General features: G+C 46.4%; 4 protein-coding genes across 5 annotated transcripts; all 4 read right to left on the bottom strand.

The window, feature by feature from the left end:
• Positions 1-9328: 9328 nt before the first annotated feature.
• On the bottom strand, positions 9329-55366 carry LOC116579346 (zinc finger protein 418-like). Of its 2 annotated transcripts, XM_032324586.1 has the most exons (6): positions 55279-55366; positions 44126-44220; positions 41661-41761; positions 32308-33261; positions 28905-29031; positions 9329-12253 (listed from the first exon to the last, which is right to left on the bottom strand). In XM_032324586.1, the coding sequence occupies exons 4-6, from the start codon at positions 32338-32340 to the stop codon at positions 9444-9446; spliced, it is 2970 nt and encodes a 989-aa protein (XP_032180477.1). In that variant the 5' UTR covers positions 32341-33261; positions 41661-41761; positions 44126-44220; positions 55279-55366; the 3' UTR covers positions 9329-9443. The 2 variants fall into 2 exon arrangements, with proteins under 2 accessions (XP_032180477.1, XP_032180478.1); XM_032324587.1 differs by lacking the exons at positions 44126-44220; positions 55279-55366 and having other exon boundaries at positions 41661-41971.
• LOC116579351 (zinc finger protein 345-like) lies at positions 46464-58259 on the bottom strand. The gene is made up of 3 exons (XM_032324598.1): positions 57994-58259; positions 55279-55405; positions 46464-50576 (listed from the first exon to the last, which is right to left on the bottom strand). Exons 1-3 carry the CDS (start codon positions 58024-58026, stop codon positions 48259-48261), a joined length of 2478 nt encoding a protein of 825 aa, XP_032180489.1. The 5' UTR covers positions 58027-58259; the 3' UTR covers positions 46464-48258.
• A 22972-nt stretch (positions 58260-81231) lies between these two features.
• LOC116579348 (zinc finger protein 345-like) lies at positions 81232-111685 on the bottom strand. The gene is made up of 4 exons (XM_032324594.1): positions 111457-111685; positions 108814-108940; positions 101791-104621; positions 81232-83336 (listed from the first exon to the last, which is right to left on the bottom strand). Exons 1-3 carry the CDS (start codon positions 111487-111489, stop codon positions 102211-102213), a joined length of 2571 nt encoding a protein of 856 aa, XP_032180485.1. The 5' UTR covers positions 111490-111685; the 3' UTR covers positions 81232-83336; positions 101791-102210.
• On the bottom strand, positions 83334-93429 carry LOC116579350 (zinc finger protein 345-like). Its single transcript, XM_032324596.1, has 3 exons — positions 93187-93429; positions 90526-90652; positions 83334-86136 (listed from the first exon to the last, which is right to left on the bottom strand). Exons 1-3 carry the CDS (start codon positions 93217-93219, stop codon positions 83810-83812), a joined length of 2487 nt encoding a protein of 828 aa, XP_032180487.1. The 5' UTR covers positions 93220-93429; the 3' UTR covers positions 83334-83809.
• Positions 111686-116076: the final 4391 nt, after the last annotated feature.

The raw sequence follows: 116076 nt of genomic DNA on the forward strand, positions 1-116076 counted from the left end.
CCAGGATTCCGGGATCATGACCTGAGCCGAAGGCAGTCGCTTAACCAACTGAGCCACCCAGGCATCCCAGGAATTATCTTGTATATAATAATCTCCGTGCGTTTATTCCCTCAAAATTATGCCTCCTCGCTGTAGCAAATCCCCTCCCTCCCTCTAGGTTTCCAGCAGCCTTTGGCGGGCCGCCAACTACATTACCCAGAAGATCAGGCGCGCAGCTGAGCCAATGGAAGCATTTTCGCGGTATTGCGCCGCCGGGAGAGGGACTTCCGGCCTCCTCCTTGACGCTCTGGGGCGTGCGGGGGGCGAGACCGAAGTGACTAGACTGTGAAGGCGTGGGAGTCGTTGTCCCTACAGCAAAGAGGTGGGTCTGCGGCTCGGTGACGCCCTCCAGAGCTGCCGGGGCTTGGACCCGGACCGCCGGCTCGGGTGGCCGCCCCGCCCTCCCAGTCGGATGGCTACGATCGCGCCCAGGGACCCGGCTGAGGTAAGCGCTCGTTCCCTGGGCCCTCCCCGCCGTCCCCCAACCCAGACCCCATAGGCCAGAGCGCCAGCCACCTGCTCGCGTCCATGCGGCCCGGGCCCGGGTATCCGGGACGGGGAGGCGCCGGCCGGCTACGTGCAGGAGCGGGTTCCGAGCTGGGGCCCGCTGGGCGGGAGGCGGGAGGAGACTTGAGGAGGGAGGATTCTGCCCTCAGGGGACCGAGAGCGTGAGGCCGAGTCACTCCTGGACGGGCCCTGGGACCCATGGGAAGATCGTGAACAGAAAGATACAAGTCCGGCCTCCCACAACATGTTCTCAGTGGTAGGTCCCCCAATAATGGCTCCCTCGGGCTAAGTAGGCTCTTACACTCGGATTGTGGTTTCCTATGAAATTCCATTTCCCCAGTTCTTGAGTTTGGGGACCACGGAGAAACCCAAAGACCAGAGTGTGAAACCTGCAACGATTATAAGCAGGTGCGGAGGGTTCTGTCGGGAACTGGTAAGAAGATGTATAAAGACTCTGGTAAAACGGAGTTGGCGGTGGTCAGGAAACCACCAGCCTAGCCTGTCTTTTGTGTGGGAAGAAAAAGCAGGTGTGAAGGCATGACTGGAATTGCTACCGGAGAAGTTCTGTGTCTATTCTGGAAGTCATAAGAGATGTGGATCAGAGGACAGATGATATGGTATGTCCGGAATACTCAATGCTCTAAGACTAGAGACATGAATTAGAACAAATGAAGTACTCAAAATTGACATTTCTATGGCTTAGAATCCTTTTAAAATCATGAAATACTAACAAGATAATTAGGAAAATACAATAAAAGTTAAAAAAAAAAACACAAAAAACAAAAAACAAAACTCGTAGTAATTCTATATGAAGCTTTCAGCTATTTAAACATTTAGAGAAAATATCTTTTTTTTTTTTTTAAATTAACATGTAATGTGTTATTTGCTCCAGGGATACAGGTCTGTGAATCGTCAGGCTTACAAAGTTCACAGTGCTCACCATAGCACATACCCTCCCCAATGTCCATAACCCAGCCACCCTATCCCTCCTCCCACCCCCAGCAACCCTCAGTTTGTTTGTGAGATTAAGAGTCTCTTAGGTTTATCTCCCTCCCCAGTCCCATCTTGTTTTTTTTCCCTCCCTACCCCGACTCCCTCACCCTGCCTCTCAAATTCCTCATACCAGAGAGATCATATGATAATTGTCTTTTAGGAAAAATATCTTAATGGGGGCGCCTGGGTGGCTCAGTGACTTAAACCTCTGCCTTCGGCTCAGGTCATGATCTCAGGGTCCTGGGATCGAGCCCCGCATCAGGCTCTCTGCTCAGCAAGGAGCCTGCCCCCCCGCCTGCCTGTGTACTTGTGATCTCTGTCAAATAAATAAATAAAATCTTTAAAGAAATATCTTAATGAAATAAAAATTTGAAACACAAATTAATAAGAAATGTGACAAGAATTGAAAGAAATAAAAAAACATATCAGGAACTGTGAAAAGCAGACCTAAATAAAAATAGATACAAGCCATCTTTTATGTGGAATGATTAGATATTATAAATACAGCTACTATAAAAAAGGCAATTTGTGTATTTCAAATACAAATGCTAATATTCCTGGGATATTAATTCAAATTGAGAGCCCCAAAATAAACCCACACTTATCAGTTAATCTATGACGAAGGAGGCTGTAGGGAAAAGATAATCTGTTCGATCAATGGTATTGGCAGAACTGGACAGCTACATGGGAAAAAAAAAAAAAAAAGAAACTGAGCCACTTTCTTACGCCATTCAGAACAAATGAACTGAAAATGGATTAAAGACCTAAATATATGGGGTGCCTGTGTGGCTCAGTGGGTTAAGCCTTGGCCTTCAGCTCAGGCCATGATCTCAGGGTCCTGAGATCGAACCCTGCATGGGGCTCTTTGCTCAGTGGAAAGCCTGATTTCCCCTTTGTCTCTGCCTGCCTCTCCGCCTACTTGTGATCTCTCTCTCTGTCAAATAAATAATCTTTTAATTTTTTTTAAAATTTAAGACCTAAATATGAAACCTGAAACCATGAAACTCAAAACTGCCTATTTTCAGTAATGGCATGAATATCAATCTCCAATATTTATCTGAATCTGTCTCCTTAGACAAGGGAAACAAAAGCAAAAATAAACAAGAAGGACTGAATCAAACTCAAAAGCTTTTTCATGGCAAAGCAAGCCATCAATAAAACGGAAAGGCAAAGATAATAGCTACTGTATCCAATTGGGGTTAATATCCAAAATATATAAAGAACTCACATACCTCAACACCAAAGACCCCTAAAATTTTCAGTTAAAAATTGGGAAAAGATCTGAATGGACATTTCTCCAAAGAGGATATAGAGACTGCCAACAAACATGAAAGAATGCTTAGTATGACAAATCAACAAGGAAATGCAAATCAACACAAGGAGATATCACCAGTCAGAATGGCTAGTATCAAAAAGACAAGAAATAAATGTTGGCAAGAATGTGGAGAAAAGGGAACCCTCATGCACGTTTAGTGGGAATGTAAATTGCTGCAGCTACTCTGGAAAGCAATATTGAAAATCCTCAAAAAAACAAAAATCGAATGACAAAGTCCAGTAGCTCCACCCCTGGATATTTACCTGAAGAAAACAAAACACTAATTCAAAAAGAAATGTGCACCCCTTTATTTACTGCATTATTTACAACAGACAAGATATGGAACCAACCAGAGTGTCCATTGATGCATGGATAAAGATGTGATACACGCGCACGCGCGCGCACACACACACACACACACACACACACTCAGCCATAAAAAAGAAAAACCTGCCATTCATGACAACATGGATGGACATAGAGGGCATTATGCTAAGTGATATAAGTCAGATGGAGAAAGATACTGTACGATTTCACTTACATGTGGAATCTTAAAAAACAAAGCAGAGAAATTGACTCATAGAAAACTAGTCCTTGCCAGGGAGGAAGGGGTAGGGGGGATAGGCAGAATTGGTGAAGGGGATTAATTAGTATAAACTTGCCATTATAAAACAAGTCAGAGAGATGAAAAGTACAGCATAGGGAATATAGTCAATCATATTGTAATGACTTTGGTGACAGATAGTAACTACACATCAGTGAACATTTCATGATGTATGTTTCAAATCACTAAACTGCATCTGAAATATATTACATGTCAACTATACCTCAATGTAAAAAATTTTTAAAGAAGAAGTGTGTTCTAAAGGGCAATAAATATAAGTTTATTGAGAAATCTTACATTTATATCTAACAATTTATTCTGGAAAGGAAACCAGAACGGGCTGGTGGTACACAGGAGATAGCCAAGGAACACCCCTGTTATCTATATATTGGTAAACTTTTATAAACATATATGTATTCAATTTGATTATCAACTTGTAGAGGAAATAGATAATGGAATAAAATATTAAGATGGGTTGCAGGGACGCCTGGGTGGCTCAGTTGGTTAAGCGGCTGCCTTCAGCTCGGATCATGATCCCAGCGTCCTGGGATCGAGTCCCACATCGGGCTCCTTGCTCGGCAGGGAGCCTGCTTCTCCCTCGGCCTCTAGCCTGCCACTCTGTCTGCCTGTGCTTACGCATTCTCTAATAAATAAAATCTTAAAAAAAAAAAAAAAAAGATGGGTTGCAAATGAGAAGGGAAAAAAAGAATCTCCATTTATATCTCAGGTCAAATAGAAAATAAGCTGCAGCAACCCTAACATGAAAACAAAAAGCCTAAGCTTATTAAAAAAAAAAGAAAAAAAGATTTTTTTTAAACAAACCTGCGCTTGAAATGTGCACGTCATTACAAAACAAGACCCCAGTTTAAAACCACAAAATATGCTTGTCACTTTAAGATAAAAATGGATGCAAAATACAAAGACAACTAAAAAACTTTAATTGCAAAAATAACTTATATAATGTAAAAAAAAAACCTATAATATTTTCAGTATCCATATAAGCCATAAAATATTAGGAAAAGCTTTAAAACAGGCAATTTTTGTGAAAATTATCCAGTATATGGAGATACAACTATACAATATATTAATTTGTGAAAATTTTTCACTGATTTCAAAATTAACCATTAACATTCAAAACTAAAGTGGACTGAAATTTTTGAATATTTCAAAATCATTCTAATTGTAGAAAACTTACATAGTTATATATTTATTACTTTACCATTTCTACTTTATATCACCCACATTTCACTGAATTTTTTTTAAAAAAATGTATTTGGAAGCTTTCCTGTGCACCCTAACAAAATTCATTAAAATAAAAATGCTTTTTGTTTTTCCAAGTGGTCATCTGTTGCATACATCATATTAAACAGTTTAAGTTTTATTTTATTATTTTTTTTTTAAAAGATTTTATTTATTTATTTGACAGAGAGGAAATCACAAGTAGATGGAGAGGCAGGCAGAGAGAGAGAGAGGGAAGCAGGCTCCCTGCTGAGCAGAGAGCCCAACGTGGGACTCGATCCCAGGACCCTGAGATCATGACCCGAGCCGAAGGCAGCGGCTTAACCCACTGAGCCACCCAGGCGCCCCAACAGTTTAAGTTTAAATAAGTAGAACTCACATTGAATTTTTAGGAAAGAAAAACAAAGGATGCTTAACGAACCAAAACATAGCTATGTGACAAGACTCTCTGCTGTGTGGAATAACATACCTTAATAGTATTCATCATTGTGCATTTAAGCATCATAAATCAAATTTGCCTAGAGGATCTGAAGAGAATTAATCTGGCAATTAGGGCAAGTAGAGGTCCATAAGGAGTGCTCTCTCTGTAGATACGAAAGTGAATCAGAATGAATGGGTGGCTCAGTTGGTTAAGCATCTGACTTTAGCCCAGATCATCTCAGGGACTTGGAATCAAGCCCTGCATGGGGCTCTCTTCTCAGCACAGAGTCTGCTTGTCCCTCTCCTCCTCTCCCCATTGGGGTATTTTCTCTCTCAATTAAAAAAAAGAAAATGAATCAAATTATTTCTATGATAATCCACCAATTGGTGAGCATGCTCTTGGTCTCAGTTATAGAGTGATTGGTGAGCATGCTCTTGGTCTCAGTTATAGAGTGATTCAGAAGAGAAAATAAACTAGATCACACATGTGGATTGGACAAAATTCCACAGTAAATATACTGATTTATATGGCACTCTATAGAATGAACAAAACTAGGATATTACTAATGCAATATAAATGCCAATAACTAAGAGCTAAGCACAGAACAAACTGCGAAAAGGAAAGTTATAGAAATATAAATATTTTTAAATATAAAAACATACAAGCTAATAATCCCATGGAATTCTGTCATGAGTAAGTGCTCAGTGTTTTTTATTTTTTGGCTCTTTTTTTTTTTTTACTTTTTTTTTTTTTTTTTATTGATGCTCCCAGGAGCCAAGGTAAACACCATCATCACTTCTATGTCATAGTCAGCAAACTGAGGCTCAAGGAGCTCTGGGGAGTTGCCCAGATATTCCCAGGAATCCATAGAAACCTCAGTATTATGCAGACCCTCCTCCCTGCAGATGGGTTTTGGGGGTTGACCTGTATCAGGGACTCCTGAGAGGCTCAATTCCTGGCATGCCAGGGGGCACAGTGGTCTGGTGGTTAACAGGGAGAGCTACAGGTGCCTGGATCTAGGATGCTTCCCACAGGTAGACCTACACAGGAATGGACACCTCAAATCTTCAGTTTCCAATGGACCAGGAATAGGACAGCTCCTAAGTTCCATTTTACATAGGATGAAACTGAAGCCCTGGATGGGGGCATTTGCCTGTGGGTCCTTACATTAGCCAGGAGTCCAGGAATTAAACTTAAGAGACAAAGGACCAGGACTTGGGGAAGTCTCCATCACCCCCCAGCCAGGCTTTGGGACTCAAAGTAAAAGCCCAGCCCCGTTCTGATGCAACCTTTTCCCTCATCTGCTCCAGCCCACCAACCCCAGTGGTGATAACCCAGGGAAATGAGTAACCACTACAAAGCAAGGCTTTATTGTATTCTTCAACAGCTGGACTTCAGGAGAATGTGATGGAGAGGGGTGCCTGGGCAGTTCAGTGTCTGCCTTTGGCTGGGGTCACAATGAGTCGGGCTCCCTGCTCAGCCGGGAGTCTGCTTCTCCCTCTCCCTCCCCCCACCCCACCCTCCAACTCGCGCTCTCCCGCAAATAAATAAATAAAATCTTTTAAAAGTATGTGATGGGGGGACGCCTGGGTGGCTCAGTTGGTTAAGCAGCTGCCTTCGGCTCAGGTCATGATCCCAGCGTCCTGGGATCCAGTCCTCCGTTCGACTCCTTGCTCCGCAGGGAGCCTGCTTTTCCCTCTGACTCTGCCTGCCACTCTGTCTGCCTGTGCTTGCTCTCACTCGCTCTCTCTCTGACAAATAAATAAATAAAATCTTTTTAAAAAATAAAAAAAAAATAAAAAAAATAAAAGAATATGATGGGGTGGGTTGCTCAGTTATATGTCTGCCTTCAGCTCAGGTCATGATCGAGTCCTGGATCAAGCCCCATTCTGGGCTTCCTGCTCAGGAGGGAGTCTGCTTCTCTCCCTCTCCCTCTGCCCCTCCCCACTACCTGTTCTCTCTCAAATAAAAATCTTTAAAAAAAAAAATGTGATGGAGAACATGTTAATAATGCAGAAAAAAATTTAAAAGGGTACAGCTGTTCAGTGCATGTGAGCACACACACACTTATTTCATTGTCCTGTCAAAGGAAAATAGCCAAAGCTCAAAGAATAAGAAAAAGATGTGTGCAGGCATTTTACCAAAGATGCAGACAGCAAATGAGCATTGGGAAAATGCCCATCGTTAATCCTTACAGAAATACAACTAAAATGAGAGAACACTAAAAACTTATTAAAAGGCTAAAATTAAAACGATTGGCTAAACCACATATTCAGAATGTGGAGGAAATGGAACTCTCATACCTGCTGGGAAGATGCAAAAGGTGTGATCCAAAGTAAAACATTTACCTACCCTGTGACCCAGATGTCATGTTACCAACAGAAGTTCAAAGAAACATACACTCACATAAAACATGTTAAACTAGCTTTATACTCAATAGTCAAAATCTAGAAAAAACACAGATAAATGGATAAACTGGCATATGTAAAAATATTACTCAGCAAAAACCCAAAAAACCCACTACTCGTAGTATCACGGATGAATCTCAAAGTAATTATTACACATAAAAACAACAAATACTCAACTCCAAACATTCAAAAACTTCAAAGGTACCCATCCATCATTGTAAGAGAAAGTAAACCAGTGCTTTACTGGTTTACCAGTAGGGGCAGGGGAGATTATAAAAGGACATGAGATAAACATAATGTGACAGACAGGTTCATTATCAGGGTTATAGTTTCAGAAATTCATAACTATGTCAAAACTTAGCAAATTATACTGTAAATATATGTAGTTTAGTACATATAAACTACACCCCAATAAAGCTTTAAAAATGGCTCAAGACAGAATGTCTGTGTCCTACTCTTTTTGGAAAATAGGTTTGGCAACCCCACACTGACTCCATCTCTTTCTCATGCCTATGGGGGTATTATGTCAGTGGCAGCAAATGTAGAGAACAACGAAGAATATTTACATACAAATTCAGGAATGCTTCCTGGTCACTAGTGCCAGATCCCAGGTATACAGATCCTCCTTTATCTTTTTTTCCCTGCCTCTGTGGTAGTGGCTTTGAGGCAAACATCACTGAGAGGAAACCAAAGAACCTTTTGATTACTTTATTTTTTATTTTTTTCTGACAGTGACTTTACCTGCACAAGATAAATACGTCTGGAGGTCCTGAGATTTGCGTACACACTGATCCTACAGTCACTGTCACAGAAACTCGTCCGGATGCATTTTTAGAAGAGGCACATTCCATCCAGTTGGCTGCAGTCTCTGCTTCCTTTTAAGCCAGTGTTTCTGTACCAAATATGGTTTCTCCTGCCCACTGTGGTCTTTCAACCAGTGACCTCAGCCCAATAGGTTGTGGACATCAGGGCACATGGCTGCTTGTAAAGCCAGGGTTAATAATCCCCCAACAGTGCTGACATCCCCTGTGATACCTCCTTTCAGCAAGTGAAAATTCATGCTCCTTTCAGAAGCATCTGAGGATCTCATACCTGCCCCCTCCTGAAACAATGTATCCAGATAACAAATGAAAACTGAGAAAGCCCTGCAGTTTTTCAGAGGTGGTGAAGCAGCAATGCAAATTTGGCCAAACTGGCAAGCTATTTTCTGCCATCCTCCTCTCCCTCCTCAAGCATGGACAATTTGAGACTCTAAAAAGTTCACCCAGCAATGCTTGTTGAGCCCAAATCCGTATATAAACTACCTCACAGAGTAAGCAGAATATCCAAGATTAAAGACAACTTAAAGAATAAGGCCTTGATCATCATCACATAGGCCAAAGCAATGTGCAGCAGACAGTTAACATTTGGGACTTGGAAGCTGGAAAAAGCTCATCGCAAATGTCACATGAAACTAACATGTCCCTGAAAAAGACAGTCATTCTCTGTAAGCTGCCAGCCAAACTCCTATTCCCTGGGTCATCAGTGATTCAGGTCCATGCCCAAGGTAGTTAAGGAGATGGGGAACCTGACCCTAAGGGCTCAGGTCACTCCTAATTTGTTTCAATTCATGAGAGAACAAAGGTCACCTTCCCTGAATACACTGTGGAGGTGACTGGTGCACCCTGTGCACCTGCCAGTCAGGAGAGATGAAAAGGCTTTGGTCACAAATCTAGCAGTGAGCTAAATCTAGAAAGAGCCCTGGACAGTTTAGAAAGTGCAACCTATTTACACAAGCTTCCTACTACCTTATGGAAACTTATATGGATTATCCTACTGTGCACGTTCAGCTGTCTGAGACTCAGGGCAGACAGATGGCTCCTCAGAGTTCCCTGCAGTGTTCTTATAGTGAATAGGAAATTACACCTTCCCTGCAACCTAAGGCCTTTCCCTAGTGTGAACTCTTTGATGTTGAGAGAGGGTAGATTTCCGTGTAAAAAACTTCCCACATTCACTGCACTCATAAGGCCTTTCTCCAGTATGACCTCTCCGGTGTTGACTGAATTGGGAACTATCCCTGAAGGATTTCCCACACTCACTGCACTCATAAGGCCTTTCTCCAGTGTGAACTCTCTGATGATAGCGTAGTTTGGAGCTAGAGATAAAAGATTTCCCACATTCACCACACCCGTAAGGCCTATCTCCTGCATGAACTCTCTGATGATAACGAAGGGTGGAACTGGAGGTAAATGACTTCCCACATTCACTGCACTCATAAGGCCTTTTACCTGCATGAACTCTCTGATGGTAAGAGAGGGTAGCACTACTGGTAAAAGATTTTCCACATTCACTGCACACATAAGGTCTTTCTCCTGTATGAACCCTCTGGTGTCGAATGAGTATTGAGCTATTGGTAAAAGATTTCCCACATTCACTGCACTGATAAGGCTTTTCTCCCCTATGAACTCTATGATGATAACCAAGGCCAGATATAGATGTGAAAGATTTCCCACAAGCACTACATTCATAAGACCGTTCACTATTATGAATTCTCTGGTGTATTGACAGGGAAGATTTTTGGCTAAATGTCTTCCCACATTCACTGCATTCATAAGGCCTTTCTCCCGTGTGAGTTCTCCGGTGTTTATTGAATTGTGATCTATCCTTAAAGGATTTCCCACATTCAGTGCACTCATAAGGCCTTTCTCCACTGTGAACTCTGTGATGATAACGAAGGCTGGCACTAAAGGTAAAAGATTTCCCACACTCAGTGCACTTGTAAGGCCTTTCTCCTGTGTGAACTCTCTGATGATAACGGAGAGTGGAACTGGAGGTAAAAGATTTCCCACATTCATTGCACTCATAAGGTCTTTTACCTTCATGAACTCTTTGATGGTAACAGAGTGTGGAGCTACAGGTAAAAGACTTCCCACACTCACTGCACACATACGGTTTTTCTCCTGTGTGAACTCTCTGGTGTTGAATGAGTGTCCATCTATTGTTAAAAGATTTCCCACATTCACTACATTTGTAAGGCCTTTCTCCTGTGTGAACTCTCTGATGTAAAATGAGGTTATTTCTTCGGATAAAGGATTTCCCACATTCACTACACTCATAAGGCCTTTCTCCAGAATGAACTCTATGGTGGTAATGGAGGTCAGACCTAGAAATAAAGGATTTCCCACATTCATTGCACTCATAAGGCCTTTCTCCAGTGTGAACTCTCTGGTGATAACGGAGGGCAGAGCTAGTGGTAAAAGACCTCCCACATTCACTGCACTCATAAGGTCTTTCTCCAAGGTGACCTCGATGATGATACTGGAGAGTGGAGCTACAGGTAAAAGATTTTCCACATTTACTGCACACGTAAGGCTTTTCTCCTGTGTGAATTCTCCGGTGTCGAATGAGCGTCCACCTATTGTTAAACGATTTCCTACATTCACTACACTCATAAGGTCTTTCTCCAGTGTGAACTCTGTGGTGGTAACGCAGGCTAGAGCTAAAGGTAAAAGATTTCCCACATTCACTACACTCATATGGTCTTTCACCTGAGTGAACTCTTAGGTGTATAATGAGGTTATTTCTTCGGGTAAAGGACTTGCCACACTCACTGCACTCATAAGGCCTTTCTCCAGTGTGAACTCTGTGATGATAACGGAGAGCAGTACGAGTGATAAAAGATTTCCCACATTCACTGCACTCGTAAGGCCTTTCTCCAGAATGAACTCTCTGATGATAACGGAGATCAGACCTAGAGATAAAAGATTTCCCACATTCACTGCATTCATAAGGCCTTTCTCCTGTGTGAGATCTCTGATGATAACTGAGGGCAGAGACAGAAGTAAAAGATTTTGCACAGTCACTACACTTAAAAGGCCTTTCTCCAGTTTGAACTCCACAAGGTATCAACACGGAGCCACGGTTAAAAGATTCTGCACATTCACTGCATACATAACTGTTTTCTCCATTGTGCCATCTCTGGTGTTGAATGAGGACAGATCTGTGGCTTAAGGACTTCCCACATTTGCTGCACTTGTATTGCCTGGACCCAGTGTGAGTCTTTCCATGTTGACTGAGGGAAGAGCTCTGCCTAAGGGATTTTCCGCATTCACCAAACTCATGATGTCTTTTTCCAGTATGGTATCTCTGGTGTATGGCAAATGAAGATTTGTACCTGAATGTTTTCCCACATTCACTGCACACAAAACAGTGGTCCTGAACAAGCGCGTGTTTGGGACTGAAGGCATTCTTGCATTCTCCCCAGGTGTGATGACTTTTTCGGCTTTGTAATGTTGCCCTGCACTGGGTGATTTCCTTTGGCTTCTCCCCAGTACAAGTGGCCTCTTGCCCCAGATGCCCCGAGCCAGACAGCAAGTCCTTCTCAACCTCTCCACAGGTAAAGGGCTTTCCCGAACCACCGGATCCCCAGCTCTTGACAGCAGAGGCCCTGTCCACACGGCTTCTGAATGGTTTTGCTCCCGCAGGCTGCTCCTGCTGCTGCTGCTGCTCCAACCTCACACTGAAAGAAAATCGTTTCCCGCAGGCCCCACACCTCAACAGTTTCTGGCTGTTTTCTTTCCCCTGGAGCTCAGCCAAGTGGAAAATGTCTCTCAAGACGGGACCGCACATCTCACAGGGGTGGGTCTTCCGGGAAGAAAAAGCAGCCCTGGGCGTCCAGGTCTGTGAAACGCCTACAGAAGCGCTCTGTGCAAAGGGGGCCTCCTCATTCTCTGCTCCACAGCAGCAACCTGAAGGCAGAGAAATGCTGGTGAAATACGTGCTGGCTGTAGTGAGGGGGTGAGCCCATCACACACAGGCATCCATCTTATCTAGGCAGGAGTGTATGCCATGCTTTTCCAGACACAGCAGTTGACATTCAGTTGTAGGAGCAGTCACTGTCCATTATTTGGCCCCTAAGGTCACAGAATGGTGGAGACCTCACCAGGAGAAGGATACAAAGACAGGGTATGAGACAAGAAAGAGAGGCAAGGACTACAACTCATTTATCTGCCAAGTCTTTGGTGGGACCTTTGCTACTGTTGATGTGAGGCTGGGTAAAAGCATGCCTCCAAGCACATTACAATCCAACTGCAACAGATTACCTGCTGTTCAACATCAATTTAGGGTACGTGAACATCTCACGGCCAATGCTGGAATACATGAACATGAGAGAAATGGGAGAGATGTGGAGTCCAGAGAGGTAGAGATTACCCCTGTGCTGGAAGTCACAGTAGAAATAATGAGAGAAGAACAGACAAATTAGCAAAATGTCAAAATGGAGAAGAAAAGGTAGAAATGAAGCGTGGTCACTGGAAATAGCATGAAAATATGGGTGAATAAAGACAGGTTCACCATGAGGGACCTGGTGTGATGTGGACACACTCTCCAGCCACTGACCAGGACCACGCCGTTCTGAGTCCACTCTGCCTGCCCATCCTGTGATACACAAAGGATTCTTTCCTGTAAGCCTTGAGAAGCTACATGGGACATGGACAATACAAGTCCTAAGGGAGAAAGAGGACAAACGAATAGCCAGCACTGTCCCGGGCTATTCAGCACAAAAGACGGCAAGGTGAGTGATATCAGTATAATAGCAGAGGAAACCAGCCTTTGCCCTTGGCAGGCTTAAATCAGGGTGCTACAGCAACAAAGGGGTGCCTGGGTGGCTCAGTTGGTTAAGATCTGCCTTTGGGGGACGCCTGGGTGGCTCAGTTGGTTAAGCAGCTGCCTTCGGCTCAGGTCATGATCCCGGCGTCCTGGGATCGAGTCCCACATCGGGCTCCTTGCTCCGCAGGGAGCCTGCTTTTCCCTCTGACTCTGCCTGCCTGTGCTCGCTTGCGCTCGCTCGCTCTCTGACAAATAAATAAATAAAATCTTTAAAAAAAAAAAAAAAAAGATCTGCCTTTGGCTCAGGTCATGATCCCAAGGTTCTGGGACTGAGCCCCACATCGGGCTCCCTGCTCAGTGCAGAACCTGTTTCTCACTCTCCTTCTGTCACTCCCCTGCTTGTGTGTATGCTCTCTGTCTCTCAAATAAATAGATAAAATCATTAGGGAAAAAAAAGATACTACAGTGACATGATGGAGAACACAGAAAGAACAATGACACAGAAAGGATCACTGGGGTCACTGGCTTAGTGAAGACAGCTGGCTGTAGGCAGATAAAAAGAGTGGGGCTGTGTCAGCCAAAGGGCTGATGCCACTGCATTCCCCTACTCTGCAGGGGACCTCAGCAACCTCTGCTGCAGAGAATGCCAACAAGTCCTGCTACAGCAGCAGAACATCACAGATTACTCATCAGAGGGTCCAAGTGTTTGCAGGCATGGACCCCACCGGCCTGCTCTGCAAAAGACCCCAGCAGCTTTTGCACTAAGGTAATCAATAGCTATCACCATGGGGGACTTACCACAGAATAATATACTGAGTTGTCCCCTCCACCAAAATGGAGCTGTTGCTCCATTCCATGACCAGAGCTGCCACTCACACCAACCCCACCAATACCCTGGACCCCAGCCCGCAACTGCTCTGTGGTTGCCTATATTCCATAACCTGACTCCATGGCTGTCACCTGAGTGCCCAGGTCTCAGGCATGAGAGCCATGGCCCTTGTGGGCTAGTCTGATTCTCTGATCCCAGAGACACCAAAGGAACCCATGCTCCAATCACAGGCACCATCAATGCTCAGAGTACAACTGCATCTCACACAGCAAGTCAACGCTGTTGCACGCTATTCCAAAATGGACCCTAGAACCGCTATTGTTTCATGTCTATTCACATTCTTGGAACCCAGACATGTACACACTCCACAGGTGCCTGCACATAAGACACCACTGCTACCACCACCACACACACACACTCAAGAGTGGGACTTGACATCAAGGGAACCCCCACAGCCAAAACAATCCTTGGGAGAAAGAGATCAGAAGGTTCCAGTAGCATTCTCTACTACTGTGGACACACAAAGCCTCGGCTACTGAGGACTCCTATATTGTTTGATGACACTGATCTCAGAGAGCTGCACAGACACTAAGCCTCCTGACCAGGCTGTAGTTGGAACTGCCACACCCCACCAAGCTGGTGCACTCACAACCACACATGGGTAAAGATCTTCCCCACCAAAACCTTTCTGTCAAGTCTGGAAAAAGGGATTATTCCATGAAATGTACAGACATCAATGCAAGGCTACAAAAAACAAAAAAATAAAGGAAACAGGACATCCCAAAGGAACACAGTAACTGATCAGTTACCCCCAAAAAATGGAGATCTAAGAACTGTCAAAGACTTCAAAATAATTGTTTTAAAGGAGCACAATGAGCTGCAAGAAAAAGCAGGCAATTCAATGAAATAAGGAAAACAATTATAAACAATATGAGATTTTTCAACAGATAGATAAGAAAATATAAAAAAGGACCAAATAAATCATGGTATACTATACTGTACACCTGAAGTAATCAGAACACTGTATGTTAATTATACTGGACAAAAGTTATGCTAAAGAATATGATGAATGAAAAGAAAAATGCAGGGGCACCTGGGTGGCTCAGCCAGTTAAGTGTTTTGACTCTTGATCTTGGCTACAGTCATATCTCAGCGTTTTAAGACTGAGGCCCGTGTCAGGCTCTGCACTTAGCATGGAGTCTGCCTGAGATCCTCTCCCTCCCCCAACTTGAATGAATGAATGAAAGGAAGAAAGGAAGGGAAAGGGAAAGGAAAGGAAGATGAAAAATGCAATAGAGAGCATCAGCAGCCAGCTTGATCAATCAAAATCTGAGTCGGAAACTGAAAATAGGTCTTTTTTTTTTTTTTAAGATTTTATTTATTTATTTGACAGAGATCACAAGTAGGCAGAGAGGCAGGAGGGGCGGGGGGTGGGGGAGAGGCAGCAGTGGGTGGGGGGGAGCAGGCTCCCTGCAGAGCAGAGAGCCCTATGCGGGGCTTAATCCCAGGACCCTGGGATCATGACCTGAGCTGAAGGCAGAGGCTTAACCCACTGAGGCATCCAGGCGCAACCCCCACCTTTTTTAATAGTGCTCTGCGCATTTAAAAAAAAAAAAAAAGATCTTATTTATTTGAGAGAGAGAAAGACAGGGAGAAAGCACAAGCAGGGGGAGGGGCAGAGGGAAAAGGAGAAGCAGGCTCTCCACCACTGAGCAGGGAGCCTGATGGGAGGTTCCATCCCAGGAGCCGGGGATTGTTACCTGAACAGACAATTAACTGACTGAGCCACCTAAGTGCCCCTGAAGATATGTCTTTTGAAATCACTCAGTCAAATTAGAAAAAAGATAACTAAAAAGAGTGAATAAAGAAAGTCTATGTGGATTACAGGACATCATGAAAACAGAATACTATCTGCATTATGAGGGCCCTGAAGAAGACAGGCAGGGACAGAAGTCTTATTTAAACAATAACGGACTGGGGTGCCTGAGTGGCTCAGTTGGTTAAGCGACTGCCTTTGGCTCAGGTCATAATCCTGGAGTCCGGGGATCAAGTCCAGCATCAGGCTCCCTGCTCAGCAGGGAGTCTGCTGATCCCTCTGACCGTCTCCCCTCTCATACCCTCTCTCTCACTCTCTCTCTCAAGTAAATTAAAAAAAAAAAATTAAACAATAATGGATTAAAAAATAATGGATGAAAACTTCCCAGATCTGGGGAAAGACATGGACATCTGGGTACATGATGCTTGTTAAGTCCCCCAAAAGATTCCAACCAAAGAGGACTTCACCAAAACAAATTACAGTTGACTCTTTTGAACAACAAGGGTTTGAAATGTGCAGATTCATTCATAAACAGACTTTTTCCAATAAATACAGTAAAATACTATAAACACATTTACTCTTCCTTATGATTTTAACACTTTCTCTTCCCTGGCTTACTTTAATGTAAGAATATAGCATATCTCCTCTCTCTCCGCCTGCCTCTCTGCCTATTTGTGATCTCTGTCTGTCAAATAAATAAATAAAAATCTTTTTAAAAATATATAGCATAAATATAACATATAAAACATGGGTTAACTGACTTTATGTTATTAGCAAAGCTTTGGTGGAGAATAGGATATTAGTAGCTAAGTTTTGGGGATAGTCAAAAGCTATATACGGTTTTTTGGCTGCATGGCACCCCTAACGCTCTTGTTGTTCAAAGGTCAACTATATGATAAAAGTCAAAATGTAATGACAAAGAGAATTTGAAAGCTGTGAGAAAAACTCACACAGGGGAACTCCCCTCCCCCTCATAAGGATATGAGCAGTCTTCTCCACTGTAACACTGCCTACTAAGAGAAAGTGTGATGATGTGTTCTAAACGCTGCAAGAAAGAAACTGCAAACCAAAATTACTTTACCAGCAAAGCTGTCTTTCAGAAATGAAGGAGAAAAATTTTCCCAAACAGAAGCTGAGGGAGTTCATCACCACTTGGCCTACCCTACAGAAGATGCTAAACGCAATTCTTCAAACTAAAATGAAAGTATGCTAATTAGTAACACGGAAATATAGAACATACTGATAAATGCAATTACACAGTCATATTCAAAATATAGGAGTTTGTCCTTATTCATTTCACTTTCCATGGTTTCAACTATGGAAAGTCAACTATGGTCCAAAAACAAAGGATCCTACTTCATTGTAACATATTGTCAGAAGGTCAGTAGTGGTCTAATGCTAAGTCACAAAGCCATGTCACTCACCTCACTTCATCTCAGAAAGACTGAGTATGGTATAATAAGATATTTTGAGAGAAACAGAACACATTTACATAACTTTTATTATATTATTGATATTATTATATTTTATTATTATTTATTATTATTTATCTCTTACTGTACCTAATTAATAAATTAAACTTTATCATAGGGGTGTGTGTGTGTGTGTGTGTGTATGAGAAAACATAGCATGTATAGGTTTCGGTACTATCTGAAATTTCAGACATCCCCTAGGATTCTTGGAACATATTCCCCCATGGATAACAGGGCACTACTGTACTGTAATACTTCAACAGTGTGTTAATCACTCAACATCAGTATGGAGGATGAAAGATGAGGGTATTAAAAATAACTATCTACAATAATCTGTGAATGGTTACAAAATAAAAAAGATGTGGGGTGCCTGGGTGGTAGAGTCGATTAACCATCTGTCTTTGGTCTCAGAGTCCTGAGGTTGAAACCCCCCCCCAACCTTCCCTTAGACTCAACTGCTCAGCAGGGAGTCTGCTTTTCCCTCTGCCCCTCCCCGCTGTTTTTGCTCTCTCAAAAAAAATAAATAAAATCTTAAAAAAAAAAAAAGATGTAAATGGTGACATTTAGAAACATAAAATGTAAAGGAGGTGAGTAAAAGAGATTTGTATGCAATAGAAGTTATCAGCTTCAAATAGAATGTTTTAAGATGCTTTAAATAAGCCTCATGGTAAGCACAAAGCAAAAACCACAGTAAAAACAAAAGATAAACAAATGAATGCATAAAACCACGGGAAATCCTCAGATCACAAGGGAAGACTGCAAGAGAGAAAGAAAGGTGCTACAAAATACTCAGACAATAATTAACAAGAGGGCAGAAGAGATCCAATGGCTGAATTCAAAACAAAACAAAAGGCTGAAAGTGAAGGAACTGAAAAAGATACTCCAGACAAATGGAAAACAAACAGAATATGGATAGCTATACTTATAGGTGATACAACAGACTTTAAGTTAACAACCATCATAAGAGACAAAAAAGGTCATTATATAATGATAAATGAATTAATTCACCAAGAAGATGTAAAAATTGTAGGTATGTATGCATCACACATCAGAGCATCTAAGTATTAAGCAAACTCAACTAGATCTGAAGGCAGAAAAGACAGCAACAGAATATTACTATCAATATCCCCCTTTCAACAATGGGTAGATATCCAGACAGAAGATATTAACCAAGGATATATCTGAATTGAACATTCTGGTCCAAATGGATCAAACAGACATATATAGAACGTTCTATCCTACTATAGCAGCATATACATTCTCAAGAGCACACAGAATATTCTCTGGGGTAAATCATATGTTATGTGAAACAAAACTTAACAAATTTCAGAAGACTGAAATTCTATCAAGTACCTTTTCCTAACACAATGAATAAAACCAAAAATCGGTAACATAGGAGGGGGTACCTGACAAGCTTAGTCAGTGGAGCCTGTGACTCTTGGTCTCAGGGCTGTGAGTTCGACCCCCTCACTGGGTATGGAGACTACTTAGAATATAAGATTTCCTTTTTTTAAAAAACGATTTTATTTATTCATTTGACAGAATCATAAGTAAGCAGAGAGGCAGGCAGAGGGGAGTGGGGAAGCCACGCAGAGAGCCCGATGCCGGGCTCGATCCCTGGAACCTGGGATCATGACCTGAGCCAAAGGCAGAGGCTTTAACCCACTGCCAGACGCCCCAAGATTTCTTTTTTTTTTAAAATAAAATCTTGAAAAAAAAAAATCATGAGGAAGCTTAATAATTCAAATATGTGGACATTAAGCAGCACATGCCTATCCAATCAACTGGCCAAAGGAAAAATCAAAAGCAAAATAAAAAAATATGTTGAGAAAAACAAAAGTGGAACAAAACATATGGAATGTGAAAAAGCAGTTCTAAGAGAAAAGTTCAGAGAAGTAACTATGAGCACTAAAAAGATAAATAAAGAACTCCAATAAACAGCCTAACTTCACACCTTAAGGAACTAGAAAAAGAACAAAGAAAGACCAAAGTCAGTGAAACAGAGGAAAACACAAAAATCAGAACAGAAATAAAACAGAAACTAGAAAAATAAAAAGAGCTGTTTTTCTGAAAAGATAAAACTGAAAAACCTTTAGCTAGACTAGCTTAAAGGCAAGACTCAAATAAATTAATTCAGAAATAAAAGAGGAGAAATTACTAGTGATAGCAAACACATAAGAGTCATAAAAGAATACTATGAACTATTACACACTAACAAATTAGATAAGCTAGAATAAATTCCCTGAAACACAACCAACCAATGCTGAGTACTTTAAGATATATACATATCTTATATATGTACACGATGGTACTGGAGTAAAAACAGATATATATATATATCTTAAAGTACTCATATATATATATATATATATATATATATATATATATTTATTTATTTATTTATTTGACAGAGCAGGAGAGCACAGGCACGGGGGAGCAGCAGAGGGAGAGGGAGAAGCAGGCCCCCTGCTGAGCAGGGACCCCGATGCAGAGCTCCATCCCAGGACCCTGGGATCACAACCTGAGCCAAAGGCGGACGCTTAACAGACTGAGCCACCTGGGCGACCCCAAACACTGAATTGTAATAGAAAATCCAAATACACAAAGAAATAGAATCAGTAATCAAAATCTCCCAACAAAGAAAAGGTCATGACCAGATAGACTCAGTGATTATTTCTATCCACATTTTAAGGATTAAACTCTCAAGCTCTTCCAAAAATCTGAAAGGGAAGAAACATTTTCAAACTCATTTTACAAGGCTAATATTAGGACAGCAAAGCCACAGAAGGGCATTATAAGGAAACACAATTACAGGTCAACATCCCTAATGAACATAGATGTAAAAAAGCTCAACAAAGGGGCGCCTGGGTGGCTCAGTGGGTTAAGCCGCTGCCTTCGGCTCAGGTCATGGTCTCAAGCCCCACGTCAGGCTCTCTGCTCAGCAGGGAGCCTGCTTCCTCCTCTCTCTCTGCCTGCTTGTGATCTCTCTGTGTCAAATAAATAAATAAATAAATAACCTTTTAAAAAAAAAAAAAAGCTCAACAAAGTACCAGCAAACCAAGGTGCCTGGGTGGCTTACCAATGAAAGAAATTGAAGACACAAATAAATGGAAAGCTATCCCATATTTATGGGCTGAAAGAATTATTATTAAAATGCTTCTACTACGTAAAGCAACCTAAAACTCAATGCAGTATCTACCAAAATTCCAGTGGTATTTTTACCAGAAACAAAAAAAAAATCCTAAAATTTGCACCACAAATGACCTCAAATAGCCAATGAAATCTTTTCTTTTCTTTTTTTTTTTTTAAAGATTTTATTTATTTGACAGGCAGAGATCACAAGTAGGCAGAGAGGCAGGCAGAGAGAGAGGAGGAAGCAGGCTCCTTGCTGAGCAGAGAGCCCGATGCGGGGCTTGATCCCAGGACCCTGGGATCATGACCTGAGCCCAAGGCAGAGGCTTTAACCCGCTGAGCCACCCAGGCGCCCCAGCCAATGAAATCTTGATCACGAATATCAAAATTAGAGGTTCCAGACTTTGTGATTTCAAACTGTACTACAAAACACGATGGTACTGGAGTAAAAACAGACATCCATACTCATGAAATGAGACAGAAAGCCCAGAAGTTAACAAACCCACACATATATATATTCAACTATTCTTGGACAAGGGTGCCAAGAACACACATGGAAAAAGGACAGTCTTTTCAATAAGTGGTGCTGGGACGGGCACCTGGGTGGCTCGGGTCATGGTCCCAGGGTCCTGGGATAGAGCCCTGCATCGGGCTCTCTGCTCAGTGCAGAGCCTGCTTCCCCCCCTCTCTCTGCCTGCCTCTCTACCTACTTGTGATCTCTGTCAAATAAATAAATAAAATCTTTAAAAAATTTTTTTAAATAAAAAACAAGTGGTGCTGGGAAAACTGGACATGTACATGCCAAACAAAACAAAGAAACTGGGACCCTACCTTACACCACTCACAAAAATTACCTCAAATGTATTAAAGACTTCAGTGTACACACAATAATGTGAAACTTCTTGGAGGAAAAAAACAGAGAAAGAACTCCTTGACACTGGTCTTAATACTGAGTTTTCAGATAGGAAACAAAAAGCACATTCAACAGAGACAAAAATAAAGTCAAATTACATCAAAAACATAAAGTCGGGGCGCCTGGGTGGCTCAGTGGGTTAAGCCTCTGCCTTTGGCCCAGGTCATGATCTCAGGGTCCTGGGATCGAGCCCTGCACTGGGCTCTCTGCTTGGTGGGGAGCCTGCTTCCCCCTCTCTCCCTGCCTGCCTCTTGGCCTCCTTGTGCTCTCTCTCTCTCTGTCAAATAAATAAAATCTTAAAAAAAAAAAAAACAACAACCATAAAGTCAAATCAAGCTGCATCAAACTAAAAATCTTCTGCATAGCAAAGGAAACAATCAACAATATATAAAGGGGGAAAATATTTGCAAGCACTTTACCACATAATGGTTAACATTTATTTTTTTTTATTTTTTTTTTTAAAGATTTTATTTATTTATTTGAGAGAAAGAGATCACAAGTAGGCACAGAGGGCAGGCAGAGAGAGAGGAAGGGAAGCAGGCTCCCTGCTGAGCAGAGAGCCCGATGCGGGGCTCGATCCCAGGACCCTGAGATCATGACCTGAGCCGAAGGCAGCGGCTTAACCCACCGAGCCACCCATGGTTAACATTTAAAATATATAAAGTACTCACATAATTCAGTAACACAAAAACAATCAGATTAATATATACACAAAGAGCCTGAATAGACATTAAAGAAAATCTACAAATAGCTAAAAAGTATATGGAAAGATGCTCTTCCCCGCTCATCAGGAAACTGCAAACTGAAACCACACTGATGTATCATCTAAGAACACTTGGTAAGACTGTTCCCTTCAAAAAGACCAGAAGGGCACCTGGGTGGCTCAGTGGGTTAAAGCTCTGCCTTTGGCTCAGGTAATGATCCCAGGGTCCTGGGATGGAGCCCCTGCATCGGGCTCTGCTCAGTGGGGAGCCTGCTTCTGCCCTCTCTCTCTGCCTGTCTCTCTGCCTACTTGTGATCTCTGTCAGATAAATAAATTTTAAAAAATTAAAGAGCAGAGACAAGTATTGGTGAGAGTGAAGGTACACTGTGGTTGGAATAATTAGGGGGAAAAAAAGGGAAAAAAAGCCAAAATCACAGAGAGTATAGGCATATTTATTTATTTTTTAGTTTTACAGCAATTTTGCTTTATGATGCTTCACAAATACTGTGTTTCTTACAAAGTGAAGGTGTGGCAAGGCTGCAACAAGCAAGTCTATCAGCAACATCTTATTTTTTTTTAAAGATTTTATTTATTTATTTGACAGAGAGAGATCACAAATAGGCAGAGAGGCAGGCAGAGGGAGAGGGGGAAGCAGGTTTCCTGCTTAGCGAAGAGCCCGTTGTGGGGCTCAATCCTAGGACATTGGGATCATGACCTGAGCTGAGCAAATGCTGTTGGAAAGATGGTGCCAGGGCGCCTAGGTTGCTCAGTGGGTTAAGCATTTGCTCACTTCATGTCTGTATCAAATTTGGTAATTCTTGCAATATTTCAAATATTTCCAGAAGAGACCTTTATTACTATTGTAATTGTTCTGGAGGCCACGAACCACACCAATAGAACATTTAACATTATCAAAAAATGGTAAATGGGGCGCCTGGGTGGCTCAGTGGGTTGAGCCTCTGCCTTTGGCTTGGGTCATTGTCTCAGGGTCCTGGGATCAAACCTGGCACCCGGCTCTCTGGTCGGCGGGGAGCCTGCTTCCCTTCCCCTCTCTCTCTGCCTGCCTCTCTGCCTGCTTGTGATCTCTGTCTGTCAAATAAATAAAATCTTTAAAATTATTTGTTTATTTGACAGAGAGCTAGAGACAGAGCACAAGTAAGCAGAGTGGCAGGGAGAGGGGGAGAGAGAGAAGCAGGCTCTCCGCTGAGCAGGGAGCCCGATGTGGGGCTCGATCCCAGGACCCTGGAATCATGACCCGGGCTGAAGGTAGCCGCTTAACCAACTGAGCCACCCGGGCGCCCCAAAATAAAATCTTTAAAAAAAAAAAAAAAAAAAGGTAAATGTTGTGTCTCTTCTCTCTTTTTTTTTCTTTTTTATTTATTTTTTTTTTTTTTTTTTTTTTTTTAAGATTTTATTTATTTATCAGAGAGAGAGAGGGGGAGAGAGCGAGCACAGGCAGACAGAATGGCAGGCAGAGGCAGAGGGAGAAGCAGGCTCCCCGCTGAGCAAGGAGCCCGATGTGGGACTCGATCCCAGGACACTGGGATCATGACCTGAGCCGAAGGCAGCTGCTCAACCAACTGAGCCACCCAGGCGTCCCATTTATTTATTTTTTTAAAAATATTTTATGTATTTATTTGACAGAGAGAAATCACAAGTAGATGGAGAGGCAGGCAGAGAGAGAGAGAGGGAAGCAGGCTCCCTGCTGAGCAGAGAGCCCGATGCGGGACTCGATCCCAGGACCCTGAGATCATGACCTGAGCCAAAGGCAGCGGCTTAACCCACTGAGCCACCCAGGCGCCCCTCTTTTTATTTTCTTTTTAAAGATTTTATTTATTTGGGGCACCTGGGTGGCTCAGTGGGTTAAAGCCTCTGCTTCCAGCTCAGGTCATGATCCCAGGGTCCTGGGATAGAGCACTGCATCAGGCTCTCTGCTCAGTGGGGAGCCTGCTTCCTCCTCTTTCTCTGCCTGCCTCTCTGCCTACTTGTGAGCTCTCTCTCTCTCTCTCTCTCTGTCAAATAAATAAATAAATAAGTCTTAAAAAAAAAAAAAGTTCCAGTGGTCTGCAAAGATCAAAGCAGCCCCAACACTCCCTTAAGCCAAAACCTAATCCAGAGCAGGGCCTGTCTCCACTTCTAGAAAGGCTGAGAGAGGTAAGGAGTCGGCAGATGACCAGCTGAAAGTCAGCAGAGGCTGGGTCCTGAGGCTGAGGAAAGCAGCCATCTCTACACCATCACAGCACAATGGACAAAGTGCTGACGCAGAAGCTGCAGCGAGTGATCCAGAAGATGGAGCTCAGAGCATACCACAGATTTCCAAGGCAGACAAAACAGCCTGTGATGGGAAGACGCCCTGCATCTAGCGCTTTCAGAGCTAGAGAGGTCGAGCCTGGCTTCAAAGGACAGGCCAACACTCTTGGCAGGGGCTAGCGTTCCTATATCATTCTGGACGTCCTAGGACCCTTACCAATTAGGCTGAATCTATTCTGCCTGGAGGACAGCACCCTGTTTATTGCGTGGTTTACTATTTTTTTTTTTTATTTGACATAGAGAGAGATCACAAGTAGGCAGAGAGGCAGGCAGAGAGAGAGAGAGGAGGAAGCAGGCTTCCTGCTGAGCAGAGAGCCCGATGCGGGGCTCGATCCCAGGACCCTGGGATCATGACCTGAGCCGAAGGCAGAGGCTTAACCCACTGAGCCACCCAGGCGCCCCTTTTTTTTTTTTTTTTTGCATGGTTTACTATTTTAAGCACACTGCTGAGATGGACTGCTCAGAAAAAAAGATTTCTTTCAAAATATTACTGCTCATTGACAAAGCACCTGGTCACTCGAGAACTCTGATGGCAATTTACAACATTAACGTTTTCATGCCTGCTAACACAACATCCATTCTGTAGCCCACGTAACCCGAGTAATTTTGAATTTTTTAAAGATTTGTTAAAGATTTATTTATTTGAGAGAAAGAGAGAGAGAGAATGCACATGCACACACAAGCAGTTGGAGTAGAGGGAGAGGAGCTCGATCCCACAACCCCAACATCATGACCTGAGCCTAAACCAAGAGTCAGACACTTAACCAACTGCACCATCCAGGCACCCCAATTTTGACTTTCAAGTCTTATTATTTAAGAAATACAATTTGTTGGGGTGCCTAGGTGGCTCAGTGGGTTAAAGCATCTGCCTGTGACTCAGGTCATGATCCCAGGGTCCTGGGATTGAGCCCCAAATCAGGCTCTCTGCTCGGTGGGGAGCCTGCTTTCCCCACTCTCTCTCTGCCTGCCTCTCTGCCTACTTGTGATCTCTGTCTGTCAAATAAACAAATAAGGGGCGCCTGGGTGGCTCAGTGGGTTAAAGCCTCTGCTTTCGGCTCAGATCACGATGCCAGGGTTCTGGGATCGAGCCCCACATTGGGCTCTCTGCTCAGCAGTGAGCCTGCTTCCCTTCCTCTCTCTCTGCCTGCCTCTCTGCCTACCTGTGATCTCTGTCAAATAGATAAATAAAATCTTTAAAATAAATAAATAAATAAAAACTTAAAAAAAGAAAGAAATACAATTTGTTGAGAACAAGCCTTGCATCAGGCTCCACACATAGGCTCTCCCTCTGCTCAGCCTCTCCTTCTGCTCTCCACACCCCCTACATGCACACGTGCTCTCCCTCTCTCTCAAATAAATAAATCTTTGTTTTTTTTTAAGATTTATTTATTTATTTGACAGAGAGAGATCACAAGCAGGCAGAGAGGCAGGCAGAGAGAGAGAGAAGAAAGCAGGCTCCTGGCTGAGCAGAGAGCCTGATGCGGGGCTCGATTCCAGGACTCTGGGATCATGACCTGAGCCAAAGGCAGCAGCTTAACCCACTGAGCCACCCAGGCGCCCCTCAAATAAATAAATCTTAACAACAATGAAAAAAGACAAAGAAAGAAACAAACAAACAATGTATAAGGCAAGGGGTATCATAGTGGTTTTTCTGATGGATCTGGTTAAAGTAAATCAAAACCTGGAAAGGATGCATCATTCCAGCTGCCATTCATGGGTGGCAGAGGTCAAAGTATCCACAGGAGTTTGGAAGTTGATGTCAACCCTCATGGATGACTTTGAAGGGTTCAAGACATCCCTAGAAAAATAACTGCAGATGTGATAGAAATAGCAAGAGAACTAGAATTGGAAGTGGAGCCTGCGGGCATCTGATGACTCGGCTGAACATCCAACTCTTGATTTCAGCTTAGATCATGGTCTCAGGGACCTGGGATTGAGCCCTGCACTGAGCAAGGAGTCTGCTTGTCCCTCTTCCTCCATTCCTCCTCCCACTTTTTTGCTCGCTCTCCCCAGATAAATAAAATCTTAAAAAAAAAAAAAAAAAGAAAAAGAAAAGGGCCACCTGGGTGGTTCAGTGGGCTAAGCCTGTACCTTTGGCTCAGGCCATGGTCTCAGGGTCCTGGGATAGAGCCCTGCATTGGGATCTCTGCTCAGCAGGAAGCCTGCTTCCCCCTCTCCCTCTGCCTGCCTCTCTGCCTACTTGTGATCTCTGTCAAATAAATAAATAATTTTTTTAAAAAAATGGAGCCTGATGATATGATTGAATTGCAACAAGTTCATGATAAGATTTTAATGGATATGGGGTGCCTGGGTGGCTCAGTGGGTTAAGCCGCTGCCTTCGGCTGAGGTCATGATCTCAGGGTCCTGGGATCGAGCCCCACATCGGGCTCTCTGCTCTGCGGGGAGCCTGCTTCCTCCTCTCTGCCTGCCTCTCTGCCTACTTGTGATCTCTGTCTGTCAAATAAATAAATAAAATCTTTAAAAAAAAAAGATTTTAATGGATATAAGACTGATGAATCACACACCTGTACCCCTAAAACAAATACATTATATGTAATTAATGGAATTTAAATTTTAAAAAAATTTTTTGAATGGATAAGAAGTCGCTTTGTATGGATGAGCAAGGAAAGTTTATTCAGATGGAATCTAAAATTTAAAAACATGTTTAAAAAACACTACTTATACTGGAGTTAAAATTTTTTAGAAATTCAAAAAGATGCAATCTACTACTCCTAGTGAAAATGCTATGAAGACTGCGGAAATGACAACAAAGAATTTAGACTATTACATAAACTTCACTGATAAAGGAGCAACAGGGTGTGAGAGGACTGACTACAATTCTGAAAGAAGTTCTACTGTGCGTAAAACGCCATAGAACAGCATCGACTGCTACAGAGAAATCACTCAGGAAAGGAAGAGTCAATCAACGCAGCAAGTTTCACTGTTGTCTTGCTTTAAGCAACTGCCACAGCTGCCCTAACCTTGCAGGCTGCCGTCCTGACCAGTCAGCAGCTATCGATATCGAGGTAAGACCCTTCAGGAGCAAAGAAGATACTTCCTGGAATTTCAGATGACGGTAGCATTTTTCAGCAGTAAAAATTTCTTTTTAAAAGGATTTTATTTATTTATTTGACAGAGAGAGACACAGTGAGAGAGGAAACACAAGCCGGGGGAGTGGGAGAGAGAGAAGCAGGCTTTCCGAGAAGCAGAGAGCCCAACACGGGGCTCAATCCCAGGAACCTGGGATTATGACCTGAGCTGAAGGCAGATGCTTAACGGTCTGAGCCAGGTGCTCCAGCAGTAAAATATTTTTAAATGTACATTTCTTTTTCTAGATGTAATGCTCTGGGACACACTTAGTAAACTATAGTACAAGCAGGAACACTGGGTGGTTCAGTCAGTTAAGAGTCCAACTCTTGGGGCGCCTGGGTGGCTCAGTTGTTAAGCATCTGCCTTCGGCTCAGGCCATGATCCCCAGGTCCTGGGATTGAGCTCGGCAATGGGCTCCCTGCTCAGCGGGGAGTCTGCTTCTCCCTCCCCCGCCCTGCCGCTCTTGCGCTCTCTCTGAAATAAATAAATATTTTAAAAATTTAAAAAATAAGATTGAAAAGTTATGAAGATGTAACCTATAGCATGATGGCTGCAGTTAATGTCCTGTATACATGAAATCTACTAAGAGTAAATTTAAGCATTTCTACAATAATGTAATTTTACAAGGTGGTGATATTTAATGAACTTCAGTTGTGGAAATTATATTATAATGTATGCATGTAACAAATCATCACACTGTGCACCTAATTTTTTTAATATGTATATTTTTAAATATTTTACATAATTATTTGAGAGAGAGAGAGCACAAGTGGAGGATGAAAGAGGGACAAGCCGACTCCATGCTGTGTGTGGAGCCAGACTTAGGGCTTAAATTTCAAAACCCTGAGATCAGACCTGAGCCGAAACCAAAAGTCGGATGCTCAACTGACTGAGCCACCCAGGCACCCCCTGTGCACTTTTATATAATTTTCTATCTCCAGAAAGCTGGGGATGTGTGTGTGTGGAGAAAATGCACCTAAACTACAAACCTTGCAGGAATTGTGTTGAAAAGCAGCCTGTGGTTCAGGTAAGTAGTGACTATGACAATGCATGCAAAGCTGACATAAGCAGACACAAGGAACTGTCGGCTAAGAGAAAAGATCCAAAACTGGAAAACAGATTTTGGCTCAGTCAGCAGAGCACACAATTCTTGACATGTGGGTTACAAGTTCAAGCCCCGAGGGTACAGAGCTTACTTTAAAAACAAACAAACAAATGCTAGGATACAGAAGTGACATGGATCTGTGCACAATGACCAAAACAAAGGCCAAGCATGGCGGAATCATGAAGCTCACTGAAGATCTACTAACCTTGAACCCTTTCTAAGAGGGTTCAGTATAGCAGGTGTTGAGGCTGTGGGGGAGAGAAGACAGCAGTGCAAATAAACCAGCCCTATCAACACAGCAATTACCCAGAAAGCTGAGAAGCAAGCAATGCCCACGGTCCACATGTGAGAGACACTGCGAGATGGTGGGCGGGGAAGGAACAGAGCCTACTTCAGGCCACTGGGGAGGGGGAGGGCCTTACCCAGTGAGGATACAAGTGTAAAGTTCTCCAGCATCACATCGTGGTACAGGCATCTCTGAGCCTCATCAAGAAGCCTCCACTCCTCCCAGGAGAAGTACACAGCAATGTCCTCAAAGGTCACACTATCCTGTTATGATGGGGACAGATGAAACCATGAACATCCTGAGGTCCCACAGTCCATCTCACCACACATGTATCCCACACTCACCCTCTTTCAGAGCTTCAGAAACACCAGGCCTAGGTGCCACTAACGCCCACCCTATCTTCGGCTTCTCTTTATTCAGTGCGTTCTGCCCTCAGCGACATCAGGCAGAAGGAACAGAGATGTCATCCAAATTCTTCCTGGCGTGGAGGGTCCCTACTATCCATTCCCCCAGGGTCTCTATTTTGAGACTCCCAAGACACAATGAAATGCGGGCTCATGCTCTGCCCTTCGGCTCCAACACAGTGAGGCCCTTGGCTCACACTTCCTCTTGTTGTGCACATTGTTCTGTTAACTGTACCTCTCTCACATCTTCAGTCCCCTCAGCTGCACTCCCATAGCTCTACTTTGGCCAAAGCCCTGGATTCTGCTTTGAAGGGCTCCTCTGTACCTCCGATCCTTGCTTTGATACTAGCCAGAGGTACATACAAATTACAAATGCCCATGGCCCACTTCCACTTCTGGGATGCACGTGCTGTCCCCTCCCTCAGCAGTCCCAAATCCCGACCCTCCATTCAACCTGCCCTAAAACCCCAGTCCTTAGCGTCTCCCTCCCTTAGAGTCTCCCTTAGGCATAAGGACTCTTATAAATGACTACATTTACCCCAGATCTTATCTACCAAGACCAAAACGCCCCAGACCCCCTCAAAACTCACAACAAGGGACGCCTGGGTGGCTCAGTTGGTTAAGCGGCTGCCTTCAGCTCAGGTCGTGATCCCAGCATCCTGGGATCGAGTCCCATATCGGGTTCCTTGCTCGGCAGGGAGCCTGCTTCTCCCTCTGCCTCTGCCTGCCTCTCTGCCTCTGCCTGTGCTCGCTTGCTCTCTCTCCCTCTATCCCTGACAAATAAATAAAATCTTTAAAAAAAAAAAAAAACTCACAACAAAATTCTGGTAAATCCATACAGTAGTGAATTAGCAGGAGCCCTACCCTCGGTTTCATCTTCCTTCAATTACTCTCTTGCCTCTGAAGCCATCTTGCACCCGCACATCCCATGGAAGCTTTAGCCACCTACCAGATCATCCTCTCTCCCTCACCATTGGCACCATCACTTCTCTCCCTCCTCTGGGTTCATCATTCTTAGCATGCACCCTAGTCTTTCCAACCTGCAAACAGCATTACCACTATAACCTACACTGCACTTTCTAAATGTGATCCACAATCCCATCCTGGTCCTCACAATAGCCACCACTTTTTAAAGTCTGCCCCAGACCTATCCACCATCAAGACTGAACACCGTAGGGGCGCCTGGGTGGCTCAGTGGGTTAAAGCCTCTGCCTTCGGCTCAGGTCATGATCCCAGGGTCCTGGGATTGAGCCCCGCATCGGGCTCTCTGCTCAGCGGGGAGCCTGCTTCCTCCTCTCTCTCCGCCTGCTTCTCTGCCTACTTATGATCTCTGTCTGTCAAATAAATAAATAAAATCTTAAAAAAAAAAAAAAAAAAAAGACTGAACACCGTAGACACCACCAAAGCTCACCATAAAATTCCAGTGAAACTTCAGTAGTGAATAAGCAGGAGCCTGGCTTCAGTGTCATCTTGTCTCAGTTACTCCCCTGCCTCCACAGCCATCTCATGTCCACTCACCCCATGGAAGCCTTGATCACCTACCAGAACATTCTCTCTCTCCCATATGGTTACCATGATCACTTCCCTCCTTCATCAGCAACACTGATCAGGTGCACAGCAAGACACTTACTGCTCATCTTGCACCCTCCTCTAGCTGACCAGCCAAGGCATTGTCATGATGACCCACATTCCTCAATCTAAATGCAACCCACAGCTCCACCTGGTCCACATAACAGTCACCACTTTTGGATGTCTTCACCCAAACCTCCTTCCAAGATGCCCAGACCTGTGAGTCCAGATATGCATTTGCTATCTCCACTCACAATTCTCTGAAACATCTCAGACTCTTAAGAGGACCAAACAAAACTCCTCATAGTCCCAGAGAAAATTAACCTACCATCAATTACCCCTCCCAGTTGATGGAACTTCCATCCCTTCAGCTTCGAGGACCAAAATCCCTGGGGTCATCCTGGACTCTTCCCTTTCTCTCCTCTGAACTACAACATCAAAAAATCCACCCCTCTTAAAAAAAAAAATGCACAGGGAGTCCACCTCTATGGCCACCACTCTGGTTCATCAATCTGGATTACAGCAGCTGCCTCCTCCTGGGCTCCCTGCCTCCTCCCTTACCTCCACAGTCTGTTATCCATTCCGTAATGGATAATAGACCCCATTAAGACTTAGATAAGACCACCACCCCCCTGATCCAAACCTCTCATGACCTACCTAAAAGATGCCCAAATTCTCAACAGCCACATTAGAGACCTGATTCTTGACCCTCAGCTCTTTGATCCCAGCAGGGAGAATGAAAACAGGTTCAAGCATTTGCACACCTATTTATATTGGCTGACAACAACAGGAACACATGCACATACCCCTTGGCCTGGACTCAGGACCCTGGGCTTGGGGTATGCTCAGGGTGCCCACACCCAGCAGCTGGAAAAATAGGAAGGGAAGAGCCTCAAGACACCACAGTCCTGGACACCATACTGGCGATGTCAAGACCAGTAAGGGACTGAGGCAACCTCTCTTGACTTGTATAGGTTCTTAAGTGTTTTCACATCCTTCACAGCTTGCGACTGAGGGGAGGACACCAGGGCTGGGCTCCACCACCCGAGGCCTCCCCTGCATCTCGCCCAGCCCTGGAACCAGTGACCTCGGGCTAACTAATCTCTGTGCCTCAGTCCTCAATGCTCCTCCCACCAGCTCTGCGACCTCCAACAAGAACTCCACTCTCAGGGCTGCCTCGTCATCACCCCCATTCCAGCCTGTGCTCCCTTGCACAGCTTCTGGAAAGCCGCTAACACCCTAACACAGACTGCATCCCTCTTCTGCTCATGACCCTCCAGGGCCCTAGGAGCGAAGGTACCGCACCGCGGCACGCGAGTCCAGGGGTCTTCGCCTCACGCTCTCTATCCCCTCGTCCCCTGAGGGCAGAATCCTCCTGCCTCAGGCCCCCTGAAGCCCCCGCCCCAGCCGGCCCCTCAGCCCGGAGCCCGCTCCCGCACGCAGCCCGCCGGCGCTCACACACGCGCCCCCGCCCACCGGGCCCTGGGCCGCAGGGCCGCAAGCAGGCGCCCCGCGCTCGGGCCTTTGGAGTCTCGGTTGGGGAGGGCCCGGGGGACGAGCGCTTACCTGAGCCGGGTCCCTGGGCGCGACCGCCGCCATCGGACTCTATGGACGGAGTGGACACGTGGACCGGCGGTCCCCCTCCCGGCCCCCGCGAGGGGCAGTCCGGGCGGTGTCGCCAGCCGCGGACCCGCCTCTCTGCCGTGGGGACAACGACTTCTGCGCCTTGACAGTTCCGTCACTTCGGTCCCGCCCCGGCACGCCCGAGAGCAGCAAAATGGCCGCCACAAGGAGGAGGCCGGAAGTCCCGCCCCCATGAGGCGTATTCCCGCGGAAGTTCTTCCACTGGCTGAACTCCGCGCAGGACTTTCTGGGTACTGTAGTTGGAGCCCCCCCAGCGGCCAAAGCAAGGGTTTTTCTCCTGCCTGACCAATCAGAGCTTTGGCCGTGCGGCCCCTTGAGGGATGCTGCACGCCTAGGGGCGAGGGGAGGGGATTTGCGGTTTGTGAACTGCAGTGAAAAGGCTTCACTTCATATCTGTAAGTCAGCCTGCTCCCAGAGGCTAATACTGTTACTGAAATGCTCTGAAATCCACGGATCTGAATGGCCCTATCATTCCACAGAGTCATTCGGACATAAAATGGTCCACAGAGGAATTTTGTTATTCCTCTGAAAGGCATGTAAATTGATGCATTTGTCAGTTTTGTGCGTTCTCTTATGACTGGCCAGGCACAAGGGGAAAACTTTACACGGGGGCCCTGACTGGGAATAAAGAAGATGTTAGGCCGCCCTTAAGCTGGTGAACAAGCAGGATCTCTGTCTCTGGCTCCCACAGAAAATCTGTGCCTTGCCTGTAGCATTAGTGATTGTGTCCTGCCCATTTTTATCCCTATATTTCTCACTCGATATTCTAAAGTACACTTGGTGAGGGAACAGAAGGCAAACTAAGGACGAGTCAGAAGCTAACACCCCCCTTCCCATGAGATATCCTTGGCATTTCCTCAGACACTCCCGGCTATCCTAAAGCAAAGGAAAGGGAAGGAAAAACAGTTAACTTAGATCACAATCCTGCAAGACCCGAGTGTCCCTCAGTTTACAAAAGTCTTAGCAATTTACATTTCTATCAATAACCCAGCTTCTAGAAGGAATTGTAGATAAGGTTAAGGTCCTTATAACCTGCAGCCCATTGACAGATACTTGGAAGCAGACAGAGAGTAATGTTCCTCCAGGAAGCTCCCAACTATCTTCATGTTAATACCTTGCTAGAGGGAAAAACAATCTTAACTTGACTATGGCAAGGACTCTGGTATCCTGTGAATCTTCTTTAACGTATGAAAATCCTTGAGACCTTCCTTTTCCTTACCTCCTTCAAAGCATCCACCCCTCACAACCCAACCCAACACCCCCCCCCTCCCCCGCACAGCAGCTCTTTCTGCCCCCATGCTTTAATAAAGCCACCATTTTGTACCAAAGACATCTCAAGAATTCCTTCCTGGTTGTCAGCTCTGGACCTCACCCCACTGAACCTCACCTACATTCCAAAACCCAATACACTCAATTCTATTGAGAAGATTGACATCTATCTCAAACAAAGACCAACCTTAATGCTATCTTAGTTTGGGTTACTGGCTATAACTTTCACAGTTGCAGAAGTCTGCAGAACGTCTGAACGTTAATTTTTTTTTTAATTTTTAAAGACTTTATTTATTTATTTACAGACAGAGTTCACAAGTAGGCAGAGAGGCAGGCAGAGGCGGCTGTGGGGTGGGAGCAGACTCCCCGCTGAGCAGAGAGCCCGACATGGGGCTGGATCCCAGGACCCTGAGATCATGACCCGAGCCAAAGGCAGAGGTTTTAACCCACTGAGCCACCCAGGCACCTCTGAACTTCCAGATAAAGGGGCATCTCAACCCTAGGTTCCCATGTCCTTGCTGGTAAGTGATTATCATTTATCAGTGATTGCAGGTACAGTTCTGAATGGAGAATTAAGATTATTTTAGGGGCGCCTGGGTGGCTCAGTTGGTTAAGCATCTGCCTTGTTCATCAGAGCCCTGCCTCAGGCTCCCTGCGCAGCAGGGAGTCTGCTTCTCCCTCTGCTTTTCCCCCGCAACCCCCCATGCACTCTCACTCAGCATCTTGCCATCAAATAAATAAAATCTTAGGGAAAAAAAAAAGAACACAGGTAGGTAATTGGAAAGAAAATTACTAAATTATCTAATAAATAGTCCCATAATCCCACAAGACTGCCCCTTACTTTAGATGCCAACTGCAAGTTCAGGTTGTTACTTGTGCTTCTGACCAACAGGCTATAAATCAGAAGTTCCCAAGACTGGGTGCCTGGGTGGCTCAGTGGGTTAAGCCTCTGCCTTCAGCTCAGGTCATGATCTCAGGGTCCTAGTATGGAGTCCCTCATTGGGCTCTCTGCTCAGTGGAGAGCCTGCTTCCCTCTCTCTCTCTGCTTGCCTCTCTCCCTACTTGTGATTTCTCTCTCTGTGTGTCAAATAAACAAATAAAATCTTAAAAAAAAAAAAAGTTCCCAAGACTCCCTCCTTAATTTGCCAGAGCAGCTCACAGAACTCTTAGAACAGGGCATCTGGGTGGCTCAGTGGGTTAAGCCGCTGCCTTCGGCTCAGGTCATGATCTCAGGGTCCTGGGATCGAGTCCCGCATCGGGCTCTCTGCTCGGCAGGGAGCCTGCTTCCTCCTCTCTCTCTCTCTGCCTGCCTCTCTGCCTACTTGTGATCTCTCTCTGTCAAATAAATAAATAAAATCTTTAAAAAAAAAAAAAGAACTCTTAGAACATTTATTTACTAGAGCACAAGTTTATTATAAAAGGATATAACCCAGGAATAGATGTACAGGGCAAGGTATGTGGGCAGGGGAATGGAACTTCCATGCTCCCTCTGAGTATGCCATTCTCCCCACATCTCCATGCGTTCACCAATTTGGAACCAACCCCTTCCTTTTGGATTTTTTTTTTGTAAAGATTTTATTTATTTATTTGACAGAGAGAGATCACAAGTAGGCAGAGAGGCAGGCAGAGAGAGAGGGAAGCAGGCTCCCCGCGGAGCAGAGAGCCCGATGCGGGACTCGATCCCAGGACCCTGAGATCACGACCTGAGCCGAAGGCAGCGGCCCAATCCACTGAGCCACCCAGGCACCCTCCTTCTGTATATTTATGGAAGCTTCATTACATAAGTTTGGCTTTGGTGCCCACCACAATGTCCCCGGAGGACAGCATCATTCTGGCCCTACCCTGCCCTGTGGACCTCTCCCCAAGATTGTGCCAACACTTGGGCCCAGAACTGTTCTGGTACCAAATGTGGGTCATCAGGCTCTAGAGGGAGAAGTGTGAACTCTCCCTCTGAGCAGGCTTAGAGGACACTGCTTCTGGACTTGAAAGCTGGGATTCAGTGGCCCATGGCACCTGTGTGCACCTTTCCTTTGACATGATAGGGAGAGTATCGCTTCTTGGCCTTTTGGCTAAGATCAAGTGACATGATAGTGAGAGTTTCCACCTCTGTGATGAGAGGTAACAAGAGAGCTTAGCATGAAGTTTCAGAACAACTCTTGCCCAAGGACGGCCCCTAAAAGGACTCAGCCATTTGTATTTTATATAGTTTTATAGTTTACTGTGATAGGACAGTAAGTCAGACCCTGTTACTCTGAAGTTATACCCTGCAAATGTGTATGTAGGAAATAAAGGGGATACTGAGAGATTTAAAGCCTGACTTTCAGGACCAGGCTTCTTGTTTGGACTTTGCAAACCAGAGCTAAGTTTTGGCTTCTAACAGAAGTGGAAATGAAATAGGAACCTCCAAACTGAATCCCTCCCAGTTTTTAAAAAAGCTGACTTATATCTCCATAGCAATTTCTGAATTTATGGTGTCCCCTTAACTATATCTCTTCATACTTTGAGCCTTGTTGTGCAAAAGTGGGTTAGCATAAGTACAGCCATCTTAGCTTGGGCAGCCATCTCAGGCCCAAGGACTGAACTCTCCCCTACTTTACTTTAGTTTCAGGGACTCCCACCCTGCTTTAGTTCCAAGAAAGTACCTTACCCTGCAACACCCTGGCAACAGCTAATCAGCTCAAACCATCAGGGTGGCTGGGCGGTTGCACCACGGGGACCAGATGTTAGAAAAGAGCTTATCTTACTAAACCACCAGGGGGGCGCAAGCCAAAATTATGTATGGTTTCTGAAGTGATGGAAAATTACTGTGAGTTGGATGTTTTTAAAAAATGCTATATAAACCTTTGGTTTTGAGTGCTTGGGGTCCTTGTTGAAACCCGCTGCGCCGGGCAGATACTTGGACCCCAGCTAGCTGAAAATAAACCTCGCTGTGTGACTCGCATTATCGAGAGTGTTCTCTGTCTAATTGAGTGGTGGTCGACTCCATACCCTAACAGTTGTTTATGTATTTGGTGAAGAGAGCACATTACATGAGAACTGTGCTAGTCTACCAGGACCGCAGTAACACTGTAAAATAAGTACCATAGACTGGTTGGCTTAAACAACAAAAATGTACTTTCTCACAGTTCTGGATGCTAGAAGTTGAAGATGAAGGTGTCAACAGGTTTGGTGGTACACGGTCCGTCTCCTTGCCTTGTGGATGGGCCACCTAGCTGTGTCCTCACATGTCCTCTTCCCCCTGGTGAGCACAGTGTTGGTGTCTATTCCTCTTAAAAGGAAGCCAGTTCTAATAGTGTAGGACCCCATCCTAATGACCTCATTAAACCTTAATTACCTCTTTAAAAGCCTAGCTCTTAACATAGTCACTTGGGGGTTATGGTTTCAACATTGGAGGAGGTATTATATTAATGTTTTAGTGGTAATAAAAGGCAAAGGAGTTATTTAAGTTAGATGATAAATGGCAAAGACTATTCAACTATTCAAAAGTATCTCCCAGATGCCAATGGCTCACAATAACTTCTAAAAGTGACTTTTAGAGAAACGTAATTTCCAAAAGGTGCATTTAGTGATATTTACTTACAGTATTTAATTGTAAAAGCATTATTTCCAAGAACTACTTAAAACAAAAAGAAATATTAAAAGGTGCCAAATGTAGAGTTTAGTAAAATACATTTATTTCCATTGAAGCATTTTATATTATGAGCAATGCTGATTGCTGATCCAGCCTGACTAAAATGTCACAGACATACCATCTGGCTTAAGAAAAGTTCTGATAATTTTGATCCTTTTGTCCTAGATACATGTCACAGAAAACTTTCGTCTACTTTTTGGGCTTCTTTTCTAACTGTTCTCCCCACTGTACATTGTACTATAAAGGCAATGATCTCCCACACATACTTGTCCAACTTTTGGTATTTCCAGGTATTTTTCTCTCCGATTAAAACATTTTTCCCCACAATGCTTTGAAATTGAAACAAATCTATATATGTGTCTGCATAAATTTCAAATCAGAAGTGGTTTTCTACCCTAAACGTTCTGTGAAAGGAGTTCAATTTAGGGGCACCTGGGTGGCTCAGTAGGTTAAAGCCTCTGCCTTCGGCTCAGGTCATGATCCCAGGACCCTGGGATCGAGCCGGGCATCTGGCTCTCTGCTCAGCAGGGAGCCTAATTCCCTTCCAATCTCTCTGCCTGCCTCTCTACCTACTTGTGAGCTCTGTCTGTCAAATAAAAAAATAAAATCTTAAAAAAAAAAAAAGAAAGGAGTTCAATTTAAAATGGAACTGGAGGGGCGTCTGGGTGATTCAGTGGGTTAAGGCCTCTGCCTTCGGCTCGGGTCATGATCCCAGGGTCCTGGGATCAAGCCCCACGTCGGGCTCTCTGCTCAGCAGGGAGCCTGCTTCCTCCTCTCTTTCTCTCTGCCTACCTGTGATCTCTACCTGTCAAACAAATGAATAAAAAAAAATCTTTAAAAAACAAAATAAAATAAAATAAAATGGAACTGGAGGGGTACCTGGGTGGCTCAGTGGGTTAAAGCCTCTGCTTTGGCTCAGGTCATGGTCTCAGGGTCCTGGGATCAAGCCCTGCATCAGGCTCTCTGCTCAGCAGCGAGCCTGCTTTCCTCCTCTCTCTGCCTGCCTCTCTGCCTACTTGTGATCTCTGTCTATCAAATAAATTTAAAAAAACACAAATCTTTAAAAAGAAAAAAATTAGATTAAATTAAAAAATAAAATGGAACTGGAAGGGACACCTGGGTGGCTCAGTTGTTAAGCATCTGCCTTCAGCTCAGGTCATGATCCCAAGGTCCTGGGATCAAGCCCTACACATCAGGCTCCCTGCTCTGCGGGAGGCCTGCTTCTCCCTCTACCACCCCCTGTGCTTGTGCTCCCTCTCTCGCTCTCTCTCTCTCTAAAATAAATAAAATCTTTAAAAAATAAATAAAATGGAACTGGAAGATACGAAATGGACCATCTCGTGTAAACAAACTCAGAAGAATGGAGCTTAAGAACTGAGACTGATTTCCTTTAAATGTTCAGTTTGCAGAAGACTTGTCACCTGACCAACTAACATCCTCCGAGAATATTCTTCCATCCTCATGACAGTGAACTCACTGCATGGACTCTGACTGGACGACTCTATCTTTACACTGCATACCATAAGTACAGCCTGCTAAAAACCCCCAGCTGACTTGCCTATATCTTCCTGCATTTTGTGTGTCTAAATTTTAATTTCTCTGCTATTTCTGAATACATTTAATTTCCAATAATTCAAGTTTGTGTCAGTTTACCTCCTTATTTAACATGATGGTTCCCTATATTATCACAAAACTTCCTGAATATCTCTAGTGACTAACATTATTCAATTTTAGAAAATTATTTTAAAATTACATCAGGGTGGGGGGCACCTAGGTGGCTCAGTTGTTAAGTGTCTGCCTTTGGCTTAGGTCATGATCCCAGGATTCTGGGATTGAGCCCGGGCTCTGTGCTTGGCAGGAAGCCTGCTTCTCCCTCTCCCACTCCCCCTGCTGTGTTCCCTCTCTTGCTGTGTCTCTCTGTGTCAAATAAATAAATAAAATCCTTAAAAATAGTAATAAAATAAAATAAAAATTATAAGGTGGCTCAGTCAGTTAAGTGTCTGCCTTTGGCTCATGTCATGATCCCAGGGTCCTGTGATCAAGTCCTGCATTGGGCTCCTCGCTCAGTAGGGAGTCTGCTTCTCCCTCTGCCAGCCACCCCTCCTGCTTGTGCGCACACTCTCTCTCTCTGACAAATAAATAAATAAAAATATTTTTTAAAAAATAAAAATAATTATCAAGGGGTGCGTTGGTGGCTCAGTTGGTTAAGCATCTGTTGGTTTCAACTCAGGTCATGATCTCAAGGTAGTGAGATCAAGATGAGTGTCAGGCTCCACAGTGAGTCTGGAGCCTGCTTAAGATTCTCTCTCTCCCTCTGTCCCTTCCTGACGTTGGTCTCTCTAAAATAAATAAAAAGATAGATAAAATTATTAAGGTTCATGTTTTCTATACACTATAAGCAATCTGAAACAGAGTTATTATCATTATTATTCATCTTTGAATCCAAATGTCCCAGAAGATTAAATAGTATAACAAGAGAGCCTAGGAATATACAGAGTTGACTCAACAAAATGACTGGATGTTCTAGAGGGGACTTCTAGCCCACAAACTGCATTTGAAACATTTGTTTTTTTGTCCAGCAGGCTAAACAAAACAAACACCGGGGTGTCACTGCTAAGGCATGACGGGATGAAGGTCAGGGAGCCGAAGACACCAGGGAAGAGGTGTTCATCAGACCACGGTGCGGCTTTATAATCAGGGTTATGTGAAAATATAAAATAGAAGATGGAGGAAAAGGAGCCAAACATCCTCCACGACGAGAATGGTGCTCAGGGTTCTGGCCTCATGGGAAGGTCTGGAGAAAGGCTATTGCTGGGAATTTGGTGGCCTTGCTGCCTGTGCCACTGCAGACCAGAGATCACAGAGCCACTTGGCAGGCCGTGATGTTGGGACTCATGTTAACGAAGACCAACCTGAATGTGTGTACCAGAACAGTACATCTTTCTGGAATGTCTGAAAGATGGTATCTATGAATATTTTGATGTAGTTGTTTTTACTCTTTCTTGGTCCAGTCTATTCATATCAATAAAGGAATTTAGCAGGAGTTACAGGACCCAGGAGAGGAAAGAGCAAAATCTAGTGCACTTTGGGGACATCATTCTCAGCTCCACCCACCTCAAAATACCGGGGAAAGCTTACTGGCCCAGAAGCTGTCTGAGCTGAGACAGGTCCTTCTGGCCCTCTGTGAAAAGAAAGGGCAAGTTTATGTCCAACATCACCTAGAAAGTATTTCCTTCCAAAGCTGCCATGGTCTTAAGGAACTCCTTAGAGGGAAGCCCAAAGGAGTTGGCAAAGAAAAATTGCTTAACCAGATCTCTTGATAGATAATCTCATCAGTGCTCTTCACTCTGAGTCTCTTTCGAAAAATCTTTACAAATGTTGGACACATTGAAACAATTACTTCTTCCTTCTACCTTTTAGTTTACAATCTGGGGAGCTTCCTGGGTATAATCTGAAACTGGCCCCCACACACGGAGGACAGAGGCAGACCATCCCACACTGGTAGGTGGCAGGTTTAAGCAAGGGAATGTACATGTGAAGCCTACCCCCGGGTGACTGCAGGATGAACAGATCTCTGCACGTGCCTACCAGGATCCTGACGGTTTTGCAGAAGCCTTAACCAGGATGGGCTGCATGCACCATCCAGAGGGCATCAACACCTTACTAACTCAAGGCCGTGTCCTTGGGCAGCCCAGTGCAGGGAAGGCAAGCAGAATGGACATTCCAAGGATGGGGAGGGGGTAAAAAGCCTCCGATTGGGGCGCCTGGGTGGCTCAGTGGGTTAAGCTGCTGCCTTCGGCTCAGGTCATGATCTCAGGGTCCTGGGATCGAGCCCCACATCGGGCTCTCTGCTCAGCGGGGAGCCTGCTTCCCGCCCCCACCCCGCCTGCCTCTGCCTACTTGTGATCTCTCTCTCTGTCAAATAAATAAAATCTTTAAAAGAAAACAAAACAAAAAAAAGCCTCCAATTGCCCAGGCCCATCTCTAGCAGCAACCAGCAGTCATGTCTTCCTGATGACTTCTTCCAACACTACCATTTCTCATTCACACCTGAAATACGCACACATGTGCATGCCTGCATTCACATATATGTGTGTATACATACGTACGCATACATATATATTATATTATTTCAGGGTGGACGTGGCAACACCCTCTTTCGCTGGAACTGTTGATGCAGAAGGTAGTTGGTGTCACGAAGGAAGTTTTGCTATAACAGTGCCTGCTTGCGGAAACATGTGGTTTGGTAAGAGGAGGAGGAGAGGGTCAGAGATAAATAACCTTTGTTTCCTGAGCAGCCATATGGTCCGTATGGTGGTCACCATGATACGGAGCAGTAGCTGTGTTACAATCAGTTACTAAAGATAAAACTTACCAATGGAATTCAGAGATGGAGTTAACTCCTGGAGGGCTGACTCCCTGGATGCAGAAGTGCACACTGCACTTCTGAGAAACAGGAAAATATTCACAGCTCAACTGAAAGTAAAGGAGAAAGCTGGGTCAGACTTGGTTGCTAGACCAAGCTCCCATTTCAGGACATCTGCGCTCCACCCACTGGTCTCAAAGCGGCATCCCAAGAGAAAAACTGTGGGGGATAACAAAGTAATTCTATGATCTCTGCTCACCAAGAAGTTCATAAACAAGGTGGAGGGGAAAACCAAAAACCTTGAAACCAGGGGGCAGACTATGAAGGAGTTCTTTCACTTTATAGATCAGTAACATCAGAACTTTTACAGAAAATGGATTATGAGAGTAACTAATTTGAGGGCTGTGTCTTCAGTTTTAATGCTGCAGAATGGAAGAGTATGTTTGTGTTGATACGGGACCCACAGCTCGCTGTGAAATCATCGCAGATGGCTGTATGTGATGGAGACACATAGAAGGTAGTCCTTAGAGGAAAGCCAATGGGCGGAGTAGAGTAAAAGTCCCAGAAGGCTGTGTCAATCCTGACGAGGGATCCGTTTCCCCCATGGATGCTGAATGGAGCATCCCAGATGAAGCTGCCGATGTGCTTGGTATGCAGCCGTGTGGGCCTGACTCTGTGACTGGGATATGCACACACTGAATATGCCTGTTACTGGGTCATGGGAAAAGCTGTGGTTAAGGGGCCCTGCTCACATGGGTGCCCCATGCAGCCCTACTGCTCTTAAGACTGGACAGTTCAGGAAGCCTTAACATGTTTCTGGGATGCCTGGGTGGCTCAGTGGATTAAGCCTCTGCCTTCAGCTCAGGTCATGATCCCAGAGTCCTGGGATCGAGCCCCACGTCGGGCTCCCTGCTCAGCGGGGAGTCTGCTGCTCCACCTGCTCGTGTACTCTCTCTTGCTCTCTCTCTCTCGAATAAATGAAATCTTAAAAACAAACAAAATGCTGTTTCAGCTTTCCCTCATGGGTCGTATAGATAATAAAAATATTACATTAATTAACAAAAGTAGGAAAAAGCAGGAGACAGAGTCAACAGACTTGTTTTAGCAGGACACAAATTTTTAAGCAGTATTAAGGAATAAAGTGAGTAAAACAAATATTGGTAGGGGTGAACAAAAAAAAGGATGATTATTTTAACATGGAATGAATAAAATAAATGTTGATAGGGTTAAAACTGTTTAAAAAAAATCAACTGAGTTAAAGGGAAGGTCTAATTGGCTTCATTAAAGGACTTATCAATGAGGCGGCATCCCATCTAGCAAGTAGAGGGCAGCTCCGAGAAGGTGTACAAAATGGCAAGTTTTTAATGGTAGAAACAGTATAGAAAATGGACATTTATTAGCAAAGAATGCATTGTTTTAGAAAAGCTTGCCCTCCTAAGGGGAAGCAAAGGGTCTATCAAGGGATAATTCCCAGTGTTGGCCAGGAAATTCCCATTTGGTTTGTTCAAAGTCCCATTGCTGCGGGAGTAGAAGCCACAGTCACCTTAGGCACTGAGTCGCCTGGGACTCCCAGCCCGCCCAGATTGCAGCTGGCCGGGCGCATCGTCTATGCCCCTTCTCTGGCCGAGCCCGTGCTGTCTTGTCTTTCTTTTCCTTCCTCCCTCCCTTGCCCCCTCCCTCTCGCTTCTGTCCTTCCTTTCCTTCTAATTTTTAACACCCGAGTACAGTTCATGCACCATGTGACACTAGTTTCAGACGCACGAAACAGCGATTTGACTTCTGTGCCTTCTTGGGGCTGCAGGAGCTTTTCTTCACAAGAAACAGGCTGTGAGTGCCTTTAGGTCAGGTACCAGATCTTAAAACCAAAGTTGTAGCAAAAACGGTAACCAGTACCAGTTTGGCACTTTTGCAATCATCATCTCTTTCTCATAATGACCATGTGAGGTTGCTGGGGCGCAGGCATAGTCTCCACCAGACAGATGAGGAAGCAAAGCTCAGAGAGACTAATTTACTCGAAGTTGCACAGCAGCAAGCGGCAGGGCAGGGAGAGGGCCCAGGTCTTCTGCCACCGGATTCTATCCTTGGTTCCGCCACACCCTGCAGTCTCCCTTGGGCACTTCTGATTTCCCTTACCTGAGGCCTGTAACAGGCGGTATTCGTCTACTTTATAACCTCCAACTTCACCCCAGCTACCGTCCTGCTGCCACTGTCACCTAATGTCCACCTACCATTGCAACCTTGGCCTCTACCTCTGATGTCGGTGTTGCAGGCGCGGGGGGCCGAGTGAATAACTAACCCTCAGAAGCAGCTGCCCCGTCCTTCATCAGACTGGGCTTGTGTGTCAAGGTCACACCGCTGTGGAAAGAGAGGCTGCATTGGGACCTAGCACTTTCCAGAGCTCAGTCCTGACTCGTATGGGAAAAGCAGAGCTGCAGCAGGGGAGAGAGAGGCTGCTTGGAGAGGTGAGGCCTTACCTAGCTGGACCAGGAGCCCAAAGGTCTCCGGCGCATGCCCAGGCACTGGATCCTCTGGGCTGCGTACAGCCCACCAGCGTTGTAGTCATGAACACCTGAAAAAATTAAACTAAGGCATTAGATTGACCTTCGGGTGGTGGGTGGGATCAGAGCAGTTGTTCCACTGCTGATAAACGCAGAGATCCAACCCAGAGTCACCAAGGCATCTTGAGGTTCAAGCTCTGTGCTGGGCTCGAGGAGACAGATGCAGCCTTTGCATAATGCTACCATCGCAGCTGAGAGAAGGGGTGACACTGGAGACGAAAATGGCTTTCCCACGAGGACTGTGGGGGCAGAGGGCAAGTGGGAAAACAGTCCTGATGGTAATCCCACCGAGAACAGCAGCAGCAGTGTCTCCTTGGCCCATGCACCTGCCCTGGGCTGAGCACTCCCAAGCTGTGCTAGAGGGATTAAAGGTAGCCAGGTCTGGAATTAGTCATTCGGGTTTGAATCCAGTTTCTGGAACCAGTGCTCATCTCTTATATGACCTTGGGGAACAAACTAGCTTTATGAGCCTGGACTTCCCTAGAAATACAACCATTATTCCCATTCCCACATCCTCAGGTTGCTGTGAGAATTAGCAAAGATGCTCACAACACAAACCCTGGAGTCCCGACACTGGCACCTGCTCCAGGTGTGTCTTTGTAACCCTCTCGGGGCCTAGGTGAGCACCATTACCACATCTGTACTAGCCACCAAGGAGCAACAGACTCAGAGCAGACTCTGAGGCCGAGAAGTACCACCTGCCCCTCAGGTGGGTTGGCAGGTTCTGAGAAGCCCCATTTCCTCCTCACACACACCCAGGGGTGGAGAGCCTTTGGGAGACTGGCTAAACAAGACTGCTTGGCCCAGGGACATCACTGCCAGCAGAGGCTGGAAGTGCCCAGGACTAGAGAGGCCACAGGTGCAGCCACCACACAACGAATGGGTACCTCGGCTCTTAACCTTCCCCAAATGCTATGGAGCAGCCCACACCTTACGCCCGCTACACAGGAGGAATCTGAGGCCCACAGAGGGCTTAGTTTGCCCATGTTTCCTGGGGATCTCCACACCCTGCACCGGGGCTTGGACGGAGATCCTCATCAGTGCCTTATTTCCCTCTCTGCTGGGCTTCGGGACTCAAAACACACCTTCTTCATCCAGAGTCTCTCTGGTGCCCCCAGAGTCCTGCTCCAACCCACCAGCCACCATAGATACACCAGGAAAATGGGCACACACTACAAAGTGAGGGTTTATTGTATTATTAAATGTCTGGACCTTAGAAAGCAAAGACGTCAATAATGTAGATTAAAATTAAAAGTGTGTATGTGTCCATTACATTATGCATAGCATAAAAAAACTGAAAACAATGAGAACATATACTTCCAGTGTCGGGGACTGCCTCCGGCCGGGAAAGTCCCCGCCATTACAAGAAGGTGCTTGGCTCACTGCTAGCAAAATATGCTGCAAGTATACAATGAACTTTCTGGTGAAGCCCGCCTAAAGGAGGACATAGTTATTGGCTGTATCAAATTTAATCAGCATAGTAACAGGACTCTCATTGGCTCTCCCCATTGCTTGGCCCCTTATTGGTCACCCTGCTGTATATAAGCTAAGGAAGTTGATTAAATAAACGGAAATGAAGCATTAACACCATACCAGGCTCATTGTCGTCCTTGTGGGCCGAGGGCGACATTCCAGTATTAAAAATGATTCCACAAAGTAAAAAAGCCACAAAATGAGTGAAATCCCAACATACATCTTTGTTGTTTCACATCCTTTTATAAAAAGAGAATCAAAATTCACAGAATAGGCAGAAGATACGAACAGACATTTTAGCAAAAATATAGATAGTAAACGCACATCTGAAAAAAAGGCTCATCATGACTCCTTAGCAAAATTCAGTTAAAACACTAACCAGCACTACATACTTATAAAGAGTTAAAATTAAAAACTGACCAAACTAAACCATTCACTAAGATGTGAAGGAAATGCAACTCTCATACACTGCTGGTAAGAATACAAAAAGGTATAATAATTTAGATCACAGTTTGCTAATTTCTTTAAGTTAAACATTTATCTACCCTAAGACTGAGACTTTCCACTCTGAGTTACTGACTAAAGGTAAGTGAAACACGTATCAATACAATTACACACAAATGTTTGTATCAACTTTATTTTCCATAGGCAAAAATTAGAAATACCCAAATGTCTATAAACTAATGGGTAAACTAATAGTGCTATCTTCAAAGATCAGAATATTTCTCAGCCAAAAAACAAAAACAAAGAAACGAGTTACTTATATATCACTGATGCATCTACAATTCTTTATGCAACATAAAAGTAGGAAAAAAAAACTTTGACTCCTACTATATAAAATTACAGAAAATTAAGTTTTCTATTATAATGGAAAGCAAATCAATGATGACTCGGAGGGCTGGGAAGGCAGGTAGAGAGATTATGAAAAGATACGAGGTAAATATGCAATGACACATGATCACTATCGTGACTGTGATGTTCCAGGTTCCTAAGTATGTCAAAACTTACATTTCCAGTATATACAGTTTATTACATGTAAATTATACCTTAATAAAGCTTTTCAAAAATGATTCAAAATAAAAAATCTGTGCCCAACTCTTTCTGGAAAACAGGTTTTGCAACCCTACATTCACTGCACATTCTTGCTCCGTGGAGGCCAGTTTTGCTCAGTTAAAGCAAATGTAGTGACCAATGAAGGGCTTTCCACCAGCGTCTAAAGGACTGTTGGCTGGGTCACAAAAGCCACATCCCCGGACTACAGATCTCCCTTTTCTCGATCTGTTTTCTGCCTATGCAGCCATGGTCTTGAGGTGAACATCGCTGAGAGGTTACAGGAATCCAAAAAACCTTTCCATTACTTCCAATGACCATGACATAAGCTACACAAGGTAACTACACCTGGAGGTCCACGGACTGGCATGCACACCAGCTCTGCAGTCCCTGGCACAGATGTGTTTGCGGGCACGCTTTTAGAGGAGGCACACTCCATCTGGTTGGCTGTGGCCTCCTCCCCTCCCTATGAAGCCAATGTTATTGCAGCAGTTCAGTTTCCCCTCAACCTTACAGCCATACAACCAATGACCATCACCTACAGAAACCTGGATGTCAGGGCACATGGCTCTTTGCAGGACCTGGGGAAGAGGTTCCCCACAACAGTGCTGACATCCCCCGTGATATCCTCTGTGAACAAAGGAAAAAATTCATGCTGCTCCCAGAAGCACGTGAGGTTCTCACATCTGATCCTCCTCGGCGTGACCTCTGAGACTCCCCAAACTCACAGCATCGTGTCTCAAATGAGGACCAGAAAACCCTGCAGTGTTTCCTAGGAGGCCACGGGCAGTACAAATTTGGCAAAAACTGGTCAGCTATTTCTGCCACTGTCACTGTCCCCTTGAGGTACAGAAAGTTCAAGACCCACCCCAATGAAAGATGTCCACCCCTTCATGCTTGCAGACTTCAAAATGTTTATAAACCACTATACATGGTAAGTAGAACAGCCAAGATCAAAGAGGACTTAAACAGCAAAGACTTGTTATTGCACAAGCCAAAGCAAGAGGGGCTAGCAGTTCTTGAGTTAAGTGACTTGGAAGCTGGAAAAATTAATCACAAAGATCTCAAGAGACCATATCCCTGCAAAGGGTGGTCCTTTTCTGTCAGCTACACTCGTACAGTGTTCTCTAGGACTATGTGGGTCGGGTCCATGCCAGTTAGTCAGAAAAAAGTCAAGGTCCCCCTAAGGACTCAGGTTACTCCTAATTTCCTCCAACAAATGAGAACAGAGGTCAGCTTCCCTGAGCACAGTGGGGTGATGACTGATGCACGTTGTGGAGACTTGCCAGGTGGTAGAAGTACACAGCTTTGGCCACAGACTGGCAGCGACATAATTCTGGAAAGAGCCCTGGGCAGTTTAGAAAATGAAATATAGGCACACGTGCTTCCATGTAACTGAAACTTAAGGGAAATCTCTCTGCTATTGGCACTTGGATGTAGAAGACTGAATTCAGACAAATGGTGCCTCACAAAGGGTTTCCTCTGGTATCATTACACTGAACAAGGAAACTACATTTCCTACCCATCTAAGCCCTTTCGCCGGTGTGAACTCTCCGATGCTGAGAAAGATTAGATTTTCGGCTAAAAGATTTCCCACATTCACTGCAGTCGTAAGGCCTCTCTCCTGTGTGAACTCTCTGATGATAATGTAGGGTGGAACGAGAGGTAAAAGATTTCCCACACTCACTGCACTCAAAAGGCCTTTCTCCTGTGTGAACTCTCCGGTGAATAATGAGGTGAATTCTTTGGGTGAAGGACTTCCCACATTCGCTGCACTTGTGTGGCCTTTCGCCTGTGTGAACTCTGCGATGTCGAATCAGTATGGAGCTATTGGTAAAAGATTTCCCACATTCACTACACTCATAAGGCCTTTCTCCAGTGTGAACTCTCTGATGATAACCGAGGGCAGAGACAGAAGTAAAAGATTTCCCACACTCACTGCACTCATAAGGCCTTTCTCCAGTGTGAACTCTCCGGTGTTTAGAGAGGTATGAATTCTGACTAAAGGATCTCCCACAATCACTACATTCATAAGGCTTTTCTCCAGTGTGAACTCTCTGGTGTTGACTCAACTGGGAACTATCCCTAAAAGATTTCCCACATTCATTGCAGTCAAAAGGCCTTTCTCCTGTGTGAACTCTCTGATGACAACGGAGGGCAGAGGTAGAGGTAAAAGACTTCTCACATTCTCTGCACTCATAAGGCCTTTCTCCAATGTGCACTTTCTGATGATAACGGAGGGCAGAGCCAGATGTAAAGGATTTTCCACACTCACTGCACTCATAAGGCCTTTCTCCTGTGTGCACTCTCTGGTGTATATTGAGGTGATTTCTTTGGGTAAAGGATTTCCCACATTCACTGCACTCATAAGGCCTTTCTCCTGTGTGAACTCTACGGTGTCGAATTAGTATCGGTCCATTGGTAAAAGATTTCCCACATTCGCTACACTCATAAGGTTTTTCTCCAGTGTGAACTCTCTGATGATAACAGAGGGCAGAGCCGGAGGTAAAAGATTTTCCACATTCACTGCATTCATAAGGCCTTTCTCCCGTGTGAACTCTCTGGTGCTGAGAGAGGTAAGATTTGTGGCTAAAAGATTTCCCACATTCACTGCATTCATAAGGCCTCTCTCCTGTGTGAACTCTTCGGTGTATAATGAGATGATTTATTTGGGTAAAAGATTTCCCACAATCATTACACTCATATGGTCTTTCTCCTGTGTGAATTCTCTGATGATAACGGAGGCCAGAGCTAGAGGTAAAAGACTTTCCACATTCACTGCATTTATAAGGTTTTTCTCCAGTGTGAATTCTCTGATGGTAACGGAGCGCAGAGCTAGAAGTAAAAGATTTTCCACATTCACTACATTCATAAGGCCTTTCTCCTGTGTGTACTCTCCAGTGTTCAATGAGATCAGATTTTCGTCTAAAAGATTTCCCACATTCAGTGCACTCATAACTCATTTCTCCAGTATGAACCGTACGTTGTTGAGTAAGGATGGAGCTCTGGCTAAAAGTCTGAGCGCATACACGGCACACGTAACAATTTTCATCAGTTTGACTTCTCTGAGGATGAACGAGGACAAATTTTTGGCTAAAGGATTTCCCACACTTGCTACATTTGCACTGCCTTGGCCCAGCATGAATTCTTCGATGCTGACTGAGGGTTGAGCTTCCCCTAAAGGATTTTCCACAGTCACGACACACATGAAGCCTGTCAGAAGTATGGACTCTCTGATGAATTGCAAGTGAGGATTTGTACCTGAATGTTTTTCCACATTCAGGGCACATGAGACATTGTCTTCCAGTGTGGACACCCTGGTCCTGAACAAGTGTGTGTTTGGGACCAACGGCTTTCTTACATTCTTCCCAGGTGCGATGACTTTTCATGCTCTGAGAAGTTACCCCACGCTCAGTGATTTTATTCTCCCCAGTATGAGTGGTCTGTTGTTGTTGATGCTCTGAGGTGGCTAGGAAGTCCTTCTCAACCTCCTTATATATTAAGGGCTTTCCCGAATCATGGAAATTGCTGCTCTTCACAAGTGAAGCCCTGTCCACACTGCTTCTGATGGGTTTTTCTCCCATGGCTTGCTTCTCATGCTGTTGAAGGTTTGCACTAGGATAAATTTGTTTCACACGTGCCCCATACTTGAAGAGTTTCTGGTTGTTCTGTTTTCCCTGGTGCCCAATCAAGTGGAAAATCTCTCTCAAGACTGAAGAACACATCTCACAGGGGTGGGTCTTCTGGGAAGACCGAGGTTCCTTCGGAGCCCTGGCCTGTGACACACCTACAGAAATGCTCTGTTCAAAGGGTGCCTCCGCAGCCTCTGCTCGACAGGAGCAACCTGAACACAAAGAAACACTTGTGACGTACACTTTATTGGAAGAGAGCAATCCAATTACAAATATACAAATGAAAAGCAAAAATGAGCAGATAACTATTCTAATGTCAAAGTCTTTAAAGTAAAAAATTACCCGACAAAAAAATATCTCTACAAAATGATAAAGAAGTCAATGCATCAAAAAGATATAATATGTACCCAATATCCAAGCACCTAAATATATTAAGCAAATAACAGAAATAGACAGCAATGCAATAACAGTAGAGGACTTCAATAACCTGTTATCAACAATGGACAGATTATCCAGACAGAAAATCAATAAGGAAGTGTTGGAGTTGAACTGCACTTACACCAAATGCACTTAACAGATATATACAGAAGATGCCCTTCAATTGCAACAGAATACATTCTTCTCAAGAACGCCTGGAACATTCTTGAGAACTCTCATATGTTAGGTCATGAAACCTTTTTTTTGTTTTTTTAAGATTCTATCCATTTATTTGAGAGAGTGAGAGCATGAGAGGGGTAAGGGTCAGAGGGAGAAGCAAACTCCCTGCTCAGCCAGGAGCCCAACATGGGGCTCCAGGGTCATGACCCAAGCCAAAGGCAGATGTTTAACTGACTGAGCCATCCAGGCACACACTTTTTTTTTTTTTTTTAAAGATTTTATTTATTTATTTGGGGCACCTGGGTGGCTCAGTCAGGTAAGTATCTGCCTTCAGCTCAGGTCATGATCCCAGGGTCCTGAAATCGAGTCCCACACATCAGGCTCCCTGCTAAGTGGGGAGTCTGCTTCTCCCGCTATCCTTCCCCACTGTTCATGATCTTTCTGCCTCTCTCAGATAAATTAAGATTGTATTTTTTTATTTGAGAGAAAGCAAGCACAGCCAGGGGGAGAGGCAGAGGGAGAAGCAGGTTCCCAGACAAGCAGGGAGCCCAGTGAGAGGCTGGATCCCAAAACCCTGGGATCATGACCTGAGCTGAAGGCAGATGCTTAACCAACTGAGCCACCCAGGCACCCCAAGAAACAATTCTTAACATTTAAGAAGACTAAAATCATATCAAGTATCTTTTCCAACTACATGGCACGAAGCTAGCAATCATTAACAGAAGTAAAGCTGGAAAATATCACAAATACGTGGAATTTAAACAACATTCTTCCAAACAATGGATCAAAGAAGAAATAAAAAAAATCTATGTACACAAATGAAAATAGAAACCCAACACATTAAACCTTACAGATGCAAGAAAATCAGTTATAAGGGGGAAGTTTTACCAATAAATATCTACATTAAGAAAAAAGAAAAATTTGGGGGTGCCTGGGTGGCTCAGTAGGTTAAAGCCTCTGCCTTCGGCTCAGGTCATGATCCCTGGGTCCTGGGATGGAGCCCTGCATATTGGGCTCTCTGCTCAGTAGGGAGCCTGCTTCCCCCTCTCTCTCTGCCCTTCTCTCTGCCTACTTGTGATCTCTGTCTGTCAAATAATTTAAAAATTTAAAAAAAAAATTTTTAATTAAAAAAAAGGAAAAATTTTATTTTTATTTATTTTATTTTTTATTTTTTTTAAATTATCCATGTAGGAATTTTTTTTTTAAGATTTTATTTATTCATTTGACAGACAGAGATCACAAGTAGGCAGAGAGATTTTTATTTATTTTAAAGATTTTATTTATTTATTTCACAGAGATAGGCAGAGAGGCAGGCAGAGAGAGAGAGGGAAGCAGGCTCCCCGCCAAGCAGAAAGCCCGATGTGGGGCTCGATCCCAGGACCCCAGGATCATGACCTAAGCCGAAGGAAGAGGCTTTAACCCACTGAGCCACCCAGGTGCCCCAAAAGACAGTTTCAGAGAACAAGATACCTATCTTCCAACTGCAAATGTAGCAAGAATAATGAAAAATGCCATACCTCAAAGAGAAAACTGTGTTCAAGAATAAGTAAGGGTGCCTGGGTGGCTCAGTGGGTTAAAACCTCTGCCTTCAGCTCAGGTCATGATCCCAGGGTCCTGGGATTGAGCCATACATCGGGCTCTCTGCTCAGCAGGGAGCCTGCTTCCCCCCCTCTCTCTGCCTGCCTCTCTGCCTCTCTGCCTACTTGCGATCTGTCAAGTATAAATAAATAAATCAATCTTTTTTTTTTTTTTTTTTTTTTAAAAAAAAAGAGGGGCACCTGGATGGCTTAGTCGGTTGGGCGTCTGCCTTCGACTTGGGTCATGACCCCAGGGTCCTGGGATCGAGCCCCACATCGGGCTCCCTGCTCTGCAGAAGCCTGCTTCTCCCTCTTCCACTCCCCCTGCTTGTGTTCCCTCTCTCACTGTGTCTCTCTCTGTCAAATAAATAAATAAAATCTTAAAAACTAAAAAAAAAGTAAATAAAAAAATTAAAAAATGACTAAGTGAGTTCATCAGCTTTATAACATCTGAAGCAAGTGAAAAATGTCATGAAGAGAAACAGAAGACAATCAAGGGAGAAGATATTCTCTTTGCCACGCTGACCTCAGGCTGTGACAGTTATGTTGGGCCTCTAAAATTATACCTTCAGAAATTCAGAGAGGGGGCGCCTGGGTGGCTCAGTGGGTTAAGCCACTGCCTTCAGCTCAGGTCATGATCTCAGGGTCCTGGGATCGAGTCCCGCATCAGGCTTTCTGCTCAGCAGGGAGCCTGCTTCCTCCTCTCTCTGCCTGCCTCTCTGCCTACTTGTAATCTCTCTCTGTCAAATAAATAAATAAAAATCTTTAAAAAAAAAAAAAAAAAGAAAAAGAAATTCAGAGAGGCTGGGGCATCTGGGTGGCTCAGTGGGTTAAGCCTCTGCCTTCGACTCAGGTCATGATCCGAAAGTCCTGGGATCGAGCCCCACATCGGGCTCTCTGCTCAGCAGGGAGCCTGCTTCCCTTCCTCTCTCCGCCTGCCTCTCTGCCTACTTGTGATCTGTCAAATAAATAAAAATCTTAAAAAAAAAAAAAAAAGAAATTCAGAGAGGCTATGAAAGGAGAAAAAGGAATTGGTGGCAGAGTCATAGCTACAGATGGACTAAGTGAAGAACTTCCAGAGGAGGCACTTCCTAACCAGTTACCAGCTGGCCTAGTAACTGCAGATGGTCAACAACCACGTGCCATGGTTTACAGGATGTCGTATCAACAGATTTCTGGTGTTCAACAAATTCAGTCTTCATGATCTGAAGAAATAGTGGCATGGGGAGTGGAGAGAAGTGAAAGAGTCTGTACGATTCTGGAAAAAGACATGAGAAGGAAGTGACTGAGGAACAGATGTCCCTTTGAATACTAAACACCTGTAATGTCGCTTCCTGATGCTTGACTAACTGAGGTGTTCTTTTTTTTTTTTTTTTACAATTTTTTTTTTTGAAGAATTTATTTATTTGACAGAGAGAAATCGCAAGTAGGCAGAGAGGCAGGCAGAGAGAGGAGGGAAGCAGGCTCCCCGCTGAGCAGAGAGCCCAATGTGGGGCTCGATCCCAGGACCCTGAGATCATGACCTGAGCCGAAGGCAGAGACTTTAACCCACTGAGCCACCCAGGCACCCTGAGGTGTTAATTCTGACTTGAAAATCTTTTTTATGAATGTTTGAAAGAAAAATTTGGATTTTAAAGGTATTAAAACGGGCACTGGGTGGCTCAGTTGTTAAGTGTCGGCCTTCGGCTCAGGTCATGATCCCAGGACCCTAAGGTCCTGGGATTGAGCCGCCCTGCTCAGCAGGAAGCCTGCTTCTCCCTCTCCCCCTGCTTGTATTCTCTCTCTGTCAAATAAATAAAATAAAATAAATAAAAGAAAGAAAGAAAGGAAGGAAGGAAGGAAGGAAGGAAGGAAGGAGGAAGAAAGAAAGAAAAAAAGAATTAAACTATTTTTGCTTTGTAGTTAAACAACAACAACAACACACTGTTCAACTCACAGAAACAAAGAATAGAATGCCAGGGGCTGGGGGCCACAGGAAACAGGGAGCTACTGTCAGCTACAAACTGATGCAGTTCCGTGAACATAACGCACAGCATGGTGAGTACAGTTAATAATAATGCTGAGCTGCATACTTGAATTTGCTAAGAGAACAGATCTTAAGTATTCTTATACACCCCAAAAAGGTAAAATGCACAGCAACAGATTCGTTAATTAAGCTGTTTGGCGTAATCATGTCATAATGTATATGAATATCAAGTCCTAGCACTAACTACTTTAAATATAAATACACACAATATTACTTGTCAGTTACGCCTCAATAAAGCTGTTTTAAAAAAAGGAAAGAAATCTGAACACTGTAAGTAAAACAGTACAAGACAGTCTTAAAAATACAGTCCATGGTCCAGGTGGGTAAAGACCACGATAATACCTGTAATTCCCAGCATAAGGAAGCACAATGAACTGTCAGATAAAAAAGGAAACAAAACCAGGGACACAAAAGTAACACAGACCTAGAGAGATGACCTGGCCAGGGAGAGGACAAACAAGACACCATCCACTAGCCTCACTGCAAGTCTACTGAACTCCAATTCCTCCTGCGAGGGGTCAGCGCAGACAGCACTGGGTCCATGGGGAGAGCAGAGGGGGCTGCGAAAACCCAGCCCCAGCAAGGACCGAGACTATCCAAGAAACTGCTGAGGCAAGCGGTACCTATGGTCCGCATGCTGGAAAGGACAAAGCACCCTCTGCAGGGGGTAATGCAAAACCCAGTTTACATCGCTGGGAAGGAGGAGGGCCTTACCCAGTGAGGACAGAAGTGTAAAGTTCTCCAGCATCACATCGCAGTACAGCCGTCTCTGAGCCTCATTAAGGAGACGCCATTCCTCCTGGGAGAAGTACACGGCAACATCCTCAAAGGTCAGGCCACCCTGTCAAGAATGGGATGGATAAAACCAAGAACATTCTCCGAGAATTCACACTCCATCTCCTCTACGTCTACCCCACATTTCTCCTCCTCTGGATCTCCCCACGCCAGAGGAGGTACCAGGCCTTAGAGTGACTAAGAAGCTGTTTCTCTCCTCACGATCTGTTCATGCAGCCCTCAGCAACAACAGGCAGGGGGACAGATAAGTGTCATGTAAGCTCTGGGCTGGGCTGCAGGGCCCCATCACTTCTACCAAGCAATTCCCGTACATCTCACAGATTGTACACACAAGAGCTAACCACATGGGCTCATGCTTCACCCTGAGGTTCCCCGTACCAGGGCACTAGGGCGCTCAGCTCATGCTTATTCTCAATGTGCACATCATTCCGAAGACCAAACCTCTCTCACATCTTTGGATCTCTCAAATGCTTTCCCACAGCTCTGCTATCTCTGTGCCCCACACCACAGGGATGTCCCTAGACTCACCCACACACCGGGCACATGGCAGCCAGAGTGTTTGAAAATTTCAAACATGATCTTGTATAGCCCCTGTCCTTTGATGGCTCCCACTGACAAAGAAAGTCCCAAGTGCTGCTTGGAAGGCCTGCCTGGAAGACCCGTGATCTTTGCTTCAGTATTAGTCACCCAGAACCACAAGTCAATTTCAGATACATGTGACCCTCTGATACTTCTGTGCTTCCCTTGCTGTCCCTTAGCAGCAATAACCCTCCTGTCACCATTTAACCTTCATTAAAGGCACGTCAAATCCCCATTGGTCTCCAAGCCAGGCACAGTGACCCTCACAAATGAACAAATTTCCGCAGACCTTGTCCACCAGCAGGACTGAAACACCACAGATGCCATAAAAGCTCACAAGATTCTGGTCAATCTGTACAGTAGTGAGTAAACAGTGGGCCTGGCCTATCATCTTGATTTAATTACTACTCTGCATCCATAGCCATGTCATGTCCACTCATCCCAGGGAAGTCTTGGCTGCCTGCCAGATCATTCTCTCTTCTATACTGCTCCCACTATCAAATTTCTCCCTCAGCGTGCACCCTCTTCTTTCTAACTCACTAGTAGCATTATCACCATGACACCACAACCTGCATAACCTCTCCTATATGTGATCCAAAACTCCCCCTTGGTCCACACAATCAATACCCATCACTTTTGGATGTCTCCATCCTGGACCTCTCCCCAGATTCCAGACCTGTGTGTCCCGCAGACCATCTGATGCTTTTACTCAGTTCTCTTAAACTTCTCAGATTCTTAGTAGGGCCAAAAACCTTAAGATATTCTCGGTGGAAATTAACCTACCACCAACTTCCCCATCCCAGATGATGGACCTTCCATAGCTTCAGCTGCTAAGACCAAAAACCATGAGATATCATCCTGACACCTCCTTTCTCTCCCTCATCTACAACATCCAAAAGTCTACTTGGCCCTTCTTAAAAAATGGCCAAAAGTCCAACCCTTTCTTCAACTTCTACACCCAGCACTCCTATCCATCGATTATAGCCAACTGCCTCCTCCCGGGCTCCCAGTCTCCTTCCTTAACTCCATAATCGGTTCTCCACTGGAGAACAGCAGCCACATGGAGCTTGTTAAACCTGCGCATCACCAACTCTTTCTTCCTATCCAAACTGCCCGCTACTTCACTAACAGATGCCCAAGTTCTCAGGCAGCCCACATTACAGACTTGATTCTTGATCTGCTCTTTGTTCGTAACATAAAGAATGAAGACCTGCTGTAGCCTGTTTCTAACTCCAGCACGCCTCCAAGCATTTACACGAACTGGAATCTGTTCCTGAGATAACCTCCCACACCTGTTTACACTGGCTGACTAAACAAAGAACACCTCCGTGTAACCCTTGGCTTGCATGCGGGACCCTGAACTTGGGGTATCTCGAAGGTCCCAGACCCAAAAGCTGGGAAAATATGTGAGTTTCAGGTTACCACGATCCCATACACTATAGGGGTGGTGTCAGGGCACGCAAGGCACTGGGAGACCCTCTCCCTCCTTCTGTAGGTGCCACAAGTGCCTTTTCAGCCTCCAAAAAACTATGGGAAGAGTAAGGTAAACTGAGTGACCTGTTAACGGACCAACCTCTGTGCCTCAGTGCTCCTCCCACCAGCTCTGCGACCTCAGACAAGAACTCCACTCCCAGGGCTCCCTCGTCGTCATCACCCCCATTCCAGCCCGTGCTCCCTCGCGCAGCTTCTGGAAAGCCGCTAACACCCTAACACAGACTGCATCCCTCTTCTGCTCATGACCCTCCAGGGCCTTAGGAGCGAAGGTACCGCACCGCGGCACGCCAGTCCACGGGTCTCCGCCTCACGCTCTCCGTCCCCTCGTCCCCTGAGGGCAGAATCCTCCCGCCTCAGGACCCCTGCAGCCCCCGCCCCGGCGGCCCCTCAGCCCGGAGCCCGCTCCCGCACGCAGCCAGCCGGCGCTCACACACGCGCCCCCGCCCACCGGCGCCTCCCTGTCCCGGACACCGGGGCCTGGGCCGCAGGGCCGCGAGCAGGCGCCCCGCGCTCGGGCCTTCGGGGTCTGGGTGGGGGAGGGCCCAGGGGACGAGCGCTTACCTGCGCCTGGTCCCTGGGCGCGGCCGCCGCCATCGGACTCAGTGGGTGGAGGGGACCAGCTGTCCCCTGTGGCGTCGCTGAGCAGCGGACCCAAGTCTGTGCGGCGGGACAGCGCCTCCTCCCGCCCGTCCTCTGGTCGCGTCACCACGACCCAGCCCCGGGGTTCCCGAACCTGGGACCCGGTGAAAGAACCAACGAGAACCAGAAATGACCAGGATGAAGAGGGCCGGAAGCCCCGCCTCGAGGCGAAGCGCAGGGCAGATATCCCTCACCTTAGTCCCTCATTGGCTCATGACTGCGGCCTCCCATCGCAGGACGTTCTGGGAAATGTAGTAGCCGCAAAGGGCGCTCACAGCGTTTAGACCAGAGGAACGGTCCAGGTGGCAACCCCGGGATGCTAGTGGTGCTCCTGCGTCCGAGCGGGAGGCGCTTTGCTCGTGGGTAAACGCGGCGGACAGACGTTATTTTAACTCTCTAAAAAGCTCAGCCTGCGCCATGGGGATGAAAATATTTGAGATGTCCGGAAATCCTCTATCAAATGACATCTCATTCCATATATGGGTCGTTCAGACGTAAAAGAGTTCACGCACAGCTGGAAACATTATGGTGTTGTTCTTCATATGTGCATGGCCTGAAGCATTACTCACTTTGGTACTAATGTGCTTGTCAGGAAGAAGAAAAAAGACTGCATACAGGGCCAGAACAGAAGAGCAAGAGAAGGTATGTTAGGCTGCCCTGAAGCGATGCCGGTGGACAACAGGGATCCTTTCCGGTTCCCGCAGAAAACTTCTACATTACCTGTGTCATCAGTGATTTTGACAGATGGAAGCAAAAATCAACAGAAGTGGAAGTAAAATTGGAAGCTCTATACTAAATCCTCTAAATTTTATAAAAAGCTAATTTATGGGGCGCCTGGTGGCTCAGTGGGTTAAGCCTCTGCCTTCAGCTGGGGTCATGATCTCAGGGTCCTGGGATCAAGCCCCGCATCGCATTGTGTTGTCTGCTCAGCAGGAAGCCTGCTTCTCTCTCTCTCTCTCTCTGCCTGCCTTTCTGCGTACTTGTGATCTCTGTCAAATAAATACATTAAATATTTTTTTTAAAAGCTAATTTATAACTGTGTGGCTTTTTAAAAGATTTTATTTTTAGGGGTGCCTCCGCGGCACAGGTCCTCATCACACATTGTACTATAAATGCATCGATCTCCCTTCAGTTCTCTGAATTCCACATGTACCCTTCCAACTCAAGAGTATTCCCAGGTCTTTTTTTCTCCAAATGAAACCTCCCCTCCCCCTTCCAGCTATGCTTTGTTAGTTAGAATTTATCTTTTTTAAAAAGATTTTGGGACGCCTGGGTGGCTCAGTTGGTTAAGCAGCGGCCTTCGGCTCAGGTCATGATCCCAGCGTCCTGGGATCGAGTCCCACATCGGGCTCCTTGCTCGGCAGGGAGCCTGCTTCTCCCTCTGCCTCTGCCTGCCATTCTGACTGCCTGTGCTCGGTTTCTCTCCCTCTCTCTGACAAATAAATTAAAAAAAAAAAAAGATTTTATTTATTTATTTGACATAAAGTTTCAAAAAACTTTATGTATCTGTAGTTCCCCACCAAGCAGGGAATCCAATGTGGGGCTCCACCCCAGAACCCAGTTTTCTTTTCTTTTTAAACATTTTATTTATTTATTTGTCAGAGAGAGAGAGAGAGATCACAAGTAGGCAGAGAGGCAGGGGGAGAGAGAGAGGAGGAAGCAGGCTCCCTGCTGAGCAGAGAGCATGATGCAGGGCTCAATCCCAGGACTCTGAGATTGTGACCTGAGCCGTAGGCAGCAGCCTTAACCCACTGAGCCACCCAGGCACCCATGTGTTGGGTTTTCAACTTATGTCTGTACAAAAGTACTTTGGAGCCACTTGGTAGACCATGACATAAGAACACATAGTGTTAATGAAGAACAACATGAATGCATGTACTGGGATAATACATCTTTCTAGAATCCTGAAAAACAACATCCATGAGTTGTTTTTGGTAGTAGTTTTTCCTTTTTATTGGTACAGTCTATTCGTAGCAATAAAGGAATTTGGCAGGAGTTACAGGACCCAGGAGAGGAAAGAGCAAAATCCAGGCACTTTGGGGACATCATTCTTAGCTCCACCTACCTCAAAATACCAGGGAAAGCTTACTGGTCCAGAAGCCATCTGAGCTGAGACAGGTCCTTCTGGCCCTCTGTGAAAATAAAGGACAAGTTTATGTCCAACATCACCTAGAAAATATTTCCTTCCAAAGTTGCCATGGTCTTAAGGAACTATTTAGAGGGAAGCCCGAAGGAGTTTGGCAAAGAAAAATTGTTTAACCAAATCTCTTAGTAGATATCGTTTCAATTCAGTCTCTTTGAATCTTTTATTTTTTTTTTCTTTTGAAAGAGAGAGTGACAGAAGCAGGAGCAGAGGGGAGGAACAGAGTGGGGGGGGGGGGGGAGAAGGAGGCTCTTCAACAGCAGGAAGCACAATGCAGAGCTTGATCCCAGGAGCCTGGGATCATGATGAGTCAAAAGCAGATGCCCAGCCAAGCCACCCAGGTGCCCCTCTTTGAATCTCTTAAAATAACTTGATGCTGGCTGTACCTGGTTGACTCAGTTGGAAGAGCATGCGACTCTTGACTTTGGGGTCATGACTTCAAGCCCCATGTTGGGTGTAGAGATTACGTAAATAAAACGAAAACACAAACTTTTCATATTGAATCCCCCCCTTTTTAAAGATTTTATATGCTCATCTGAGAGAGAGACCATGAGCAGGTGGGAGGGACAGAGGGAGAAAGAGAAGCAGGCTCCCCTCTGAGCAAGTAGCCCATCTCCTGGCTTGATCCCAGGATTCCAGGATCCTAACCTGAGCCCAAGGCAGATGCCCAACCAACCGAGCCACCCAGGTGTCCCTGTGTTGGATACTTTGAAGCGATTACACTTCACTCTTCCATCCAGTACATCTCCTGCTTCTCCTGCTTCTACCACTTCTCATTCATACATTTACAATCTTTTTTTTTTTTTTAACAACTCAACTTTTTAAGAGTGTTTTCTCTTTTTCTGTTATCTCAATTCCTATGTAATTCTCTATGTAATGTGTGTCAAACATTATTCTTGTAAATGAGTAGTAGTAATATCTGGCAAAGAACCTGCTTCAATTAAGCTGATGTTATAGTCAAGAAAGATAAACTTCAGGCAAAACAAATAATAGATAAAATATGTAATATATTTTCAGATGACAAAGGCACAGACAGGAATTCCACAGATGGAATTCTGTCTCTAGACTGTCTTCAGATAAGGCCTGAACATCCACTATCCCCTCAATCTCCAGATTGCCAGTTTCCCCTAAAAGATCTTGGACTTTCCAGCCTCCACATTTTTGCAAGCCAGTTCCTTTAAAATGTCTCTCCCTCTCTCATGTCTCTATTAAGCCAGTATTATCAAGGGAAAGAATGAATATAAAATTTCTCTGTGTTGCTCTGGAGAACCCCGATTAGTCTTTGAAAACTTCCCATGATCAGTACAAAACTGTATGCCCCATGTGCTTTCTTATTGGTCCTGGGCAGCAGGTCGCACTTTATTTCATCAGTAATTTTGTATCGATGACAAATTTCTGTGATCAGTACAAAGAAAGTGTTGCTGAAGCCAAGTTCAGCATTACTCAAGAGACAAGTTTTGATTGGAAAGGAATGTGTTTTACTCAGGAGACTGGCACCCTCGGCAGAAGGTAGACTTTTGTCCAAAAGCCAATTCTGAGGTTTTAGCCCAGCCCAGGGTTTTTTAAAAGAGGCTTAGAGTAGTTATTCAGCAAAGGGAGTGCTGTGAGCTGCAACATTTGTCACAGGCAGACTTGATGGTGCCAGTTAGCTCAGTGCTTGGGAGTTGTGGCAGGGGTGGGGGGAGCTCTTGCTTCATGATGTGCAGGAGCACCCTGTTCTTTCTGCAAAGGAAGGCAAGTTCTACAGATACACTAAGGGAGTAAAATCATTTCTGTGACCTTTTGCTAAAAAAACCTGGCCAGGCTAATCAGAAAGCCGATGTGGCTTCATACAGACCTGCTGGCCTCTGTGGCCTGGGAAAGTTCTGGTTCTTCACTCCTCAAGGCTAGTGGTCTGCAAATCTCGAAGTAAATTAGTTCTGTTACAGATGGAGGGCCTCACGTCAGCAAGTAAGGAGTATGTCAACTTGAAGAAACTTAACCCTTTAATACCAGCTGGAGTGCTGCTACAAATGTGTTTCTCACTTAGAATAATAAACACCCTCATTTGAGGGGGACCTGGGTGGCTCAGTCGGTTAAGTTTCTGACTCTTCATTTTGGATCAGGTTATTATCTCAGGGTCTTGAGATCAAGCCCCATGCTGGGCTCTATGCTCAGGAGGGAGTCTGTGTGATTCTCTTTCCCTCTCCCTCTGCCCACTCCCTCACCTCTTTCAAATATATAAATCTTTTTTTAAAAAAATAAACACCTTGGGGGCACCTGGGTCGCTCAGTGGGTTAAAGCCTCTGCCTTCGGCTCAGGTCATGATCCCAGGGTCCTGGGATAGAGCCCCACATCAGCCCCTACTGAGCAGAGAGCCTGCTTCCCCCCTTCTCTCTCTGCCTGCCTTTCTGCCTGTGATCTCTGTCAAATAAAGAAATAAAAATCTTTAAAAACAAACAAACAGGAGCATCTGGGTGGGTCAGTGGGTTAAGCCTCTGCCTTCGGCTCAGGTCATGATCCCAGGGTCCTGGGATCAAGCCCCGCGTCGGGCTCTCTGCTCCACGGGGGGCCTGCTTCTCCCTCTCTCTCCACCTGCCTCTCTGCCTGCTTGTGATCGCTGTCAAATAAATAAAATCGTTTAAAACAAAACAAAACAAAACAAAACAAAAAAACACCTCATTTGATAAAAGAAAGAATGAGTGAAAGATTGCCAAGCTTAGAGGGGAGGAATAATGAAGATGAAGGAATAATGGTGTTAAGGTCTAAGTGTCTCCCTGGTACTATGAAAGTGCCTTGGTGGTCCCCAAACATCAGCATCAGCTCCACATTTGTTAGGCTTTCTAAAGTAACTGCCCAACTCGTTCTTTGAGCAGTGACAACTTGGGTCTGATCTGACCTCCACAATTTAAAACGCGGAGCTGTGACATGGGGATTCTTCCATCACTCTCACTGAAAATAAGATGTGCCAATTGAGTCCCTTAATGTCCTTCCACAGAAACTGTGTGATAAAAGACGGGAAACAGGCTTGATTTTTTTCACAAATGACTGCAGTTTTTAATAGAGTTGAGACATGTAACCACAACTGGTCCAGGAATCAAAGATCTTTTGTGATCTCTATGATTTATCCAAATTTTGTGGTGCTGACTCCCATTTTTTTTTTTTAAAAGATTTATTTGAGAGAGAGCAGAGAGAGAAAGAGCACATGAACATGAGTGGGGGAAGGGGCACAGGGAAAGGCAGACTCCCCACTCAGTAGGGAGGCCAACATGGGGCTCAGTCCAAGGACCCCAAGATCATGACCTGAGCTGAAGGCAGCCCCTTAATCCACTGAGCCACCAAGGTGCCCCCTAACTCCCATTTAAATGATATATCTGAGTAATTAAATTCATTTTGAATTCCTCTTTAACTCCCTATAATTTTTTATCGTTTGTACGTTAATTTCTCACACACACACACACACAGAGTGTATCATTTTCCTTATTTTTTCAATATGTAGAAAATATTTTTTAGAAAATTTTGAGATTTATGTGCATATACATACAATAAATGGTATTTCCTCTTTCTCCTGTTTCCACTGCCCATCCCCTATAATGCAAGAGTTAAGTTCTGTCATCATTTGTTGGGCATGCCTCCAGAAATATTTTTTTTTTAAGATTTTATTTATTTATTTGACAGAGATCACAAGTAGGCAGAGAGGCAGGCAGAGAGAGAGAGGAGGAAGCAGGCTCCCTGCTGAGCAGAGAGCCCGATGCGGGACTCAATCCCAGGACCCTGAGACCACGACCCGAGCTGAAGGCAGCGGCTTAACCCACTGAGCCACCCAGGCGCCCCAGAAATATTTTTTGTTAGCATATAATCACAGTAACGAATCTGAAATTTACCAAATGTCTGATGCTCCCTAAGTCTAGTTCCAATTGATAGCTGTTACTCAATAGTTTATTGACTATTAATCTAAACAAGTAAGATACTATTATGGATTTGAAGTAAGTGATGCTATGATGAATCCTAATTTGAATTCTCTGACAGCATCTAAATTTTAAGTGGTAAAATTTTAGGTGGTTTAGGTGCTGTTAACTTAAATGTGCTAATGAAACTATGTTGTTTGTTTTTTAACATAACCATGACAGATACCTCACCAAACATGATATATGGATGGCAAACAAGCATATGAAAAGATGCTCAACATCATTTGATATTAGGAATTTCAAAATAAAATAATGAGATATCACTACATACCTATAAGATGTGGCCAAAATCCAGAATACTGATATGACAAAGCTGGAAAGGATATAGAGCAACAGAAACTCTCATTCATTGCTGGTAGGAATGCAAAATGGTACAGCCACTTTGGATGACAGTTTGGTGGTTTCCTACAAAACAATCATATTCTTATCATACAATCTAGCATTGTGCCCCTTGGTATTTACTTAAGGCGTTAAAACCTAACAACAGATATTTATTTATAGCTCCTGTATTCATAATTCCCAAAACTAGGAAGCAACCAAGATGTCCTTCAATAGGTAAATGGATAAGCAAACTATGGTCCATCCAGATAATGGGATATTATTTGATAAGAAGTTATCAAACCATGAAAAGGCATGGAGGAAACCTGAATGCATATTACTAAGCAAAAGAAGTCAATCCTAAAAGAGTATATACTTTATGACTACAAGTATAGGCCATTCTGGGAAAGGTAGAACTACAGTAAAAAAGACAGTAAAATGATCGGTGTTTGCTAGGAGCTGGGGTCGGGAGAGAGCTGAATGGGCAGAGCACAGATGTGGGGGGCAGTGAAACTAAGTATGATACTGTGATGGTGGATACAGCGGACTACACACTAGCCAAAACCCACAGAATGCCCCAAACCAGGAGCGAACCCCAATGTTAACTGTGGACTTTGGGTGACGTGTCAGTGCAGATTTGTTGGATTTTTTTTTTAAAAAGATTTTATTTATTTGACAGACAGAGATCACAAGTAGGCAGAGAGGCAGGCAGAGAGAGAGGAGGAAACAGGCTCCCTGCTGAGCAGAGAGCCCGATGTGGGGCTCGATCCCAGGACCCTGGAATCATGACCCGAGCCGAAGGCAGAGGCGTTAACCCACTGAGCCACCCAGGTGCCCCCAGATTTGTTGATTTTAACAAAATACACCACTAATGTAGGATGTAGAGAGGAGGGGGGTTTCTGTTTATGTTGAGGGGAAGGGGTATATGGAAACCTCTGTAACTTCCACGCAACTTTGCTGTGAATCTAAAACTGCCCTTACAAAATAAAGTCTGATGTAAAAAATTATAATCTGGACTTGATGACCTACTTAACAAAGTAAAAAAATGATCATAAACACAAAATAATGGCCAGCTTAGTTGGGTCTTCTCTTCTTCAGCATGCAAGCCCTACCTACATGGCTGACTTTACTTCTTCTACTGCCCTCTCCTCCCGATGGGGATGGCATGTAAATTATTGATCCTTGCTTAGGAAAAATGATGAGAAAAATGATGAGAGTAATAGAGACTTCCATGTAACACTCTCTTAAAATTGAAGGCTAAACAATGCAACATAAAGAATGGTGCCCTCCGGTTCCTGGGTGGCTCAGTTGGTTGGGCGACTGCCTTCAGCTCAGGTCATGATCCTGGAGTCCTGGGATTGAGTTCCGCATTGGGCTCACGGCTCCATGGGGAGTCTGCTTCTCCCTCTGACCTCCCCTCTCATGCTTTCTCATTCTGTCTGTCTGTCTCTCTCTCAAATAAATAAAATATTTTTTTTAAATGGTGCCCTAGAAAATAAAAGAATCATTTTAGCAAATAGAGGAAAAATATTGATCTGAATTTGTTAATTATTGAAATAATGACTTTTCAGTAACTTCAAATTTTCAGACAACTACAAAAGAGAGTTTAATAAACGAATCATGTGGACCCATAACAGAGCTTCACAGGACCTACCCACTGCCAAACTCATTTCATGTATAAACCCACCCAAGTTGCCTCCAAAGCCAATCCATGTTAAGGATAATTTAAGAAGCCATATAATTGTGCCTCTAAACACTTCCATGAATGTTCATGAAATATTTTTTATAAAATAGTATTTTATTTAACATACAGTATTCTGGGACGCCTGGGTGGCTCAGTTGGTTGGACGACTGCCTTCGGCTCAGGTCATGATCCCGGAGTCCTGGGATCAAGTCCCGCATCGGACTCCCAGCTCTATGGGGAGTCTGCTTCTCTCTCTGACCTTCTCCTCATTCATGCTCTCTCTCACTGTCTCTCTCTCAAGTAAATAAATAAAATCTTAAAAAAAAAATACAGTATTCTTATCACATATAAATTATAGCTGCTTAAAATCATCAAATACCAAATCAGTACTCAAATTCTGATATGCTGATTAAATATTCAGAGTTGTTCATTGGAATCAGCATTCAAATATTTTTCTGACCATTACATCATATTTATATTCTCTAGACTTTATTCTATTCTATTATACAGATATCCTGTTCCTTTTATCTTACTACATTTTATGAAGATTCATATATCTTACAGAATTTCACATATATTAATTTGGCTTACTGCTTCCTCGTAATATAATCCTCAATGCCCCATTGTTCCTTTGGACAGTCCCTTAATCAATGGGTGGGATCAAAATTAGATTTGGTATTTGGGTAAAATTACTCATATGGAGCCATTGTTACTTTTTTTTCTTTTCTTTTTTCTTTTTTAAGATTTTATTTATTTATTTGACAGACAAAGATCACAAGTAGGCAGACAGGCAGGCAGAGAGAGAGAGGAGAAAGCAGGTTCTCCAAGGAGCAGAGAGCTTGATGTGGGGCTCGATCCCAGGACCCTGGGATCATGACCTGAGCGGAAGGCAGCAGCTTTAACCCACTGAGCCACCCAGGCACCCCCTGCTACTTTTTTCTATAGGACATTCCAAAAAAACACAGTATCTCCTTATCTCTCTTTTTGTCAAGTTAACATCAATATATTCAGTAGGTTCTTGGAGTATCAGCCAATCAACCCATAATGACACTGAAGAGAAACAACAAAAAAATAAATTTCCTTCTATTCTGAGAAAAATAAAGCTACCTGTACAAAATACTGTGACACCTTCTTCCTCTTCTTCTTTTTCACCCAACAGTATGTTCTGAGTCGCAGCCATTGAGCGAACTTCCTCATCGCCTCCACACTGCCTAGCGCTCTGCCTTGGCGTGCTTCGTGGTTTAGTCAGTCTTCGACTGACAGACACCAGATAGGCTTCAATCTTTGTGTTATTATAAAAAAAAAAAAACTCCAAAAAATAAATTCATGTGTACGAAAGACCTGATGTTAATGTTTCTATTAAATTGAGTTGAAAAAGTGGGTTATGTGAAAAATCACATGAGTGTAATAATAAGCCAATTTTATTTTATTTAATCAATGTCATTTATATATATACATATTTCAAGTAAGCTGTACACCAACTTGGGGCTCAAATTCATGACCCTGAGACCGAGAGTTCCATGCTCCACTGGCTGAGCCAGCCAAGTGCCCCAAGCCAATTTTATTTTAAAGTTTGCATATTTCTCTGATTTAAGAAAAATCAATGCCCCCCCATGTCCTCTAAATTGATGTAATTGTTTGACTTAAATTTGGATGTTATCTTTCTCAACCATACTGCATCTGGGATCCTTGGAAACACTTTATTCATTTATTTTTATAATTTTACTTTGCTAACTGAATAGAAGGGGCTATTCCGTAGAGCTTCTCTCTGATGAGATTTGTCAGCGAATGGCAGCTTCTGAATGGAATTTATTTTCTGGAATGATGTTGGATATTAACTTGTCTTTATTTTCACAGAAAGGGCAGAAGGTTTTTCTTAGCATTACCTGCTTTCTGAGTGGTTTTCAGAACCTTAAGCTTTGCCACAATACTTTGCAGTGGATGGAACTTAGAATGATGTTCCCACAGAGTCACTGGCTTCTGTGGTTTCCTCTCATGCATCCTGCATCTCCCTTAAACAAATTTACGGCTATATAAGCAAATGTCTCCAAAATAAACAACAACAACAAAAAACTACTGAAAAAATACACAGTACAGGGGCGCCTGGGTGGCTCAGTGGGTTAAAGCCTCTACCTTCGGCTCAGGTCATGATTTCAGGGTCCTGGGATCAAGCCCCGCATTAGGCTCCCTGCTCAGTGGGAAGCTGGCTTCCCTCTCTCTCTGTGGCCTCTCTTGCCTACTTGTGATCTCCGTCAAATAAATAAATAAAATCTTTTAAAAAATTACATAGTACAGTTCACTGGATATTCCAGAGGTATTATCTCACTGCATGTACGCATGCTGTCGTCCACTGACATTAGGTGCTCTGGTCTCATCTACCAAGTGGCACCACATCCTTGTTCTGTTCAAGCACAAGCAGCAAATCCAACACATTCATAGTCATGGCCTTTCCCCCAGACCTTTCTGTGAAACCAAAGCCCCAAGCTCCATTCTCATCTTTTTTTTTTCTTTTTAAGATTTTATTTATTTTTTTGACAGACAGAGATCACAAGTAGGCAGAGAGGCAGGCAGAGAGAAATGAAGAAGCAGGCTCCCTAAGCAGAGAGCCCGATGCGAGAATAGATCCCAGGACCCTGGGACCATGACCTGAGCCGAAGGCAGAAGCTTTAACCCACTGAGCCACCCAGGAGCCCTCCATTCTCATCTTGACGGGACAAAAGCCAATTTCATCCTGATGAGTATGTTGGTGTCCTTTTACTTTCTTCCATTTTGTCTTTTTGAAGAACCCTATTATGAACCATCAATATGGTCTGATGGACACCTCTACACCGGTCTCTTCAGGCTCCCTGGCATTCATCCCTTCATCTCCTTGACGGTGACATGTGGGTCTCTCAGTTCTGCTTCACCTGCTGGGCAAGAAAAACAAATGTTCCAAGTACAGTCTCTAAGGTTTTAGTTCCCTCTAGAACATCCTGCTATTTATTTAATCAACCTTACACATTTGCAGGCTCACATTTCACATCATTTAGTCTTCTAGGATATTTTGATTCAAAATTCAGTAACAGTGATAGGAAATCTGCTCCTCCTGCTTATAGTGTGGACAGCTATAAGCTCTATCTTGAAAGGTCACACTGCCCTGCTATGATGATGACGCATGAAACCACAGTCTACTTCTGAGGAGCCACAGTCCCTTTCTCCACACATCTACCCTATAACCATCTATCTCCCACGCCTCCCAACTTAGAGGAGACATCAAGCCCTGGTACTATCAGTGCTGTTGTTACCTCTTGGTCCCCCTGACCACTGGGTTCAACCACCAGCAACAGACAGGTGGACAAATGCCTATGTAAGCTGTGGGGCCAGTGACCGGGATCCACCACCTCCTGACAAGTGACTCCCCTGGTAGGGTCGTTGCCTTGTGATTATCAACGCAGGGCCCTGGGGTCATCTGACAAAGCTCCCTCTCCAAGCACACACCATTCTTTGGACTGCACATCCCTCCGTCTCCACATTCCACAGCTCCGTGACCATGGCTGCCACCACCTCACTGCCCCGCTCCTCACGCATCTGCCTGACCTACCCAGATGTTACCGCCTCTTCTTAGTCCCACTCTTAGATTATGGTAATGGCCAAACACACAACCTGAGACTGGACAGATGAGCCTGACAGCACTTTATTTATCCCATAAATTCACATCTCTGAGAACAGGATACCACTCACCATATAAAGGCCCACATGGGAGCTGCATCTAAAAAAGAGTGAACGAACCGGGGCTGTGAGATGTTATCCTTGTAGAATGAAAAGGTTGAGAGCACTCTGAATCCCACAGGAGGATGGGACTGGCTTGTTTAAGCCTGTGGGCTGGTAGGGACTGAACCTGCTACAAAGAGATAAGCGGGAACTGCGCCACGTTCCCTTTGTGGAAAGGGTTGTTGGGCTAGAAGTTATTATCCCACGAAGCAGTGTGGGGAGGAGAACTTGAACTCGGGCCATTTGAGCACTTGGTCTCATCAAACATCAAGAAAGTGCATTATATAGGGTTTAGGCCTTCTGCCACAATTTGGCAGATAGCATCCACAGTACTCTTGGCAATACTCACACAGGATCCCGTAAGACCACCAACTTCCCATGGGTCCCCATAGCAGTGTTACTCCAAATCATTTTACGAAGACCTCACCCTGTGGCTCTGATCCTTGCCTCAGACTCAGACACACAGAGCCACGTGTGGATCTCAGATAGCCAGAGTTCCATTCTATTTCCTTGATGTACTTGCTGACACCTCAGCAAATAAAAAATTTCTCTTTCCCCATCATTCCAAGACCACCCCCATGAATTGCCCATCTCAGGCCTAGTGATTCTCACAGATAATCCTATTTTCCCCTGACCAGGCTGAACGAAACACTTCACACCCCACCAAAGTCCTCAAAAAATCTTGCTAAGTCTAAAAAGTGGCTCTAAGTACCAGCTTCAGCCTGAGTGTCATCTTTCATCCATTACCCCTTGTCTCTGCATCCATCGGAAAGCCACTCTTCCCTGGGAAGCTTTGGCTACCTACCAGACTATATCCTGCCTGATACACCAAATCTTTAGGTCCACTTACCTACATTTATAAAGCCTAATACCATCACCAGGTACCCAAGCAAGAGACCCAGTCCTGGGTCCCCATTCTCCACACCTAGCCTCCAAAGAGCTTTGCCACCACAACCTCAAGCTTGCCTCAATGTGACCCACAGCTTCCTCATCGTGGTACACACCGTAGCTACCACATCGTCCATGTCTCTAATCTGAATCCCTCCCCAGACTTCCTGACCTGTGTGTTAGTTGCTCATTTGATCAACCACTCCAGTCAATGATTTGTAAAAAACCTCAGACTCTTTTTTTTTTTTTTTAAGATTTTATTTATTTATTTGACAGACAGAGATCACAAGTAGGCAGAGAGGCAGGCAGAGAGAGAGGGGGGAAGCAGGCTCCCTGCTGAGCAGAGAGCCTGATGTGGGGCTCAATCCCAGGACCCTGAGATCATGACCTGAGCCGAAGGCAGAGGCTTAACCCACTGAGCCACCCAGGTATCCCAAACCTCAGACTCTTGAAATGGCCAGAACAAAGCTCCTGATATCCTCAGTGAACACCAACTTGCTCGTGTGAATTTCCCACCAGCTTAAGACCAAGGCTTGATCTTTCCTTCTCAGCTGCTTGTATCCACCGATCTTTGTCCCACCATTTTTCCTCACATTCCTCTTTTCCGTTTATCTCTTAACTCCGGCAAAAGACCCAAGGGGCGTAGCATCCTAGCATGGAAACCAAAACTACCCTTCAAGCAGCAACAAAACCACCCAGATCAGTCTGGGCTTAACCCCAGACACAGGGACTCACGCCTGTGCAGACCGGCCAGGGAGTGACTGACAGTTACCTTTACCTCATGATAAAGCTATAAATCACTCCCAGAGGGGGTGACAACTGCAAATAAAATACCCAATGTGTGAAGAAGTTCGTTCTGTCAACCATGTGCCCAGCTCCTTGTGTGTCCTCAGTCCCACATGCTTAGACGTCACTCTTTCTCCACTCTAGGTCCTTTATAACCTTCCCCGGCTATTGTCTGGAGAGCCAGTCTGACACCTTTGTTGTGACTGTGTCTCCCTTCCATTGTAGCTGTTGCCCCAATAAAACCTTGTCTGCTTTTAAATTCGAAGTCCAGCCTCGCCTCAACTGTTACTGTGTCCATGGACCGGATTCTAGTAACACAGTGATGCAGCTCCCATTCCTTAGACCAAAAGCTCTGAGATCATCACTGATTATCTCTTTTGTTCCCTCACTGTGCACATCAGAAAGTCTAGTTGCCCCTCTTAAAACACACAGCCAGAATCCAACCATTTCCCAGGCAACAACCCCTCCATGCACCCTCACCTGGACTAGAGCAGGAGCCTGACAATGACTGTCATTTGTTAGGACCCAATCAAGCCCATAGTCTGTTTTCCACTGTGAAGCCAGATGAAGCCTCCCAAGACTTTGGGATTGAAATTTTTTATTACTTCTAGAATACACACCCAACATCTCTGGCAGTCACTTGACACCTATTCATTTGCTATTTACTCCTACCTCAAAGGAAGGAGACCTGTGGTTTCTAAACATTCCTGACCTCAGTTTCCTGGAAGCACTAGCACATCCTAGTACCCACTCCTGGGTTAACTTTCCACACCTGTTTGCAGACGGTTACCAGAAAAGGGAATGCCTGCCTGAGGTATGGCAAGGACGCTCTCCGTTGAACTGTGGACTTCCCACCACAACCTGGGCTTAGGGGTTCTCCAGGTTCACCAGATTCAAGGAGGGAGGAATGGCATGAAGAGCCTCGGGACACCACAGTCAGAGGACACTGGGGTGAGGGTCTGGGGCAGTGAGGGACCAGGACACCCTCCAGTTCCCTGTGTAGGTTCCAAGCCCTTCTACAGCCACGAGAACCTGTGCTGAAGAGGCAGGCCCTTAAGAAGTGCGTCAGTGCTGGGATTCGACGGGCTCACTGGACCCCTGCCTGGCCCAGGAGCCAGCTGACCTCAGGCTTGGTTCTACTCTGCGCCTGAGTACTCGGTTTTGCCTTTTACCAGCTGTGTGACCTTGAACAAAGACCAAATCTCTCAGGGCCTGGATGTCCTCATCACCCCTTAGGTCCCTCCTTTGGCCAAAAGTCCCCTTGGCGTCCAAAGTCCTCACGAAGGTACCGCACCTCGGCCCGCCAGTGCAGGCGTGGATCCGCCGGACGCTCTCTCCCCTGAAGGCAGAATCCTCCCCCCTCAGGCCCCCTGCAGCCCCCGCCCCGGCGGCCCCTCAGACCCGAGCCCGCTCCCGCACGCAGCCCGCCGGCGCTTACACACGCGCCCCCACCCACCGGCGCCTCCCTGTCCCGGACACCGGGGCCTGGGCCGCAGGGCCGCGAGCAGGCGCCCCGCGCTCGGGCCTTCGGGGTCAGGGTAGGGGGCGGAGGGGAGGGCCCGGGGGACGAGAGCTTACCTCAGCTGTGTCCCTGGGCGCGGCCGCCGCCATAGGAGCCTCTCGGCGGAGCGAAGTGATGACAGATGAGCGGCCCGGGCAGTCGCAGACACCGAGGTCTCCAGGCGGTCCCCGCAGGCGGCGAAATCCCCGACCCCTAGACTTTATCCGGGATAAAGCCCGCTTTCGCGCAGACACCGCCCCTCCCCGACCCCGCCCTGCCCTCCGGAACCTCCCACAAGCTGACAAAACAAGCAAGCCGCCGAATTATTGGTCAAGGACCCGACGCCGGAAGTCCCGCCCCGACCCTTTGTGCTCAATCACGGGGCGCCTCTTTTCTAAGCCTTCACTGGCTCAGAGACTCTGTCGTCAACGCAGGGCGTTCTGGGAACTGTAAATCCCGCAGTTCGCAAGGCCTAGGTAAGGGGATTCCCCACCTGACCCTGGGAGAGAAGGCCAACCTTGACAACGAGGCCCTCTGGGGAACGGAAGGCCCCTGCTCGAGGGCAGAGGGTCGGTTGCCCCTCTTTAAGGGGCCATATGCGGGTATCTGGCGGCCAGTCACCCAGGCATCCATGCCATTAATGAGAACGACAACTCTATCATAAAGAGGCCATGAGCAGCAATACGAATTTGCCCAAAACTGAGGTGCCATTTTCTGGCATACTGACAAAAATTGTAATGCGTGCAGGGCCCAAATCTACTATAAACCACTGCATAGTAACTAGAACCCCCAAATTTAGAGACAACTTAAACTATAAGGTTTTTCTTATTTTACAAACCGAAGCAACCCATGGTAGGCAGTTCTCAGGTGGGAGACCTGGGAGCTAGAAAAGTATCACAAGCACCAAGTGAGACAAAGGTGCCTGACAAGGTTCTTGTCAAGTTGCCAGTAGAATTCGTTTGGTTTCCTCTAGGCCAAACATGGGTGAGGTCTTTGCCAACTGGTCAGAGAGAAGGGAATGTGGACCTCGCGAAGACTCAGGTTACTCCTAATTTGCTGCAATACGTCCCAGAACAGATGTCAGCTTCCTGGAGCTGGCTCTGGTGGTGACTGATGCACACTGTGGGGACCTGCCATGTGGTAGAGATGGAGGGGCCTTGGCCACAGAAACTGGCAGGGACATAAATCTGGAAAGAGCACTGGGCAAGTTAGAAAGTGCAACATAGCCACACACACTTCCTGCATAAATGAAATATATGGGGAATCTTCCCACTATGGAGGTTTAGATGTATGAGATTCAATGAGGACAGACGGCTACTCAGAGAGGCTTTGATCCATTTTTGTTACACTGAACAAGGAGATTGCATGTTCCCTCCACAACTAAGGTCTTTCTCCAGTGTGAACTAACATTGATAATTGAAGGTGGAACTATAGCTAAAATATTTAATATATTCACTACACTCTTAAGGCTTTTCTCCAGTGTAGACACCTGGTTCTGAGCAAGTGTGTCTGTGTAGCTGAAGGCTTTCTTGCATTCTCCACAGTTGGGATGACTTTCTGCCAACCCACATGTGATGGTTTTGTTTGGCATCCTCTTCTTGCAGAAATACCTTGGGGTGGCCAGTAAGTGCTTCCTAACCTCCCCACACGTAAAGGGCTTCTTTAGCATCTGGAACTTGCAGCTCTTCACACATGAGGGCCCTTCCATGTTGCTTCTGAAGCTTTTCACCAATATGTTAATCATGGTGACCCTGAGAGTTTACACTGAAATAAAATTGTTTGGGGGGCACCTGGGTGCCTCAGTGGGTTAAAGCCCCTGCTTTTGGCTCAGGTCATGATCCCAGGGTCCTGGGATCGAGCCCCGCATCAGGCTCTCTGCTCACCAGGGAGCCTGCTTTCCCCTCTCTCTCTGCCTACCTCTCTGACTACTTGTGATCTCTGCCGAATAAATAAATAAAATCTTCAAAAAAAATGTCTGATACATGCTGCTCTCTGATATACAATTTCTGTCCATGATGTTTTCCATGGCACTCAGCCAACTGTAAGATGTGCTTCAAGATATGGATACATGTATCACAAGGGTGGATTTTTTGGAGGAAGTGACCTGCCTGGGGAGTCCTGATCTGTGCTATTCCTAAACAGAAGGTACCTGGGTTCTCTGCTCCACACCAATAACCTGAAAGCAAAGAAGTGACAGTGCAGCACGTGTTGATGTTACTGGAGGAATGTGTCCACACTGATTCATTGAATTACAACAACTGAATTACTCAAAGGAAAGGCAACCAGAAATAAATCCGGGGGATGCTTTTCAAGAAACGGGAGTAAGGTTCTGGTTGCAGAAGTGGCTACCGTGCATTACTGGACCCATAAGGGCACATATTGGTAGCAGCCTCCCCAGGAAGATACAAGGGCAGGGCGTGTGCCATAGGTAAGCAAGGCAGATGTACAACTTCTTCTTCCACCAAGGCCTCTCAACGGGAACTTGTCTGCTGGTGACTTTTAAGGCTATGCAGAAGGGTGTGAAATCCCAGGACAATCCAACTGCAACAAACAAGTGGGAGTTCAACACCAATGTCAGGCTATGTGTACACTTCAGGACACAATGTATGCAGGTCAATGTTGCAGACTGCTTCAGAAGCAGCGGTGAGAGGGATGGGTAGGATGAGGAGTACCAACGAGGGAAGATTTTCCCTAGGTTTTGACAAGTCAGAAAAATATCAACAGTGGAAAGATAGCAGACACCTGGGTGGCTTAGTCAGTTAAGTGTCTGCCTTCAGCTCCCATCATGATCCTAGGGTCCTGGGACTGAGTCCCACATCGTGCTCCTTCCTCAGCAGGAAGACTGCTTCTCTCTCTGCCTGCTGCTCCCCCTGCTCCTGCTCTCATTCTCTCTGATAAATAAATAAATAAATAGACATCTTTGAAAAGAGAGAAAGGAAGGAAGGAAGGAAGAATCGATGGATGGATGAATGGATGGGTGGGTGTGGCCACTGACAATGGCACCAAAACCCTGGCTGAACAAGATAGGTTGCTGGTGCAATCGAACACAGCCCTGACAACACACTCTCCCCAGCTGCCATCTACCAGGGCCAGTCTTCCTCTGACCCCATCCTGCTGTGGCTTGGGTCATGTCCAACCTGTGATGCAAAAAGAACTCTTCCCAAGGTCTTGGTTGAACAACTACATGGGACATGGAGGTTACAAACACTGGAGGGAAAAAAATGCCAGATGAGTGGCAGTACAGGGCCAGGGCAAGTCAGCATGCAACAGACCACAGAAAAGAGATTTAAACGATGGGACGCCTGGGTGGCTCAGTTGGTTAAGCAGCTGCCTTCAGCTCAGGTCATGATCCCGGCGTCCCGGGATCGAGTCCCACATCGGGCTCCTTGCTCCGCAGGGAGCCTGCTTCTTCCTCTGACTCTGCCTTCCACTCTGTCTGCTTGTGCTCGCTCTCACTCGCTCTCTCTCTGACAAATAAATAAATAAAATCTTAAAAAAAAAAAAAAAGAGATTTAAACGAAGAGAAGTGAGTGGGAGGCTCGAAAAACAGCTCATGGTCCAGGTAGTAGCAGCCATGAGAATACAAGTAACCCCTGGCACCAGCCAGCACAAGGGAACATCAGCTGAAGGAAGCAAGCAAAGTCTAAGGTGCAGCAGTGCCATGGACAGAAACGCAGTCACCGAGGGTGCCTGGGTGGCTCAGTGGGTTAAAGCCTCTGCCTTTGGCTCAGGTCATGATCCCAGGGTCCTGAGATGGAGCCCCGCATCAGGCTCTCTGCTCCACAGGGAGCCTGCTTCCTCCTCTCTCTCTCTCTCTGCCTGCCTCTCTACCTGCTTGTGGTCTCTGTCAAATAAATAAATAAAATATTTTTAAAAAAAAGAAAAGAAAAGAAAGAAACGCAGTCACCGGCCGGGAGGAGGGCAAGCAGGGCAAGACCCTTTGGCTCACTCTAAGACTGCTGATGCTGAATCTTTCCCTGTGAGACTTCTGGGCAGATGTTGGGGCTGTAGAGGAGGGAGGTGGTCAGTGCAAACAGCCCAGCCCTAGCAACCACAACACCTGCCCAGGAACTGCGCATAGAAGCAGTGTCCATGGTCCCACTGTGAGAAGGAAGCCCACAACACGCTCTGGGGAAAGCAGGGTCGGGGAGGGGCATGTGAAGCCTGGATCAGGGCACTGGGGAGAGCATGAGTGCCTTGCCCAGTGAGGATTTGAGAATGTAAGCGCCAAGTTCTTCTGATTCATGCTGTGGTACAGGTATCCCTGAACCTCATCCAGGAGCCCCCACTCCTCCCACAAGTACACAAGCATTTCCTCAAGTCTCATAGTGCCTGTCATGATAGCGACAGATGAAAACTTGTCTTCCTCCAGAGGTGCACAGCTCAGAGGGGATGCCAGTCCCTGGTCCCACTGATGCCCATGCTCTTCTAATGGCCCCATTAGTACTCTGCTCATCCTCACCACGAAAAGGCAGGTAGGCAGATGCCATCTAAGCAACGGGTCTGGCCCTGAGGGCTCAAACCCTCTTGCCGGGCAATAACCCTGGGGTCCCCAAGATCATGAATCCCAGATACGACCCAAACCTGGCTTCACTAGTTCACCTTGAGTTCCCAACAGCAAGGCCCTGGAGCCATCGGTCACACTTCCTTTCTATGTGAACTATACTTCCTCATAGCTCCTGACAGCACAGTCACATGTTAACAGTCACCACCATCTGCCTCTGCCCCACTCCATAGGCATCTCTCTGGCCTCACCTAGGGACTCAGCACAGGACATCCAGAGAGTGCTTGACAAATTCAAACAGGATCCAGCACAACCCAGACCTCAGATGGGTCCCACAGCCCAGGAAAGCCCTGAATCTTGCTTTGAAGGCCTCACAGCCTACCTCTGAACCTTTCTGCAAGGTTAACCACCCAGAACTCCATGTGAGTTTGAGACACCCGTGCCATCTTCCCACTTCCACAGTGCACTTGCTCTCCCCTCAGCAGCCATTATCCATTATTCTCTAATAAACTTTCATTAAAATCTGAACATCACAATGGGGCACCTGGGTGGCTCAGTGGGTTAAAGCCTCTGCCTTCAACTCAGGTCATGATCCCAGGGTCCTGGGATCGAGCCCCGCATCGGGCTCTCTGCTCAGCAAGGAGCCTACTTACCCCTCTCTCTGCCTGCTTCTATGCCCACTTGTGATCTGTCTGTCAAATAAATAAATAAAATCTTTAAAAAAAAATCTGAGCATCACTGATCCCCCTGCCTGCTATAGTGACTCTCACAGATGATAACCTTTCCTCCAGACCTTATTCACCAGCAAGACTGAAAAACCACAGACCCCACCAAAGCTCGCCCCAAAATGACACTGATTCTGTACAGTTGTGGACAGCAGAAGCCTCAGTGTCCTCTTGTCTCAATTACGCCCATGCCTCCACAGCCATTCCACATCCACTCACCCCACGGAAGCCTTGATCACCTGCCAGATAATCCTCCCTTCATCTTTGTGTCCCTACCACCCACAACCATGTGTCTGAGCAACAGACTCAGCCCTCTTTACCATCTCTCTAACCTATTAAGAGCATCAACACCATATCATGAATTCCCAACTTCACCATCCTAGTTGATGGAGCTTCAGATGCTAGGACCAAAATGCCTGGGGTCCCTTCTGACGACTCCTTTCTCTCCCTCACCTACAATATCCAGAACTCTACTTGGCTCTTCCTTAAAAATGGACCCAGAATCCAGTCACTTCTCTCCCTTCTACAGCCACCATCGAGTTCAACAACCAGTTCACCTGGGCTGCTTCCGGTCCCCGCCTCCTCTCTCTTTTCTTTTCTTTTTTTTTAAAGATTTTATTTATTTATTTGACAGAGAGAGACACAGCAAGAGAGAGAACACAGAGGGAGTGGGAATCGGAGAATCAGGCTTCCCACCAGGCAGGGAGCCTGATGCAGGCATTGATCCCAGGACCCTGGGATCATGACCCTAGCCTAAGGCAGAGGCTTTAACCCACTGAGCCACCCAGATGAACCCACACCCCCTACCCCACTGCCCACCTCCTCTCTTAACCCAATATATAATCTGCCACTGTGCAGGGTGCCACTCAGACCCTGTTACTTTATCACAGCTGGAACCTAAAACACATCTGAGGGAAAGAAAAGTGATCCTGAGAGTTTCAAAAACCAGTCCTTCAGGGACGCCAGGGTGGCTCAGATGGTTAAGCGTCTGCCTTTGATTCAGGTCATGATCCCAGGGTCCTGGAATGGAGCCCCACATCGTGCTCCCTGCTCAGCGGGGAGCCTGCTTCTCCCTCTCTGCCCCTCCCTACCAACTCTCTTTCAAATAAATAAAATCTTTTTTTTTGAAGATTTTATTTATTAGACAGAGAGAAACACAGCAAGAGAGGGAACACAAGTAGAGGGAATGGGAGAAGGAGAAGCAGGCCTCCCACCAAGCAGGCAACCTGATGTGGGGCTCGAACCCAGGACCCTAGGACCACGACCCGAGCCGAAGGCAGCCACTCAACAACTGAGCCACCCAAGTGCCCCTAAATAAATAAAATCTTAAAAAAGAAAAATCAATTCTCCAAGTGGAGCTTTGTTTACATTAGACAAACTGGAGTTTTATGGGTGTTTTTTTAGTTTTTGTTTTTTTTTTTTAGTTTTATGGTTTTTAAAAAAGATTTTAAGTTTTTTTTTTTTTAAAGATTTTATTTATTTATTTGATAGAGAGAGATCACAAGTAGACGGAGAGGCAGGCAGAGAGAGAGAGAGAGGGAAGCAGGCTCCCTGCCGAACAGAGAGCCCGATGCCGGACTCGATCCCAGGACCCTGAGATCATGACCTGAGCCGAAGGCAGTGGCTTAACCCACTGAGCCACCCAGGCGCCCAGATTTTAAGTTTTTAAAAAGATTTTATTTAAGTAATCTCTACACCCAGTGTGGGGCTTGAACTCACAAGATCAAGAGTCACATGCTCTACCAACTGAGCCAGCCAGGCACCCTAATTTTGGATTCTAACAAACATGGTGCATAGACACAAAAAACCCTCACATAACATATGTACTTTTGAAAAATGCAATACAGGGCACCTGGGTGGCTCAGTGGGTTGGGGCCTCTGCCTTAGGCTCTAGTCGTGGTCCTGGCATACTGGGATGGAGCCCTGCATTGGACTCTCTGCTCAGAGGGGAGCCTGCTTCCTCCTCTCTCTCTGCCTGCCTCTCTGCCTACTTGTGATCTCTGTCTGTCAAATAAATAAAATCTTAAAAAGAAAAGAAAAGAAAAGAAAAATGCAATACGTGGGGCACCTGGATGGCTCAGTGGGTTAAGCCTCTGCCTGTGGCCTGGGTCATGATCTCAGGGTCCTGGATCGAGCCCCGCATCGGGCTCTCTGCTCAGCAGGGAGCCTGCTTCCCCTGCTCTCTCTGCCTACTTGTGATCTCTGTCAAATAAATAAATAAAATATTTTAAAAATAACCATTTGTCTTTTATTATAACAAACAAAAATAATGCTTGGTTGAGGTGCCTGGATGGCTCAGTGGGTTAAGCAACAGACTCTTATTTTTGGCTCAGGTCATGTTCTTAGGGTTCTGAGAACGAACCCCACATCAGGTTCTCTGCTCAGCGGGGACGCTGATTCCCTTCCTCTTTCTCTGCCTGTTTGTTCTCTCTCTCTGTGTCAAATAAATAAATAAAATCTTTTTAAAAAAATATTTCCCACATTCATTGCACTCGTAAGCTTTTCTCCTGGGTGAACTCCCTGATGGTAAATGAATGTTGCCATCTACTTAAAAGAGTTCCCACATTTGGGGTGTATTGGTGGCTCAACTGGTTAAGTGTCCAACTCTTTGTTTGGGCTCCGGTCATATCTCATGGGTCATGGGATCAACCTCCCATTCTAGATCCAAGTTCAGTAGGAGAAAGCATATGCCCCTCCTCTCAGTGTTCTCTCCTTCTATAAAATAAATAAATAAATCTTTAAAATATTTTATTTATTTATTTGACAGACAGAGATCACAAGTAGGCAGAGAAGCTGGCAGAGAGAGAGAGGAGGAAGCAGGCACCCCGCTGAGCAGAGAGCCTGATGTGGGGCTCGATCCCAGGACTCTGGGATCATGACCTGAGCCGAAGGCAGAGGCTTTAACCCACTGAGCCACCAAGGCACCCCTAAATAAATCTTTTAAAAAATAACACATTTCCTACAATCATTACACTTTAAAGGTCATTCTCCTCAGTGAACCTTTAGGTGTATACTGAGGTTGTTTCTCTGGCAAAGGGACCTTCCACAGTCACTGCACACATAAGTCCTTTATTCAGTGTAAACTCTAGTGAGAAAGGAAGTCAGTCCTGGTGATAAAAGATTTTGAACATTCACTGCACACATAAGGTATTTCCCCTGAGATCTCCAGTGATAATGGGAGGCAGACATAGAGGTAAAAGATTTAGAACAGTCACTACACTCAGAAGGCCTTTCTCCAGGTTGAATGCTCTTAGTAATCAACACTGAGCTACGGTTAAGATATTTTGCACAGCCACTGCGAACGTAACAGTTTTCTCCATTGTGCCATCTCTGAAACTGAAAAAGGACAGAAGTATACAACAATGTCCTCAAAGGTCACACCACTCTGCCGAAAAGGAAGAGAGGAAAACTGTGAACATTCTCTCTCTGAGAACTTACACTTGAAACGCCTACACATCCAGCCCAGTCTCCCCTGCCAGCCCAGCTCGCCTCCTCAGATAAACACCAGACCCTGGTGCCTCTAATGCTGCTCTCCTCTCACCTTCCCACCAATCACTGTTCAGTCCTCAACAATAACACGCAGGGGACGCATGGAAACAAGCTAAGCTCTGGGTTTGGCCTGCAAGTCCCATCCTCCTGCCACAATATTACCATGGAGTCTCCCAGGGAGAGCCCTCAGCACAGCCAATTATAGGCTCTGCTCTGCCAGGAAGTCTCAATACCAGAGCCGTGAGGCTTTTAGCTCACAATTCCTCTCCAGGTGTACTTGATTCCATAGACTATACCTCTCGCACATCCTCACACCCCACAGATGAACGCCCATACCTTCCTATCCCACACCAATGGATTCTCTGTTAACTCAAACATGTACCTCTCACATGACAACCAAGGGATGTGTGACAAACACAAAGAGGTTCCACTACCACCCCAGTACTCCCAAGGATCCCAACTGAGGGAAAGCCTCAAATACTGCTGAGAAGCCTCCTCACCTGCCTCTAATCCTCCCTGCAGTACGACACTCACAACCACTGTCAACCTAGGATCCTCCTACACCATCTTCTACTTCTCTGCTGCCTATGGTGGCCCTCGACAATCAGGAACAAACCATCCTCTACTGAACCTTTGTGAAAACCCCAGCACTAAGGGTTTCCCTGCCAGGCACGCAGAACCACAAATCACATTTGCCCCAGACCTTTTCTGGCACGAAGACTCAGAAACACCCCAGACACCATAAAAACTGACCACAAAATTCTGCGGAAGCCCTAGAACACGGAAGAGAGAATAGCCCCAGTCTCACTGTCATCTTGTTTAAATTTTCAACGTCCTCAGCCATCTCTTCCAATCATCCCAAGCAACCTTGGCCATCATCAGCCAGATCTTTCTCTCTCCTTCACCCATGGTGACAATGCCCGACAACCACCACCACATGCTGCCCAAGACAACCATTCTTCCACAAAACGTAGTAGGATACTGAACCTACTAGCAGCTTTGTCATTACACTCTGTGTTCCGTTCTGAAATGGGATCCAAGTCTCCACCCGGGTCCACATCACAGCCATCACTTTTCAAACCCTCCATCGGAAACTTTCCCTACTGTCCCAAGCTTTGCCATCCAGCTCCCTAGTTATTCCATGACTCACACTTCTCTGACACATCTGAGACTGTAAAATTCAGCACATCACCAAGGTCTTTGGTTATAATGCAAATGAACACACAAGCTGGAGTATTTATATATATATGTACAATATTTATTAGCAATTTTCCTCTCAGAGACACAGCAAGTATGGGATGGAATGCGATCTGCTCATTCCTTCATGTGGGAGAGCCCGATGCTGCTTTCAAACCACCCCTTCAAGTGCACACAATGTCCAAGACCAAAGGTAATCAAACAAACATGGCACTTACTGATACATTAATCAGAGCAACACGGGGCACACAATTCCTGTGTGGTGACCTGGAAGCTGCAAATAGTCATCAAAGCATCAGGAGACCAGCAACACCCCTGTGGGACTTAGCCTTCCTGTGCGAGTCACCACCCAGAACTCACATCGCCCACTGTGGATCAACACTGGTCACATCCCTGCCCTAAGTGGGAATGGAACGAGAGGTTCCAGGTACCCAGAATTTGGATGAGCAGTTGAGAACGTGAACAGCTCGGCATCATTAACCATGTTGGGGTGGTGATGTACGCACACCAGGAACTGCCAGGTGCCAGACGCTGCCAGTGACTTCCATCTTGCGGTGACTGCACCCACATCAGAAAGGACTATGCAGGTTCCGAATTTTTCTGCAAATGGCTGGATCTTATGGGAAGTCACTGCACTGGGGACATTCAGAGGAACCACAGTCAATTCAGAGGTTGTCCTCCAGCCTAAACGCCACCAAGCAAGAAGTATCACCTGTGCTGTTTTAAATCCTTCCTGCAGTGTGAAGGCCGTAATGATGTCTCAAACCATTATGACTAATAAAAAGATTTCCCACATTCACGACACTCTAAGGCCTTTCTCCAGTGTGACGTCTCTGGTGACGATGGAGGGCAGAACTAGCAGTGAATGATTTCCCACATTCACTACACTCATAAGGCCGTTTACCTGAGTGAACCTTTTTGTGTACACTGAGGCTATCTTTTCGGGGAAAGGATTTGCCACATTCACTGCACTCATAAGGCCTCTCACCGCTGTGAACACTCTGGTGAGCACGATGTTGATTACTAGTGATAAAAGATTTCCCACATACACGGCACTCATAAGGCTTTTGTCCAGTATGAAGTCTCTGGTGATAACGGAGGGCAGAACTAGCAGTAAATGATTTCCCACATTCATGGCACTCATAAGGCCTTTCTCCAGTGTGGACTCTCTGGTGACGACGGAGGGCAGAACTAGCAATAAATGATTTCCCACATTCATTACACTCATAAGGCCGGTCACCTGAGTGAACCATTTTGTGTATACTGAGGCTACCTTTTCGGGGAAATGATTTGCCACATTCAGGGCATTCATAAGGCCTCTCTCCACTGTGAACTCTCTGGTGAGAACGACGTTGATTACTAGTGATAAAACATTTCCCACATTCACGGCACTCATAAGGACGTTCTCCAGTGTGAAGTCTCTGGTGATAACGGAGAGCAGAACTACTAGTAAAAGATTTCCCACATTCACGGCACTTGTAAGGACGTTCTCCAGTGTGAAGTCTCTGGTGAGAACGGAGGGTAGAACTAGCAGTGTAAGATTTCCCACATTCATAGCACTCATAACGCCTTTGCCCAGTATGAAGTCTCCGGTGAGAAGATAGGGCAGAACTAAAAGTAAAAGATTTCCCACATTCGCGACACTCATAAGGCCTTTCTCCTGTGTGAAGTCTCTGGTGAGAACGGAGGGCAGAACGAGCAGTGTAAGATTTCCCACATTCACAGCACTCAAATGGCCGTTCTCCAGTATGAACTCTCTGATGATGAAGGAGGGCAGAACTAGCAGTGAAATTTTTCCCACATTCATTACATTCATAAGGCCTTTCACCTGAGTGAACTTTTATGTGTACACTGAGGCTAGTTTTTCGGATAAAGGATTTGCCACATTCACTGCACGCATAAGGCCTTTCACCAGTGTGAACTCTCTGATGATAACGTAAGACAAAACTACCAGCAAAAGATTTCCCACATTCGCTGCACTCGTAAGGCCTAATTCCACTGTGAATTGTCTGGTGATAACGTAGTGAAGAACTACCAGCAAAAGATTTCCCACATTCATGGCATTTATAAGGCCTTTCTCCAGTGTGAACTCTCTGATGAGAACGGAGGCCAGAACTACTGGTAACAGATTTCCCACAATCACTGCATTCATACCGTCTTTGCCCTGCATGAGATCTCTCATGATCTGAGAGGGCAGAAATAGACGGAAAAGATTTTGCACAACTATGACACTTATACAACGGATCTCCAGACTGGACACTATGAGTAAGCAACACTGAGCTACCGCTAAGAGATTTTGCACACCCGCTGCAAACATAACTCTCCACTCCACTATGCCATTTCTGGGGATGAAGGAAGACAGATTCAGGGCCTAAAGATTTCCCACATTTGCTGCAGGTGTACTGCCCGGATCCACCCTGAGTCTTCCCTTGCTCATTCAGGGTTGGTTGTTGCCCAAGGGATTTTCCACATGGACCAAACTCATGATGTCGTGCTCCAGTATGGTATCTCTGGTGTATGGCAAATAAGGATTTGTACCTGAAAGTTTTCCCACATTCACTGCACACAAAGGACTGTCTACCAAGGTGGACACCCTGCTCCCGTGTATCCGTGTGTTTGGGACCAAAAGCGTTCTTACATTGGTCCCAAGTGCCATGACTGCTTCCGTGTCGTAACGTTGCCCTGCAGTGGGGGATCGAATGTGGCTTCTCCCCAGTAAGAGTGGCCTCTTGCCCCAGATGCCCCGAGCCAGACAGCAAGTCCTTCTCAACCTCTCCACAGGTAAAGGGCTTTCCCGAACCACCGGATCCCCAGCTCTTGACAGCAGAGGCCCTGTCCACACGGCTTCTGAATGGTTTTGCTCCCGCGGGCTGCTCCTGCTGCTGCTGCTGCTCCATCTTCACACTGAAAGAAAATTGTTTCCCGCAGGCCCCACACCTCAACCATTTCTGGCTGTTTTCTTTCCCCTGGAGCTCAGCCAAGTGGAAAATGTCTCTCAAGACGGGACCGCACATCTCACAGGGGTGGGTCTTCCGGGAAGACAGAGCAGCCCTGGGCGTCCAGGTCTGTGAAACGCCTACAGAAGCGCTCTGTGCAAAGGGGGCCTCCTCATCCTCTGCTCCACAGCAGCAACCTGAAGGCAGAGAAATGCTGGTGAAATATGTGCTGGCTGTAGCGAGGGGGTGAGCCCATCACACACATGCACCCGACTCATCTAGGCAGGATGGTATACTATGCTTTTCCACACACAAGAGAAGAAACTCAACTATAGGACAGGCCACTGGGCATTTCTGGGCCATTTCTGGGCCCAAGCCGTCAACGTACTAGGGAGAACACACTAGGAGGACAGAAAACTAGGGCAGGTCAAGGAAGAGAGCCAAGGTCTACAGCTTATTTTCTGCCCAAAGGTTTGTGTACCACGGTTGCTGCTGCTGGCCTCTGGCTGAGTAGAGGGCTGAGCACAAACCAATCACATGAAATGGTCTGCAGTCAAGGACAGTTTAAGGAAACGTTGACTATTTCATTTCAAAATGCCTGGGGGTGAATGCTGAGATACACAGAAAGAGCAGTGATAGAAATGGGTGAGATTGGATGCCCGAGATGCAGGGATCATCCCTGTACCAGAGTAAACAGAATTACCAAAGGAGTAGAATCCACCCGACATGGGTGCCCGGGTGGCTCAGTAGGTTAAGCCTCTGCCTTCGGCTCAGGTCATGATACCGAGGTCCTGGGATTGAGCCTCACATTGGGCTCTCTGCTCAACAGGGAGCCTGCTTCCTCCTCTCTCTCTCTCTGCCTGCCTCTCTGTCTACTTGTGATATCTCTTTCTCTGTCAAATAAATAAATAAAATCTTAAAAAAAAAAAAAAAAGAATTCACTTGACAAAAAAAAGGTCAACGGTGAGGAAGGTAAAAGAGAAACGGGGGGTGGCCATCGGCAATAGCTCCAAACTCTGGCTGAGCAAAGAAAGGTTCCCAGTATGAACAAACACAGGCCTGATATCCCACCGCTGCCAGCAGCCATTCATGAGGAACAGGCTCCTTCTAAGCCCATCTGCTCATGTCTGGGGCATGTCCACGCTTTGATACACAAGGCACTTGTCCTGGAAGCCCTAGCAGAGCAACTAGAGCACACCAGGAAGACATATGAACTGATGGAAAACAGGCCAAGCCCACTGCCAGCACTGTCGCAGAGCTACTTAGGACACAGTCGACACAGAAAAATGTCCTGTGGGACTGTTATCAGTGGGAAGGTAGAAGGAGAGATACCATCCTTACCTCCAAGAAAAATAAAGGCAATAGCTGGCCATGAATGACATGAGCCTCGGTGGGATCAACAGTCCAATTAAGACGGACCAGTACATGGGGGAGCATCAAAGAGGGCATATGCACACAGAAAAATCCCTGCAGATTGTATCAGCAGAGACATGTGGGGATGGGTGCGCAATAAGGCCTGGGCTGTCTCCACAGGCCCCAGGGTAGGTGCAACTGAGGTCCCTGCTCAGCAGAGCCCCCAGCGTCCTGCTCCACAGGGGACACTGGGACATCTGCCACCAAATCAACCAAAGCCTAAAGCCCAAGGAATCCTCAGAAAGAAGATCCGATCGTTAGGCCACACAATTTTGAACTTAAAACCGGACTGCAAAGCTAGATGATGCTAAAAAATAGGGTAAAGGCATAAAAACAGAACAACGGAGGGGCGCCTGGGAGGCTAAGTGGGTTAAAGCCTCTGCCTTCTGCTCTGGTCATGATCTCAGGGTCCTGGGATCAAGTGACGCATTGGGCTCTCTGCTCAGCAGGGAGCCTGCTTCCCCCTCTCTCTCTGTCTGCCTCTCTGCCTACTTGTAATCCCTGTCTGTCAAATAAAGAAAATCTTTAAAAAAAAGAAAATAAAACAGAACAACGGAATGGAGGAAGGAAAAGCCCATAAGGATGGCCACACACAGTCCACTACTCTTTCACTATTATGCCAAGAGGGAAAAATACCCTCTCTCGCACTGCTGTGAAACCGGACTCCCCAAATGCAAACAGTAGGGGTGGATCCCCACCCACAGTACCTAAAAACACACGTGCAGTTGATGCAAGACTGAAACCCATGACCGGAAACCATAAAGCTCCCGGCAAAAAGAGAGGGAAGAGCCTCTTTAATCTTAGCCCTGGCAAGGATTTTTTGAACAGGACACCCAAAGCATAGGTCACGAAAGCAAAAGCACCACTATGCCAAACTGAAAAGTTGCAGCAGAGCCAAAGAAACACACCAAAGAGTGAAGAGGAGATGTTCAGGCGCCAATGCGAGCTCACACTCACTAACCGTCAGAGAAATGAAAACCAACACCACAACGTATCACCTCGTAGTTCTCACAACGGCGATTACCAAAAAGCTAAGACGGGCTGGTGAGGACATGGAGAAAAGCAAACCCCCTGAACGCTGTTGCTGGCCATCAATTAGGGAAGTCACCATGGAACATATTAGCGAGAGCACACAGAAACGGGAAAACTGAACTACCCTATGCCCCACCACTGCCATTTCTAGCTATGTGTGTATCCCAAGGCAACCAAACCACTATCTGCACAAGCTACCTGCATGTCCATATCCACTGCAGGACCATTCACAACACCCAGAAGAGCAACATCTTTCAGTCTGTGCCAAGGCTTAAAGTGACAACGAATATTATGGGGGGACTGCCGGGCTCAGCACGTAGAGCATGCGACCAGGGATCACAGAGTGGTGAGTTCTAACCCCACAGGGGGTGTAGAGATCAACAAAAATATGTAAAATTACTAAGCAAAATAGTAAGGTGACAAACAACATTTTGGAAATATGGGACGCCTGAGTGGCTCAGTCTGTTAAGTGTCTGCCTTTGACTCAGGTCAGACTCTAGGGTCCTGGAATCCAGTCCCACACTGAGCTCCTTGCTCAGCGGGGAGCCTGCTTCTCCCTCTGCCTGTCACTCCCCCTCCTTCTATGGGCATGCTCTCTCTCCCCTTGTATAATCAATCAATCAATCAATCAATCTAAAAAGTGGGGAAAGGAACGTTTACTGAACACACGCATGCAGGAAATCTCACATATAAAAGAGGCAACAGGGTGCCTGGGTGGCTCAGCTGGTTAAGCAATTGCCTTCAGGTCAATTCATGATCCCAGAGTCCCGGGATCAAGTCCCACACCCAGCACCTAGCTCCAGGGGAAGTCTATTCTCCCTCTGACCTCCTCACTCCCACTCTCTATGTCTCTCTCTCAAATAACTAAATAAAATCTAAAAAACATATATGTATAAATAAATAAAATAAGACAATAAAAAACGGGATGCCTGGGTGGCTCAGTTGGTTAAGTGGCTGCCTTCGGCTTAGGTACTAAACCCCGCGTCCTGGGATCAAGTCCCACATCAGGCTCCTTGTTCGGCAGGGAGCCTGCTTCTCCCTCTGCTCTGCCTGCCACTCTGCTTCTTGTGCTCACTCTCACTCCTCTCTATCTCTGACAAATAAATAAATAAAATCTTTTTTAAAAAAGACAATAAAATGAATAAAAAAGGCAGCAGACTCACTGCCACAACATGGCTACACAGTGCCACCTGCCTCAATGTGAAGAACATTATGCCACGTGAAACCATTATGCAAAAAAGACAATACTGTATGACATTATTTACAGGTATGTCCTCTTTACTTTTGAGAAAAGAAAAGGACCCATTTATTTGGGAAAGAGAGACTGAGACAGCACTTGTGCATGTGAGGAGGAGGGCAGAGGATGGTCAGGGAGACACACGTTCAACGACAAAAGGATTCACTTCTGAGGAACTAACACAGGGCACGCTGACTACAGTTAATACTGCACTGTAGCGCTGAAATTTGCTCAGAGGGTTGGCCTTCCATTTCTCACCAGCACAAGAAAAGTACTCATGCCAAGTGATGGCTATACTGATTCACTTCATTTTGGTAAGAACTTGATAATGCTGAACTACATGAAATCATTATGTAACACTTTCAGTCATAGAATTTGATTTGTCCATCATACCTCACAAACATGAATGGAGGCGGCCAGGGAGAAGAACAGATGTAAACATTATAGAAAGATCCACACAGGACCTTCTTGAGAAACGGCCCAGGCTCCACTACAGCAGTGCGCATACCAATGCCTCCAATTTCAGGCACAGGCAGGCACAGGGAAATGTCACCTAAGGGAGAGGTCAAAACCTAGGCCATCGATGAGTCACGGACCTAGATACAGGGTCCCAGCCAGGGAGAGGGCAAGCAAGGTGCATTCCATCAGCCTCAGTGCAGGACCACTGACCTGTGATCCTACCTGATCAGGACTCAGCGCAGCGGGTACTGGGGCTGTGGGCAGACAGAAGGGCATACCAACAACTCAGGGCCAGCAACAAAAGCAACCGCCCAGAAAGCCGGGGAAGCAGGCAGTGAACAGAGTCCACACCAGAGAAGCACAAACCTTCCCCTTGAAGAATGGAGGAGGGGAGTCCGCAGGGTACAGAGTCCAGGGCAGGTCAAGGGGACGCCGAGGGCCTTACCCAGTGACGATACAAGTGCAAAGTTCTCCAGCATCACATGGTGGTACAGCCGTCTCTGAGCCTCATCAAGAAGCCTCCACTCCTTCCAGGAGAAGTACACGGCCACGTCCTCAAAGGTCACACCACACTACCATGAAAGGAAAACATGGAACCCTGAGCATTCTCTCTCTGAGAACCCAGCAGTGTTGCAACCCACACACCCACCCCGGTCTCTCCTGCCAGCCCAGCTCCCCTCCTCAGATAATACCAGGTCCTGGTGCCTCTAACGCTGCTCTCCTCTCACCTTCCCACCAATCACTGTTCAGTGCTCAGCGGTAATACGCAGGGGACACATGGAAGCAATCTAAGCTCTGGGTTTGGCCTGCAAGTCCCAAACCCCTGCCAGGATATTCTCATGGAGTCTCCCACGGTGTGCCCTCAAGACAGCCAATTACAGGCTCTGCTCTGCCAGGAAGTCTTCAGTACCAGGACCCTGAGGCCCTTAGCCCACACTTCCTCTCCAGGTCTACATGATTCTGTAGACTGGACCTCTCTCATGTCTTCAGACCCCACCGATGAAAGCCCACACCTTCCAAAGGACTCTCCCTTGACTCACACTTGTCCTTGTCACATGACAACCAAAGGATTATGTGACAAACTGAAACAGGTTCCAACTACCACCCCAGTACTCCCAAAGATCCCAACTGAGGGAAAGCCTCAAATGCTGCTGAGAGGCCTCCTCACCTGCCTCTAATCCTCCCTGCAGCACGACACTCACAACCACTGTCTACCTAGGTTCCTCCTACACCGTCTTCTACTCCCCTACTACCCATGCTGGCCCTCCACAGTTGGGAACCAACCATCCACTATTGGACCTTTCTGAAAACAACCAGCCCTAAGGACCTCTCTGCCAGGCACAGAAAAGCAAAAATGACATTTGCCCCAGACCGTTTCTGGCAGGAAGACTCCGAAACACTCCGGATGCCATAAAAGCTGACCACAAAATTCCGGTGAAGTCCTAGAACACTGAAGAGAGAGCAGCTCCAGCCTCTCAAATACTCGCAGGAGGGGCCGCCTGGGTGGCTAAATGGGCTCAGCATCTCACTCTTCATCTCCACACAGGTGTCCATCTCATAGTCCTGAGTTCAAGACTCCTGTTGGGCTCCACACTGGGAATGGAGCCTACTTAAACAAACAAACAAACAAACAACCCCCCCCACCCCGATGTCCTCAGCTATCACTTGTCCCAGCATCCCACGGAAGGCTTGTCCGTGTATCTGCCAGATCACTGCCTCTCTCCTTCACCTGTGTTCACAACGCCCAGCAACCCCGACCACGAGTTGAGCAGGAAAACCACTCTTCAGCACATGTTACTAGGTCCCTCTGACCTACTAGGAGCATTGCCATGACACTCTGCGTTCCCTTCCCAAATGTGATCCCAGTCTCCACCGTGGTCCACACAGCAGCCATCACTTTTCAAACTCTTCATCATGAATCTTTCCCCCAGTTTCCTAAAATTTCCTGTCCAGCTGCCCACTTAATGCCATCACTTACCATTTTCTGAAACACCTAAGTCACCTAACACTGTGGAAACACGTTCGGACACTCCCAAAGATAAGCAACTTACTGTTAACGTCCATCAGGTTGATGGGACTTTCCCTCCCTTCAGCTGCTAGAACTGTGAAAATTAATGAGGGGCAATCTTCCTAAATTGGGGTCGGGAGGTTGCACTGGGGGCAGCTCAGACACTACCATAGTGGGTGGTATCACCTGCGGGTGCAACAGAAAGAGATGGACTTGAACTTATTTGGGGATACCACTTCACTACCCCCTGCCCAAAGACCGCCTTTTCATGATCGCTCCACCCAATGAGAAGCCACTATACTTGGACCTTCTAGTTTAGTCTCCTGGGCTTGGAATTCATAACACCTTTCACACCTTTCCTTTAAATAAAAATAAATTTAAAAAAAAAAAAAAAAAAAAAGACGACCTCTCTCTTCCCCACACTGGCTACGGCTTTGACTCGGCTTCTTCGGTCCCAAACGCTGTTCCCTGTGGCTCCCACAGAAACAACATCTCTGCGGTAAAATCTCTGCAGTTTTCTCTTCAAGCGTCACGGACCAAAAGCCCCGGGGTTCCCCTCACTCCCCCCGTTCAATTCTCCTCTGCGACACGCACAATTCGCCTCAGCCCTTCTCCGAGGTTCTAAAACATCCAGAGCGGACAAGGGGGCGGTCGGGCCACTACCAGCGAGTCTCTCCTGCTACGCGCCCTGCCTGAGCGCTCACCCCTGGCGGCGGCGCTTCTCCGCGGCCCAAGAAAGCCCCCTGACACCCGGGTTAGACCACCTCCCCTCACCGCCAGCAGACATGGCTTCGGCAGGCAGGGACGGCGCCGGCCTCACCCGCCGCGCCGCACCCTGCTCCTGCCAGAACCAATGCAGCCGCGCCGTCCCCCGTTGGTGGCGCGGGCCCCCTGAAGCCCCCGTCCCGGCTGCCGGTCAGCCCGGAGCCCGCGCCCGCAAGCAGCCCGCCGGCGCTCCCACACGGGCCCCCGCCCACCGGCGCCTCCTTGCCCCGGACACCCGGGCCTGGGCCGCAGGGCCTCGAGCAGGCGCCCCGCGTTCGGGCCTTCGGGGTCTGGGTAGGGGTCGGCGGGAGGGCCCGCGGGATGAGCGTTTACCTCAGACGGGTCCTTGGGCACGGCCGCCGCCATCGGACTCGGCGGGCCAGAAGCGGGCCAGAGGGTAGTGGACACCCGGGCTCAAGTGTGTGCGGCGAGGACGCGCCGCTACTCGCGTCTTCAGCGTCAGTTACCACGATCCGGACCCGCAGTCCCAAACCCGATGAGATAAACAGACCTAAACTGGGACTACAACCCCGCAGCGGGGACGAGGCCGGAAGTCCCGCCCGCCGCGGATGCGCACGCCTAGATATGCCGTGTTCGCGGCCCTCATTGGCTCATCGCTGCGTCCTCAGGCGTTACGCTCTTCCGGGTGGGGTGGCTCTCACGCTTCTGGCGGTCTCAGAGAGGGTGTGGCACACCCTAGATTTCGGAACCTTAGGTGTCCCTTCACGTCAGGAGAAGCTGAAACAGGATTGTCACCTCAGAGACCTATTCGCAGAAGGCTTCGCAAGTCTAGGAAAAGACAGAATCAAATAAAGCATGTCACCGTGGTAGACTAATGTGCCTGGATGTTGTGAGGCTGTTTATATCAAAATGTGTCATTTGTCATTCCTGAAACATAAGGATGAAGGAGATTGGAAACCGTGGCTCTCAACTAAAGGTCATTCAAGAGGGGCGCCTGGGTGCTCAGTGGGTTAAGCCTCTGCCTTCGGCTCAGGTCATGATCCCAGAGTCCTGGGATCAGGCCCCACATTGGGCTCTCTGCTAGGCAGGGAGCTTGCTTCCCTCTCTCTCTCTCTGCCTGCCTCGCTGCCTACTTGTGATCTGTCTGTCAAATAGATAAAAGCTTTAAAAAAAAAAAAAGTCATTCAAGAAAAGAGTTAGAGGTCGGGGTGTTTCATCGGCTGCTTGCCAAGGTTAGTGTGTCTTTGCTGGGACAATAGAAATCATCCTTTTTTTTTTTTTTTTTTTAAAGGAGATTGAAAATCCTACCAAGAAAGCATACATCCTCATCAAGATAAAAAGTATCTTTCTTCCTCTTGCTGATTATCCATGTCCTCCCTGTGACAGTGCTTACCATTTGTGGCCAACTGACTTCATTTTAAATGTGGCTTCCTTTACTAATTAACAGTACTTTGGAGGGAAAAGTAAAGAGCACATTTAGAGCCCCCTGATAAGTTAAAAGGAAAGATAAACGCAAATGTCATCTTTATTCATTGTCTAACAAATGTGCACTGACTCATTCTAGGTTTTCAGGAACTCTGGGTAGGTGTTAGGAGATATGCCAGCAGAAGACTAAAGTCCTGCCTTCTTTTTTTTTTTTTTTTTTAAAGATTTTATTTATTTTTCAGAGACAGAGGGAGAGAGCGCAAGCGAGCACAGGCAGACAGAGAGGCAGGCAGAGGCAGAGGGAGAAGCAGGCTCCCTGCCGAGCAAGGAGCCCGATGTGGGACTCGATCCCAGGACCCTGGGATCATGACCTGAGCCGAAGGCAGCTGCTTAACCAACTGAGCCACCCAGGCGTCCCAAGTCCTGCCTTCTTGTAGGTTTTACTATGTTCAAAGGACAGGAAACATGAAGGAAAAATACAAAGTATACGTTAAAATGTGCCGGGTGTGATGATCAAGTCATGTGGTTTTGGAATAAAAGGGAGATTCAGTATGTTGGAATCCAGAGGCAATGAACAAGAAAGAATTCTTGAGATGTCTTTGAAGACAAGTGGGGGTTTATTATTGCACAGGGACAGCACCCGAGGCCAGACGGAGCTGCTGTCTAGGGTTCTGAGCAGTGGCTGATTTCATTCTCTGGGGTTGGGGGAGGTAAGGAAAAGGGAGGTGTTGAAAGTACTTTGATATGTTACCGAAGACTTGCCACCGTCAAGTTAAGGTTGTTTACACCTCTAATGAGGCATTAACAGTAAGAGAGTTCGGAGCTTCCTGGAAGAAGATGACATTTTGCCTGCTTAAAGTATCTGTCAAAGGGCTGCAGAATACAAGGACATTTAATTGTATATGAGTTCTCTACTGAAAGCTGAAACATTGAGAGAAATACTTTGTTCTACTAAATTACTAAGGGTTCTGTAACCAACGGAGACTCAGGCCTTGCAGGATTGTGAGCGCTCTTGCCATTTATTCTTCCTGTAGGGCAACCTGGAAGCCTGAGAAATGTCACATATATCCCACGGTGGGGGAGTCACCTTCGGCTTTGTCCTCAGCTTGCCTTCAGTTCAGTCTGAACAAGGAGAGGGTATTTCGTGAGAAGGGGGCCAGGCTGTAGCATTACACTGAGGACAAACCAAGCCGTTGCCCTAAGAACACGACTGAGCAGAGATGAGTCATGTGGGTCTTTGTTAGTTCTGTTAAAGGATAAACTGAGCTGCATTAAAATTTCCAAATGGCAGCTCTTTCTCCCCACCTGTCCTTTCCCCGTGCTTAAAGAAAATCACCTTTATGGCACCAAAAATAATTTGTTCCCCCAAAGAGTTTATTTGAGCAAACAGCAAATCCATTCAGGCAGCACCAAACAAAACTAGGGGAAACGCTGTTCTAGACCAATTGAAGGAATCCAAGCAAAGATGTTATATGATTGGCTGTAACGTAGGGAACAGCCCAATTCAGACAGCCTACTTCCTGCTTGTGGTGGCCTGTCCTTAGCTTCCATTTCCGCTTCTTTCCCTGGAGGCTTTTATAAGAATTTGGTCCCAGTTTGGCTTCAGTTTGCTCAAGTAGTGGCTAGGGCAGGGAGCCACCTGAGTCTAACAGGCTCCTTCTGGATTTGGAGTTGGAAGCAAAAGGGGCAGGTGGCTCTAGGTGGCTTCCTGTGGAGCCTTCAGCAGTCGGGTCCCTGGAACTCTAGTCCTTTAAGGCTTCAGCCTGCTTGGCTCACTGCAGAGGCACTCAGCAGCTGTGCACTAGCACCCTTCACTCTGCCGCTCCCCAATCTGTACCACCAAAGCTGCCCTCTACTGGGGCCTGGAGTGAGACAGTGTCATCTTCCCTGGAAACCTCCTTCCACAGTGTCATCACTGGACTGACCTCCCCATCAGCATCACCTCAACTCATTAGAAATGGTGATTTTCTGCCCACAACTGAGACCTATGGACTCAGACTTTTGGAGAGGAGCTCCAAAATTACCCCCTTTTTGCATTAACCAGTTTCCATGTAACAAGGGAACACATGAAAACATTCCATCTCCTTCCTCTGGATCCTGTGGATGGGGCACCTAGTATTCTTGTGATTCACGAGAATCTCCTCTACAACTACAGGATTTCATGACCTAGGCTGTGAAACGTTCCAGCACACATTTCTCTCTCTCCTGAAAAAGTTAATGTCTAAAATGTCTGTTTTTCTCCTATTAAGGGATTACGACTCTTTGGTGAGCACAGAAAATGATCATGGGAAAGGAATATGAGTTTTCATCACTAGGCTGGGAAGAAGGTGGACTCCTGTTGCAGAGGCCAACTCCAACCTTTCTGCCTCACTCACACTGGGTTTTTAAAGCTTAGGGCAGGGACGCCTGGGTGGCTCACTGGGTTAAGCGGCTGCCTTCAGTTCAGGTCATGATGCCAGGGTCTTGGTATCCAGTGCCATGTCAGGCTCCTTGCTCAGTGGGTAGTCCCTTGCCCTCTCCCTCTGCCTATCGCTCTGCCTACTTGTACTCTCTCTCTCTGTCAGATACATAAAAACCTTTAAAAAAAAAAATAAATAAAAAGCTTCGGGCAGTTAACCAGAAAAGGGAGGACAGAGGTCTGAAACGTTTCTGCACTACACGCACACTCCATGATGCAGCTACACACGTTACCACAGTGCTGGGCGGCTGTACAAGGGGTCTCCTTCCTTAGTGTCTACGGGTCGCCCAGAAGGTTCCGTTCTCCTTTGTGGCATGCACAATGCTCAGCTCTTTCCAGGAGAGAGAGCATGACCTGTAGATGAACAGAGAGAGGTTAGTCCATCATGGAAGCATAGGGCGCTTGTTAAACCTTCAGGGTTAGTAGGTTGGCTGGAGGGCCCAGGGTGGCTTCACCCATACACACTGCTTTCCTTAGGACGAAGAGAGGACCTCGGCTGCCCTGGTTTTGATCTCAGACTTTCAAGTCGTACGCTTCTTTCCAGCTTGTCTCTTGACTCAAACGGAAGACCCTGCTGGCAAGGCAGGCCCAAATGGGAGTCAAAACCACCACGCCTCGCTCTAAGGATTTCCCTGAGCCAGCACGTCCACACCCAAGACTGACTCCAGGACTATGATCTACTTGACCTTCACTGACTACCCGCATGTACCCACCCACCTTAGCCTCCCATTCTCCTTCTCTAAACATGGAAGCGATCTCGGCACATTGGAGACAATCTTTGAGTGGTTTGGCTATTGTGCTAGGCTTGCTGAGATGCCTTTCTGCTTTAGCGCCTCTGCTTTCTCTGCAGGGAGTGGCCAAACCTACTCTGCTTGGGACCCCCAGGCTAGATTCTTTTGCATCTCCACCCCCCCCACCATCAGTATAACAAAGTCCCATTTGTTGACCGCCCATAATTTGTTGAGGTTTTTTCCCCTAAAGATAATCGTGGACAACTTAATCTGCAAGAGATTAGTCCAGACTTCTACACCTCATTGGTACCAGAAGACGCCAGCAGACATGCTGGTCCCCGTGGGAGGAATTGCAGACTCATCTCTGGACCGTGCTATGTCTCATACCTGGACACAACCACCGGAGCTCTGGGCGGGGCATACCTTCGGGACCCAAAAGTGGGAACATCAGCTCCAGAGGAAGAAAGGGACTCAGCACAGAGGGTCCTTCCTGAACCATCTCCAGCTGTGTCACCCTCCTGCAGGTGCTCCCCTGTCCCCGCACCACACGTGCCCTCCCACCCAGCATCCTCGACCCCCTGCATTCCCACATGAACTCGCCTGACCTGGGGACGCTCTTCCTTCTGGTAGAAGCCCTGTTCCTGTCCTTCCAGCACAGAGGAAGGCCAGCACTGATCCCAGTCCTCTGGGTAAGGTCTCGCTTAACCTGGCTCCCAGTCCCTTTAGGCCAGGCAGCTGCCAGAGGTGGCCCTACTGTCCCTTCAGTCTCCCCCAGTCAGCTGTTTTTTGAGGAGTCGACTCCTACCAAGAGAGAAGGAAATAAATCACTTGGGGGGAATCACCTGCGCAGGAAAACCTTCCAGTGTACTGGGTGGGATCGGAGGAAGCGACTCTGAACTGAGAGGGTGGACACAAGCTTGTCGATCCAAGGTGAGACCAGCTGGGTCTTCAGTCACCAGTCAGGGTGTTCGGAGACGTGCCTCCCCTCTGGCCCTTCAGGGTTAACGTCTCCTGCCTGTGAGGCTGCTGCAGACCTTCAGCCAGCTCCCAGCCCGCACAGGGGCTGTCTGCCCAGTGTTGTGAAGTCTCCTGCCTGCATATGCCAAAGGTTAGTTTTCCCCCAAACACACACTTCGTCCTTCAGCACCTTCTCTGGGCACATCCTGCTCCCAGAGTGGCAGAATTTATACTTTGGAAATCGGCAAGCAGCACAAAACAGGGATGCATTTTTCTATTTCTGAATGCCTAGACTTTGCACAGGCTTCCAATAACAGTAGGAATGCACCCTGGACTTAAACGTGGTAAGGTGTTTGGGGCCATGACCTTGGGCAGGACACAAAGGATCTGAGGGGAAAAATGAGGAAATAGCCTTCCAGGATGACTAAGAATCCATGGAGAAATTTCTCACCGTGTGCAAATGAGGAAAATTCCAACGTATATCTTCGTTGTTATGCATGTCGTATTTGTAAAGGAAAAGGAAGTAGTCATAACTCATAGGAAAAGAAAAACGGCACTGACGAAAACAGAAATTGTACCAAAGAAAACACACATGTGGTAAAGAAACACATGAAACGAGGCTGAAAGGCAGAAATCCCCAGGAAATGCAATTACAATATAGCAATGCACACATACTAAAAGTGCTGACAATAGGGTGCCTGGGTGGCTCAATGTGTTAAAGCCTCTGCCTTTGGCTCAGGTCGTGATTCCAGGGTCCTCGGATCAAGCCCTGCATCAGGCTCTGTGCTCAACGGGGAGCCTGCTTCCCCCCTTTCTCTGCCTCTCTGCCTACTTGTGATCTCTGTCTGTCAAATAAATAAATAAAATATTAAAAAAAGAAGGGGCTGACAGGGATGCCTGGGTGGCTCAGTCATTAAATGTCTGCCTTTGGCACAGGTCATGCATGATCCTAGGGTCCTGGGATGGAGCGGGGCATTGGCTCCCTGCTGTGTGGGGAGCCTGATTCTTCCTCTCCCACTCCCCCTGCTTGTGCTCCCTCTCACTCTCTCTCTCTGAAATAAATAATAAGTTAAATCCTTTTAAAAAAAAAAAAAAGACTGGTCTTGTACAGTAACCCTCTCAAGGAGTGTCAGGAAAAAATTCTGGAAGTCTCATACATACCTGAAGGGAATGCAGCAGTGAACACATCAGACCCCATTTTGACCTTTTCAGGACAATGTTCACAGTCACCTATGACTAACCGCTGTGCTTTGAGGTTTTTTCTAGTTTTAAGTTGTTTTTTTTCCTTTTTAAAGATTCTATTTCTTTGAGAGAGATAGATCACAAGTAGGGAGAGCAGCAGGCAGAGAGGGGGAAGCAGAGAGCCCAATGTGGTCTCAATCCCAGGACCCTGAGATCATGACCTGAGCCAAAGGCAGAGGATCAACCTACTGAGCCACCCAGGCTCCCGTCAGCCCTTTCAGTTTTAGCACAAATGAAATGAAACCTCTATCCACATAAGGAATTATAGGGGCGTCTGGGTGGCTCAGTGGGTTAAAGCCTCTGCCTTCGGCTCAGGTCATGATCTCAGGGTCCTGGGATCAAGCCCCACATCAGGCTCGCTGCTCAGCAGGGAGCCTGCTTCCTCCTCTCTCTCTCTGCCTGCCTCTCTGCCTGCTTGTGATCTGTCAAATAAATAAATAAAATCTTAAAAAAAAAGGAATTATAAAGAAAATACAGAGTGACTCCTTTGCAAAGAGTAAATACTAGAAATATCCCAGATGCTCCAAACAGATGAAGACACCAAGAGTGGTATACATCCAGAAGAAAACAGTACTGTTGAAAGGGACATACATTCAGGGCCCCTGGGTGGCTCGGTCATTAACTGCCTTCAGCTCAGGTCATGATCCCAAGTCCTGGGATGGAGCCCTGCATCAGGCTTCCTGCTCAGCAGGAGGCCTGCTTCTCTCTCCCACTCCCCCTGCTTGTGTTTCCCCTTCCTCTCCGACAAATAAAATCTTAAAAAAAAAAAAAAAAAAAGCTGGGAAGTCGACCTAGGGGACAAATGGTTTATTCAAGGACTTTGGGAGATATTAGGCAAGAAAAGGACTCTGCACCACCTCCTCCAGTAAGATCTGTGTTCTTAGCCCTAAAGGCTGGTTCTTTAGGATTCCAACAAGTATGCTGGCTCGGAGAGGTCACAAAAGCTACATCCCTGGAGGATAAATTGTCCCTTGTCTTTATCTTTTTTCCTCCTGCACCTTGACAAGTAAGCACCAGAGGGCAAATCAGAATTCATGGGTCATTTTACCACGATCTCTTACACAGGTTATGCGTCTGAATGTGAAGTATTTATGAACAGTGATCCCGGCCAGCCAGGCACATCATCTGGGGATACCCTTTTGGAAGACATACACCCCATCAGGGGCCTGAGGTGTTCTCTGAGGTACCTAACTGCCCAATCATTTAGATTACCAATTACAGTCCCCCCGCCCCTGTGGGGGTTCCAAGTGGAAACTGCACAGCCGGTCACAAGGCTCCTGTGAAGGATGTGGGTAGAGATTCCACTCAACAGTGCCCAGTAGCCTGGGCTATCAGCTGTGGACAAGCAAAATATTCTTGTTTCCACAAGCACTGGAGAAGGTCTCAAGTGCTCCCTCTTCACGGTGACCTCTGAGCACACACAGCTTCCTGGCACCCAGACCACAAAACCCAGATGTGGATCTGAGGAGGCCCTACTAGCTAGAACTGATGTAACACACCACCACACTCTGGGTGACCAGACAAAAGAAATTTATTTCACCCCAATCTGGAGTCTCGAAATTGAACATAAGATGTCAGCTGGGTTAGTTTCTTCTGAGGCCTCTCTCCTTGGCTTGCAGATGGGGATTCCGTGTCCGCCCATGGTCATTCCTGGGTGCCAGATTCCTCATCTCTTCTCACGGCGCCAGCCATACCGCATGAGTCCATCCTAATAACCCACTTCAACCTCATGATGTCTTTAAAGATGCTCTAACTATCCTCACCTTGTGAGATATTCGGGGTCATACTGCAAAATTCGGATTTGGGTATACAATTCAGCTCATCACAAAGGTCCTGGGTTATAACGCAAATTAACACACAGGCTGGAGTATGTACATATGTATATGCACGTCAATATTACTGATACATTTGCAATGTTCCTCTCAGACACAGAAAGTATGGGATGGAATGCGATCTGCTCATTCCTTCATGTGGGAGAGCCCGATGCTGCTTTCAAACCACCCCTTCGAGTGCACACAATGTCCAAGATCAAAGGTAATTAAACAAACATGGCACTTACTGATACATTAATCAGAGCAACATGGGGCACACAATTCCTGTGTGGTGACCTGGAAGCTGCAAATAGTCATCAAAGCATCAGGAGACCAGCAACACCCATGGGACTTGTGCGAGTCACCACCCAGAGCTCACAACGCCCACTGTGGATCAACACTGGTCACATCCATGCCCTAACTGGGAACGGAACGAGAGGTTCCAGGTATCCAGAATTTGGATGAGCAGTCGAGAAAGCGGACAGCTCGGCATTATTTACCAAGTTGGGGTGGTAATGTACGCATACCAGGAACTGCCCGGTGCTAGACACTGCCACAGACACTGCCAGTGACTTCCATCTTGCGGTGACTGCACCCACATCAGAAAGCACGATGCAGGTTCTCAATTTTTCTGCAAATGGCTGGATTGTATGGGAAGTCACTCCAATGGGGACCTTTGGGGGAACCACGTTCAATTCAGGAGGTGGCCACCTCAGAGGTTGTCCTGCAGCCTAAATGCTACTAAGCAAGAATTTTGACCTTCTGTGCTGTTTTAAATCCTTTCTGTAGTGTGAAGTCTGTAATGATATCTAAAACCACTAAGACTAATAAAAGATTTCCCACATTCATTGCACTGGTAAGGCTTTTCTCCAGTGTGAACACTCTGGTGTGAACGGAGGGCATAACTAACAGTAAACGATTTCCCACATTCATTACACTCATATGGCCGTTCTCCAGTATGAACTCTCTTGTGATAACGGAGGGTAGAACTGGCAGTAAATGATTTCCCACATTCATGGCACTTGTAAGGCCGTTCTCCTGTGTGAACTCTCTTGTGTCGCCGGAGGGCAGAACTAGTAGTACAGGATTTCCCACATTCATTGCACTGATAGGGTCTTTCCCCTGTGTGAAGTCTTTGGTGCGAACGGAGGGCAGAACTAACGGTAAATAATTTCCCACATTCATTACACTCATAAGGCCTTTCCCCAGTGTGAAGCCTCTGGTGGTAACGCAGGGCAGAACTAGCAGTAAATGATTTCCCACATTCACTACACTCATAAGGCCGTTCACCTGAGTGAAGCTTTTTGTGTACATTGAGGGTATCTTTCCGGGGAAAGGATTTGCTACATTCAGGGCATTCATAAGGTCTCTCTCTACTATGAACTATCTGGTGAGTACGGTGCTGTTTACTAGTGACAAAAGATTTCCCACATTCACTGCAATTATAAGGCTTTTTTCCAGTGTGAAATCTCTGGTGATAACGAAGGGAGGAACTACTGGTGAAAGATTTCCCACATTCATGGCACTCATAAGGCTTTTCTCCAGTGTGAACACTCTGGTGATAACGGAGGGCAGCACTGGTAGTGTAAGATTTCCCACATTCACAGCACTCATAAGGCCGTTCTCCACTGTGAAGTCTCTGGTGATAACGGAAGGCCGAATTACCAGTAAAAGACTTCCCACATTCACGGCACTCATAAGGCCTTTCTCCTGTGTGAACTCTCTGGTGACTACGGAGGGCTGAACTGCTAGTACAAGATCTCCCACACTCAAGGCACTGATAAGGCTTTTTCCCAGTGTGAACACGCTGGTGAAAATGGAGGGAATACCTAGCAGTAAAAGACTTCCCACATTCATTACACTCATAAGGCCTTGCACCTGAGTGAACCTTTATGTGTACACTGAGGCTAGTTTTTCGCATAAATGATTTGCCACATTCACTGCACTCATAAGGCCTTTCCCCATTGTGAACTCTCTTGTGGTAACGTAAGACAAGACTACCAGCAAAAGATTTCCCACAATCACTGCACTCATAAGGCCTAACTCCACTGTGATTTTTCTGGTGATAATGTAGGGCAGAACTACCAGCAAAAGATTTCCCACATTCATTGGATTTATAAGGCTTCCTTTCAGTGTGAACTCTCTGGTGAGAACGGAGGGCAGACCTACTAGTAACAGATTTCCCACAATCACTGCATTCATACTGTTTTTTCACTGCATGAGTTCTCTGATGATAACAGAGGGCAGACATAGACGGAAAAGATTTTGCACATACGCGACACTTATAAAACCTATCTCCAGACTGAACCCTATGAGTATTCAACACTGAGCTACCGCTGACAGATTTCACACACCCGCTACAAACATAATTTTTCCCTCCACTGGGCAATTTCTGGACATTAAGGGGGACACATTTGCCACCTAAGGATTTCCCACATTTGCTGCACGTGTACTGCCTGGATCCACCCTGAGTCTTCCCATGTTCATTCAGGGTTGGTCGTTGCCCAAGGGATTTTCCACATGGACCAAACTCATGACGTCGTGCTCCAGTATGGTATCTCTGGTGTATGGCAAATAAGGATTTGTACCTGAAAGTTTTCCCACATTCACTGCACACAAAGGACTGTCTACCAAGGTGGACACCCTGCTCCCGAGTATCTGTGTGTATGGGACCAAAAGCATTCTTACATTGGCCCCAAGTGCCATGACTGTTTCCGTGTCGTAACATTGCCCTGCAGTGGGGCATCGTGTGTGACTTCTCCCCAGTACGAGTGGCCTCTTGCCCCAGATGCCCCGAGCCAGACAGCAAGTCCTTCTCAACCTCTCCACAGGTAAAGGGCTTTCCCGAACCACCGGATCCCCAGCTCTTGACAGCAGAGGCCCTGTCCACACGGCTTCTGAATGGTTTTGCTCCCGCGGGCTGCTCCTGCTGCTGCTGCTGCTCCATCTTCACACTGAAAGAAAATTGTTTCCCGCAGGCCCCACACCTCAACCATTTCTGGCTGTTTTCTTTCCCCTGGAGCTCAGCCAAGTGGAAAATGTCTCTCAAGACGGGACCGCACATCTCACAGGGGTGGGTCTTCCGGGAAGACAGAGCAGCCCTGGGCGTCCAGGTCTGTGAAACGCCTACAGAAGCGCTCTGTGCAAAGGGGGCCTCCTCATCCTCTGCTCCACAGCAGCAACCTGAAGGCAGAGAAATGCTGGTGAAATATGTGCTGGCTGTAGCGAGGGGGTGAGCCCATCACACACATGCACCCGACTCATCTAGGCAGGATGGTATACTATGCTTTTCCACACACAAGAGAAGAAACTCAACTATAGGACAGGCCACTGGGCATTTCTGGGCCATTTCTGGGCCCAAGCCGTCAACGTACTAGGGAGAACACACTAGGAGGACAGAAAACTAGGGCAGGTCAAGGAAGAGAGCCAAGGTCTACAGCTTATTTTCTGCCCAAAGGTTTGTGTACCACAGTTGCTGCTGCTCGCCTCTGGCTGAGCACAAGCCAATCACCTGAAATGGACTACACTCAAGGGCAGTTTAAGGACACTGAGTGACTATCTCATTTCAAAATGCCTGTGTGTGGGGACACCTGGGTGGCTTAGTTGGTTAAAATGCCTGCGTGTGAATGCTGAGATACACAAAAAGAGCAGTGATAGAATGAGTGAGATTGGATGCCTGAGATGCAGGGATTATCCCTCTACCTGAGTAAACAGAATTACCAAAGGAGTAGAATCCACTTGACAAAAGAAAGGTCAACAGCGAGAAAGGAAAGACAGAAATGGGGGGGTGGCCATCGGCAATGGCTCCGAACTCTGGCTGAGCAAAGAATGGTGCCCAGTATGATCAAACACAGGCCTCACGTGCCACCGCTGCCAGGGGCCATTTCATAAGGAACAGGTTCCCTCTAAGCCCATCTGCTCATGTCTGGGGCATGTCCATGCTTTGGTACACAAGGCACTCCTCCTGAAGCCCTAACGGAGCAACTAGAGCGCACCAGGAAGACAGACGAACTGATGGAAAACAGGCCAAGCCCACTGCCAGCACTGTCGCAGAGCTACTCAGGACACAGTCCACACAGAAAAATGTCCTGTGGGACTGTTATCAGCGGGAAGGTAGAAGGAGAGGTATCATCCTTACCTCCAAGAAAAATAAAGGCAATAGCTGGCCATGAATGAAATGAGCCTCGGTGGGATCAACAGTCCAATTAAGACGGACCGGTACACGGGGGAGCGTCAAAGAGGGCACATGCACACAGAAAAATCCCTGCAGATTGTATCAGCAGAGACATGTGGGGATGGGTGCGCAATAAGGCCTGGGCTGTCTCCACAGGCCCCAGGGTAGGTGCAACTGAGGTCCCTGCTCAGCAGAGCCCCCAGCGTCCTGCTCCACAGGGGACACTGGGACATCTGCCACCAAATCAACCAAAGCCTAAAGCCCAAGGAATCCTCAGAAAGAAGATCCGATCGTTAGGCCGCACAATTTTGAACTTAAAACCGGACTGCAAAGCTAGATGATGCTAAACAATAGGGTAAAGGCATAAAAACAGAACAACGGAGGGGCGCCTGGGAGGCTAAGTGGGTTAAAGCCTCTGCCTTCTGCTCTGGTCATGATCTCAGGGTCCTGGGATCAAGTGACGCATTGGGCTCTCTGCTCAGCAGGGAGCCTGCTTCCCCCTCTCTCTCTGTCTGCCTCTCTGCCTACTTGTAATCCCTGTCTGTCAAATAAAGAAAATCTTTAAAAAAAAGAAAATAAAACAGAACAACGGAATGGAGGAAGGAAAAGCCCATAAGGATGGCCACACACAGTCCACTACTCTTTCACTATTATGCCAAGAGGGAAAAATACCCTCTCTCGCACTGCTGTGAAACCGGACTCCCCAAATGCAAACAGTAGGGGTGGATCCCCACCCACAGTACCTAAAAACACACGTGCAGTTGATGCAAGACTGAAACCCATGACCGGAAACCATAAAGCTCCCGGCAAAAAGAGAGGGAAGAGCCTCTTTAATCTTAGCCCTGGCAAGGATTTTTTTGAACAGGACACCCAAAGCATAGGTCACGAAAGCAAAAGCACCACTATGCCAAACTGAAAAGTTGCAGCAGAGCCAAAGAAACACACCAAAGAGTGAAGAGGAGATGTTCAGGCGCCAATGCGAGCTCACACTCACTAACCGTCAGAGAAATGAAAACCAACACCACAACGTATCACCTCGTAGTTCTCACAACGGCGATTACCAAAAAGCTAAGACGGGCTGGTGAGGATATGGAGAAAAGCAAACCCCCTGAACGCTGTTGCTGGCCATCAATTAGGGAAGTCAACATGGAACACATTAGCGAGAGCACACAGAAACGGGAAAACTGAACTACCCTATGCCCCACCACTGCCATTTCTAGCTATGTGTGTATCCCAAGGCAACAAAACCACTATCTGCACAAACTACCTGCATGTCCATATCCACTGCAGGACCGTTCACAACACCCACAAGAGCAACATCTTTCAGTCTGTGCCAAGGCTTAAAGTGACAACGAATATTATGGGGGGACTGCCAGGCTCAGCACGTAGAGCATGCGACTAGGGATCACGGAGTGGTGAGTTCTAACCCCACAGGGGGTGTAGAGATCAACAAAAATATGTAAAATTACTAAGCAAAATAGTAAGGTGACAAACAACATTTTGGAAATATGGGACGCCTGAGTGGCTCAGTCCGTTAAGTGCCTTTGACTCAGGTCATGACTCTAGGGTCCTGGAATCCAGTCCCACACTGAGCTCCTTGCTCAGCGGGGAGCCTGCTTCTCCCTCTGCCTGTCACTCCCCCTCCTTCTATGGGCATGCTCTCTCTCCCCTTGTATAATCAATCAATCAATCAATCTAAAAAGTGGGGAAAGGAACGTTTACTGAACACACGCATGCAGGAAATCTCACATATAAAAGAGGCAACAGGGTGCCTGGGTGGCTCAGCTGGTTAAGCAATTGCCTTCAGGTCAATTCATGATCCCAGAGTCCCGGGATCAAGTCCCACACCCGGCACCTAGCTCCAGGGGAAGTCTGCTTCTCCCTCTGACCTCCTCACTCCCACTCTCTATGTCTCTCTCTCAAATAACTAAATAAAATCTAAAAAACATATATGTATAAATAAATAAAATAAGACAATAAAAAACGGGATGCCTGGGTGGCTCAGTTGGTTAAGTGGCTGCCTTCGGCTTAGGTACTAAACCCCGCGTCCTGGGATCAAGTCCCACATCAGGCTCCTTGTTCGGCAGGGAGCCTGCTTCTCCCTCTGCTCTGCCTGCCACTCTGCTTCTTGTGCTCACTCTCACTCCTCTCTATCTCTGACAAATAAATAAATAAAATCTTTTTTAAAAAAGACAATAAAATGAATAAAAAAGGCAGCAGACTCACTGCCACAACATGGCTACACAGTGCCACCTGCCTCAATGTGAAGAACATTATGCCACGTGAAACCATTATGCAAAAAAGACAATACTGTATGGCATTATTTACAGGTATGTCCTCTTTACTTTTGAGAAAAGAAAAGGACCCATTTATTTGGGAAAGAGAGACTGAGACAGCACTTGTGCACGTGAGGAGGAGGGCATAGGATGGTCAGGGAGACACACGTTCAACGACAAAAGGATTCACTTCTGAGGAACTAACACAGGGCACGCTGACTACAGTTAATACTGCACTGTAGCCCTGAAATTTGCTCAGAGGGTTGATCTTCCATTTCTCACCAGCACAAGAAGTACTGATGCCCAGTGATGGCTATACTGATTCACTTCATTTTGGTAAGAACTTGATAATGCTGAACTACATGAAATCATTATGTAACACTTTCAGTCATAGAATTTGATTTGTCCATCATACCTCACAAACATGAATGGAGGCGGCCAGGGAGAAGAACAGATGTAAACATTATAGAAAGATCCACACAGGACCTTCTTGAGAAACGGCCCAGGCTCCACTACAGCAGTGCGCATACCAATGCCTCCAATTTCAGGCACAGGCAGGCACAGGGAAATGTCACCTAAGGGAGAGGTCAAAACCTAGGCCATCGATGAGTCACGGATCTAGATACAGGGTCCCAGCCAGGGAGAGGGCAAGCAAGGTGCATTCCATCAGCCTCAGTGCAGGACCACTGACCTGCGATCCTACCCGATCAGGACTCAGCGCAGCGGGTACTGGGACTGCGGGCAGACAGAAGGGCACACCAACAACTCAGGGCCAGCAACAAAAGCAACTGCCCAGAAAGCCAGGGAAGCACCCAGTGAACACAGTCCACACCAGAGAAGGACAAACCCTCCCCTGAAGAATGGAGGAGGGGAGTCCGCAGGGTACAGAGTCCAGGGCAGGTCAAGGGGACGCCGAGGGCCTTACCCAGTGACGATACAAGTGCAAAGTTCTCCAGCATCACATGGTGGTACAGCCGTCTCTGAGCCTCATCAAGAAGCCTCCACTCCTTCCAGGAGAAGTACACGGCCACATCCTCAAAGGTCACACCACACTACCATGAAAGGAAAACATGGAACCCTGAGCATTCTTTCTCTGAGAACCCAGCAGCGTTGCAACCCACACACCCACCCCGGTCTCTCCTGCCAGCCCAGCTCCCCTCCTCAGATAATACCAGGTCCTGGTGCCTCTAACGCTGCTCTCCTCTCACCTTCCCACCAATCACTGTTCAGTGCTCAGCGGTAACACGCAGGGGACACATGGAAGCAATCTAAGCTCTGGGTTTGGCCTGCAAGTCCCAAACCCCTGCCAGGATATTCTCATGGAGTCTCCCAGGTGTGCGCTCAAGACAGCCAATTACAGGCTCTGCTCTGCCAGGAAGTCTTCAATACCAGGACCCTGAGTCCCTTAGCTCACACTTCCTCTCCAGGTCTACATGATTCTGTAGACTGGACCTCTCTCATGTCTTCAGACCCCACAGATGAAAGCCCACACCTTCCAAAGGACTCTCCCTTGACTCACACTTGTCCTTGTCACATGACAACCAAAGGATTATGTGACAAACTGAAACAGGTTCCAACTACCACCCCAGTACTCCCAAGGATCCCAACTGAGGGAAAGCCTCAAATGCTGCTGAGAGGCCTCCTCACCTGCCTCTAATCCTCCCTGCAGCACGACACTCACAACCACTGTCTACCTAGGTTCCTCCTACACCGTCTTCTACTCCCCTACTACCCATGCTGGCCCTCCACAGTTGGGAACCAACCATCCACTATTGGACCTTTCTGAAAACAACCAGCCCTAAGGACCTCTCTGCCAGGCACAGAAAAGCAAAAATGACATTTGCCCCAGACCGTTTCTGGCAGGAAGACTCCGAAACACTCCAGATGCCATAAAAGCTGACCACAAAATTCCGGTGAAGTCCTAGAACACTGAAGAGAGAGCAGCTCCAGCCTCTCAAATACTCGCAGGAGGGGCCGCCTGGGTGGCTAAATGGGCTCAGCATCTCACTCTTCATCTCCACACAGGTCTCCATCTCATAGTCCTGAGTTCAAGACTCCTGTTGGGCTCCACACTGGGAATGGAGCCTACTTAAACAAACAAACAAACAAACAACCCCCCCCCCATGTCCTCAGCTATCACTTGTCCCAGCATCCCACGGAAGGCTTGTCCGTGTATCTGCCAGATCACTGCCTCTCTCCTTCACCTGTGTTCACAACGCCCAGCAACCCCGACCACGAGTTGAGCAGGAAAACCACTCTTCAGCACATGTTACTAGGTCCCTCTGACCTACTAGAAGCATTGCCATGACACTCTGCGTTCCCTTCCCAAATGTGATCCCAGTCTCCACCCTGGTCCACACAGCAGCCATCACTTTTCAAACTCTCCATCATGAATCTTTCCCCCAGTTTCCCATAATTTCCTGTCCAGCTGCCCACTTGATGCCATCACTTACCATTTTCTGAAACACCTAAGTCACCTAACACTGTGGAAACACGTTCGGACACTCCCAAAGATAAGCAACTTACTGTTAACGTCCATCAGGTTGATGGGACTTTCCCTCCCTTCAGCTGCTAGAACTGTGAAAATTAATGAGGGGCAATCTTCCTAAATTGGGGTCGGGAGGTTGCACTGGGGGCAGCTCAGACACTACCATAGTGGGTGGTATCACCTGCGGGTCCAACAGAAAGAGATGGACTTGAACTTATTTGGGGATACTACATCACTACCGCCCCCCCCCCCAAAGACAGCCTTTTCATGATCGCCCCACCCAAGAGCTCAGCCAATGAGAAGCCACTATACTTGGACCCTCTAGTTTAGTCTCCTGGGCTTGGTATTCGTAACACCTTTCATTCCTTTCCTTTAAAAAAAAAAAAAAAAAGACGACCTCTCTCTTCCCCACACTGGCTACGGCTTTGACTCGGCTTCTTCGGTCCCAAACGCTGCTCCCTGTCGCTCCCACAGAAACAACATCTCTGCGATAAAATCTCTGCAGTTTTCTCTTCAAGCGTCACCAACCAAAAGCCCCGAGGTTCCCCTCACTCCCCTCGTTCGCCTCTCCTCTGCGACACGCACAATTCGCCTCAGCCCTTCTCAGAGTTTCTCCAACATCCAGAGCGGACAAGGTGGCGGTCGGGCCACTACCAGCGACCATCGCGAGTCCCTCCTGCTGCGCGTCCTGCCCGCGCGCTCACTCCCAGCGGCTGCGCTTCTCCGCGGCCCGAGAAAGCCCCCTGACACCCGGGTTAGACCACCTCCCCTCACCGCCAGCAGACACGGCCTCGGCAGGCAGCAACCGCGCCGCACCCAGCTTCTGACGGAACCAATGCAGCCGCGCCCTCCCCGGTTGGTGGCGCGGGCCCCCTGCAGCCCCCGCCCCGGCGGCCCCTCAGCCCGGAGGCCGCGCCCGCCCGCGGCCCGCCCGCGCTCCCACACAGGCCCCCGCCCACCGGCGCCTCCTTGTTCCGGACACCCGGGCCTGGGCCGCAGGGCCGCGAGCAGGCGCCCCGCGCTCGGGCCTTCGGGGTCTGGGTGGGGGCCGGCGGGGAGGGCCCGGGGACGAGTGTTTACCTTAGCCGAGTCCCTGGGCGCGGCCGCCGCCATCGGACTCGCTGCGCCGGCAGCGGGCCGGAGGGTAGCGGACACCGGGGCTCAACTGTGTGCGGCGAGGAGAGCGCCGCTCCTCGGGTCTTCACGGTCAGTTAGCACGATGCTAACCCGCGCTCCGGACCTGAGGAGACAAACCGACCTCACCTCCGGCTACAACCCCGCGGGCGGGGACGAGGCCGGAAGTCCCGCTCGCAGCGGATGCGCACGCCTAGAAATGCCGTATTCGCGGCCCTCATTGGCTCCCAGCTGCGTCCTCAGGCGCTACGCTCTTACGGGTGGGGTGGCTCTCAAGCTTCTGGCGGTCTCAGAGACTGGCGCACCCTGGAATTCTGTATCCTAGGTGTCCTTTCACGTCAGGAGAAGCTGATACACGGTTGTCACCTCAGAGACTTTTTCGCAAAAGGCTTCACAAGTCTAGGAAAAGGCAGAATCAAAAAGAGCATGTCATCGTGCTAGCCCAATGTGACTGGACGTTGTGAGGCTGCTTATATCAAAATGTGTCATTTGTCATTCCTGAAACGGTGAGGCTTATACTACTCTGAACCTTAAGTATGAATGGGCAGTTATATTTACTAGCAAACTGAGTTTCTTCAGGAACAGAGGAATTTCAGCTAGGAATAAATACACTGGGGCCAGCCACAAGATAGTCTGAAGAGAATAGATTAGCTTTTCTTACCTCTTAGAAGGATATCGGCGAGGGTGGCTAACTATGAAACGTCATGGAAGAAAAGAGAGGGGATGGCGGTTTCATTGGCTGGATGCCAAGGTTAGTGTGTCCGTCTGTGACCAGGAGAGATATCTTTTCTTTTGTTTGAAGGAGCTTAGGATCCTACCAAGAAACCATCCTCCGTTATCACATAAAAAGTACCTTGGGGCACCTGGTGTCTCTGTCGGTTAAACTCTACCTCAACTCAGGTCCTGATTCGTGGAAGCTGGGATCAATTCCCACATGAGCCTCCCTGTGGGGAGTCTGCTTCTCCCTCTCTCTCTTCCTGCCACTCTCCCAGGTTGTTCGAGGGCGCTCTCTCTCTCAGATGAATAGTCTTTTTTTTTTTAGAAGGATTAAAAAAAAGCAAGTATCTTCCTTCCTCTTGCTGATTCTGCATGTCCTACCTGTGAGAAATCTCCCCAGTCAGGGCCAATTGACTCCATTTTATTTTATTTTATTTTATTTTATTTTATTTTTTTAAAGATTTTATTTATTTATTTGACAGAGAGAAATCACAAGTAGATGGAGAGGTAGGCAGAGAGAGAGAGAGGGAAGCAGGCTCCCTGCTGAGCAGAGAGCCCGATGCGGGCCTCGATCCCAGGACCCTGAGATCATGACCTGAGCCGAAGGCAGCGGCTTAACCCACTGAGCCACCCAGGCGCCCTTGACTCCATTTTAAATGTGGCTTCCTTCACTAATTTTCATGGTACTTTGGAGGGAAAAGTAAACAGGACATTTTGGACAACTGGAAAAGTTAAAACTAAAGTTAAGTGCAAATTTCATCTTTAATCACTGTTCTAACAAATGTGCTTTGAGCTCATACTGGGTTTTCAGAACTTTGGGTTAGATATATGGAGAAACATAATAACAAGACAAGTGGTCCTGCCTTAAGTGGCTTTTATTATGTTCAAGGAGGGACAGGAAACTTGAATGCAGAAATATGAAGTCTACATTAGGATGTGGCTGGTGTGATGGAACCATGTGATGTGGATTTGGATTATAGATGAGGTTCATTGGGGTGAAGTCTGGAGCCAATATCCAAGAAAGAATTCTTGATATTTCTTTGGTCAAAATGGTGGGGTTGTTTATTTATTTTTTTTTAAATATTTTATTTAATTATTTGACACAGAGAGATCACAAGTAGGCAGAGAGGCAGGCGGAGAGAGAGGGGGGGTGAAGCAGAGAGAGAGAGAGGGTGAAGCAGGCTCCCTGCCGAGCAGAGCCAGACATGGGGCTCAATCCCAGGACCCCAGGACCATGACCGGAGCTGAAGGCAGAAGCTCCAACCCACTGAGCCACCCAGGTGCCCCCAAATGGTGGCTTATTAAACATGGGGACAAGACCCGTGGGCAGGAAGAGTTGCTGCCTCGGGGTTGTGAGGGATGGCAGGTATATACCATGGAGTTGAGGGAGGTAAGGAAAAGGGAGGTTTTGAAGGAACTTTCATATTTTATAGAAGATTCACAGGATACCAGAGACCTTGCCATTGTCACGTTGAGGTTGTTTACCCCTCCACTAAGGCATTAAACAGTAAGATAGTTGGGACCTTCCTGGAGGAACATTACATTTTGCCAACTTCAAGTTTCTGTTAATGGGCTGCAAATTATAAGGACATTTAATTTTATTTACATTTTCTTCTGGAAGCTAGACCATTAATTCAAACGATTTGTTCTTAAAAATTTCTTGTGTTTGGTAAACTGAGGAAGACTCCTATCTTGTAGGATTTTGATCTCTATAAGTTAACTATTTGTTCTTCCTTTAGGGCAACAAGAGTGCCTGAGGAATGTCACACATACCCCGTGGAGGGGTGTGTGTGTGTGTGGAGTGTCAGCTTCTGATTTGTCCCCTGTTCTCTTTCTGTCCCCTCAACATTTCCCCCTGAACAATTTTGATTCTTAAATCTTTAAGGTTGTTGAAGGTGGAAGGTCTCATCTGTAAAGTCTTCCTATGGAAGTGGGGTATAGAGATGTCCCTACCTATGGGTCAATATTGGTCAGGTGGGGAATGTATAAGAGAGTTACAAAAGGGAGAGGCAGCTGATGCTAATGCGGTCAACATAGATGAACCTTCTTGAGTAGAAAGGATCAACTGTTTACTAGGAGTTACAGCAGTGAAGGAGTCTTGACACTAGGCAGGGAGACACCGGAAATGACAACAAAATAAGGTTCATATTACAAGGAGAAGTCTCAGTAAGACTCCTTTGATAGTTAACCTATTATCATTTTCATCCAATCTGGGAGTTTAAATCAATCACAAAAGGAAAGAGGTCATTTAAAGTACCAGTTTGAGAATTCATGTCAGTTAGAAACCCAAAAATATTTTATGGTAATCAGGAACATATATATAGCATTCTGTTTTTATGCTAGCACAGGTTTCACCTTGTGTAACAGTTTAAACATCTAATGCCATTCTGTTATGTAGAACCACTTCACACATTTATGTTATTTTAGTATTTGATCGAGAAATGCTATTTTGAGTGTCATCTAGGGCTTTGACCATGTACTTAAGGGTTTCTATATGCCAAACAACATCGTCCAGTTCCAAAGAAGGGAAAATAATGGATGTTAGGTGATTATATCAATGAGACACAGGACATGTCCACCATCATTTTACATTTGGAAGGTTGGCTGGGTTGATAATTTTTTTTTTAAGATTTTGTTTGTTTATTTGACAGAGATCACAAGTAGACAGAGAGGCAGGCAGAAAGAGACAGACAGAGAAGGAAGCAGGCTCCCCGCCGAGCAGAAAGCCTGATGTGTGGCTCGATCCCAGGACCCTGGGATCATGACCCAAGCCGAAGGCAGAGGCTTTAACCCACTGAGCCACCCAGGTGCCCAGGGTTGATAATTGTTTTAATAATGCATCCATGCATCCAGGCAAAACCCAGAGTACAGTGGCCTATCCAGCCTAGGGGAAGCCAGGGTCACAAGTTAGAGCCATATAACCCTTAGATCCTATTAGGAGACAGCCATCTAATTCTGGGCCTCCTTTAACTGCTGTGAAGATATTAAGGTCTATTCCGTTTTGTAGGACCATCTTTTAAATTTGTGTAATAAAAGACAGGCCCTTGTCACTTTGTAGGGACCAAGGGAATCCAACCCTAGGAACAATTTTTTTTTTTTTTTAGCAAAGTTTTTGTCACTTCCATGGCCTTTTTACCCAAATCAGTAGCCTGGTGTGAATCCTGTATTACCTTCCACTGGTTATTTTTGGGTATAAAGATTTTCCATTCATGATTAACAAGCCAGTCCTGTGCATTTCTTGGGCAGAAGAGACTGGACTTTTGGAGTTTATTGGAATTCAGACTGGTACAAGACTTAAAGTTTGTTTATTTTGTGCTGCCTGCTTGGCTGCAGAGTTTACCAAATTGTTTCCTTTAGATTCTAAGGTTGTATCTGTTGGAGTCTGCTATCAAAGGAACGAGACTGAGACAAAGTGAAAGTTATGTGAAGCTTTATTCTATGCCAAGCATTAGAAGTCAGACTGACCGGTCAGGGCCGCCTCCAAAGAGAGTGACCCCCTCCCAATCTCACAGGCTGGTTTAATAGGGCATAACTGCAGACCCAAAGTACGTGGCTTCTATTGTTAAAGCGTTTACTCCCAGAATCAATACCCGGAATCATACCAGGAACTATGGGGGCATTTATTCCCAGAATGAAGTCCGTGGATGTAAACAACAATATGGCTACCTAGGCAATATGGAGTTGCTCTGGCTAAGCAGGCCCTAATAGTTAAACAGGTTTTAACATTAAATCGGCCCTAACAGTATCCTTTGATGTCTTTTGGGGCAAATTACAGATACCTCCTCAGATAGGTGTACAGCCATAAGAAGAGTAACAATTTCAGGCCCATATATAATTGGGGTATTATGG

Source organism: Mustela erminea, chromosome 19, assembly GCF_009829155.1.
Source record: "Mustela erminea isolate mMusErm1 chromosome 19, mMusErm1.Pri, whole genome shotgun sequence".
NCBI classification, from domain to species: Eukaryota; Metazoa; Chordata; class Mammalia; order Carnivora; family Mustelidae; genus Mustela; species Mustela erminea.

Bases quoted from the DNA above. Each gene is read 5' to 3' on its own strand.
- LOC116579350 (XM_032324596.1), bottom strand. From the start codon at position 93,219: ATGGCGGCGGCCGTGCCCAAGGACCCGTCTGAG. The intron at 90,653-93,186 runs GTAAACGCTCAT...CTTTCATGGTAG, and splicing joins TGCCCAAGGACCCGTCTGAG to TGTGGTGTGACCTTTGAGGA. The intron at 86,137-90,525 runs GTAAGGCCCTCG...CTCTGCCTTCAG, and splicing joins TGCACTTGTATCGTCACTGG to GTTGCTGCTGTGGAGCAGAG.
- LOC116579351 (XM_032324598.1), bottom strand. From the start codon at position 58,026: ATGGCGGCGGCCGCGCCCAGGGACCAGGCGCAG. The intron at 55,406-57,993 runs GTAAGCGCTCGT...CATTCTTGACAG, and splicing joins CGCCCAGGGACCAGGCGCAG to GGTGGCCTGACCTTTGAGGA. The intron at 50,577-55,278 runs GTAAGGCCCTCC...CTTTGTGTTCAG, and splicing joins TACACTTCTGTCCTCACTGG to GTTGCTCCTGTCGAGCAGAG.
- LOC116579346 (XM_032324586.1), bottom strand. From the start codon at position 32,340: ATGGCGGCGGTCGCGCCCAGGGACCCGGCTCAG. The intron at 29,032-32,307 runs GTAAGCGCTCGT...CCATCATAACAG, and splicing joins CGCCCAGGGACCCGGCTCAG to GATAGTGTGACCTTTGAGGA. The intron at 12,254-28,904 runs GTAAGGCCCTCC...CTCTGCCTTCAG, and splicing joins TACACTTGTATCCTCACTGG to GTTGCTGCTGTGGAGCAGAG.
- LOC116579348 (XM_032324594.1), bottom strand. From the start codon at position 111,489: ATGGCGGCGGCCGCGCCCAGGGACTCGGCTAAG. The intron at 108,941-111,456 runs GTAAACACTCGT...CTTTCATGGTAG, and splicing joins CGCCCAGGGACTCGGCTAAG to TGTGGTGTGACCTTTGAGGA. The intron at 104,622-108,813 runs GTAAGGCCCTCG...CTCTGCCTTCAG, and splicing joins TGCACTTGTATCGTCACTGG to GTTGCTGCTGTGGAGCAGAG.